The 144,179-nt window shown below is 39.3% G+C and overlaps 1 protein-coding gene and 1 long non-coding RNA gene across 2 annotated transcripts; both read right to left on the bottom strand.

Moving 5' to 3' along the window:
- Positions 1-39,683: 39,683 nt before the first annotated feature.
- On the bottom strand, positions 39,684-97,851 carry LOC124268410. The gene is made up of 3 exons (XR_006896270.1): positions 97,772-97,851; positions 48,132-50,886; positions 39,684-40,210 (listed from the first exon to the last, which is right to left on the bottom strand). It is a non-coding gene; the product is annotated as an uncharacterized LOC124268410 (long non-coding RNA).
- On the bottom strand, positions 94,268-96,381 carry LOC124268409 (forkhead box protein C2-B-like). The gene has a single exon (XM_046703379.1). It carries the CDS (start codon positions 96,231-96,233, stop codon positions 94,770-94,772), a length of 1,464 nt encoding a protein of 487 aa, XP_046559335.1. The 5' UTR covers positions 96,234-96,381; the 3' UTR covers positions 94,268-94,769.
- Positions 97,852-144,179: the final 46,328 nt, after the last annotated feature.

Below are 144,179 nucleotides of genomic sequence, written 5' to 3'. Positions count from 1 at the left end.
CTGGAATATTGCTGAGTGCGGCGTTAAACCAAACCAACCAACCAACCAATCAAAAGGACATTTACTATAATTGAACATGGGTCGTCTATATCATGTGACAGGTAATAACGGTTTGTGTACAGTTAAGAGTAAATGGCGGTCTTCCCATTGTCTCACTGTGTGTCAGCTTGGAGTGTAGCATTTCTGTTATATCACTGTGTGTCAGCTTGACGTGTAGTATTTCAGTTATATATCACTGTGTGTCAGCTTGATGTGTAGCATTTCTGTTATATATCACTGTGTGTCATCTTGATGTGTATCACTGTGTAGCATTTCAGTTATATATCATTGTGTGTCAGCTTGATTTGTAGCATTTCAGTTATATATCACTGTATGTCAGCTTGACGTGTAGTATTTCAGTTATATATCACTGTGTGTCAGCTTGGTGTGTAGCATTTCAGTTATATATCACTGTCAGTAGTATTTCAGTTATATATCACTGTGTGTCAGCTTGATGTGTAGCATTTCTGTTATATATCACTGTGTGTCAGCTTGATGTGTAGCATTTCAGTTATATATCATTGTGTGTCAGCTTGATGTGTAGCATTTCAGTTATATATCACTGTGTGTCAGCTTGATGTGTAGCATTTCAGTTATATATCACTGTTTGTCAGCTTGATGTGTAGCATTTCAGTTATATATCACTGTGTGTCAGCTTGACGTGTAGCATTTCAGTTATATATCACTGTGTGTCATCTTGATGTGTAGCATTTCAGTTATATATCATGTGTGTCAGCTTGATGTGTAGCATTTCAGTTATATATCACTGTGTGTCAGCTTGATGTGTAGCATTTCAGTTATATATCACTGTATGTCAGCTTGATGTGTAGCATTTCAGTTATATATCACTGTGTGTCAACTTGACGTGTAGTATTTCAGTTATATATCATTGTTTGTCAACTTGATGTGTAGCATTTCAGTTATATATCACTGTATGTCAACTTGATGTAGTAGCATTTCTGTTATATATCACTGTGTGTCAGCTTGATGTAGTAGCATTTCAGTTATATATCACTGTGTGTCAACTTGACGTGTAGTATTTCAGTTATATATCATTGTATGTCAACTTGATGTGTAGCATTTCAGTTATATCACTGTGTGTCAGCTTGGTGTGTAGCATTTCAGTTATATATCACTGTATGTCAGCTTGATGTGTAGCATTTCAGTTATATATCACTGTGTGTCAACTTGACGTGTAGTATTTCAGTTATATATCATTGTATGTCAACTTGATGTGTAGCATTTCAGTTATATATCACTGTGTGTCAACTTGACGTGTAGTATTTCAGTTATATATCATTGTATGTCAGCTTGATGTAGTAGTATTTAAGTTATATCACTGTGTGTCAGCTTGATGTGGAAGTATTTAAGTTATACCACTGTGTGTCAGCTTAATGTGGTAGTATTTCAGTTATACCACTGTGTGTCAGCTTGGTGTGGAAGTATTTAAGTTATATCACTGTGTGTCAGCTTGGTGTGGAAGCATTTCAGTTATACCATTGTGTGTCAGCTTTATGTCGTAGCATTTCAGTTATACACCATTGTCAAGTTATGTCGTAGCATTTCAGTTATATCACTGTGTGTCAATTTGATGTGGAAGTATTTAGTTATATCACTGTGTGTCAGCCTGACGTGGGAATATGTCAGTTATATCACTGTGTGTCAGCTTGATGTGGGAATATGTCAGTTATCCCATTGTGTGTCAGCTTGATGTGGAAGTATTTAAGTTATACCATTGTGTGTCAGCTTGGTGTGGAAGTATTTAAGTTATATCACTGTGTGTCAGCTTGGTGTGGAAGTATTTAAGTTATACCACTGTGTGTCAGCTTGGTGTGGAAGTATTTAAGTTATACCACTGTGTGTCAGCTTGGTTTGGAAGTATTTAAGTTATACCACTGTGTGTCAGCTTGGTGTGGAAGTATTTAAGTTATATCACTGTGTGTCAGCTTGGTGTGGAAGCATTTCAGTTATACCATTGTGTGTCAGCTTTATGTCGTAGCATTTCAGTTATATCACTGTGTGTCAATTTGATGTGGAAGTATTTAGTTATATCACTGTGTGTCAGCCTGACGTGGGAATATGTCAGTTATATCACTGTGTGTCAGCTTGATGTGGGAATATGTCCATTATCCCATTGTATGTCAGCTTGATGTGGAAGTATTTCAGTTATGTCTTGACTTACGAGGATGATGTGGCAAGTAAGCCCAAAGTGACGATTTACACTTTAGTGAAACCTACGAGCAGAATGATAGTGATGAAAGGCCAGGGATCACCTCGGTCAGTCAGGGATTCGAACCCAAGAGCAACGGATACTGACACGGATAAGGGACAAATGAAATAATTTGTAAACTGAGACGATACTAACTGAAAAGTGACTGGAAATTGTGAACATTTATAACTAAATTACAATCAGGCTTTCAGCGGCCATGGGGTACTGTTTATATAGGGTTAGACCGAGACCCTCGGTGACCAGAAGGGTCATTGTGTGTCCATCACGTGTCTATTGTGACCACTGATAATCATGATCAAATCCCCCTCTAATTTCACCCCATCTAACGCTCAAGTTTCATTGTCAGTGTCACTCGCCAGATTGGGAGGGTCATCGGATTCGACCCCCAGATTGACACGACTCTTGTCGACAGCCTTACGGAACGGGGACAGTAACAGCCATATCATCGTTGTCTCCGGGACTACTCCGGTGTTGGAAACGCGTTATTAGGGGATTTAGAGACAAAGAAGACCCTTGGGCGAGGTGCCAGAAAGGGGTTGACCAACAACGTGAGACTTAGCCGGACGACCAAGAGTCAGATGAGGTTACTGCTACAACAACTGAGACGATAGGAAGAACAGATCGAATTTTGTCTCACTTCCACTGTCTTCTATGAGCTGAGTTTTGGCCTTTGTCAATCAAAGAACGAGTGGCTAGTCGAAGACAGCCAGACTGTTGTCAGATGTCGGAGTACCGAAACTGTAATTTCAACCCATTGAATGATGTTATAGGGTTAATAGTGTCAAAAACGCGCATGCGCAAAGTGGCTTTACAGGCGTCATACAAGACTAAGGCTTAGTCTCTGATATATTTTGATAGTAACAAACAAGCCCATTTATATTTAAAAACGAGAACAGAACCTGAGGGAATCTGATCAACGGCAACGTGATCAGGGACAGCATTGTCATACGTATAGGACAAGAAACAACGCTACGCAATGGCAACGTGATCAACGGCATTGACTGCAGCAGCACCACGACTTGACCTGTACGGCCTTCCTGAAGCTAAATATTGACACTGACACTAATGTAACGACTATCGACGGCATCACGTGACCTGTATCCTAACCTGTCAATTTAGGACAATCTACGGCCTTTACTGTGAGAGTTGGCTTGACAGAGGTCGATAGACACGAGATCTAAAGCTGTGTTGAACACGGAGAATTGACAGGCTTGACCAGGATGGCACGGTGTCCCTGGTTGAACCCAGGTGGGGTGGTCAGCGTGCTGTCCATCAGCGGAGATTACAATCAAGACGCTCAGGTGTGTCGGGTGGTCAACTGGTTGTCAATCAGGCCAGATCACCGACACCCAATCAGGCGTCTCCGGTCAGTAGCGGCTACCAGTCAATCCCCTGTCCATCAAGCCAGCGCGGAACATGTGTGTTGACATGCGTCTGTTTACATTAAATTAGTCGACTGACCTGCGATCTGATTGCCTCTCCCGTACGTGTCGTAATTGTGATGAAGTAAAGAAAGGGTCAGTGGCCTGCACTGTGTCTTGCTACACTATGTCGTTAAGTCGGCTATCACGCAAACTACATATTGGCAACTGAGAGAGGTTTATATCGAACTGGAAAGATATCGGCTCCAAAAACAAGACTTATATGCTATAAGGGGGTGGTTACATATCGAAAATACATTCGTTTTCGGACGACAACGACAACGACGACCACCACCACCACTACCACTACCACTACCACTACCACTACCACTACCACTACCACTACCACTATACCACTATACCACTACTTCTGCTACTACTACTACTACTACTACTACTACTACTACTTCCACAACTACTACTTCCACTACTACTACTACTGCTGCTACTACTACTTCCACCAGCACTGTTACTACTATTACTGCGACTCGACAACCATCACCACTACTACTACTACTGCGACAACGACGGCGACTATCACTACTCCTATTACTACCACCAGGACTACTACCACTACTGCTACTACAACTACGACGACGACGACGATCACCACCACCACCTAAATACTACTACTATTACTACTACTACCACCACTACTACTATTAACCACTACTACTACTACATCATGTAGTACGTGTTCCTTAACGTCCCACTTCCACCTGCTCTACCCGCCTACCGTGACTGCCCCAATCTCTGAACACACCAGCCCAAATTACCTTCCTACTTTTTGAAGTTTCCGAACTAATCCCGGTATTATCGCCGATATAGATATCTGCTATACGCCTCAAGGCGGTGTGTAAGGGGAGATAATTATATCCTGTCTACTTGGAGCTGCGAATCCTAAGGAAAGGTTAGGAGGTGAAGCTGTAGCCCATTGATTTGTCAATCTCAGGCTTCTAAGTATTATGAGGCGAAAGATGAAACCGTTTTGCCGCGGAGGCAGCCATTATCCACCGCTCGGCAGTTTCCGTCACGCCTCGGCGACTCATCAAAAGTGCCCGGATCTCCCACGTTGCGGTAACTCGTCAATGACAGGATGAAAGATGGATGTCATGTGTTTCCCGCCTTCTAATTTCTTATTTTCCGGCCGTTCAAGATCTGTCAATGTCTGTCATATTCGCGTGGCACGTGCTGTGACGTAGTTTCATGACGTATGCACGGTACCCGGATATTCGCCGTTTTCACGCAATGCATTGCTGACTGCGACCCCGAGACCACCAGAGTAGAGGGGCTCTAGTCACGCAACAAGCAATTCCAGCCGCGCTGACATCTACTTTGATTCTGTTAATCATGTCATTACTGTGCAGATTAAAACTCAATTCCATTAATTTTTCTTTCTTCACGGCAGCGGAGATGTGATGAATGCCTCGACTAATTACTGGCGTAAACATGCAAAAATGATAATTATTTTACAATTTCGTTTGCAGAATACCAAAAAGATTCGATATTTTTTTATTATCAGCGTTTTGCCTGAACTACGATGCATAAACACATGATTTGTTTTTGATAACAGCTAACGAATCTATAGAGATGACAACTAGTTCTTGCCTCAGTGTTAACTCAACAAATATTATCTTTTTGTATTTAAGTGCTAACTTCTAAGTATCGTATTGCCTTTGCACAAAGTGGAATGAGATCATAAATATGTTTAATGTTATTATTGTACGTTATCGACATATGGATACATTAATGACAACAAAGTCACATAGGTTTCTGAATGTGTCGTTTCCATAAGCCTTATTCCGTTGTTTTTTCACATAAAACATGAATAATGATTGAGTGAGTGAGTGTGGTTTGGCACCGTATTCACAATAATTCACACGGAATCGAACACGGGCCTTCGCATGAAAACTACACTCACAAACTCTCACACAGACGCACAAGAACAGACCGTTGCTAGTAATTATTACTAATTAACATGCATTTTAAACAACTCCTGTAGCTCGTTCTTTGCCTTGCACATAAATGTTACGCTTTGGTGTTTTAAGATGGTTTGTGAATAAAACGTTAGGACGTCACGTCGAAAATGACAACAATGAGAAACCAGTTTATAGCCCTACTCTCCCATCCTCGTTGTGGTATAATAATATATCAGAGTATTTATCATGACGGTCATTAAATATGACTGTAAGTCGATGTATTGCACCTTGAAGTATCATGGTCGCTCGTTCAGCAGAGCCAATACCTTCCAGTTCACACCATGTAATTTATTCGGAAACATTCAGTTTCGATTTTAGAATTAACCCTTGAACAATTCAGTCGTCATATCCTGTTAGAATAAGCGGAATCGTTGGCCACTAAACCCTCTAATATCCGCCCACCCGTTTATCCGCTCAAACTGACAACTTCAGTTGTGACTCCGTCAGGGGCATCTATTCCGAGTGTAAACCTCCACACAAATAACGCAATGCTATTCCAGTTTGGCCTTTGATTCGCAATATGAGATCAATTTTCTCTATAAATATCTCTCATTTCTATCACCGTTCCCTTCAATCGACCAAACAAGTCATGCCTCAACCCATGAAACAGCTTACTTTTTCTTCCTCTTGTGTAGCATGGATCTCCCAGTATGTAATAAAGACTTGACACCAGCTGCTGCAGCTGATGTATGGTGGAGCTAGATGCTTAGTATGCCATTGTTGGCCTTTGTCTATGTTTTATTGACATTGCTGGCGAGATTTGTCCACGTGCTTCAACTTCTTGCTATGGCTTAATACGAAATCACGGAGACAATTCGGCAAACATTTATTGGTGTTTATGTATTTTGTTGAACGATAGAGCAACAACTCAACAACGAATTTCTTTTATTGTCGTGTTTTCTGGAAGTCGTTTCAGTGACTTGAATAAAACCGTTCCATGTCGACCCCCCTCACCGCTAAGAGCTTAATGCCACAACCGACGATAGTTCTTTCTGTGTTTTGTAATTTATTACCAGTGGCAGGGAAAATCACTTTTCTACTTTTTAGAAATTGTTTAAAGTGTTACTCGACACGGGCGCTGTACTACTGTAGGCTGTATGTATGGAAGATTCATAGTCATTTATCAATAGTTGCAGAGCATGGCTAGAATACACCGAGAGTCGTTTAAACGCAGCTCACCACGCATTGTTGAACCAGACATGGAGAAAATACTTTCCCCTTATTGCTAAATGTGTTGCCCAGTGTATCCAGAAAATAGACTGAGCATTTTAAAGTAACGCTTTGCATCTTGCTGTAGGTAATTACGGTACTCAGGGAGAAATGTTACGAGATATTTGATGGACATTTGAAATGATACATAACGGATTAGCTTCGTATATAGTCTGTGCATATTGAGTAGACCGTGTTGAGGTGGCTCTGAGACAGGCGTTTGATCTTCACAACAAGAAATGTGTCTGTTACTTTGATGAAGGAACTCAGACGAAGACATTTAGTACCAACATTCTGAGAGTGGACGTCCGCATCAGCTATTGGTTGCTTTAAAGTAGTTAGTGTGGTATTCAGTTTTATCAATGTGGACGCAAATTATATATGCAAATGTGCTTTCTTTCAGTAGGTAGTTATTTAATTTTCCACATCATCATTGTGTTTAAAATAGTTAGTTATTCAATGTTACGAATTTAAAATTCCATAGCAGCAATAAAGATGTACCCTTCTTGATTGGTAATAAAGATGTACCCTTCTTGATTGGTAATAAAGATGTACCCTTCTTGATTGGTAATAAAGATGTACCCTTCTTGATTGGTAATAAAGATGTACCCTTCTTGATTGGTAATAAAGATGTACCCTTCTTGATTGGTCATAAAGATGTACCCTTCTTGATTGGTAATAAAGATGTAACCTTCTTGATTGGTAATAAAGATGTACCCTTCTTGATTGGTAATAAAGATGTAACCTTCTTGATTGGTAATAAAGATGTACCCTCCTTGATTGGTAATAAAGACGTAACCTTCTTGATTGCGTTTAGAAATTAGTTAGTTATTCAATGTTCCGAATGTGGGATTCCATATGAGCAATTGGTTGTGTCAGAATATGCGTATGGTATATATTGTATATTAGTGAGTGAGTGAGTGAGTGAGTGAGTGAGTGAGTGAGTGAGTGAAAGTCACGATCCTATGATTGTGACGTACCCAAGTCAGGCAACAAACAAAACGAAACATTTGGAAAAAAATGACAATCAGAAGGAAAATCCCAAAATGATTACTAGTACATGAATCAACAATGACTGATTATTTAGTATTAAGAACTTTGGTACGTCGTCGCTTAACAGAGGATACCATTCTCTGTCAGAGTTTCGAAAACCCGTCTTAGCGACCAAATAACATTGGTTTAACAATAGCATGTGTTGGCGCTCTCCATTACATGCGTGTTGTAATCAGGGCTGCAACTCCACGCTTTGATATGCGATAGTTTCTCTGATTCTGGTGGAGGCAGTCTGAGTAAATATCTGCCAGCTATTCCCAGTACTTCACACAGATTCCAGGCCATTTTCTGTCCCAGTCCATCCCCCGCCTCTAGATATACCCACCACGTAACCTTTGTTGTCATGTAACTCAAACACAACCACGATCGAGGCCAGGCACCCTCCCCCAACCATTCCCAGGGTCGGGCTTCAGTATCTTGACGTACACTACCCCCGGGAGAAGAAATACAGTGGGTGCCCTCTCATCATTGTGCCGTTACAATGAACGATATTAGTTCTTTTCTGTTACTGTATTTACGTCAATAAAGATCTTCTGTTTTGGTAGTGAAGATGAGCAGTTCCTGATTGGTTACAAAGATGAGCCCTTCCTGATTGGTAGTGAAGATGTGCCCTTCTTGATTGATTACAAAGATGGACCATTCCTGATTGGTTACAAATATGAGCCCTTCCTGGTTGGTTACAAATATGTGCCCTTCCTGATTGGTTACAGATTTGCCCTTCCTGATTGGTTACAAAGATGTGCCCTTCCTGACTGTTACAAAGATGTGCCTTTCGCGATTGTTAATGAAGATGTGCCCTTCCTGATAGGTTACAAAGATGTGCCATTCCTGATTGGTTACAAATATGTGCCGTTTCTGAATGGTTGCAAGTATGTGCCCTTTCTGGTTTATAATATTGGGAATAAAGACGTGCCTTTTCTGGCTGGTGATAATGATGTGCCCTTGGTGTTTGGTGTTAGGACGAATTTGAAATCGTACCACACTTTTGAAAAGCCAACATTGTTCCTTGTCCTTAATGTCAAACTTCAGTGTGTTTAGGATGAAACAGGTTTAGAGATAGTCACAATGCCCTTATTAACACACCTGATAATGGTCGATACAACACATGCGATAGAAACCAAACTATAGTGGCAATGCCATAATATCGATGTGTTGCATTGATCGTTCAAAACTCAAGCTAATTATCTAATGCAATGTCTTAAAATGGTTAGAGTTTAATTCCGCAAGCATGGAGTCACAGGTTCGTAGAATGGAAGCTGAAAACGTTTTCCGTGACAAACCAAATAGTTGGAAGGCATTTTAACTGGAACCCTTTGCACACGTAGGAGCCGTGTTTACACTGTTATCAGAGTCAGTGCAATCGCAATTAGTGCTGGACGATACTATTGGAATAATTTAAGTAACAATGAAAGGCACTTTTTTTGAAGATGGAAAACAACATTAAACGCTTTAAAACTGCTATTACATAACTGTCCACAAATCCCAACTTCATTGTTACTGATTTGTCGTCGTCTTTGTCATGGTATCAATGTCGCTAATATGAATGCATTATAGAAACCTTTTCAAAATATTTTTGTTTCTGATATTAAATATGATGAAATATTTTCTTAGCACATCTGAAAGGCAAAACGGATATTGTAAGAAAACTAGCCAATAAATTTGTCAACTAGTTGGAAATGTTAAGTCTCTTTGAGTCTTCCTTCGTGGACAATTAAAGTTCGACCCATGTTCTTAAAATCATTTAAAAGCCGTTTCAACTTCGTCGAGTGCTGTGACGTGCAAAGCTCTTAAGATGTTCCAGGATCTTGCCTACGGGCACTGACTGCAATAAACTGCATGGGTGTTGGGTACTGACTGCAATAACTGGGGGAAAAGAGGGCACTTCTTGGACAGAAGGCACTAACTGCAATGAACTGCCTTCAATGAGGGGCACTGGCAGTCAACAGCGAGGTCATAGGGCACAGACTGCAATGACGTTCTTGAATACGGAACACTGACCCCACTTCACGGACATAGGACAATGTGTGCTATTAACTGCAACTACGCTGATATCACACGAATCCATCTTTTATACATGTATATTGTACGCGGTGCCCGATACTGCGCAACGTATCATCAAGGACACTGACCACTGGGCAGGCGCGTAGCAAGCCATTTTTTTCGTGTAAGCCTGATAGGTAGCAAAGCTTTGTAAGTTAGATAGTAAACTGAGGGATTGTCCAATCATGTGTAAGCCCGGGCTTTTTTATAATGGTTGCTTCGCCCCTGCTGGGTGAGACTTTGATTAACATCTAGTCCCTGAAATGAACATGTTTTGCAGAAAAAACACTGTTCGTAAATTACATTAATGAAATATAAATAGGAGATCAGACACTTTCTTCATGAAAAGAAACTGTGGTAATGTAGACTTGCCATATATACTTGCTGTATTGGGTATATTTGTTTCAGAGTTTTAGTGACCTGTATTGGTGCAACACTACCATAGACAGGTAATGCGATACATTTCATAGTTCATAAAACTGTTGATTCAATTAAGTTAACGTTTCGCAGAATTGATTTTTGTTCCTAAGACATTTCTAACGGGACACGAACTGAATTTATTAGTGCAAAAAAGTGATCTTATAAACAAAATATTCACAATGAGGTTGAGACAATCAATTACAACAGGATGGGCAGACTGACAGACATGTGACGCTATTGCGTTAGCATATGGACATAGAGATATGATCAATTATACAGATCAATAGATATGACAAGTTTTTCAGATCAGTTCGCTATCAGTTTCAAGTCGGCATGCCCAGCGACGCATTGTCTCCCGCCAAGACAATAGATACATTCGCACCACTACACAATAGTTAAAGCCATTTCCAAAGAATCGTCCCAGAGACTGTTCAAACCGGAACAAATCTCCAGCTTCTTTGATGTCTCGCTTTGACAAAGTCATTACAGGGAGAAGTAAATTTGCTTTTTGTGGGACCAAGCGTCAAAAGGGTTCTTGAAACATTATGGGGTGTGTCGGCCACGTCGTGGAACTGTTTGGCGATGCTTATATTCCATTTATAATTCATGAGTTGTAGAGAGGCAAGCTCATCCGTCGAAGTTATCACTCACGGAGTGCAAACCCTTCTGACCACGCGCATCGAGGCTACAACGTGAGCACATGGCGAGGGCCACTTCACACCCATGTATTGAGTGGCTTGTATTACTCCGCGAACAAACATAGACCGGAGTTAGAAGGCTATCTGGTGCACACCAAGCTAATGAAACGGTTTGAAAATGGCGTTTTTTGTCCTTCACAATGTCTCGTTTGCACTCTCCAGTTTTGTGTTATAATTATTAGAAGATTCCATCAAATATTCAAATAGGAGACGGGTTGGGACAAAAGAAGAGTGCTCCTGTTCATATTTAATGTTGAATAGCAGGCAGTAGTTAAAAATAATGCAAATATACAATTTAGCGCCAGTCGACAATTGTGCTTCAAATATTTACATGTGCAATGTTTTAATCAATGGAAATTGTAACTAATGAATGCGTGTGCTGTAGAATGCCCAGATCTGATGACAACATATGATATTTCACAGTCTTTCAATCAAACAATGCTGGAGTGCCGATTAATTTTTGTCCGGAGGCGGTTACTTCTGTATTCTTCCCCCACTCCCTTTCTTCATCACAGAGTCTGGGGGATGACACAGCGGCTATCTCTCACAGGGATCTCTCACTCTCTCTCACTCTCTCTGTGTTCTCTCTCTCTCATTCTCTATTCCTATCTCTCTCCCTCTGTGTGTCTGTCTGTCTCTCTCTCTCACTGTCTCCCTCTCATACAGATACGTTTCTGTTTGTGGATGGTTCCCATAAATGCGTCTTTGTGTGGAGGGATCACATATATACTTTTACTTTAGAGGGGTCAGATAGCGGCTATTTCTCACATAAATACTTCTACGCGTGTTAATGGAGATCACTTAGATACTCCTGTGTGTGGAGGGAGATCACTTAGATACTCCTGGGTGTAGAGGGAGATCACTTAGATACTCCTGTGTGTCCTGAATTTCATATTAGTGATAAACAGACTTAACAGCAAGAGCTCTGTTTGATGTTCTTGTATTCAAGAAAGCCATGAAGCTTTTCTAGGAATTTAGATTCTCCTGTGTGTGGAGGTACATCACTAAGATACTCCTGTGTGTGTGGAGGTACATCACTTAGATACCCCTGTGTGTGTGGAGGTACATCACTTACATACTCCTGTGTGTGTGGAGGTAGAACACTTAGATACCCCTGTGTGTGTAGGGGGATATCACTCACATACTCCTGTGTGTGGAGGTACATCACTTAGATACTCCTGTGTGTAGAGGGAGATCACTTAGATACTCCTCTGTGTGTAGAGGAAGATCACTTAGATACTCCTGTGTGTGTAGAGGGAGATCACTTAGATACTCCTGTGTGTGGAGGTACATCACTTAGATACTCCTCTGTGTGGGGAGGTAGATCACTTAGATACTCCTCTGTGTGTAGAGGGAGATCACTTAGATACTCCTGTGTGTGTAGAGGGAGATCACTTAGATACTCCTGTGTGTAGAGGGAGATCACTTAGATACTCCTGTGTGCGTGGAGGGAGATCACTTAGATACTCCTGTGTGAAGAGGGATATCACCTAGATACTCCTGTGTGTGGAGGTACATCACCTAGATACTCCTGTGTGTGTAGGTTCATCACTTAGATACTCCTGTGTGTGTGGAGGTAGATCACTTAGATACTCATGTGTGTGTGGAGGTACATCACTTAGATACTCCTGTGTGTGAAGAGGGAGATCACTTAGATACTCCATGTGTGTGTGTGGAGGTACATCACTTAGATACTCCTGTGTGTGGAGGTAGATCACTTAGATACTCCTGTGTGTGTGGAGGTACATCACTTAGATACTCCTGTGTGTGTGGAGGTAGATCACTTAGATACTCCTGTGTGTGTAGAGGGAGATCACTTAGATACTCATGTGTGTGTGGAGGTACATCACTTAGATACTCCTGTGTGTGGAGGGAGATCACTTAGATACTCCTGTGTGTGGAGGTACATCACTTAGATACTCCTGTGTGTGTGGAGGTACATCACTTAGATACTCCTGTGTGTGTGGAGGTAGATCACTTAGATACTCCTGTGTGTGGAGGTACATCACTTAGATACTCCTGTGTGTGTGGAGGTAGATCACTTAGATACTCCTGTGTGTGTGGAGGTACATCACTTAGATACTCCTGTGTGTGGAGGTACATCACTTAGATACTCCTGTGTGTGGAGGTACATCACTTAGATACTCCTGTGTGTGGAGGTAGATCACTTAGATACTCCTGTGTGTGTGGAGGTAGATCACTTAGATACTCCTGTGTGTGGAGGTACATCACTTAGATACTCTGTGTGTGTGGAGGTAGATCACTTAGATACTCCTGTGTGTGGAGGTACATCACTTAGATACTCCTGTGTGTGGAGGTACATCACTTAGATACTCCTGTGTGTGTGGAGGTACATCACTTAGATACTCCTGTGTGTGTGGAGGTAGATCACTTAGATACTCCTGTGTGTGTGGAGGTACATCACTTAAGATACTCCTGTGTGTGGAGGGAGATCATAGATCACTTAGATACTCCTGTGTGTGTGGAGGTAGATCACTTAGATACTCCTGTGTGTGGAGGTACATCACTTAGATACTCCTGTGTGTGTGGAGGGAGATCACTTAGATACTCCTGTGTGTGTGTAGAGGGAGAACACTTAGATACTCCTGTGTGTGTGGAGGTGGATCACTTAGATACTTCTGTGTGTGTAGATACTCCTGTGTGTGTGGGAGATCACTTAGATACTTCCTGTGTGTGAAGAGGGAGATCACTTAGATACTCCTGTGTGTGTGGAGGTACATCACTTAGATACTCCTGTGTGTGGAGGGAGATCACTTAGATACTCCTGTGTGTGTAGAGGGAGATCACTTAGATACTCCTGTGTGTGTGTAGAGGGAGATCACTTAGATACTCCTCTGTGTGTGTAGAGGGAGATCACTTAGATACTCCTGTGTGTGTGTAGAGGGAGATCACTTAGATACTCCTGTGTGTGTGTAGATAGATCACTTAGATACTCCTGTGTGTGTGGAGGTAGATCACTTAGATACTCTGTGTGTGTAGAGAGAGATCACTTAGATACTTCTGTGTGTGTAGAGAGAGATCACTTAGATACTCCTGTGTGTGAAGAGGGAGATCACTTAGATACTCCTGTGTGTGGAGGTACATCACTTAGATACTCCTGTGTGTGGAGGGAGATCACTTAGATACTCCTGTGTGTGTGTAGAGGGAGATCACTTAGATGCTCCTGTGTGTGTAGAGGGAGATCACTTAGATACTCCTGTGTGTGTGTAGAGGGAGATCACTTAGATACTCCTGTGTGTAGAGGGAGATCACTTAGATACTCCTGTGTGCAGAGGGGGCACTACCGTGTCTGTAGATGGGGGTCAGACAGTGGCTACCTGCCACATAGAAAACACCTCGATGTTACAAAATGTACATTGTGCCAACCATTACACGCGTACCGTTTCGTGAACACATAATGTCAGTGGTCATTTCATATAATTATTATCCAACACTATACTAAGCTTTACACCAAACAGAATTTGTTTAAGGATGAAGCGGAATAATCATTATCTGGCGTTGGTTTACAAAGGACGTTATTTATTCAAGCGTGAAAATACCACATAAGTGGACTGTTTGATTTCCACTTAAAGCATTACACAGACAATGCAGAACAAGACAGAGACACCCATTGTAACAGAAGTATCGATATGCATACTATGAGAAATGTAATTTTATAGTGCATAGTGGCACATAGCTTACGGCAACAACGTCGTGATGTTTGGTGGAAAGTTATCCGATGAATACACATTGCCATTTAGGAAGTAGTCAAATGTAGCATATGTCATATTTGGTATTACATTTTCTCTGTAAAGTACAGATTCTAGCCGCGGTGGATGAGCGGGTTAGGCGTTTGATTTTGTGTGCTGGCGATTAGGTGTCTGACTGAGAGTGTGGTTCGAATCCCGGGTGGGACTCAACAAATGTACTAGAACCTGTACTTTACTAAGAAAGTGTAATCACAAATATAACAGATGTTAAAGTTATCTGATGTCTTCATGTTACAACGACAGTTGGATAAGTGACTATAACAATAATTGTATTAGTCAGCAAGCCAGTGCGGTGGCTAATGCTGGTTGTCAGAACCGACAATGTAACCAAGTCGGGAATCGAACTCAGGTTTTCGCTGTAAAGGGCCATCCCGTTAACAACACGAATATCCAAATCTTGTGTTCAACCTTCTTTGACAAAACATAGTTTTCCCAAATGGACAAACGTTTTACAATTTACAAACGTTTTACTCTAGGATATGTCAGCGCCAAATGTTAATGAACTAATCACGTACACGTAAGTGAATGAATGTTATTTTACGGAGCAGTATACCAGCAATCACATAAGCCTGTAAACAGTCGCGTCAGAAATCCATCTGTGGTGACGAGAGCCACACCCCACGCCAGGAGGATACGATGACACGTAGTCCGTAGTCTGTCCATCCAATCTCCATTCAGTCGGCTCATCGACGGACAAACCTGCTGGCTACAGATAATCAGTCAGCCAATGATAGATGATATTGACCTGGTGGTATCATTCACAATTTCACCTACCACCTTCGTGGTATGCGAAACGTTTGTCCTGAGTTTGGAAAATGACGTTAAACATGACGTTATAGGGTGCTACTGTCTGTCTGTCTGTCACACACTCACACACGCACGCACGCACGCGCACACACACGCGTGCTTGCAAGTCGTTAAGTAATCTTGTACTCTGCGTTGATCCCAATTCACCCCACCTGTCATTTCTTATAATTTACAAATATGGAACAAGGACTGGCATATTGATTACGGAGAAGTGTCTATATGGACACACTAGTGCAAAGTACGAGGACCGATGTCTACGGACTATGAATATACATATCGATGGGGAGGTTTGAAGGATAGTCTTCTTTATATTCCGTAAATCGTTACTTCTGAAAACAGTTAACCTTTTTGTTTGAATGTAAAGAAATCAGCGTCATGGTCAATATGTATTTTTCTCACTCGTTCGGCCTACCTAACAAAACACAAGTATGTCAAGTATGAATGATCTGGCGAGACACGTGCGACGGTGTGACCAGACATTGTCTGGACAACTGACACACAGAGATCAAAGCCGCTTTGCTACGTATGTCAAATACTACTGAAAGGCACTGACTGGATCATATTTCCAGTCAATAGATCGATGTGAAGTAGGTGTACATGGACATATGTCACTGGATGCACAGGCATTGATCTGTACCTTGTACGTAGCCAACCATTGGGATCCTGCGCAGAGGTAGTCACGTGCCTGTCCCGCGCAGCCAATCAGAAACCCAGCTCGACTCTTTGAAGAACTTCAATATTGAGTATCCCCATGAGAACAACCAATCCACGCTCGTGGCACACGTAGTTAAACCGTGAACACATAGAACAAACTGTAATAGCGCTTACGTCAACGATTAAGCTTTTGTTCCCTCAGAGGTTAGTCAGTGCAATGGGCGTTATTCCTCGCCATCAGCAAATACTGGCAGATATATAGTTAATAGACGTAAATAACATGATTGAGTGCAGTGGAATCGACAGGGAGAATTAGTACACGCCTTGTGTCTATGTCAGCCGTGAACAAATAATCACAATGATAGACGACAAATTCAAGGCCAGCCTAGATCTGTAATTATAACACTTTTACCAATGTCAGTTCACGCAAACCACCACCAACAGGCTTTGTGATTTCCAATAGTTAAATGTATTAACCAGTAAAAAATTTAGTCACTTTACAAAAAACGCTTGTCGATGTGGATGCTACCTTTTCCCAAATTCTCCGAGTATATTGCTTTTTAATGTGGGCGATAGACTAATGCTTAGTTTCTCAAAATATATAATTGTCATGCACGCAGAGAACTCTATTTACACTGAAAAGTAGCACAAGTGAGCAGAGCAGTTTACAACCTGGGAAAAATCAAGACTTGTTTCACTTTGGTCTTTTGCATTACAATAAGGCCTGGTGGAATGGAAAATAATATGATCCATGGTATGATGCCTAGGTTGTGAGACATAGGTCCATAGGTACGCATGAAATCCGTAGGCAGCTGGGATACGGCAGGGCATGGCCACTGTTTATACGTTTAAGCCGTTCCCATTACTAAGTACTTAGTACTTCACACGTGGTTAAGGCTACCACAAAGAGGTGCCTGGGATGTGTGGGGAGGGGGAGGGGGGCTGTAACACAATGTAGCTGTCACGTAAATCTAGTATTAAGTGACATATAGAGATATATTCTTGGGCGTTGAGAGGGTTTATATGTACATGGTATTGGCATAGCTGTTGTGATACACGATATAACCGTTGTGTTGCTATAGGGTATTGATATTAGGTATTGTATTACATCGTATTGACATAAGGTATTGTATTACATGGTATTGATATTAGGTATTGTATTACATGGTATTATACCATGGTATTGATATAAGGTATTGTATTACATGGTATTGATATTAAGTATTATATTGCATGGTATTGATATAGGTATTGTATTCCATGGTATTGATATAGGTATTGTCTTACATGATAGTGATATAAGGTATTGTATTACATGGTATTGATATACGGTATTGTATTACATGGTATTGATATAAGGTATTGCATTACACGGTATTGATTTAAAGTATTGTATTACACGGTATTGATATAAAGTATTGTATTACATGGTATTTATATAAGGTATTGTATTACATGGTACTGATATAAGGTATTGTATTACATGGTATTGATATACGGTATTGTATTACATGGTACTGATATAAGGTGTTGTATTACATGGCATTGATATAAGGTATTGCATTACATGGCACTGATTTTAGGTATTGTATTACACGGTATTGATATTAGGTATTGTATTACACGGTATTGATATTGGGTATGGTGTTGTGTGATATTGAGGCAGTTGTTGCACAACATGAGTGAGTGAGTTTAGTTTACTCCGCTTTAGCAATATTCCAGCAATATCACGGCGGGGTACACCAGCAATGGGGATCACACGTGGTGCTCAAGTGGGGAATCGAACCCAGGTCTTCACTGTAACGACCGGACGCTTTAACCACTAGGCTACCCCCACGGTCCATGTGTAGCATGGCATCGATGTAGGTGTGTCGCATGATTTTGATTTCAGTGTTGTGTTTAATGAATGTGATATAGGTGTTGTTATATGATGTAACTGATATTATGTACATGGGTGTAGTGAAGTTTAGATATTTGTTGCTAACTATCAGACGTTGACAATGCTGTCGGCACAAAGTTGTTCTGTAACGAATAAGCGTAACAGTAAGGGAAACCCATGTCCTTCTAATACACGCTGCCTTAGTGAGTTTACCAAACCGCAACTGTCTATTGGTCAATCAGAGGCATGTCATGAACTCGTTAACGTCGACCAAATCGTCTTCCTTGGGCTAGGACTGACTGACTGACTGACTATGGTTTTACGCCGTTTTTAGCAATATTCCAGCAATATCACGGCGGGGGACACCAGAAATGGGCTTCACAAATTGTACCCATGTGGGGAATCGAACCCGGGGTTTCAGCGTGATGAGCGAACGCTTTAACCAATAGGCTACCCCACCGTCCCCTTGGGCTAGGAATGTTAGGCGCTAGAAACGGTTGTTACGATATTTGTGCTGTTCGGCAATACGTTCCCAATGCTTGTGGCATGTAAGTCACAATCTAAACAAATTTCAAAACATTTAAGTTGTTTTCTGGAACATATCACCCAAACATCAGGTGTGTACATCGGTTTAGTTCACTGTTACATGCCAATTTAACAACTGGCCGAAGGCGTAACTAGAAAAACTAGCATCTCGAGTTACTAAATGTGGAATCGTATTACATATATAACATCATTACTAATTACTACTGATGTAGTTCATACAAAGATCCCACATACAAATATAAAGGCTGAACACGAACTCGTCCATCAACAAGCAATAACATATCATGGACGACAACATCACTATTTCATAGTGATTCATAAACACATGCTCTGTCATCCTATCACATGTTGACAATCACCGGATTGTCTGGTCCAGACACGATTTGTTCACAAACAACATCATACAGTTGTAATGCTGCTGAAACAAATATATGCTCATGATATTGTCACAATTGTACACTCGACTCTGCTTTCAGCAGAGATTTCTTATGACTGTAGAAATGGTTTTGTGGCTTCTATTTGGCAGATGCGTATTTGTTAAGTTCACGCTTTGTGTCTTTGTGAGATGAAATGCAATCCAACGCCGTTTTCAAGATTATTGCAAGTACATAGCGCGTGTGCGTGAGTGCGTGAGTGCGTGAGTGCGTGAGTGCGTGTCTGCTTGTGCAAGTCATGTTTCTTAGTGCTACCCCGGTGAGTTACGATGCTGCGGTATAAAATGATGAGCACTTCCGGCACGGTTTAATGAGTCAGACTATTTTGTCTGTGTTATCCTATTCATACAGAGGCAGGCGGGGCAACAAAAATTAGCATGTTTAACGTCTTTTCATATTGGGTTGACACCGACGCTCAATCGACTAGACCTCATTTACATATATTTAAATCCCTCGCACAAATTAATCGAAAAATATTTTAATTTCAAGGATTACATTTTGGTTTAATAACGATCAAGTATTACATTTTGGTTTTATAATGATCAAAAGAAAAAAGTATAAAGTATATACAATCAGGAGCGTCTGTTTACTGCCATCGATAAACCCTCATTCATAAACCTGCGGAGTCCTGATCGGCAGGTTAACTGTATCCAAATGTTCCTAACAGTATATTCATTTAATCCAACCACTATTAGGGTATGCAGCATCTGGTTTAAGTCAGGTAAACAAAACATCAAAGAAACCTACTTTAAGACTTGGTATGATTTGCATTGATATTGGTCAACCTCATCAACATAACTCACACAGTAGTTAGTCAGAGTCCACCGCTAGCAGTGAATGGGCAAAACAAAAATGAAAATGATAATTGGCGGAAATGGTTGACCCGTTAAACCACCCGTTGCGCATGTGTGGTTATGCTTTAAGTCAGCGCCACCTGTCGACCGGAGTCAGAAGCAACAGCAGGGCAATTACCACCGCGATTTTGAATTTCTTAACAAGCACTGAAATGGTTTTGGAAAAAAGGTTTTCAGAGAAATTACCAACAGTTCTGTTATGTTTGCCATCGGCAACAGTTGTGGGCCAAAGTTTTTGTTAACCAGTGCTTTGTGAACAGATGCAAATTCTCATTTGTTTTCAATTTTGTACACGGGATATGAGCAGCAATGTGCGGCAGTAGTCGCGATCGACGGCGTGGTGTGTGTATCCGTCAGTTAAACACCCGCACTGATGCACATCCAAGCAAATCACAGTACACAATACAAGGATTGGCCATTCCAGGAACATGTCCAGCAAACTGAATCTAATATACCTACAGCGGCATGTGCCCGTAAAATTACAATTCAACACCAAACCTGTTTAATGCGTTCGTATGTGATTCGTGTGGGGTGTTTTTTACTAAAGGCATAGAATTATGTGCTGATGAGAATGTGCCAATAGTACAAAACGATAGTAACATGCGTCTAGAATGGTAAGACAAAACGTTTTGTCCGCCTCCTTTCGCAATGTCCCAACAATACCATGATAAGGGACACCCGCTTCTTATTTCGCACATGCGAAACCAGAGTGACGTTCGTCAGGTGATTGAGTGAGTATGGTTTTACGCCGCTTTTAGCAATATTCCAGAAAGTGGCTTCACCAATTGTACCCATGTGGGGAATCGAACCCGGGTCTTCGATTCGATTCGCTTTAACCATTAGGCCACCCCACCGCACCTCGTCAGGATTTAAGGCAACCACCCCAAACAACACAAATGCAATGTTGTACACACCTTACCCTGATGACCCAATATTTGTGTATACTGGAGAGATAGTCTCACAGCACCTGAACCATATTATTTTTCATTTCGTCTTGGCCTTCCTGTGACGCTTTAGTTCCTGTCTTAAATTTAGTTTGATATAGTTTGTTTTTGCTTCTATCAAATACATATACTCCCCATCAAAAGTTTAGACTCACTAGTGTAAATGTAGCCACTTACTTCAGTCAACTGTTCTGAACTAGATTTTGTAAAATAATCCATACAGTTTAAAGGTACTGTTTATACATGAGCTGATGTATTGTAAAACAAATTCGTGACGTTGAAAAGTTTATTGTCGACTGTTCAATAAATGATGAAACTCGGTGAAAAATGGCGATTTTTTTTATCAAAACTTTACACCAAAACGCAGCTGATCACATGCACGATATTTGCACATGCTTTTCAGCAATTTGATGCAAGGTTTGCAGATATTTCCCCCAAGTTAGTGGAGATATTCAGCTTCGTTGTAAACATTCAAAACGTATAGTGATTGATTTAAGCGAGTCTAAACTTTTGATGGGTAGTATATATTTCCAAAGACTAAGACGAGAGACAGGTGAACATGTTTGCTTTGAAATTATTTGTTTTAAAAAGTGTGGTCAGCTTGACGTGAGAAGAAAACCTCCAGTGTTGACGCCTGAATGCAGTTTAATGTCAAAACCTCGGATTCGAACTGACGATAACGGGGTATTGCAGTTAAGATCACGTTCATTTTCTACATTGTAAACAGCATGGTGCAACATTGTATATTACAGGAAGCTAACTTCAAACAAATGTTTCACTTCTGTTTTTTATCAAATCACCACCACATTATGTGAAACTAATTCATGCAAAAAATACATCACCAAATAATGCGAAACGAAACCATGCAAGACCTTCCACTAAAATATCCAGTAAATTGGCAACATAAGGGTGACTTATGATATTTCAAACGCAAGAGGCTACAGTGTTGATCATACCGGATGTTCTATGAAATAGAAAGTTTTTCTTGGAAACAAATAAAATGTATTGAAACATGACAAAACTTGTTTTCCGGTGTTTTGAAAATGTTAGACATCAAAGGCCAGGTAGTTTTATTTAGCTTCAGTATCGCGGCAACAGTTGTATCGTGACGACGTCCTTTGTGGAGCGCCGCAGCTGGGCCATCAGTGGACAATCAGGCAACCATAGAAAAACTACAAAACCTTCCGTTATTCCAAGGAAAGCACGGCTAAATACATATTTAATTGTACGATTCCGACTATATCGTGGGCAAACGTTTACGAACCACTGTCGCACAGAGATGACACTAAGTGTAAAGGTGAGCGTATCCTGCTCCATTGGTAAAACATGCCACGGCAAGTCAGTTGTGAGCCTGATAAAACACGGGCACATATAGTACTAGTCGATTAAGAGAACAGCATTGGGCACTAATATTTGTTAAGAATTCGTTTTTAATTTGGAGATGTCCTCGACATAATTATTTGATTTATGAAAAGCTTTACTTGGATGAGTCGAATGACCAAAAGTCGCATGAGTCATGTTAGAAATAGCATAACTCAGAGGTTTTGAATTTTTCAAAGTAATATTGGTCGAGTTTACTATTGGAAAGTTAAAGTCCTCAAGCCATGCTGTTTTTCCTCTGGTGGAAAACGCTTGTCTGCTTATTGGGGAATTTCTTGCAGCCCCTCGTGTGCATTCAGCATGAGCGTGTGGTACTGTGCGGGAGTTCATGTGGTGTTTAAAATAATTGTGTTCATTATTATATTGCGAATGTTAAAGGTCACATGCAAAGTAAAACACAACTTTGCAGATTCTGATACCTTTCGGTATGGACGTACCGAAACAAATCATCAAAAATGCAAATTCAAGTTATAAAGTTGAAAAATAACGCGATGAAAAAAACCGCGCGAAATCGGAGTTCAAACGATTCACTAATTTTCCCCCGAAAATTTCGGGGGAAAACGGGTTTCAACAGCTGGGCTGCGCTCATAGCATGTGCGCAGTGAAATAGGTTCGCGCAACTTGGAAGCGGGCTGTCTGGTGAATACTCGGTGAAGGCTTTGGTGTGAGCTATTTGGCGCGAGCTTTTTATATGTTATGACAGTAAATAAACTGTTTATATAATTTTATTTGTCTATTTCACCACACGTTCTTCTTACCGAGTCACTTTCTCAGTTCGATACTTAAAAGCAATGTCATTATTTAGCGTTGACAGAATTTCTAACTCTGATATAGATATGTCGTTGTCACAGACAAAACTCAATGTCTTGTTTTATTGACACCTGTGTGTCTGCCTGCCTGTCTGCTAATGACCATATTCAATACACAACTGCGATCACTGACCACATGCAATTTGAACTTAACACCAATCAGGCTATACACCATAAACAAAACGCATTGATTTATGGCCCGAGTTCGGTCTCTGTCACATTATGTGAGTGAGTTAATATTTAACGTCACATCGGCAATATTTCAGCCATATTATGTAATTACACAGACAGGCAGGTGTGATACTTGAACACATGACATGTTATGATGTCTGTTGATTGCAAAATGTTATACACAAAAAATGAGCATGTATTTACAAAACCCAACATCTCTATATATACACACACAATGAGCTGTGAGGGCGGCATCTGCAAATGAACCAGCCGTTACACTTGAGTGCACACCCACCCGCTCTGACTGGGTTCGGTATCCCGGCTGCTTCGTTTCTTGGGAAGTAAACCCAAGTACACAATATTGCACTTTTGATTTGCGATTGTACGCTTATAATTTTGTTTATTTGTTTTTTTCATAATCAGCAATGCATATTATATGTCATGAAGAAGTGATAATTGTGTTTTAATTATGTTTGATTTTTTGGTTGCATGTGACCTTTAATGGATGAATCTCCACAGTCATGACATTCTCACCGATATGACGTTCCCAAACAATTCAGATATTAAACAATAGTTGATATAACGATTGCCAATTGAGAGGTTCATTCATTGTTATAAAACAAATTGTGGAATACCAACATAAGCACTTTTGCATAAGAAGATGGGAAGGTAGCAGTTTTGAAGAGTCGCCTTTGGTGCCCATAGTCTTAATAGTGCTGGAATATTACTGTAAGCGTAAATGTTTATAAATTACTCAAAACATTTTACTGTTTAAAGCAATTGTCATGTAACTGCGACCAAAAGACTTGAAGTTATCGGTTAGACAGGTTCTTTAGACGTAAAAATATATACAAACAAAACTTCAAAGCCGAGAATAATCTGACTTGATTTATGAAACAAACGGATTATATATTTTGTAAAGGGAAAATAGTTGTCAAAAAAGTGAGTGAGTGAGTGAGGTATTACACCCACAACCAGCAAAAATATATTTTCAGCTCCCTATTGCGAAACATGAAAGGTCACTCATTCTGGGATTCGGGAAGCGAGATGTCGGAAAGTAAACGTATCATAATAAAATTAGCAAACGCTCTTTATCAGAAGGCTTTGGCAAATATCCACAATATAGAGTCTCTTTAAGTAGGAATAAACATTACTATGAAACCATTGTACATTGTTATGTTTCCTTTGTGTCAGCCGAATATCAACAACCTGGGCATATGACGGAGCGATGTTCGATTGAACCGGTAATCAATGTGAAGTAGTGAAGGTAATAAAACGTGCGCCATTTATCCATCACGCTTCAGGCTACACAGTAGAAATTTCTACTCCATAAATTTCACGTCGGTTCCGTGTTGAAAGCAATTGAAATGAAGTGAGATATTATGAGCATCGGTAACATTACCTTCCCAACAATAAAGCTACATGAGTCGCCACATTTTAATTACCACACTGTCATTAGCAAATGTCACCGCCGATAAGGTGTGATCAACGTTAGACGTACAGGAAACCTGAACTCGATACACCGTCACTTCAGAGCCCATTCCCCTTACTCTCCTTTTATTTGACGGCTAAAGACCAGGGTCCGCATCTCGTAAAGTGAAATAGGAGACCACCTTGGCCACTGTGAGGGTCTTCAAAATACGCCATCAGTTATACATGAAAATCCTTTTGCACATCCATTCATCCTTAATCTCTAAAATCTAAATCTAATCTTTTGCTACGACCCGCCCTGTGTGGTGTTTTAGTCAAATCAGCCGTGCACGTGCTCCGTCACGCTTCGACTGCCGACAAGCCTCGCTTCTGATCCGTCCAACACAGCGCCACCTGTGGAATTTTATTTGTAACTATCCATGCGTTGCTGCCATTTATGAACTGATTATGAAACGCTGCTTGATTCAGTTTCAAGGAGCGAATTGATGGACTTTATTGTGGCATCGACTCCTTGTCTGGGGCAGTATTTCACGTTTGTGTGCCCCTAGAAGGCACCGGGCTGGATAATGACTCAACGACTAAATGAAAGTGTCAGACGCTGGTGAAACAATATGGCGTCGTCTTTTGGTGCGAAGAGATTGGTGATTGCGGAGCTCAACTTGACAAATTGCAGATTTAGCTGCGGTTATCACACTCCGTCGCAACGTCAAATTGTAGGGGGCAGGGAACACAGACGGGTAGCGATGGAATCAGACCTCTGTAGCCAGGAACGACTGACGTCTTATTTACGACTACGACGGCGCCTAATTTAACTCTTAGGAACATTTTATCCTTTTTTAGACAGTCATAAAGTGCATGCATAATGTTTTACTGAATTATTCTCTCGATTATGAATGTTGAAGTATTTTAGATACCTCGAAATGGAAATGTTCTTCAAAGTAAACAAACATCAAGGGATGTTAATCGTTTTCAGTTTGATGATATATCGTATTCATGGAATACACTGTCAGTAAATTATGTATATTGTGACTAGACAATAGCTAGTGTTTCATGTTGTATTCCAAACGTTGTACCTCTTATAAGTGAAGATGAAAAGTTCGAAAACTCAAATTCGCTCTCGTAATTTAGCTTTCAATGATTGAGCAATGGTGGACTTTCCAGTGTTATTAAACTGGGAAGGTTTTTATCCAAAAGCACAAGGACCGACACTAAGTTTGGAGTTCAGGTTGCTAGACATTGGGCCACAGACATTGAAACAGATATGTTAGTTTAGTAAAAAGGTATGCCATAAGAACCGCGTTTGGTTCATTGTGGTATGAAGGTGTCAGTGGTGGATGAATAAGGGATAAGTAGGGGGGTTAGGGTTGGGGGTGGGGGGTTTTGTTGTTAGGGGTGATGTTGTGCCTCTCTTCATTTTTTTAAATGAATGTGCAATGTCAACCAAAATACAAAATATCAAGTTGATTCTGTTCTCATTTCATAATGGTTTTACTTATCGTGTTTTTGATTAATTGTTATGGTACAAATATTCCAAGCTGATCCTGACTACTTTTCTTAGAAAAACAAATTCCTGGATATAGCAACCACAGATCTAAATTAGTCTTTTATTAGATATGGTGGGAATTCTTTCCCCTCGATTCAGGGGGATCCTCTCCATTAGTTCCTCGTCTAATGAATTCATTTGAAACCATGCCCACGACCTCCCTAAATGTCTTACCGACAAATTCCATTCTAATAGTTCCTTAATTCACCTAATTATCTCACCTTTCCTATCCGCTAATAAACAAACAGATAAATAGGCGAGCAAATAAATACATCACTTCAGTCATTATCAGACCATCAGCGTTGTCGATCTTATCGCGTGTGTTAGCACTGATTGGTACAGATAGGTAAACGTGAAGTCCACAGGTGCTACGGCTTTTTCTCGGAACGTCATCCATGTTTTTGACAGCTTCACAGCTGCTCATAACAAGAGCTATTTCATGGCAATTTTTTTGCCGGCGAGTTGCCTTCATCTGTTGGGCGCCTTCTCTCAGATGCAAGCAAACTGCAGGGGTATTTATCCCTGTCGTTCACTTTGGGACGGGAATAGAAACAAATCTGCAGCACATTTCTGGCAGTTTCTCCCCGACTGACAGGCTGACGGCTATAGTAACATCACCAGTGCAGGTGTTACCTACAGGGGTGCATTCACTTGGTATCTACTGGATCTCAACGTGCTCGGAACACTGTGTTGAACGTGGGGGTTCAGGTTGATCGTCAGTGAGTGAGTGTGACAAGTTTAACGCCGCTCTTAAGAACACTTTAGTATATCATTGGGTCCGAACTGATGGAGTTTAAGACGTTATCTGAAACCAATGACAAACCAAGTATCATCATCAAAGCGAATCTGGGATTCGAACACTCAATCATAGTATCCTGGCACTTCCAGGGGAAGTAACTCTGAAGTTTTAAATGGGATATTGGTTTACTATGAAACTTAAAGGGGAGAAGAGTCCTTCATACTGTTAATCTGTCTTCGTTTTTACAATTCTCAGTGTTGAACATGAAAAGCTGTCACACCATGGACACTGATTTAGTGGGAATACTGGTTTACACTGATCAACTACAGTGGAACTAACCAGTGATCTGGCAAAAATATTCACCTTAGATGTTGCCTGTATTTTGGTTGACCGTTGATTGCTGGATTCGTAGTCCTTCTAATGTGTCAATATTGACAAACTTTATGGATAACAACTTATTCTATTTCGTGAATCCATAATTTTATCAACAGTGTACTTCCCAACTTTTGAAATGCCAAAAGAAACGTCTATGCCAAAGAACGTGGCGTTAAGATTTGCTTAGACTGCCTGTTGGCTTGAGCCAAGACTCCCTTTAAGAACAAGACGGCATTATACAACAAACAGGGACCTTGTACCTTTTGATGTTTTGTATATTCCACCGAAATGTGTGATATTGTGAAGAAAAAGCCTCTGTCCACATACACACTATGTACAGGATCACGTTGAAAGACAAGAGGAACGACAGCGACATTTCTGCCTTGGTTCTTCCTGGTCTCGTAGCAGTGACGGAGAACATAGCCTCCCCATTCGTTCTCCAGAGCACACACATTGGGGTGGGAATAGGCGTTGGTCGTGTTATTAGTTGATTATAATATATTTCAATATGAGAAATACGTTCCTCGTTGTGATTTCAAATCTTGTACCTATCTTTGTTTCATTCCGCAAGTTCACCTCTCAATGGTTAACTAGGTGTGAGCAAGAACAAACACACCTCTGTGGTCGGCGGTAGGGAGGGCCGAGCGGCACACGTGACGTCATACAGAACATCACTACAGAAATGCATATTTTGAGAAAAAAGTCACTTCCAGTTGTTCGAGCTTTCATGTTTTTGAGTGTTCGAAGAACGACAGGCAAAGAAGAGCAAAGGGGTAAAAAGCACGCATGCAATGTGTGGTACGTCGCCCATATATTCCTCCTTCTTCTGCTCAGGTCATTTTTCTTCTATTTTAACTCATATATTTCGTATTTGTTATTTGGTGAAAGATTGTTTGTTTACTCTCATTCCGGTCCTCAAAGTAGAAGAGCTCTGTCCTTGTGTCGCAGAAGGATTAGTTTAGAAGTAACCTTCAGTTTAAAATATTAAAAATGTCTGACATCCTTGCCCAAGTACCTTATCATCTTCAAAATTATCATCAAAATTGGGATTACTGTTTGGAAAAACCAATCGTCTTACCCTCCAAGAGGACGAGGACTGTTTTTCGATCGTTATTTCACACACAAAAAGGTCCAACAACGTTCATGACGAACTACTAGATAACGAGTGTTGCCAGGCTTAGTAATGTCCATTATACTCATGCTCATAAGTATCGACACATGATAAGTCGTATGATTTGGTGGTAGGAGCAATAACCAGCAGTGATCATCATAATAATTACATAATGGTCACGGGTGTATTTATTATATATTACGGCTCTTTCGGGTTACGGATATGTCGTATCGGGTTTTCCTCTTACAAACATGGTTGCATAATTTGCCCCATACCCCGTACAGCACGTTGCAGATAGATCAAATCATTGTCCAGTTGGTGCTGACGACCGCGTGTCAAATGAAAGGTCAACCATGTCCAGCAATATCAGGTAAACGGGTAGTGTATGTGCACAGGCAGTGTGTGTAAACAGTTAGTGTGTGTACACAGGTAGTGTGTGTGCACAGGCAGTGTGTGTAAACAGTTAGTGTATGTACACAGGTAGTGTGTGTAAATGGGTAGTGTGTGTAAGGAGTTAGTGTGTGTAAAGAGTTAGTGTGTGTAAAAAGGTAGTGTGTGTAAACAGGTAGTGTATGTAAACGGGTAGTGTGTGTAAAGAGGTAGTGTGTGTAAAGAGGTAGTGTGTAAACAGGCAGTGTATGCAAATGGTAGTGTGTAAAGAGGTAGTGTGTGTAAAACGGGTAGTGTGTGTAAATGGGTAGTATGCGTGAATGGATCTGTGTGTGTAAGCAGGTAGAGCATTAAAATGGGTACTAGTATGAAATTGTGTCAACAGAGTTCTGTGTAAACAGATTGTATGTGTATACTGAGTTTGTGTGTAAACGGAGTAAAGTGTAAACAAGCAGTTTGTGTAATGGAGTTTGTGTGTAAACGGTGTGTGTAAACAGATAGTGTTTATGAACAGGTTGTATGGGTACTGGTGTACTTATGTATCACATGGGTACAATGTGTGAAGCCCATTCTGGTGTCCCCTGCCGTGATATTGCCGGCATATTGCTAAAAGCAGCGTAGAACTCACTTATGTATACTATATGTTTATCACTTTCGTTTCCGTTAACTGTTGTTGAATTTCCACGTGACGTAGATACACCCACGAAATTAAATAACACCATAATGTAAAAATAATTTGGTTAAATCTGTGCACTTCCTTTCTACGTTATATCTGGAGAAGAAGTATATGGATCGGCGACATGCCTGCGCTTACTAATGTCATCTGTACACAACTATTAGTGATTGATAGTCACCTTTAACGTCAAACGGGAACTAATAACAGAAACAATGTTTAGATGTCGTGGAGATGCATGTCTAAGGCAGGTCTTATCGGATATGGTGAATATCGGTCTAGATTGCGTGCTTTATCAATTATTATGAATTAAAGGATTAGGAGAAGATAGAGTGGGATTTAGTGGCGACAGGACAGGCGGATATTGCCTGTTTTTTTCTGAACGACGCAAAAATCACCCCATTTGACGTTGTAATGTAAATCACCAAGTCTGAATCCGACAAATCAACGACCAGTATTATGACTGAGTGTGGTATTGCCACGGCAGGTAACGCAAATTGTAATAGCTTTATTTCTACATGTATATCCTGACCAGCAGTTTGACCATGACGTGACTGCAGCTGAACAGTCGACATACACCTGTATATCTGTCTTGACCGCGTGGAGTGGCACTTTTAGTGGCCCGTAGACCCTCCGCATTCCGTTATTGAAAGCTGGTCGCGGTATGCGGTATGACAGCACGGCTATCTGTTTTACACCTACCTAAAGTGTGTATACTTCATAAATGAATAGTTGCCGTTAATACATCATGGTGGTCACTTCACAGATACGCCGTGATATATAGCGCCATATTTCACGCTGCACTCAGCGAGTGCCAGGGACCGGCGCAGTGGTTCCATCATTGACCAAACTTCGGCTTATTGCTGCAGATCACTGACAGAGTAGGTTATATGAGCGTTCTTCTGAATTCTCCGCAAGTTTGACCATTACGGTACATTTTTCACACGTCGTAGTGATGACGGGATGATGTATGCGCCAAGTGATGCTTTTAAATCAGTTATCCCACGCATTAAGATGCGGGAAGCTGAATTACAGGAATTCTGACGTGGAGGTCGATCTGTCATTGGAAATGGAGCAGCAGTAATATCGACGAGCGTGTAGTGTAGATGTAGTTGTAGTTGTAGATGTAGAAGTAGATGTAGATGTAGATGTAGATGTAGATGTAGATGCAGATGTAGATGTAGATGTAGATGTAGATGTAGATGTAGATGTAGATGTAGTTGTAGACGTAGACGTAGACGTAGATGTAGATGTAAATGTAGATGTAGATGTAGATGTAGACGTAGATGTAGACGTAGACGTAGATGTAGATGTAGATGTAGACGTAGATGTAGATGTAGATGTAGTTGTAGATGTAGATGTAGATGTAGACGTAGACGTAGACGTAGACGTAGATGTAGAAGTAGTTGTAGATGGTAGATGTAGATGTAGTTGTAGACGTAGACGTAGATGTAGATGTAGTTGTAGACGTAGACGTAGATGTAGACGTAGATGTAGACGTAGATGTAGATGTAGATGTAGACGTAGATGTAGATGTAGACGTAGATGTAGACGTAGATGTAGATGTAGTTGTAGACGTAGATGTAGATGTAGACGTAGATGTAGATGTAGATGTAGACGTAGATGTAGACGTAGATGTAGATGTAGTTGTAGATGTAGATGTAGATGTAGATGTAGTTGTAGACGTAGACGTAGACGTAGACGTAGATGTAAATGTAAATGTAGATGTAGATGTAGTTGTAGACGTAGATGTAAACGTAGACGTAGATGTAGATGTAGTTGTAGTTGTAGACGTAGACGAAGATGTAGACGTAGATGTAGACGTAGATGTAGTTGTAGATGTAGATGTAGATGTAGATGTAGACGTAGACGTAGACGTAGACGTAGACGTAGACGTAGATGTAGACGTAGATGTAGTTGTAGACGTAGATGTAGTCTTTCTATTCAAATTTGAAAACACACCTTCAAACTACAGGTTCTCTTTATCTATCACCATTGTACGGTTGGGTGATTTCAGACCAGGGCCAATATTCTCGAAACGTTCGTAGCCCTAAGAATTCTTAAAGGTCACATGCAACCAAAAAATCAAACATAATTAAAACACAATTATCACTTATTCATGACATATAATATACATTGCTGGTTATGAAAAAACATATAAACAAAATTATAAGCGTACAATCGCAAATCAAAAGTGCAATATTGTGTACTTGGGTTTACTTCCCAAGAAACGAAGCAGCCGGGATACCGAACCCAGTCAGAGCGAGTGGGTGTGCACTCAAGTGTAACGGCTGGTTCATTTGCAGATGCCGCCCTCACGGCTCATTGTGTGTGTATATATAGAGATGTTGGGTTTTGTAAATACATGCTCATTTTTGTGTATAACATTTTGCAATCAACAGACATCATAACATGTCATGTGTACAAGTATCACACCTGCCTGTCTGTGTAATTACATAATGTGACAGAGACCGAACTCGGGCCATAAATCAATGCATTTGGTTTATGGTGTATAGCCTGATTGGTGTTATGTTCAAATTGCATGTGGTCAGTGATCGCAGTTGTGTATTGAATATGGTCATTAGCAGACAGGCAGGCAGACACATAGGTGTCAATAAAACAGACATTGAGTTTTGTCTGTGACAACGACATATCTATATCACAGTTAGAAATTCTGTCAAAGCTAAATAATGACATTGCTTTTAAGTTTCGAACTGAGAAAGTGACTCGGTAAGAACGTGTGGTGAAATAGACAAATGAAATTATATAAACAGTTAATATACTGTCATAACATATAAAAAGCTCGCGCCTGTGAGATATCAACAAAACATTAGAAAAATAGCTCACACCAAAGCCTTCACCGAGTATTCACCGGACAACCCGCTTCCAAGCTGCGCGAACCTATTTCACTGCGCACGTGGTATGAGCGCAGCCCAGCTGATGAAACCACTTGAATTCCCCCAAGCGCTGGGGGAAAATTAGTGAATCGTTTGAACCACGATTTCACGCGTTTATTTCATCACGTTATTTTTCAACTTTATAAGTTGAATTTGCATTTTTGATGATTTGTTTCGGTAATCAGAATCTCCAAAGTTGTGTTTTACGTTGCATGTGACCTTTAACTTGGATCGTAGCCAATGTGTTAAGAATGGGCTGAAGAAGTTTTTCGAGAATAGCTAGCCTGGTGTAATCCCTCTGCCCAGATTCTTGGGTATGGGAATAAATCGACTGACTGACTGACTGAGTTTGGTTTTACGCCGCTTTTAGCAATATTCCAGCAACATCACGGCGGGGAACACCAGAAATGGGCTTCACACATTGTACCCATGTGGGGACTCGAACCCGGGTCTTCGGCATGACGAGCCAACGCTTTAACCACTAGGCTACCCCACCGCCCCGAATAAATCGAACATGAGGACGAGCACACTCGCCTGGTCGGATAACTTTCAGTTGATGGTGACTTAGCTGGACCATCGTCCATGAGATACAGAAATAACCTCAAACCCAGAAATACATGATCCGACATGTCACTGGATTTTCTTGGGCAACACTGTACATGGAAGGATGAAAGATTTTACAAATGTTTATTATTTTTTACAGTTATAAGTAAAATACTGATTGGAGGTCCAATATCAGCATATGATAACAAATGATTGATTCTCGTGTCTACAATCTCTCTCCAACAGCGTTATGTTAAGAAACAAGCTCCAATTTCCAAATATTGTATCAGATAATTCGATCTTTTATATTTGTGATGAAATGTTGAACAAACTGCTAAACATTGAGTAAAAGTGCAAGCTATTGATTCACAAGCAGTACGATAATCACAATGCCCCTTGTGTTCTTTAAAATCTGATTCGAAAACTCTGACAGGCACCCCGAGCAAACACAGGTCTAATGAGGAAGTGACGTCACACCGCCAATGACAGAGGCAGGTGGAGTCGAATCCCACGAGGCAGCGCCATGTTTGTTTTAGCCCTCGTCACACTTGATCTCGTTTTCTCTCGCGTGACCTCGTGTCATTTACTTCCAGAAGAGACATTAAGAAATTCAATCATAAAGCCAGGACGAGCCCGGGAGAGGGAGGTCTCCACTTGGACTGATCAACTGAGCTGCCCCCTTCAAAACAATGTCGACCGGACTAGTCATGATTGGTAACCTAGTCAATGACGGAGACATGGAGTTTGTATTAGTTTAACGTCGTGGCGGAAACTTCATTAACTGACGTACTACAGTTACAGTCTAAATAATTCACGATTCATTTCATTTTAAAGGCAAACTAAATTCTACTTCTTTTGCAGATGGAGTTGTTGGCAGATCAGTGTGACGACCACCACTTTCAAAGTATGAAAGTGGGCGTATCCAGGTTCACACGTGGCATCGTGCACGTGAATACATATCAGCACTCTTTGCGTCATCCTATAACAATATTCAATAATGATATGAGACGACACATACAAATGACAATAAAATAAACCGAAACTATAAAAATAGAAAAAATAAATATTCTTACGATAACGTGCGTAACAGCGAAAACTAAAACCACAATGATATTTTTATGATGTATAATGAACGAAAATAAAATAAAAATGCCTGTTTCCGGTAACCATGTCGACACATGTATTCATGTTCTTGATTTGTTTTCTCACATTGCTAGTCATAAAAATATCATCTAATAGCATTATTGTAATAGCTTGACCTTTGTATGGATCCATACCTATCGATTACATGTCACCACAAAAAAACATTTCCTGCAATATCCTGCTTGATGTTCCAGGGCAAAGCAACGCATAGTCTTTTCTAACAACCCGAAAGAGTATTTGAAATTCGATCATTTTACGAATATTTTTTTCAGGAATACATTCTGTAACAGTAAATTGTACCGAACTAATTCATCGCCGTCCACCCGTTCAACTGAATCAATCTCTCCATATGCCTGTTCAGACCGGGGCATGGAGGCACCCCTCCCCCTCCCAACCTTTATTGCTCCCATGCTTGCCAACAGCCCCACCCAAGCATATGATACTGTACATTTGTTAGAGTGTATCTGGGCCGTGTATCTGCTGTGAAGAAAGGGAGAGTCAGGCCTGTAACAAATGTTCCTGATACATGTTGTAGGGTCCAAGACAGCCCCGAGGGCAGCGATGTCTTGACAGGGTTGGCTGTGTGCTGAGCTCAGTCACGCACCTTGTTTTCTTATGAAATCTAGAAGTCCTTTGTCTCTTGTTAAAGGAATTCTCCGGTGAAACGAAATCTCCCCTACCAGAACATTTCTCTCAGTGAGCCTGTGTTCCCCCACCTTCAATTGTCGCACGGTGTTGTTCGTATCTGCGACAAATTATTTTAAAATTTCCCTAGCATGTTTCACCATCCGTTTGGTTTGGAGTTTTTCACGCACCTTGTAATTGGAAGCAACACACTAAGGTCGCACACACATCTCTTTAGATTGTTTACTTTGGGTGAAAAATCATATTTCTGTCAATTTCTCAGGTTTGGATGTTTTCAATAATTTCTTTTCTTTCAAACTTGTAACTCCCGGTGTTTTTCATTGAATCGTTTGTCGACTCACTGTTAATGATAGAGCATGACAGAAAAGTGTTTATACAAAATATGTTAAACGGAGTTTTCGCGTATGAGCGGGTGCAGCGCCATGCTATCGTTATGTTGTCTTTGAAAATATCGACATAACGTTGAATGATCGCTGCCGCATCGTGTAGAGAATCACCCAGTAATGAGATGCTGCCAGGCGGATTATGTGGCTATACAGTCTTCCCAAGCCGCTCATCTGAAATAAATTACTCATATTAAATAAATATGTAACCTGTAGTCTTGTAACTGATACATGCAAATGGTCGATTTTTTGTTATATATCAGAGAGTCAGAGACATATAGTTTGGTGATACTGATACGGTTATACTGAGCTAAATTGATACTCAGTTCTGGATTAATATATTCCTCTTATGAGTGTAATAAAGTTTTAGATGTTAAGATAATATAGACATATTTCCGTCATATTTAGCTGATTTAATAACTCCTAACAAACTCATCGCCATAAGGAGCAAAGGAGACAATGATGTCACACGCTTAAAATAATTTCAGATAGAAAACTCAATATTTCGTAATTTAACTATTTTAACCATTCTTTGATAATGCATTTAATTGGACACAATAATACCGTTCAACGAGGCAGTATCAGCTGCTTTAACCCAGCTCTATCAGGCAGAACCTTACGCGTCACGTCAATAATTTTAAAAGGATTTCGGCATACAATTGTTCCAAGTCTATAGTAAATACGATGCAATTCATGTCATTGTCTAAAATTTTGTGATATTTCAAAAACTACACCGATTATGTTTTCATAATCACCTTATGCGAAATTAGTGGGTTAAGTGTTAATAAAAGTTTTAAATAAATGAATTTACATGTGGAGATTGGGTGAATCTCGAGGCTAGCTGACTCCGTCTATTGAGCAGCCACGAAGAGACGTCAGTTGGGCGGGGACATTGTCAAAACAGCCAGAGGGAAAAATCCATATGAATATTTGTTATAAGAGTCGATTCATAATTCAATAAGACAATTTCCGGAATCAGTTCTAGTTTTATCATAGGCGCTATGCATCGTCGCTCGGGTACAATGAAAGCTAAATTAGATGCCGTTTCAAATACGACAGCTAATATATAGACAATTCTCACTTTTCGCGATGTCAAAAGAGTATACATTCTGGTTTATAAATCATGAAAAATTCACACAGCTGTCTCTCATAATGGGGATATATGTATACCGCAACTTGTCCAGCATATCAATGTATTATTATCCACGGATATTCAATTGTCACCCCACCGTGGGCTGTTTATATAGCGAGTGAGGGATGTATGTATTCTTGTTGAACAGAATCGGTATTTTTCATACACGTGAGATCGGGCGTTAACATATTGTTGCAGATTTCAAAGAAACGAGTATCTAATCCAAGTGTCCAGTACCTTTTGTTAAATGCAATAAATAAAATATTAATAACACCAAATTGGTAATTGTGATATTTATTTTCACATGCGGCGACTCTAAGTCCGCGTTATGAAGAATTTATGTTAAGAAAATCCTAAAAATAATAAATTTATAGTTCAATTAAAAATATTTAGGGATATTAAATACCTTCCGTTTTCATTGCATTCGCATCGCACACATAAATTTATTTTCGCGTCGATACACATGCGTCTTAAGTTATGAATAATTTTCTTTTATCTTATTAACCTAACTTTGGATTTAGTCTGCTGCTTTGTGATTTCCAAAGGCTTAACATTTGGAGATCTTTGTATATTTTAACCCGATGAAACAAGTTGAGGAAATAACCGCAATGGGTATTTATTGAACGTATCAAATATCAAATTTCCGTTTACGTGTAGCTTTTACGCATTGCGTGTAAACACGGGTCGGTTTCCATTCATGTTGTGCAACTACTCTCGATTATGTGTGAATTTCTAGCCAATTTCCATCAAATGTTGTGAAGTGTATTGCAGTAAAATGAATCAAATTCATGAATAACAGGTTTGTAGAATTGTTTTTTTAAAATGTGGTTGCTAGGAGACGGGCGTTATGTTTACATTCACATGACACGGGCTGTGAACTCATATTGGGTTTGAGATTTCCTTGAATACTTTCCATTATTCTTAATTAATAAGGATGAAAAAGGTGCAAGATTTGGGTGCGGGCGTTCCATTTCCTGGTTTTTAATTATTTCCGTTGCTATGGAAATGTCAGTTTCTCTCAGTATTTAATTTCACCATGTTTATTGGGTCTTTTGTGTCAAATAATTCATACGAATGTTATATTTACAATTATAATATTAACCGTACCAAAATATACAATGCTCCCTTCTCTAACGCCGATGTGTTCTATAATATTTACCTGTTCAATAAAACACATCTCAAATACGATCTGAAGATAATCCTCAACCATTTTCCGTTGCAATTAACCAAACTCAAACATGGTGCCATTTGAAATTACCGTGTATATGTACACCGTTGCATGTCAAATACATTCATTGAACGCTTGTTCCGGTGTATTAATGGAATGTAACTTACAATGAATACTTCTCGGCGTTAGGGGTTTCTATTTCAACGTCTTGTCAAAAGACTGTTTTGAAAATTTGTGTAACACAAAGTTGTCTAATTGCCTTAGGATAAGCACCCAACGAATCACAATACCTCTTACAGACCTGCTGATTAACTAAAAAACCTCCACACTAACAATTAGCTTAAATCGTTGATGGAACCGCCATAATGAAATGATTATAATATCAAAGTTTTCTCGAAACAAAGGTGGAGTTTGAGACGTCACGCACGCCGGTGTTGTAACTTAAAAAGTAACTACAATTCCTTTCAACGCTGCTGAATTGAGTCCCTGTCCGTCTTCCCTACCGCTCCATAATTTCATTTTGGCACGCACTTCATGAAAGAAACCCGCTTTGCGTTCTGTGCTGGTTCCAAAACACCCCACACTTTCTCCGCCAAGAAAGACATAATTTTCGTCCTCCACGTCCTGATGACTAGGATCTGATGGCAGTTGCACTCCGCAAATCGTTAGGAGCATTTATCTCGATAAATTAAGCTGCAATACGGCCGAGCAATTTCGACATCAACAGCCGAATAGGCGGGACGATCGATGGAGCTTTGTCCAATTAAATGCTATCATATCGGGATCAGGTCGGTCGATCGGCTGATGCACTGCTAGTAAGACTGATCAATCTGGACGGTTTGCAGGAAAGCAGTATCGCACTGAATAACGTTATGCTAGTAATTGCATTACAACTGATTTGAAGAGATAAAGGGAAAGCCGTGTGAGCGATATGCGCCCCCGGTCTTATTGGAAGTTGGAGATTTGCTAGAAATACGACTCGAGATCAAGGGAAGAGGGAGCCCTCTGTTGACAGGGCCTGGAGATGGTTTAGGGATTCATTTTTTGTTTGTAATAGTGTTACTTCAACCATGTGTTCGGAAACCAATTCTTTATCCTTTCTATATTCTAAATTGCCTCAAAGCGGTAAATATGTTCCATCTATATAGAAAGTGCCCACTGAAAGCCCTCCTCTGAAGGGGAATACATTTCATCTGATGTATCGATTCCAGCACGTGCAGCCAGACGTGGCACCCTCCCCGCTCCCCTCCACCCCCACCCCCAGTACTATGGCAGAACACAGTAACATTGTGAAACAACCTCGTTGCGTCGCGCCAATGTACATGTATACGGTAAACATACGTCATAAATGTGACTGCAGCAAATCACGGTGATGGGTGAGGTTATGTTTGATTTTTTTCGCAAAATGATAAAACATTGTTAGCACCGCAATTTCAATAACCCTGACAGTTGCGATGAAAATTACAAACAAACATTGCGACGTATGACATCAACATCACGTACAGATGTATGGCAAATAAGTATCGTGTTTCATGTTCCGATCTGTTTCAACAGGAAGCCGGATTTGATTTCCTGAATTTATCTTGTACGACAAAAACATGGTCTGGTGGGGTTGCATGTCACGTAATGGCTAAATTTCCTGTACCAACTAAATATCTCGTCGTTTTGTGAAAAAATATAAAGTGAAACAAGACTGCCTTGATCTGACCAGTCGGATACATAAGGTAGATAAGTCGGTGACCTTTGCAGGCCAATGGTGATCTAAGTACACTCTGTCTCTGTAGTTGTTGCTGACGGTGCTGGTGTGGAGACAGTCGTTGCTGTATGTCCCCATTGAATATACCGCTAAACCTGTTTAATCCGTTGGTTCACCGCCATGTTTTCACCAGATTTACGGACATTCTTTACAACCACTAATCCACCAAACGTTGTTTAATCAGAGTCAAATCAGTCACAATTTGATTAAAGCTTTCAAAACGATGTATTTAAGAAATGTTGATGATATGATCCCGTGTTTTCTCAGGTGAACAATTGTCTTGACTTTGCACGTGTTTGCTACGGTGCCATCGTTGAGCAGGATACGCTTATCTTTTCCCGAACACATGATATCATCATTGTTTCATAGAGATTCATTAATACATGCTCATGAAATAGACAAAATCATGCAATGTGACTCAACTTTGGGTAGAGATTCCCCGTGGTTATGAAGATGGTATAATGGTTTTGGTCTCGTACATTTACTGCCACAAAAGCGGATAGCCTTAGTTTCGGTTTCCAGAATACCAGTGTCCGGGTTAACATGGTTATAGTGACTTCATATACGTCCAACAAAGGCTGGCCTCCATCAAGATGTCGGAATAGCGAGGTTTGGTTAATGTCCACATTTCCAATTCCAATACACAAACACAGTCCCGAATAAGGATTTATTGTCCTGCACAATTGTACTGAACATGTTCTAAAAGAGATATGAGTTTCCGGAACACAAGATGTATCTGCTGTCCAGATGACATCGGAGATTATGTGGACATTACTGGACATTATTTGTCTGCGTTGATCAATTGTCGGAGTCAATATTTGCAGTAACCCCCCCAGTTGTCTGCAGTGTGGCTGTCTGTTAACCCACATAGATGCTCATGGTGTTTGACAAGTAAATGCTTGCTTTCAGGTGTGGCAACGTTCGTTGATCAATCATTAAACAATCTGAAAAAAGAATTCAAGGTCAGCATGGAATTGGTTAAATAAGAATTGTCAATGGCAGAAAGGTTACGTCAAAATGTTAGCGTTTCTGTTGGATTCATTCCGATCACCAACTGATTTCGAGTTAAGCGGTTCAAGTGACTTCTTCTAAAACGAATTATCGAGAAAAGGGAGAATAGAATAGCTAGATTTCAATACATGTGAATTAGGAGAGCGATTAAGTTCAGACACGTACATCAATATGCATAACAGTCACAGAGTTCGTCTTCATAGAATGTCGTAAACGAAGCACTGTGCTTTTATCAATAACTTTGTTTATTTTTGTCATATTGTTATTGTGAATATTATACTCCCCAGGATAGCCCCCGTGACCCGGGGACTTCTCATATACACGATCATGTAGTTTCCCCACCAGGCTGTCATACACACCCTGAAACAACTGTATCCAAGAAAGCCCGTCCAAGTCTAGACTATAAAGCGGGATTACCACAGTTTCAGGGATGAAGAAAGTCTCTGGACTCCTTTTCATTTGATTTTATGATTATGACTAGGAACTGTTTTTTTCTGTAAAATATGCTCATTTCAGGGACAAGATGTTAGTCTATATCTTCACCCATGAAGATCCGGGTTAGAATTGGTCTTCAGTAACCCATGCTTGTCGTAAGAGGCGACTAACGGGATCGGGTGGTCAGGCTCGCTGACTTGGTTGACGCGTGTTATTGTATCCCAGTTGCGTAGATCGATGCTCATGCTGTTGATCACTGGATTGCCTGATCCAGACTCGATTATTTACAGACCGCCACCATATAGCTGGAATACTACAGAGTGTTAAGCAACAAAAAAACCCCAAACATTAGTATCTTCATTGTCCTTGGTGTTTGACCGATTTTAGATTTTAGCTCCGTCGCGTTATGAATGGTGCTTGTCACGTGACATCAGAGAAACCCCCGAAGACAAAATAGCTGAACAGGTTGATGTTGGTACTCTAACTCAGACTTATTTTAGAAAGCTATGCATCTTCATCTTCTATATAAGCACCCTAAAGAGGCTACGGGCCATCAACGTTCGTCCTACATAGAACCGCTATTGGAAGAACACGGTTTAGCAGATGTGTCTCAACTTTCACTGCTAATAATGTGCCTGGCCGTATTTACAAGTAATAACGTTCCACAGTTTACACTGTTCTACGTGTTATAGAGATATTTCTGAGTTAAACTGTCCTACTTGAATGTATAAAACATCCTGCGTTACTTGAGACCATTCAAATGACGCGTGGAAGTCGCGGTGGCTGAGCGGGTTAGGCGGCTGACCTTGTGTGCTGGCGATTAGGGTATAGGTTCGAATCCCGGATGGGGCTCAACTAAAAAAGTACTACAATTTGTATCTTTACTTGGAAAGTGTAATCCCAAATATAACATATGTTACATTCAAATGACAGTGTATATTATAGCAACGGCCATTTGCTTTCTCAAACGGTCACACGGTGTACCATTAGAAACCTGGTAAAATTGTTGAAATATTGTCTTTCGGAGCTAAATGTTGAATATTATTCTTATATACTTCTCTAATTATAATGAGGCTCGGTGGTTTCGATGATTGTAAGTCCACTAACCTGTTTGTATGTCCACCAACTCTGATTGTATGTCCACCAACCCTGATTGTATGTCCACTAACTCTGATTTTATGTCCACCAACCCTGATTGTAAGTCCACTAACTCTGTTTGTATGTCCACTAACCCTGTTTGTATGCCCACTAACCCTGATTGTATGTCCACCAACCCTGATTGTATGTCCACTAACCCTGATTGTATGTCCACTAACCCTGATTGTATGTCCACCAACTCTGATTTTATGTCCACCAACCCTGATTGTAAGTCCACTAACTCTGATTGTTTGTCCACCAACCCTGATTATATGTCCACCAACTCTGATTGTATGTACACTAACTCTGTAAGTCCACTAACCCTGATTGTATGTCCACTAACCCTGATTGTATGTCCACCAACTCTGATTGTATGTCCACTAACTCTGTAAGTCCACTAACTCTGATTGTATGTCCACTAACCCTGATTGTATGTCCACCAACTCTGATTGTATGTCCACTAACTCTGATTGTAAATCCACTAACTCTGATTGTAAGTCCACTAACCTGTTTGTATGTCAACCAACTCTGATTGTATGTCCACTAACTCTGATTGTAAGTCCACTAACTCTGATTGTATGTCCACTAACCTGTTTGTATGTCCACCAACTCTGAGTGTATGTCCACTAACTCTGATTGTAAGTCCACTAACTCTGTTTGTATGTCCACTAACTATTTGTATGATTGTATGTCCACTAACTCTGATTGTAAGTCCACCAACTCTGATTGTATGTCCACTAACTCTGATTGTATGTCCACTAACTCTGATTGTATGTCCACTAACTCTGATTGTATGTCCACTAACTCTGATTGTATGTCCACTAACTCTGATTGTATGTCCACTAACTCTATTGTATGTCCACTAACTCTGATTGTATGTCCACTAACTCTGTTTGTATGTCCACCAACTCTGATTGTATGTCCACTAACTCTGATTGTATGTCCACTAACTCTGTTTGTATGTCCACTAACTCTGTTTGTATGTCCACTAACTCTGTTGTCCACTAACTCTGTATGTCCACTAACTCTGATTGTCCACTATCTGATTGTATGTCCACTAACTCTGATTGTATGTCCACTAACTCTGTTTGTATGTCCACTAACCTCTGATTGTATGTCCACTAACTCTGATTGTATGTCCACTAACCCTGATTGTATCTGATTGTAGTCTGATTGTACTAACTTACCTCTGATTGTATGTCCACTAACCCTGATTGTATGTCCACTAACTCTGATTGTATGTCCACTAACTCTGATTGTATGTCCACCAACTCTGATTGTATGTCCACTAACTCTGATTGTAAGTCCACTAACCCTGATTGTAAGTCCAATAACCTGTTTGTATGTCCACCAACTCTGATAGTATGTCCACTAACTCTGATTGTAAGTCCACTAACCTGTTTGTATGTCCACTAACCCTGATTATATGTCCACTAACCCTGATTGTATGTCCACCAACTCTGATTGTATGTCCACTAACTCTGATTGTAAGTCCACTAACTCTGATTGTATGTCCACTAACTCTGTTTGTATGTCCACCAACCCTGATTGTATGTCCACTAACCCTGATTGTATGTCCACTAACTCTGATTGTATGTCCACCAACTCTGATTGTATGTCCACTAACTCTGATTGTAAGTCCACTAACTCTGATTGTATGTCCTCTAACTCTGATTGTATGTCCACTAACCCTGATTGTATGTCCACTAACCCTGATTGTATGTCCACCAACTCTGATTGTATGTCCACTGACTCTGATTGTAAGTCCACTAACTCTGATTGTAAGTCCACTAACCTGTTTGTATGTCCACCAACTCTGATTATATGTCCAATAACTCTGATTGTAAGTCCACTAACTCTGATTGTATGTCCACTAACTCTGATTGTATGTCCACTAACTCTGATTGTAAGTCCACTAACCCTGATTGTAAGTCCACTAACTCTGATTGTATGTCCACTAACTCTGATTGTATGTCCACTAACCCTGATTGTATGTCCACTAACCCTGATTGTATGTCCACTAACTCTGATTGTATGTCCACTAACTCTGATTGTATGTCCACTAACTCTGATTGTATGTCCACTAACCCTGATTGTATGTCCACTAACTCTGATTGTATGTCCACTAACTCTGATTGTATGTCCACTAACTCTGTTTGTATGTCCACCAACTCTGATTGTATGTCCACTAACTCTGATTGTATGTCCACTAACTCTGATTGTATGTCCACTAACTCTGATTGTATGTCCACTAACTCTGATTGTATGTCCACTAACTCTGATTGTATGTCCACTAACCCTGATTGTATGTCTACTAACCCTGATTGTATGTCCACTAACTCTGATTGTAAGTCCACTAACTCTGATTGTATGTCCACTAACTGTATGTCCACTAACTCTGCTTGTATGTCCACCAACTCTGTATGTCCACCAACTCTGATTGTATGTCCACTAACTCTGATTGTATGTCCACTAACTCTGTTTGTATGTCCACTAACCTGTTTGTATGTCCACCAACTCTGATTGTATGTCCACCAACTCTGATTGTATGTCCACTAACTCTGATTGTATGTCAACCAACTCTGTATGTCCACCAACTCTGATTGTATGTCCACTAACTCTGGTTGTGTGTCCACAAAATCCCATAGGGGTTTGCTTGCTGATTCGACTCGTCCTGGCATGATTACTACAAATGTGATATTATTTTAACTGTTGTACCTAATAACAAAACACTGTCTATGTACTTATAAAATTACTGAAAATACCAGGTAATCGCTAAAAGTTGAGCCTATCCTGCCCCATCAATGGCACCAGTCACAAACACACGCTAAGCCAAGTCAACTTTCCACCTAAAGAAAGCAGTCAATAAAATGGTGCTGGTAAAAATAGAGAACTGCATCAAACATATTTTTTGTCACTGATGCGGTAAATATGGAAATATCCGCCACAGGGTTTTAAGGCTTTACTAAGGCCTTGAATGTAATGACCTTCATCAAACGTCATTCACTTACGCAGACCCAAACTAATCCCTCGCTATACATATCTACGAGAGGTCAGTCACTTTGTCCCGACCTTGTCTCTTAGTCGATACTTTGGTTACTCTGCTTGTAGATTTCCTTCAGTTTGTACCATGCTTTGACAACCAGGCTCCATACAGATCTGTGACTGACATGGTCCAAATTGTGTGTCTTGTCCCAGAGTTCGGCCTAGTAACGTTTTTAGTCCAGAGACCAATTCGTGTAAGCCTGTGACAGAGTTAGGCAAATACTCCGCAGCACACTGTCAGTGTACGTAGCTCCACCCTCCAGTGTCCACTCGTGATAAGACCAATGGCTATTGATATTCGCTGACCAATAGAGCCCAGGCTGTGATAACAACACAGATCTGTTTACCAATCAATAACGCCAGTCAACAGATCGGAATTAGTACCCTGATCATTCACTCCTTCGGCAAGACGGCTTAAAACCACGAGACGTCTTAGATTTATGAGCAACATAAGTCGTCGGGTAAACAATATCAGTTAGTTTAGTCTAGCCCGACACAAGCCACACGGTACAATATGTATGTCAATACGGCCGATATTACGTACACAGGTATATACAGCAAGCGTCAGTAAAATCCTATTGAACAGCGCCCGTGTTAATATTATGTAACACCGGCTCCCCTGCGAGAGACATTAACAGTATCGCAGCACTGAGAACAAACAGAACCGTCCCAAACAGTCTGAAAAGTAATTTTACTATCAATACCTGGATGAGAAAGTCCTAAAGCACACGATATGATTAGGTTTACACAGATATAGGTGATGTCCATTGTACCACAGTGCGATATCTGTGCCTGGGGAACCTGAACCAGAGATGTTCTATTCATCTGGGCACGAGTGTCGATGTTTGACACCTGGAACACCAGAACAGCGTTCTAGCGGCCGATGTAATTCTTGTTTCTCTGTGTAAGTGTGGGTGTTGCATGTTTAAGTTTGTAGCGCATCGATGAGAGAGCTTAGTGCGCTGGTTTTGTAAATAGAAATATTTGATAAATACATAATTGAGGTGTTGATGTGGGATATACGATACCTTTGTTGCACGGCATGAGTTGACGTTGTACCAGGCGTGTTCATGTAACGTCATTCGCCATTCTCGGCGTTCGATAGTCCGCTTTTCGTCCAAACTGGTATTGCAGGGTTTCAAATAACGTTTTTCGGAGAACTCCGCTTATTGTACGAGCAGTGTGGTAGTACGGTTTAATATATGAATACCCTATCTATAGCATTTCTAATGTCATTCAGTTCCACGCTGTTTGCCCATCTACTTTTGTGCCATTCAGTTCCACGCTGTTTGCCCATCTACTTTAATGTCATACAGTTCCACGTTGTTTGTCCATCTACTTTCATGTCATTCAGTTCCACGTTGTTTGCCCATCTACTTTAATGCCATACAGTTCCACGTTTAATTTCAACTTGTTTGTCCATCTACTTTAATGCCATACAGTTCCACGTTGTTTGTCCATCTACTTTAATGTCATACAGTTCCACGTTGTTTATCAACCTACTTTAATGTCATCCAGTTCCACGTTGTTTGCCCATCGCGGTGCCCAATGTCATCACATGTTCACCAAGCTACTTGAATTCTAACTATTCTAAACCCATCAGTTGTCATAAAGTTTCTTCTGGCATTAATCCGCTTACTGTAATTGTTTGATTTGCTGTGGTACCAGAGATTAGTATGAATAAAGTATACGGCCTTAGGTATCTCCGTCTACTGTACTGTATGTAATGCTTTACGTGAGGGTGAGATTCGTAGGGCGGGGAAATGTTTGCAAACACCTGGTGTCATCAATGAATTTCTATGATTCCTTCATATATTCCCACCCCTATTTTGCCCTCACAGCCAAAGTAGGGAATACTCGACAATACATGTCTTTCTCTGGACGTTAGGTATGTATTTGTAGTTGCATGGTATAGTTGTATTAAGCTCGGTCGCGGCTTCACCACACGGCCTGGAACCATTCCGTTCCCTCGTTTCTCATCCAAGTCTTAGATCCGGCAACAGCCAACGTTCTTGAGGCAGGCTCAACATTACGCTACATCACGATGGAAATGTATGTCTTGAATAATCCAAAAACTACTTCGAATTTCCAAAATCTTCAAAACTCTGTTATCAAAAGCAACTAATCTGAACCGTAATAGGATGTGGAGGATTATAATACACAATCAGTTCGGCTTGGGCGTTGAAACAAGAAATTATATAAAAAAAACGAATTATAGCGAACATTTTGAAAGATGTATCTAAAACATATTCAAGGGAGCCGCAAGGGTTAGGCATCTGCAAGATTGAACAACAGTACAATTAGACCCAGATTTGTTTATGATAATTTAATGAAAAAAATACTTCTTTTGAAAAACATGATCAGAACCAATGCAAAATTCGATAAATCGTAACGAACCAGTTTCTTTCAAGAATGCCGCAGAGAAGATTGATGATAGGGTTAGGCCAAAATATGACTGGGAATTTGTTTTGGACATGCATTTCTGTTACTTTCTTAAAACTGCAGTCTGAGCGATGGTACTGGGATGGGAATGTTTGGGAGGATATGTAGCATCAAACCAGGGCAAACAGTAAGAGTAAATATTTTCCAAAGTCTAAAATTGTAAATAGAAATTTGCAAATTGAAATGATACAAGAGCTCATATCGTGCTCGGGGAGGTGTCCTCCGTCTCAGGTTGGGGTGGTGGCTCGTCCGGTGGTGATCCGACATTTTCTTCTTCAAGACATGTCTGTAGAACTGATGTTGCTTCGATCCATATACTAACGGATCTTTGTTCCTGCCTGTGGCTTTGCCATACCTCGACCCAATAGCACGGGTTGTACTTGTAGATCCACCCTTATTTCAATCCTTTCTGTTTGTTTTCGTTTTGATTATAATCCTTTTTGTCACTGTTTGTTTTCGTTTTGATTATAATCGTTCCTTTTGTCACTACCATACCGAGGTTTGATGGCGCTCCCCAAAGTGGTCAGTATAACGTCTAACACATGCACATAAAACCAGCATCAGGCTACAAGCAGCCGCCTGGAATCTCACGCCGTGATATAACTGAAATACTGTCAGAACGGCTTCAAACCCAATCAATCACGGTGGCGGTGGGGTAGCCTTGTGGTTAAAGCGTTCGCTTGTCACGCGAAGACCCGGGTTCGATTCCCCACATGGGTACAATGTGTGAAGCCCATTTCTTGCTTCCCATTGCTGGAATATTTCTAAAAGCGGCGTAAAACTAGACTCACTCACCGTTCACTCACAAATATAGATATGGCGTCATCAGGTTTGTTCTGGTACCACAGAGTTATCTGTATCACGCTATACGTACGACTACCGGATGGCGACTCGGACGAAGACCGGATGACGACTCGGATAATGTCGGACGTCAGGATCAACGTCATCCATGTGAAACAACTGCTTGGAAAAACTTATTTTATGTAGCAAACGGCGGTTTACCTGAGCCAGTATGTCGAAGCCTTACTGAACATGGAAAATAAAAAATATCGTCAACATGTGTACATTCAAAGATTTATTTTGACTCATACTACCTCACATATGAAATATACAAACGAATTACGAAACACTGTAATCAACATACTACATAGCAATGCAACTATGGCTGTCACGAACATCTGAACGTATGCGACTTACAATATCTACAACATTCTAATGACTCTTTAAAAGGTTAAATCTGTTAACATGGCATAATTATAGCTAATCTCCTTTGACTGGGACAGCTTTTGAATTACAGCGCTTCTCACCAAAGTGAAAATTCCATTTTAGTGTTCACAGTCATGATATAATAAGAATAGATGTGGATGCGGCATAAAACTATACTCACTATTCTCATCATAAGCATCCGACATCAACACCGTTCAACTCCTTTTACGTTTAAAAGCCTGTCATGACTAGAATATTGTGCTGTGGGCGTTCTCCCCAGCTTTGCTCCCTCATCCATACACGCAAAAATATATTTAAAATAAATATTTACATGTGACTAGTAGTATATGTTTATATATGTGTATCTTTGTCCCTGTTAACACTGAACAAAATATATATCTCTCAGTGCTTGCCTGACAGCCTCACAACCATATAAAGCCTAGCGTCAAAAAGCCAACTGCCTCACTCTAGAGATAATTTCTTATAGTGTTTTTAGTTCAAACTCAAATATGATTTATGTCGCACCCTTGACATTAATGCGTTAATGCACTCATATTAACTCATAGAGTCCATACACAAGAAGTCTTTAATATTTTCACGGCTTGAACTAACGAAAAAAACAGAGAGATTTGCCATTGAATGTGTCTCTCATCTGCTCATCATTAAGAGGTGATAGTTGAGCTCTTATCATTTCCCGTATCGCACAGCAGATAAACCTACGCGTGTTCAGAGTGGTATAAGACAGGGTGCAGTGCTGGCACCGCATCTGTCAGCATCTCACATGCAGCCTATGATGCCGTGCATCACTTTGCATTAACCCAACGACGTGCTCGTATCATCCATGAAAGCGGGCATTATTGTGTCATCATATGAATTTAGTAAAAACGTGATTTAAGTTCACATTTTGTCATCGATGTCTTATTAAGTATTTAATTTCTTGCTTAATTAAATCCAATTTGAAAGTGTATGGTATGAAAGATGTAAGTGGAGTTATCAGTCGAAATAGATTCATTTCTACATATAGTTAACCGAAGTAGAAATATTAAAGATAATCTTTCTATACTGGATATATTAGATAAATCAATTTTGCAGGTTATGACAAACTGACTATTATATATATCTCCTTGTGCTCTGCTGTTCATATAACCATTACTGTAATTACAAACCGGCAACACACAGCAGCAACCAACCATTTTAGTTTCTAAAAGGAATTTTTTTCTCCTGAACTGACTTTCATTCACAATCCATACTAAAATTCGATTCATTTTTACTTAAGTGCTACGAGTTCGTTTCGGTTTTGGGTGGATAATATAGTTTTTGAATTCTCAGTGGATTCCAAGACACGTGTGACACACGGTGAGAGACAGTTATAGATTTAGTTGTTTTATACTGTAGGCTTAGCATTCCAGTGCAATATATAAACAAACAATATGTAACATATACAGAATACATGTGGTGCTTACAGCATCAAGGTCACAATGACAACACGCATGATGTCCTACAGCAAACACTCATGCATAGAACGATGTGAAGCTAGAACGGTATGCGTGATGTCCCCTAAATAACGTCCACACATTCGATAAATATATACTTGTTGTCCTCTTCTGGGATTAAGGGGAACACGGCGGGATGACCTGTAACGCCACAGTACCTCTGGATATAAAACTATGGCGGTTAAGTTCTCTGGTGACAGCTATATACGTGATGAAGACCATGAGGCGTGATGTACTCTGATGACCAATGACATCTAATGAATGTGGAGCATGTCATCCGATGAATAACGATGCATTGATGAAGAATTAAGCGTGATGTCCTCTGGAGAATATTGAAGCATTAAATGAAGACCATGAAGCATGATGTCCTCCGATGTATAATGGTGCATAAGTTGAAGAATTAAGCGTTATGTCCTCTGGAGAATATTGATGCATTAGATGAAGCGTATTGTCCTGTGATGAATAATGATGCATTAGATGAAAAATTAAGCGTGATGTCCTCAGGAGAATATTGATGCATTAGATGATGACCATGAAGCATGATGTCCTCTGATGAATATTGATGCATTAGATGAAGAATTAAGCGTGAGGTCCTCTGATGAATGAATATTAATGCACTAAATGTAGACCATTAAGCGTGCACTTCTACGATGAACAATGTCACATAAGAAGACCTCAAACAGTGATGACATCAGATGTAAGGCTTGGCTGTAAAGGTTACGATGTTCGTGTTTCACTCTTCTGGACGCAGGTACGTTAGCTGGACGAGAGTTGAGAGACATCATCACTATATAATTCCTGGAACTTCCGGAATGGTGTTGTGGGTCGTCCTGGACATCTAGCCAACAGCCCTGAAAGCAAATTAATAAACTAAATATACCGCTCATTGCTCCTCCTTGCCACATTAAACATTAGGGAGAAAGAATGTCAACGTTCACTCCCAAAACCCAAAACAAATTTTCCATCGAAGTAAAAATGATAATTGTATATTTATGTTGCGGTTATACAATGCAAAACGTCGAATCAGAGACTCTTAATAGAAAAAACAAACAAAGGCGTGCGGGATGGCCACATCTCCTGAATAAATACCACTTGTATAGCAATCTCCGAGTTTATCCATTGTCTCCGTATCACGATTCCAAATAGCTGACAAAATAAATACACAGTTCCCTATATACTCGAAGAGTGTCTGTATCTATCAACGCTCAACCACAGGTACTTGGGGTGACATTTGGGGAGGGATTTGAGATACTAGTTACAGCATAGCAACGTAAATAGAACGCTCCATATCCGGATAGCCTGACGCGTGATGATAAAACAATCCCAATAGATTATTTACCAATAGACCATGCTGAATTTATGTAAGCTTGATACATTCTGAAATGTGGATGTTTTGTGATATTGTGGGGCATGGTGCTGGAGTATGCTATTTCACTAAAATAGATCTTCAAGACATTAAACAGTGTTTTGCGATAACAGATTCTGGAGGAATGTGAGATGGTTTAACTTTCATATGCGATATAAAGAAGAATATTTCCCCTAGGCGTATATCTGGATAACACACCATAGTGTATCACTATCGTCAAACAAGCTAGAGGTCAGTATAGCGTATGAAGGCAAAGCAGGCTAAATAAATGGGCGATTTCACTTGGAACCATAATACAGAAAACTAGTCGTTCGTAAATGATAGCGACAAATATTCCATTATCATAAGCAATATCTACTAAAACACGTCGTCACATGAGCGAAATATTCTCAAGCACGACGTTAAATCCAGTTTCACCTCACCTCACTAAAACAATGTCACGTATTGTGCGTTCATTGGTGATTGTGCGGCTCCGACAATATCATAAGCAAGTATTGTTTAGTAGTTAATAAATAGTTCTGATATCGGGTGTTGGCGGAAAGGTGACTCTGTCCAAACGGCAATACTTGTGACAAACACATGCAAAGCCAAGCCTACGTTGACTAACACGATTTTGAAATATATGGCGAAAGTAAAAATTAGGAATTACATCTGACATCATTTGTGTAACTATTTCTGTTGTTGTTAGGCTACTGTAAAACAGTGCCGTTGTGTAAAGGGTTGAAGGTCTCAGCAGCCGCAGCCTCTGTGTCATCTTCATCACCTGGATGGCCCGTGTGTTTGCTTTAATAACGGGTTTAGTCAGTAAGGATATAACAGTCGAATCGGCTATGCAAACACTCACTAGCATCATGAAATTTAAAACATCCTTGAAAAATCAGAAACGACAGAAAGTTGTTATCCATAAGGTATTATACTTTTCTATGTTCGTAATAAAGATAATTAAAATAAATTAAGACTGTTATTGAAGTTATTTTTCACATCAACTTTATGAGCTTTCATAAATAAAAACTATGATTATGTAAGTTTCTGCATCGGTCATTTCGACATTTTCGTAGTGGCAAATGTCCCACTTCAGTACTTAGAAAATAGCAACGATCCTTTGGACAGAGCTGTTTTCAATTATAACTGTTCTGACATGTCTCCAACATTCATCATTGCTTATTGCCGTACGTCTTGCAGCAATAAGATATTCACTTGTTATCGATTGGAGTTTATCTGTAAACTTCCATACATATACGTAATAGGTCTTCATCACAGAATTGCCATAGGGCATAAAGAATATAAATCATGTTGCCATGCAAGAGATAAGGAGTATTCGTATTCATTTGGTCTACATAGATTTTTTAGCGTGATAACTCCATAGGTTATATGAACAAATATCGCGCTTAAAAACATTAAGTCACTCTGTGAATATTGTCAGCTTAAGCTATGTTCTTTCGCTGGATATGGAACATTCATTTGGGTTTAATGCACAAATATCGCTCGTTATGCTTTAAATCTTCTTTTATGCTTATCTTTCCTCAGACAAGAAATCTATCTTTTGTTTAGAGAAACAAATACACATGTCCATATTGTATTCTCCCTAAGACCGATGAAGACGTCTTTGTAACAATCAGCATCAGACCACCATCGTCATCCATGATGATGATTGTATAAAGTCGAATTAACATATTAGTAACATGTTCCCATTAAATACACTAGAATAAAATGAATAAAGACAAGCATTTGGCATCATTTAAATAAAATAGACAAGAATTATATATACTTGGCGGTGGTTTCAGATGCAACTGATGATATGGGCATATTGTAAAAATAAAGAAAAATGATTTTAATGAAAAAAATAACTCCACATGGTAGAACCAGCACGCCAGCAGTAACGACCCACGTGTTCACAACGCAACAATACCCTCACCAGGACTTCCCTACAGAAAGAAAACGGGAAAAGGTCTCTCCACCTTCGGCTTGAAACAATGAGATCGTGTAAACAGTCCAAGAAGACATTTTTGACATTCCTCTTTATGAATTTGTACATTAAAACCTACTCATAGTTCCAGTCCACAACACGATCCTGTGGGAAGCTTTATGCTACAGATAGATCCTATCCCGTCCCTAGATAAGTATCTGTAAGTTCGTAGGCAGTGATGGACATTAATATGTTATGCTAGAGACATTCTATGAGAAAGAACAATACCGTGCGTTCACCAAGCAATACTCTTCTAACCCATGTGCGGCGGCTGCACTTTCTTGCTCATTTCTATAAAAACTTCTATAAATAACCTAAGCAAATAAACGCTGTTGTTATCAGAGTGTGAGGATTAGGCTCCATGATGGCAGTATGCAGGAGACTGTAGGCAAACCAGGGGGCGCTGGCCCTGTCCAGACTAACAATTCAGGCCTAATAATTTGTTGATTTAACACGATAAATTTCTATTTTATTTTCAGGTTAAATTAAGATAGGAAACGATTAATTTTGAAAAAAGTCTTTCCCTGTCTTACATTACCTACAATACATCGTACGCATCATCACGAAGTGTTTTGGAAAATAGTGATGTTCCGACTCATCTCAAATAGTAACAATAGTTGTTTGATATTGACAAACCTAAGCATTGTTGAAATTGGATTTCCTAACATTTTTGCGATACTGCTATTCCATAAAGCAACACAATTTAAATGATAAAATATTTTAAATATGTAGGTGTTACATTTTGTGCTTGAAGGTTTCAATTAACTTTATATACTTGTAAAACAACTGAAAGATTGTTGGTCATAACAACACGTTTGAGACAACAATTCCGTCAAAGCCGAATGGTAATGCTCATCAAATCGGGAATGGATACACATTACGAAGAACAAACTCACCAGACACCAATGAATCCAATCTAGGTTCAAAGTACACTTTAAATTAATTTTATTAAGGTGGAATTCCATTAAATATTAATTCAAAACATGTTTGCGGTGTATACAAGGTTCGATGTTGTTTCGTGCAAATTTACATTTATTACTTCCAGCATTTATTTTGTACAGATTATTTTACAAACGTTTTGACATCGTAATGTATTGCTTGATACAACGTTGACTTTATCAAGTTAATATGTTGTCTTAGTCATAGCCCGTTACTCAATAGTTTACACGGTTGGCGAAAACGATTTAGTCAAATACAGTGATTACGTCACGAGGCGATGATTGAACAGGCGAAATCGATGTAAAATCGCATTAGTGCGAATTTGAAAGATAACACATTTGATTTAAAATTATAGATCTTGTATTAGGTTTATTTTTTTCTTCATCAAAATCGATTTCTTACATTCTTATAAATCTGGAAAATGGCCTAAGGGCAATCGATATCATATTAACATAAAATGAAACATGATATTTTTTTAAAATAATAACTACCGTGAGAGTTATTACTACATTAGAACAAAGATGATTTTGTGTCCTGCAAACACAGATGTCAACTGGGAAATGACCAACGACTAATGACATCAACAAGGCTTGACAGTTCCGTCCAATCAAATCATCTCAAGATATTTGATGCCTCGGAGAAGCCACATACGGGCGATCAGGTACTTGATACTGTTTTCCAATCAACTAACAGCATCCTTAATACATCCTACTGTCTACGTGAGACAGTGGTTAGTGTAACAAGTCTTGTGTGTTTCTTCTCAATGCTCGTATTAAGGACTTACCTCTATACAAAGAGGCTTATTGGAGTGTGGGGGTCACATTAGGGACACGTTCAAGAGGTTTACCTAAACAAAAGGCCACCAGACACGACGTGTTTTCATGGAAAACAGTTTGAGAGAAAATATCATATTATAGAAGAAAGATTGACTCCACTCCATTAAATGTTGCGTCTCGTTTGGATTGCTAAGGATTTTGCTTTCCTACATAGGCTCACATGTCTTGTCGACGGCGCAATTTGGTTTATGAGGTTCTCACTATTGAAACCACACAAACGAAAAGTGGGGTTAAAATGTTAAACCTTATTGGCATATTTTTGCGATATGGCTGCTTTTGAGGTATTATTATTCGCTCAACATGCCGTAACGAGGAGCTGATGTGGAGAAGGGTCTATGGGGGATCTACTTTAATAACTTGCCATATACACTCTTCAGAAAATTGCGCCATATTCAAACGTAATCACGGGTAACAACGGGACGTAGTCTTTGTACAGAAACCACGTATAAAGGGTCTTTAGTCCTGAGCGCATTTGTTATATTTGGAGCTCGTGTTTCTCTAAATGCGAGAAGTCATGCGAAAGGTGTAAGCTAACATGTTAAGTGCTTTGTGCAGCGCTGACTTTGAAACGTTTTTGCATCAAATTTATGGAAATTTCTTTCAGTGTTATTCAGTGCATATTATTGTAATTTTAAACGTGGGCTTTTTCGCTTGATATTTAGCTAATCGTCCCCCTTATGACACGAGGAGCGTCAGTGTTTGAGCTCATCAGTGCAATTTTAGGCTCGCTTAACTAATACATTATCAAAAGAGTTTTTTGATAATAATGAAATAGAGGAATGTACACGTTCAAAGTGGGCGAGAATTATCAAACTAAGCACTATCAATAGCTGCATATTTGAGCATGAAATTACGTAGAAAAAAACAACACTTTTATTGGGTATATTTAAACCTGGCGTTATTGTGTTATTATTATTTATGTTTAAACAGTGAAATGTTAATCCACATTTTGAGGTATGTCAATCCATATCATTGTTCACTTTTTCAATTAGTACCAGATTAGCAGCGTTAATAGCCATGTGACATTTCTATAGGTGTGACAATGAGACTTGTTTGAGAAGAAGTACAACTGTCAACAAAAGCCATGACAGCACAATTACCTTCCTCATCTACACAGTCAGTGTCACCCATCCTTGGCTGAGAACACCCCAAGGCATTGAGGCAACAGCACACGATCATTCGACTGATTATTTGTCTCAAATCATTTGTTTACGCCTCGTGGACCAATAACGCTTTCATTACAGCTAATAATCACTGTCTTTCTTTATAACCATAGGTGGTGGCATAACCTTTCATTACAAGAAAACCTACCCCGCCCTCATTCACAAATACAAATGAATTACCGCGTAAAGTTAAATGGACAATGATCAGCCAAGGGGGGTAATCAAGATTACATAACATGAATGTATACCGCTAGTGAGGATTACGGTTAATACAAAACTGGACAGGTACCGCCGCAGGGCTCGGGTTATTGGTATAGAAGTCACAAGTCAATCTGACCGCCCAAGATAAAGTAATTGTATGAGATAAAATCGAGGCGATGTTTACAGTACTTCGCCGTGGGAGGAGAGGGGTGACTTAATTCAGTATTATTGAATAATTGAGTCGTCAGATTGGATGATAAAAGCCTCGACTCCTTGCTGATAGAAACACACAATACACACAGCACTTTCAGGGATTATCGAGATACAAATAGAAGTACGTTAATTGCTATATTTGATTTAAAGCTCTAAATCAAATAATAAATTACTTAAGAACTTTCAGTTCAACAAAACTGAGATCATATTGCTTAATGAAAACTACAATTTGTGTACCTAGATCCAAACACGAACGTAAACAGATCGATTGTTTTATTTGATTTAAGAATAGCATATCTATTGTAAAACAAATACAAATTGAATTGGTCGTCATCGAGGGATTGTTGCTAGAATGTTGCGGAGTCCATATCTAGATGCTGAGTTACAAATCAACATATGCATTTGATAAAAACAACATAGAAAATAGTCACATCCTGCAGTTTGTTACAAGCAGTTTTTAGGATTTCTAATATGTGTTTGCTTTACCAATAACTCGATGGCTCACAGAATAAAATACTTCGTAATTGTGTATTTCATCTAACTGAAAACTGGCGACATTGTAACCATTTGTTTCAATGTGTTCTCAATAATGTAATGAAAAGTCACTTGAGATGTTCACTGTAATTGTACCTGAAATTGAATATCCGAAATTGAACGGTTTCACGACTGATTTAATCAAATTCATATAAACAAATTAAACGTAGAAACAGGGTAGAAATATAATTCAATTTTACATCATTCTTTGTTTTATTACTATAAAAGTTGAATATTTAGATATCAACCTATATGTGCATGCTGGCAGCGTTCAAACTTAACGTCGGTCCTAAGGCCCGAAGCTGACTGAAAACCACTCGGACCCACAGCTTTTGTTTTCTGCAGGTCCTTATGGCCGACGGCTTTTTCATCCCCAATAACTAAGAGTATTATTTTTCAGAAAATATCCTTTAGTAATTTCTAGTTTAAATTTCGAAATTTTATTTAGTTTTTAGTTGTCACATTTTTTGTTTGCTGGGAATTACTTATATTGTTGCTAAAATATGGGGCCTACACATTCTGATCAGGACCTATAACTTGTTATGGTTCTGGGTCCTTAGGGCCTGCAGCTTTTCAGGGTTAAGGGCAAACACTGAGTGTTGATATAGAAGGCCAACACCAGAGGTAATTCAGTCAGATTACATTGGCGTAAGAGACAAAATAGTGTTGAAAATCATATAATTAAATCACTGAAAGTCTGTGATGACACCAGGTGTTCGCGAAATGTTTACGCATATCCCACACAACCAGAAGCACTCATAACCTTTCATACATATATCTATCGTATAGTAGGAACTATAAGCATGTTTAGAGTTATTTTTGTAACCTAAAATTTTCTTATTTTAAACAAGTTTTAATAAAGATTTAATACAGTCCATTTTAATGTATCACAGTCTCATACTGACACCGAACATTACTGTTATGAAATATTTAATCAGAAACCACACACTACCGACAACACATCAACAATCGCTATATCGACCTAATCACAAACCCAGCAATTTCCAGAATGGAACAGAGGAAGGAAATATTGCGATGACGTCATCGCATCACACATTGCAACCGGTACACCTTTATAATTGATCCCTCCAAGTAGCGCGCTGTATATAATATCAGGGTGTGAAAAAATAAAGGGTCGAGGAGGGGGTGGCGGGGAGGGCACGTGACATTTGAAAGGTCAAGGGTCAAGCAAGACACTTGACATGGCGAAGAAGATGACTGGCACATTTCAGTCAGTATTAACGGTCTGAAATAGGCACCACGTGCAGGGAAGAGCGGGCACCTGATATCCATTATGTAATATTTTATCCATTCCAACTTCAAGAAAATAACTTGCATGTGTGATGCTGCTCTTTACCAATATTTGCCGCGAAGAGACACCGTGTCAGAGTCGACGGTCTGTTTTCTGTGAAAACGGTTTTCTTTCTTCCGCTATGTCGGTACTGCGTTGATCTAGTTGTCCTTTGTTTTACTCGCAATAATTCATGCGTGTTTGTGTTTGAGACAGAGAAATAACAACTTCCATGTCCCCCCACGCCGAATACTGTGTGGCTTGTAGTATTGCGTTCAGCTAATGCGAAGCACATATTTAATCCCTCATAAGTCTAAAGATCACAAAGTTAACAACGTTAGATATGTATTTCATTATAGGGAGCCATTTAACGGATCATTTTTTCTTTGGATTCGGAATTTACAAATACATAATATAACTTGTATATATCTTTTTTGAAATAAAACCCCAAAATAAACTACAATGATGCAACTACACTATGTACTGTATTAGTATAATGATATATTATACATGATATATACTGGCACCAGAGGTAAGTCGTTACAACAAAAAACTGAAATGTTACACACATGCATGTATGCATTATAACATATTCAGTATTTGTTATATATTTGTATGTAATCAGAAAGAAAACTAATTTCGCATAAAAGACAACAGCACCAACAAACATAGACCCTATCATGCTTAGCACTGATTTCGGAACATTCATTCCGGGACAATCATCATCATTTACAGAAGTACTACGTGGAATTCAACAGTGAGCGAAGTTCGTAAAGGATCTCAACGGGACATACAAATGTTTTCTGTTTTCAAGTTTGAAATCATTTATGAAGCGCAGACTGTGTAGTTTAGAATGAAACATGCTGAATCGTTATATCACGTACAAGAAACATCAACTTGTGCACCAGCGTCAAACTGGAGCATTAACCATCACCGGAGACTTTATTTTCTTAGTTTGAAAGAATTTTTCCTAGCAGGTGCCGGCCAGCTGGTATTGAAATTAACACCCCGACGCTGATGTCGATATCAGCAGCATTAGATTGACAGTTTGCATCCAACAATCTTTTGTATCTTCACCAAAATTTGCAACCGCATCGAATTAAAATTATATCGCAATTAGATTATACTCCATAAAACATTCATTACTTCATACCGCACACAATTCTCCGCCCAGTACTGTTTTATCCTTAACAAAAAGAAAAAATATAATCTGGGAAAAAGAAAACACGTTTGAAAACTCTTGCACGCGCAGTTGGTCATTTTTCTTATTAATGTTTACGCGTGTGACATGGAGCGAACGCCCGAACGAATTAGCCGACTTGACACACAGGCCAGACTACCTGTTAGAAGCCAAAATACGATATTAAAAACGATGTCCCACACCGAAATTCTCCGTAGGCTAGTAAAAACAAAATAACAATACACGTGACTTTAATTGGTATGAATTTCATTATGAATATTTCCTAATTGTAATGCGATATCTTTTTCAAGAAGTGGTTGGCAAACGATCATTTGGAACTATTTAGCGAAAAAATTGTCTTTGTGTTTAAAGCGATAATAAATTCATTGCGTGACCTATTGGAACCCTCTGAGGTAATAAAAATTAAAATCCGTTTTAATATCAAACTTTAATCCCCTTCAGAATAACTTTGTTTTATTAAACTTGTCTTTTCCCCTTTACAAATAGTTCAACTCAGTGGTCGCCCATTGCCTGACTTTGGGACCAGCGTCGATATGAATAATCACAACTGTACTAAACTCGGATTTTAAAATTTCACACCATATTTGCATATTATTCTTATTTTTTTCCAAAACTGAAATAAAACCCCGCCCATGTAATAAAAATCATTCATTCTTACTCAGTTCATAACATTTATTATTTTTATATTTTCTAATCTTAATTTATACGTGTTCATGAAAAAATTCTCACAGGATTTGGAAAATTAGTCACTAAAATCTCAAAACAATTCGATAAATATTTCCAATTGCGTTCAGTCCAATAAATACGGAAAAAGGAGCTCTTCACTCTTTGAAGGGTTGAACAGAGGAGCACACGACCTTATGTTGTTTTCAAGCTGAAGAGTTATGTATGGGCCTTAACCGAGGGAAGAGTACTTGAAGCACCGTTCCGCGCATGTTGTAGGGGTGAAACGACTGGGGTGGTAGATTTCGTGCTGCGCTAGCTTAACCCTTGATTCAGTGGTGAAAAATACGGGTCAGTCTTGACACTCTCCCTCACAGTCAGTACAGTAGTGTAGGGGTTACTGTATTCATGATGTGATTAAATTGACCCCGGCCCAGATTTGTTTATCCGTAGCGTGTAGGACTTGGATTCTGTGCCCACCCTCCTTCGGCATTATACACTCCAGTGCTACTCCAGCCCAGGACTAAATAGATGCGATAGTTCAAAATGAGTTTTTAATTCACTTAACAAACCCTATTGAGAAAGAATGAAAAGCAACTGTCCGCTTGAATGACTGGATGAGCAAAGTGTCTTCTTGATAGGGCTGGTCGTCGGTATCTGTTTAATACACCCGCTTGCAAAGCTCGTGTGTGGTTTCGGACTCAATAGCCCCCACCCCCTACATACAGAGGAACGAGACCCTCTGGGACCCCCCCTTTCGGGGGGCTCTTGTTACCGTGGTATCCATCTCACACTGTTGTAATACGAGGTACAACCTCATCATGTCGAACCTAGTGTACCGCCGTTGTTGGCACATACACTTATAGTCACGTCGGATAATATTAACTGTACATGTCACACATGTCACGTATCACGACCGCCATACACATACCGTACACTTGAAAATAAATGTTCCCTTTTAAATAACCTGTATTTTCATGTCTGTGAAGAACGCCAGACATGGGTTATTGGTCATTGGTGCGTCTTACTTTGTAACTCGTCATTCTGTTTGCATTGTAACTTATACCATAGCTGGGGGGATTGTCTAGAGATGACATAAGAGCCCCGTAATTCAAACCCATCCCCTTACAACACGGCTCCAAATGTTTCCAACACCTTTAATTCCGACTGATTCAATCCTCCGCTTTGCTCACCCATCCATCCATCGACTGATGCAGACGTTTCGCTGGAACGTCACAGACCTTGGTCGCGTCAAATTTGTCCGCCGGCACACGCTTGTTCCTTCCGATCCAATGAGTAGGAATTGCTTGCATCAGGACCAGTGAATAGGAGAACCCAACCAGTTATTTTACTGTCACCCCAAATACTATCAACCTCTAAATCGCCCCTGGTGAAATTCATATAGAGATAAAGGCCTTTCTCCTGCGTTCTAGTCCATGCTTCCTCTGAGGGAGTGTAGGGTTTCGGCCAAGGAGTACCGCGCGATTGCACTTCGTCAAGCAAAAAAGAAAAGAAAGGAAAAATCTCGTTTGGCGTTAAAAGAGCAGAACACTGGAACACCAAGGTGTTCGTCCCACTCCCAGTTGGGACAGGATTTAAAAAGCTGGGATTCTGTTAAAGCGCTAAATTGCTTTCTTAGTGTTTATCAAAAGAAAGGCTTTTGGGCGCTTGAAAGACTATCCTATGGGGAATAGGGTCGGGTTTCAGGTGTGTAGCACCAGCCCCACCATAGGCTGCCCCGACTCACTGAGAGAACGTGAAGGGTAGTAATGTATACAGTAAATTATCCTCCCGCTCGTCAAGCAGACCATACAGCGTCTCTTGACCCTACTCAAAGACACTCAGCATCGCGTAGAACCCGCTCCTGGCGATAGACAACGCCATAATTCATCCTTTGTCAGACACTGCTAACTGCCATAGGCACTAGCTCATGTTAAAATGAAACAAATTGGCAATCGAAGAAGAGATGAGTAATTTTCGACTTTTCCTGGCAGTCAAATGATCCGAGCCGGGAGATCTCGACGTCGAGCGCTGTTCAGGCGGTATCACCCCTCTCCCGACCGCACCGTCGGCCTTTGCTTGCCACGATAGCCCCATTCTCAGCATTCCCGGTCGTGATCCAATCTGACTCTGACAATCACATCTTGGATCTGGGATCAAACCTTCTACATATGTTCATCAAATGCTGCTCAGATGTAGATACCGCGGCACGAAGGGTCCAGGGCTGACGCGAAATTCAGAAAATGGCATGATCAGTTCATACCGTCTTATTTCCTCTGGAAGAATCCCCCAGCGCCACACCTGGTCTACAAAAAACTCCTCTCTTCCGCCTAGATCTCACATGTCGTCGGTTACAGCGAATATAAACCCACAATAGCAGTTCAAAGATGTTGGCCAGCTTGGCCAGAATTGAAGGCTGAGTCTGACACGCTCCCTAGTCTCCACCGAGACATGGAATAAAGTCCGCCAACGTCTTCTCAGTCCCTCCCTCAACTGTCACTTGTAGATATGGTCTAGATTTATCAGGGGAATAAATCCCTCCCCTTTCTCTGGCTTCTATCATACATTTCCGTTGTAAAACACTAGAGCAAGTAACAACATGCCCTGTGATGTCCGCGGGCCGGTCGAGTCTCCCTTCCAGCCCTGTATGTTTGTCTGTTTGTTGCTCCAGATATTATAGTGATGTACAAATGCCACTATGCAGAATAACTTTCTCTCAATATCATCCGTGGCGTATTTTTTGAACAAATACATTTGTTGTTGTCCGACCACGCTCGGGTGATTAGAAAATAAAGACGGGCTTTGAAGTGGCAAAGGCTGGTGTTGAGATCCCGGCTTGTGGCGAATGTCTGAGACGCAGAGCTCGGCTTATACTTAATCCATATTTTGTTATATTTGGGAAAAAACGACATTAATAATGTGTTTACAATCAAAACTTTCACGCTCCATTGAATGCTGTTTTGTCGATTTGCGTACTTTATGTGTAGTTAGGTGAGTGTGGAGCATTCTCAGTGACTGCGTGTGGCGCATTACACCATATATTTACACGGTAGAATTTCACTGGCAGGATAGGAGATGCACATAGCAGTGTTCTTGTCGTCTAGGAGTTTAACACATGCGAATTTGTTTTGAGTGTGTATACAAGGGGATCTAGTGCTTCTCAAATTTCCATCTTGAAAATGCATTTATTTAGCTTCAAAATACCACCCTCTCTCCCCCACCCCTCCATCTCCTCATCTTGACTCTGCAGATGGTGACACAGAATTATCTTTCCTCAGTGCTATGTATTTTGAACATCATGTTTTAAAATGTTCACAATATAAATTTTTTGTTTGCAATATATTTGTCCACATGTAACTTATATTTAATAAAAGTATATTTCATCATTCATAGTTTTTTGGGAAAATGGAAATAATGCTAATTTGTCTGCACAAATGAAACAGTTTTATATGTTAGTTTTCATGGAGTCAATTTAGAAACACTTACATTGACCCACTGAAATTCGGAAAAATGTAAAAAAACAGTTACAAAATGTTTTGAATTGACAAGAAATTATCTTTCCTTAAACGTGTGACTTTAGTAGTTACGGCTTCATAGGTACTGTGTGAAAAACATCGAGATAAAAGTTCATGACAAGGTATACGTATATCTTCTACCAATGTTACCTACATGTCCTATATAATTTGACTTCGGCTAAAACGTGTTTGAATAGTAGTAACACGCGTTCCACAAAACGTTGCAAACCGGTCCTTCCCAGACATTCGAGTCAAACACATGGACTTCACTTCCACCATGAGGCGCGGGAAACAATAAGGCAAATGTGACTTGTTTTTAATATGAATAGATGTTTGTCATGTGAAATTAGTCAAAATATAATTAATCATTTTCCCCAGTATTTAATACCTTGCCAACACATTAATGTTACGAATTAACATTGTTTTACTCTGTTATTTTTGTTCCGCATTTCCCAATTGAATGGCAGAAATTTGTAATTTAAGTTCAAATTGCCGATTAAATCTCTAAGTATTTCTAACACGACCTATTGGCCAGGAATAGTCAGTTTGGGTGTGCATGTCGGAATCTGCATGGGTGTCCTTACTAACAGCAGGCTGCGTAGGATACGCCGAACAAAATTTCCCTAAACATTATCGTTAATGTATTTACATAAAGTTAATAATTTATCCAATTGAATAAACTTTAATTTAAATAGCCCCTTCAGTTCGCGCGTTGTAACACAACTTTGTTGGGATCAACAAAAGATTACAGTATTACTGTGTGTTTTTCAAACATTTTTAAATGTTGCTTTTAAGTTTTTCTAAATACATAACACAGACTCGTATGACTGGATATTAAAATCAAAAAGGTAAATTTTGTGAATTATTGACTTAAAATTCTTTGAATTATTGACAGTGTTAATTTATCTATTCTAAAGACATCTATTGAGCGTTGGGTGTCTTTAATATGGCCCTAGGGTACCCATAAGCAGCGATCAATCCACAGTTTGCTTTAAGTTATCATTTGCTTCAACTTTTGACCTAAGAAAATATCTTACCGAAAGATAAATATTTTCCAGAAAATCACTTCCAAAACCTCTTTTATACAGTTGTAATGCCACGGTTTAGGGTACGCCCTAAATTGCCTGAGGGGTTTAAGGGTCTGGGTTTGAATGAAATCTCACCAGATGGAATACTGTGGCAAACTTATGTTTTTATTAAATTATTAATTCTTTGGAAGGATATATGAAAAGGACGAGTTGCAAGTGAAAGGCTGTGGCTTCGTCTTGCGGGGAGCGAAAGGTCACACCCAAAGGTCCGAATATTATGAAGAGTATTTGTGGCTGGAATCGGCCTGATATTTCATCTGAGGTGGCTCTCATTTCATTATACGAGGTGGATCATATATCACCACCCAAGAAGCCAACGTGTCTACATTCATTTAACCATGACGCATTGCTGTGATAAAAATTAATACAATTAATGTAATATGATAAAATCATTGTAATGGAAATGTGTCTAAAATACGATCGATGAAACCGAGTAAAATAATTACTTCGCAATAGAAATTATGTATTTTCACATTTTCTCCTATATAGTGAAAATATTGTATGATTTTGTTTCTTTCCTTAATACAATCTGTTGTGGATGAATGCCATTTCTCCTTAAAACGCTTAATAGTTAAACATAAACCCCACAGCTTTTCCTTAAAATGTCTAAACAAAAGTAACATTCATAATTTTTCTTTACGCGTATGGTTATCGAAATGATCTGTTCAACTGTTTTTATTATGATAAAATTTCACTTTATGTTCGGGAGATAATTGTTTTTAGCGTTATATTTAAAAAAGTCTTCGAATTCAATATTTTAAATTTGTGAATTATATTTATTTCTAACATATCATGTTGGACATCATCGGATTTACCCTAAAGACTCTTAGTGCAACTGTAAATGTTATAGCTGACAGGTCCACCAGCTTGGAGAAATCAAAAGTTCCAACTGGGATTAAGACGGACAAAACAAACAAGGCAGTTGCACCATTTAATCATCTGTTCAATTACAACCAATCAAACCGCTGGCTTGTATTCCATCCTGAATGCGTAATATTCTACCTTTATTACTGAGAACGACTAGCTAAATTAAAGTGTTGGATTTAATTCGTTAATAATTTCATCAAAATTGCTGAAATAACAAACTGCTATTATTCGCACTCAAGTCGTCCGCACGATTTCTTTAATATCATTTTCTGAAATGAAAATAGGCTCTTATTGTCATTTAAATATTAAAAAATCCCATTTCTTCATTTTTTCACTAATACTATCTGATGGAATATAACGTGACAGTTATCAAAAGTAAATATTATGTGCTATTTTGTTTATCACTTAAATACGATAATATAATCGTTAACTGGCATAAAAAATAATGCATTCTGACACCAATAATGAACGAAATGAATGTTTCGCTTCTTAATGGGAAATATTAAATATTCTTCAAAAGAAAACAGTTTAAATAGCGACACAGATGTTGGCTGAAAGTAACGAATATATTTGTAATATGTAATGCAGCCCGAGGGATTCCTCCCAGGGAACGATGATTTTTAAAGACAGATTATACTATACACAGGGAAATACATTTATGACAGTTGTCAGTTGAGTCAATCACATGAACTGTTACATTACATTAAATAACATCATGTAAACAAAACGATATCCTGAAAGGTACATCGCACCCCAAGATAAACACATGTAAACAAAATACATGAACTGTTTAGAACGCGGGGTTTTCAAATCCACGAACATGCTCGTGTGTCTGAGTTAGGACTTCCTTTAGCAAGATACATACTGTTCTCATCTGATACTGAAACCTGAGATACTGCCAACACATCCACTTGTCTCAAAGCCAGAGAATAACCATTCTTGATTATCGGTCGAAATATATCGGTCTCGATAATTTACCGAAACAGATATAATTAGGCATGAAAAGGCAAAGTATTGGTGAAAAGTAAATGGACCACTGAAAACAGACATAACACTAGGGCCTGGATTTTCGAAGCTCTCTTAGCGCTAAGATAGTCGTAAGTGCCATACATTAACATTAACTTACGACTATCTTAGCTCTAAGAGAGCTAAGTTCGAAAATCTAGGCCTAGGTGTTTGCGAAAAGGTTAATTATGTCCTGTAGCATGTAAAGCTCCTCAACCACCATCTTCGACACCCAAAGCCCACATTCATAAGTTTGTTCCCATGGTAAACATGGAGCGTCAACGACAAGAAATTAACCAGTCTCGATTGGTTCTGAAAGAGACTCTAGTGGGCGTGAAAGCCAAAATGGTGAATATTTTATGAATGAACTGAGAATCTGTGACGACACCGGGTGTTTGCTAAAGACTGCTATGGGACACCTTCATGTGTATGCACTTATGCATAGTATCCACTGTATGCATGTTTTCTGTGCATCCAGATCAACCCTTGGGTGATGAGATGGTCCTCCTGCTGCTGCTGAGGACGAGCTGAAGGACGAGGTGAAGGACGAGGACAGTTTGGCCGGCAGGTGTTCCGGATGGGAGTAAGCATACGCTCCAATAAATTAACAAGATCGTCTACTGCCTTTCGCTAACCCTTCCTGTAACAATTTGGTGGAGAGTAACTTCCAACAGGCTTTCAAAAGACCAAAACATCTTCCACACAAAGGCGCAGAGCATATTGCCTCTCAAACTGTGCCAAAACCACTTTCTGTAAATCAATTAAGCCTTTTACGTGGACAAGTGGAGAAATCGTGGCAAGCGTGCCTTACATAAGCCATGCCGGGGTAGAGGAAGAAGGGGAAGCGAGTCCGTGTCAATATTAGAGTTACAGATGCAGCCACGGGCCAAATCGCTCTGTGTAATTGAATTTCTATTTGTTGTCAATTTGTCCAACTCAGGGTATGATGGATCCTGTAGATTCAAACAAAAAGTTGGGAGGATTAAAAAGTTGTTGAATTATAATGTCAGGGATGAAGCATTTTGTCAGAGATTCAAAGATCGCTGCTTTTAAGCTGTGGACCGTATGAAGAGAAAGCCCAGCATATGTGAATAGCCCTTGTGTGAATGAGTTGAGAATCTGATTAACTTCCGCGACCGTGTGTGCTCAAGGATAAGAGCGTCTTAGTACCGCAATTATATGCAATTTTACTAAAAATCGAAATAATTGTATCGTGTTTCACCAAATGTAACCTCTCCTTGTAATATAAAAGCTCGTTGAGATATTACATTTCTTCGTGTAACAAATCTGAGGAATGTAAACCGACATCTGACAAAGCTCACGTGATTCTTTTTTCAAATCTTGCACAACAATTGCATTGTGATGATCTTTAATAATTAACAGTGGCCATTAGTATATCAACTCGGGGATAATATATTGAGTGCGCAGGCATTGTTGAAAGGATAGTTAAGAGCAGACATGGAAGTATACGTTCAGCCGATAATGTGGGCAATTAAACATAATGCTGTCGTGTTTGCCAAACATGATGATAAGAAGAGTGGCCAAGACTGGATGTGTCCATTGTGTTACATCTTGTAATTGTAGAAGAGCTTGTAGAATCGTAGTGTTCATCTTTAATAAGCTTGAAGTGATTTGCTAAAAGAAAGAGAAGAGAGAGAGAGAGAGAGAGAGAGAGAGAGAGCAGGATAGATTTAGATAGAGATATAACACAAGATATCGATAGAGATATTCAGCAGGATATATTTATGATATATGTATATATAACACAAGATATCGTTGGATATATGTGGAATATAGTATTTGATAAATACACGCACTGTACAAAATATATTTGCAAGATATATGCTGATCTGCAAGAGAGAGAGAGAGAGAGAGATAGTGTATATATATGTAGTGAGAGAGAGAGAGAGAGAGAGAGATGCTGATCTGAGAGAGAGAGAGAGAGAGAGAGAGAGAGAGAGAGAGAGAGAGAGATATTTAATATCATACCAACATAATTGATACTGTTATACATCTTTATGCATTTATTATGTAAAAATGATCTTTGGAAACTGTTGTTGTCTATAAAGGGAGATAGGTGAGAGATAGAGAGTTTCAATAGCATACCAGCATATTTACTACATCTTCCTGAATTTATGATGTAAAACTTATCCTTGAGAACTGTTGTAATCTAGAATATATATCATTGGTCAGGTTCATATTGTATTAAACGCTTGTCTTTTTATATTCTTCCGATTTATGGTTATTCAGCGTTCATGATGAAGTCGGACTGTTTGAACTTGAAATGTTGATAAGAATTATAACATGGAATTCCAAAGGCATGTTGCTGGTGAAAAGCATCAGCGCCTAAGGGTTTGTGTCTGTTCCAAGATCAAATCAGCCTACACTCAATATATCCACACAGGATATTTCACATGGCAGCATCATAGAAATCCTGCTTGCATGTCTGTTATATCAAAAACATGAAACACTTTTATCGTTGTTGGATATGCTGTTGATTCTTTCAAATCCCCGATGTTTAAAAACGATCAATACTGTGAGAACGTACTTAATGTCAACCTTTCACTCACAAGGTAGAAGTGAATCAGAAACATGTGTTACGCTCAAACGCCGGGTTGTTATGACAATGATGAAATCCGTTGGAATAATCCAACAGTTTTAATCTTAGGTTGTATTTAAAAGTTTGAATGGCGGTTACATAAAAAAACACACACGAAAAACGTCCCTCAAAGTTGAGTTTCATAATGTCACCGAGGTTTAAACACATCAAATGCTAAATCTAATTAATTTGACATAACAAGGGGCAAAGGGACTACGGTAGACACTTGCGCCTGAAACGTTGGCGTACCATGACAATTATGAATTTAGTTGGAATAATCCATCTTTTGAACTCTCGGTTGAGCGAATTAAAAACGAATCAGAAGGAAACGGACTCGTACCTCATCGTATGTTGGTAATAACCGGATATCACAGTCTTTGTTTATATAAAGGTGTATTTGATGTCGGCGAAGAGATATGTTTATCGAGAGAAATTGAACTAATTTGCTTTTTTCTACCCACCTCTTACTAAAACCATATGCTATTGGTGTTGAATGCCGTCTAGTTGTACCCCCCTCAATTCACCAAATGAAGAGGTTTCAGCATCAAAGCCGAAGATGTAAACACAACTACACAATTAGTGCATTGCGGTGCTAGAGTCCACAGAGATGTGTCGATTGTATATAAACTAAGGAAGTGTATATGCATACCGATGAAAGTCTCCCTCGCCCTCTGACTAACGCTGGCCCCCTCCCTAAGCGCACTGGGAGGGATGTTAAAACCATTTTGTTCATGAAGAGACTCTTTGTTCAAAGACTTCATTAAGGCTCTTTGGTGTCGGGATGGGAAACACGGAATGAACTGTGAACATGGTATTCACACTGTGAATATTTTATTCCGACTGTGAACATATTGTTCACGGATATATTGTCCCGTGCCGGTTGCATCACGCATGATACTACACACTTTACTGAGTGGTAGACAGATGATGGCATGGGGTGATTGAGTGTAATAAGTATTAAAGTTCATGTATAATTTGAAATATGTACATCAATATATTTGTTCTAACAGATCGCATATACAAAATAATATTTTTCTCTTTATGATTTCGTGTTTTGCATATTTATTGAATATATGTGGAGTGTAAGATTTCTAATCCTGTATATTCTTCTCTTGACAAAGTAGTTTAATTCAAACGTACTTTGTGAAATCAATGTTTTTGATGACAAATATTTAACCAATGTATTTGGTCTCGTCCCACAACGGCAAAACTGCTCAGTAAACAACACATAAACAAGCATTTGGATTTCCTACTTATATCTACATCACGAAAATGGAAACAAATTTACAAAGTGTTGAAGCAAATAATAAGACTTTAAACGTTTTTATAGTGTTGGTACAATGTTTTGAATGAAACATATGACACACAACTGCCAATCCATGTCACTTTCAGTTCCAGTCAGGTAAAGAAAAGGTTATTTCGTATGGCGGGGGTGGGCTTGCAAAGATCATCAACTCCATTTGACCCGCAGGCCATCCCATTAAGTCATACGTTATAAGTGTAGACACATTGTAAATATTTATTTATATGCCGATTTAACAATAAAATATGTTAAAGACTTAAGTGGTTTGTATATAGTATTCATCCGAACAAGGTGTAAATACTAAGTAATCCCCATTTATCAAACAAAAAGTCACATTCAGTATGTTGACAACAAATCATTAACAACAAATACATCTCAGCTCATAAGTCTCACAAACATACTCGAACATATAAAACACAATATATTATTGCTAAGACGTAGATGATACTGTGTTTATGTTCGAAATAATGCGGTGAAAATGACATGGAACTACTTTAAATTAAATATTTAAGAATGGCCCCCAAAATGACATCCCATATATATTTTTACACTATATTTAGGCTGTAATATACAAGCATATAGTAAGCTTCCTTTAAAAGTACATCTTGAAACTTGATAAAAATACAATTCTGTTCGTAAGCAAACTGATCACGGCTCTGTCGAACTACATGTAAACGCCTTAGGCAACTATTTAATATCTAATAACCATTACTTTAATTAGTGTGTTAATTTGCAGTGACTATATGAATGTAATCTGGCCGTGGATCGCGATTACAAGCTACCCCTGGGACAGCCAGAGGCGAGGTGTAGCGTGCGATCCTCTGAGAACATATCTTCAATCTTTAAAAACCACTCTCTACTCTGATTCAATTGCAATATTAAAAATTTAAGACTGAATTTCCTGTAAATGACAATACAGCCATACTGAAGCAATGAAATATGAATGAGTCTTGAAACTACCTCTCTGTTTGGAGGCATAGCTTTGTACATAGCCAATATTCACTTTCGTAATGTACTATTTTACGCCTTGAAGTTAAAAGGAATTTTAAGTCTATTCAGTGTGAGGGGAGACATATGTTTTATAAACTACTTTTTGTCAGGCCTTGCTTCATTTGGTATACATAAGACGGTCCCTCCCAGAAGATTTCAAACAATTTCAACGGGTTATTAGGCCAAAGACAAACAGAACGTAACGCGTTTGCAGCAAGATTTCTCTTAAATATTTACGGTATGAAAATAAATTCCGATTAATGTGGATAATGCCTTGTTTTATATGACAGAATTAGACAAATCCATCTTATAAATGAACCGCAGGGAGACAGAAAGTTCAATTTCGACATCACGTGACACGGAAACCATGAAATACACTACCATTGGACACTATTATATTTTTTCACTGAGATTCAAATATCTAACGTATCAAAATGATATCAAATATGAAACAGTTCGTTCTCTGGGCAACAAAACATACACAATATTCCTGTGCAGAAAGTATGTTAGTGCCTTTTTCAGTATGTACTTGTGTCACCCAAGAGGAAAAGCTTGTTAGAGGGACATGTGGTGTAAGGATCACTCGGACACATTTTCACTGTACTTTCACTGCAGACACTATAGAGCTATAGTGTTATTGAGATAATACCCGTATGCATTAATGCATTCAATGGTAATTTGAAATTTAAGTTCATTTCTATTGCAAACATATCTCAATCATCAGTTGTTACCAAACATTAAGTCAAACGAGTACTTTCGAAATACAGATGTATATATATTTCAGTAGTGGAAGCATTTATCTGCCTTTCAATCGGAGTATGATCTAACTCGTATTGTTATTTCCCCAAACACTTCCTATCATGTAAATTTATGCAAAGCACCAAAGCGTTGCGACAGGTTTTCTGTCGAATGAAAAGCGAAACTTAACGCTCTGTTCAACATGACGCATTAGCTTACTCTTAAACAGAAATATGGAAATTATAATGACTTAAAATGTTGCTGATTATCATAGTGAAAGCGGTGGATTAAATTACGGTCATACATCATTTGTAGCGTATTTCAAATTCAGTCAACAATGGTTGTAGTCTAAATGAACTAAAGTTGGAATAATACCAAAATTACCCACGTATGTGCCATTCTATACTTTATAATAGTCTCTTTTCAAAACAAAACTGTATATTACACAGTCCGTATACATCGTACAATGAAATCAGGTGTCGCCTGTAAAATCTAATCAAATAAGTAATTAAGCAGAACTGTTCCGCTTGTCCTCCACAATTACCCTGTAGTGCCAGATGCTGACATACTGGGAGCTGCGCTCTCTCTCAATCATCGGAGACAATGGTTAGTAGGGCAACTGTATAATTGTAGAACTGAAAAACTGTCCACCATGTCTGATAAAAACAGAGATTAACTTACAAAGGTTTTCAAATTCCACAATAGTTCGAAGTAATATTTCGTTCATTAAGTGCGTGTTGAAATTGTGTTCGGTACGTGGTCTCTAAAAATTAAACCCGCAAACGGAACCTTAGATTGACTGCCTCCTGTATGTCATAGGCGTGATCCCAGCGGAGCTGAGAATAAAGTAATTCATATTGATCCTTTGACAGGGGTAGTGATATGGTGTGCTTTTAGCGCATCCCTAAGTGTCGTGTTTGCGTTTATCATCATCATCATCGTCGTCGTCGTCGTCGTCGTTGTCGTCATCATCATTGTGATCATCAATATCATCCCCGTCATCATCATCATCATCATCATCATCATCAACATCATCCTCATCATCATCATCATCATCATCATCATCATCATCATCACCGTCATCATCATCATCATCATCACCATCATCATCGTCAATATTAACATCAGTGTAGAAGACTAAGCACGATAAGGCATGCAAAACCCCTCGTCCCCTGAGACTTCTGTATGTTCAATTTACGTGTACATCTATATATTAATATCTTCTGAAAACGTACGGCAGTCATGCACCTCTTATACTGCTAAAAAGACACAAAAGATGCAGATTCTGTACCACACGTAAACAAACTCACGCACATGTGCTCATACGCGCAAGCACGCATAGACGCTCACACACATAAACACACATAGACGCTCACACACACAAACAAACACACTGGATACACATCAGTGATAAATCCGGCATGACATACACGGCCACCAAATGTCAACTGTTTTAATAGCCTATATCAGTGTATCGCTACATTGTCATGTGCTATAGTGTACATACCTGTCATATGTCCATTAGTAAAGTCGGCACCCGACACACGCATATTACCATCTGACCATACACCACTGTTGCACACTTCAACGGATAAGCTACATTTGTACACTTTCGACCCCATTAGCACGGCCAGAACATTTGGGTGATTTCAATCTAAACACTTATTGTTATACATTTTCCTAATTTCCATATGAATAAACACAAGAGTAGAAGGTTTAAATGGACAATACGAAAAAACAGTGTCGGTTAATATACACGTTTGACAACGGGGACAATCATCAGTTTAATACTCCAGGTGGCACCAAACACTACATCATTGTAAGTCGAGATGGACAGGGAATGTAACAGACACAAATGGAAGCTGTTTTCATACGTTATAATAATCTAGAGAATAGAACAATCTAACTTAACTTTGGGCGAGTTGTGACGATGACAATCACACTGCACCAGGCTGCAGCGGACGGGAATACACGCCAGAATACTATGAGGCGTTTTAGGGAGCGACAGCTGAAGCCCAAAACCTGAACAATACGAGTGGAAACAGATGATCAGATAATGTCTATAGTTATGAACAGGACTATATTACATGTGACCAAGCTATGTTATTGATCCAGATGTACACTTTGTATGGTCAATATTTTTTTGTCATATACCCCTTAACTAATTATTTAAAATTGCTTGTTTGAAGTTGTTAAAACGTGATCTTCTTGCTTATTGTGTTGCAAGGCTATTGTACAGTAACGATGCTGCGTTAGAGGCTGTTGCTGCCGTTGCTGTTCCTGCTGCATACATGTCATCAATCCCAAGCGCGACATCTTGTAACACACCTCACTGTAGTGGAACGTAATTAGTGGATCAAACGTTACTGAATGCAAATCCCAAATCATGTAAACCAACACATGTTGTTTCTAAATAAAAAATGCACTCATTGAAAAACGCTTGTTTTATATACCGGATTTAACATGAAAAAACTATCAAGTGCAAATACCAATGCTTTCCCCATCCTGTCAAACCGTTCGTATTAGTTTTATAAAGTACGTTCCTTTGTCCACAAACATACTTTGCAGTGGGGCTCTAAATTATAAAAAACGACTTGTTTCACTAAGTGATAGTATGATTGAAACTCGCAATTCTATGAAAAGGAAAAAAGATTGCATGGATGGTGTTTGCGGGGAGTGCCGTGACGAACTTTACATTACAGGCTCCCAGGAGAGGTTTGCATACTCCATTTTCTCACACAATCTCCCTGTTGGGAGCCAGCCACAATGAGATTAATTCATATCATGTTCGACTTGCAACACAGGCGGAAGGATCAAACCATTTAAGAATGAAACCGGTGAAAGAATGCTCTGACTCCATGCCGTGCTCGACTTTAGCGGATCACAGACGTGCCTTCCTCATCGCACTGCCGTAATTTGAATTATATATTGGTAAACTGTATTGATCAGAGAGCAGACAACGGTCCGTAATGGTCACGCATGTCCATCTGCGGAAAGACTATCGTGTCCTGAGTTACAATCCAATCTGTAGATAGAATATCGTGGCATGGGTTATAATTCTATCTGTGTATATGATTGTAACTCCTGGCGGGACGGTGTCTGTCTGTGAAGAGGATTGTAACTCATGGAAGGATGATGTCTGTCTGTGAATAGGATTGTAACTCATGGAAGGATGGTGTCTGTCTGTGAAACGGATTGTAACTCAAGGCAGGATGGTGCCTGTCTGTGAATAGGATTGTAACTCATGGAAGGATGGTGTCTGTTTGTGAAAAGGATTGTAACTGAAGGCAGGATCGTGTCTGAATAGGATTGTAACTCATGGAAGGAAGGTGTCTGTCTGTAAATATGATTGTAATTCATGGAAGGATGGTGTCTGTCTGTGAATAGGATTGTAACTCATGGAAGGAGGGTGTCTGTCTGTGATTGGATGGTGGTCTGAATAGGATTGTAACTCATGGAAGGATGGTGTCTGTCTGTAAATAGGATTGTAACTCATGGAAGGAAGGTGTCTGTCTGTGAATAGGATTGTAACTGAAGTCAGGATGGTGTCTGTCTGTAAATAGGATTGTAACTCATGGAAGGATGGTGTCTGTCTGTGAATAGGATTGTAACTGAAGTCAGGATGGTGTCTGTCTGTGAATAGGATTGTAACTCATTGGAAGATGTCTGTCTGTGAATAGGATTGTAACTGAAGTCAGGATGGTGTCTGTCTGTGAATAGGATTGTAACTCATGGAAGGATGGTGTCTCTCTGTGAATAGGATTGTAACTAATGGAAGGAAGGTGTCTGTCTGTGAAATAGGATTGTAACTCATGGCAGGATGGTGTCTGTCTGTGAAAAGGATTGTAACTCATGGAAGGATGGTGTCTGTTTGTGAATATGATTGTAACTCATGGAAGGAAGTTGTCTGTCTGTAAATATGATTGTAACTCATGGAAGGATGGTGTCTGTCTGTGAATAGGATTGTAACTCATGGAAGGATGGTGTCTGTCTGTGAAAAGGATTGTAACTCATGGAAGGAAGGTGTCTGTCTGTGAATAGGATTGTAACTGAAGTCAGGATGGTGTCTGTGAATAGGATTGTAACTGAAGTCAGGATGGTGTCTGTCTGTGAATAGGATTGTAACTGAAGGCAGGATGGTGTCTGTCTGTGAAAAGGATTGTAACTCATGGAAGGACGGTGTCTGTCTGTGATTAGGATTGTAACTGAAGTCAGGATGGTGTCTGTCTGTGAATAGGATTGTAACTGAAGTCAGGATGGTGTCTGTCTGTGAATAGGATTGTAACTCTCTGTGGAGAGCATTGGCACAATCCTCAGGGCACAATCACATTAAAATCCGATCTCAGTTTCCCCTTATGGTAAACACCGATCTGAGGACATCACATTACAAGTTTGGTCAGAAGGACTATCTGACCAATCAAAACGTCGCCAACCAGATGACAGTCAAAATTCAGCGTCGGAGTATTCCGATCGGGCTGTACGACGAAGTCGAATTTCTCACTTCAGTGAGACAAACATTTGGAAACAGATACGTTCCCGAGCTCGCGTCGCCGCCATATGAGTGTGGCGTAAAACTAAACTCACTCACTCCAAAGCTCGCGCCGAGTTCTACAATACATTCTCGCTTCATCTATTATATATCCCATATTTTCTTTATGTTCCATGTTCCATGTTCAGATCGAGAACCTTTTCAAAATTATTTTCAAAGTGTAATCTTGAATAAAGTGGTCAGTTTGACGCCTGTATATTAAACCTGGAGGAAGCTGCTTTATCATTAGCTAATGTCGACTTCTTGTTTGTAATTTTATTGGTCGGCCAAAGTTCGCGAAAGGTCATCATGGCAGACCTATGATTTAATGGAGTGTCCTCAGATCTACGTACAGGGTTAACGAGAATCATATCGAGATTACCTTTGACACGATGGTTTCTATACTGACAGGGTTGCAACTCAGATCATGAAGGTGCCTATCCGGATATCAGCGTTTAACTCACAGCAGAGAAGAGTAGTCCTCTTATACAAAACTTAGAAGAAGTGTTGTTTATACTGAACAGCACTGAAACTTGTGTTCGACACAACTGCAGCCCAGGCACCCCGTAATTGTGGTTTCACGTTTTAATGTTTGGTAGGATGAGATGAACCCCGATTGCAACTGAGGGCAGGCATGGTTCTAAGTCAGAGAACCCGGAAATCGTAGGTCGTCATTATGAGACGTTATATGCAATATATTGGGTATGGATATGACCAATAGGAACAATGACATTGAACTATAGAGAGAACCAATTTACGATCAAATTCAAGAAGCCTTCCTTCGTTTATGTAAGATTTCAACAAAACGTTTGACATATGTGTACTCAGAGTGCAAAGCGAGAGTTGAAGCTATGAATGACACAGGACACAAAACACAGGACACAGACACGGGACACAGACGTTCCTCGTTAAACAGAAGAAAAACGATAGTACATGAAGTTGTTTCCCATATCCCAGTCGAAAGACATGTTCCATCATAAATTATTCCAGAGTATCAGAGAGTGACTCTAAGGTTGGTATCAGAAAATGAATCTAAAGTTGGTATCAGAGAGTGATTCTAAGGTTGGTATCAGAGAGTGACTCTAAAGTTGGTATCAGAGAGTGACTCTAAGCTTGGTATCAGAGAGTGATTCTCAGCTTGGTAACAGAGAGTGACTCTAAGCTTGGTATCAGAGAGTGATTCTAAGCTTGGTATCAGAGAGTGATTCTAAGGTTGGTATCAGAGAGTGACTCTAAGCTTGGTATCAGAGAGTGACTCTAATGTTGGTATCAGAGAATGAATCTAAAGTTGGTATCAGAGAGTGACTCTAAGCTTGGTATCAAAGAGTGATTCTAAGGTTGGTATCAGAGAGTGACTCTAAGCTTGGTATCAGAGAGTGACTCTAAGCTTGGTATCAGAGAGTGATTCTAATGTTGCTATCAGAGAGTGACTCTAAGCTTGGTATCAGAGAGTGACTCTAATGTTGGTATCAGACAATGAATCTAAAGTTGGTATCAGAGAGTGACTCTAAGCTTGGTATCAGAGAGTGACTCTAAGGTTGATATCAGAGAGTGATTCTAAAGCTGGTATCAGAGAGTGACTCTAAGGTTGATAACAGAGAATGATTCTAAAGTTGGCATCAGAGAGTGATTCTAATGTTGGTATCAGAGAGTGATTCTGATGTTGGTATCAGAGAGTGATTCTAATGTTGGCATCAGAGAGTGATTCTAACGTTGGTATCAGAGAGTGATTCTAATGTTGGTATCAGAGATTGATTCTAATGTTGGTATCAGAGAGTGAAACAAAAGTTGGTATCAGAGAGTGATTCTAAAGTTGGTATCAGAGAGTCATTCTAAAGTTGGTATCAGAGAGTGATTCCAAAGTTGGTATCAGAAAGTGATTCTAATGTTGGTATCAGAGAGTGATTCTAAAGTTGAACTGCAATGGAGTTAAATCAACTGTCCCCCCATAGAGAGCCCCATTAGTGCACCAAAGGCCGGGTTTGCGGGTAGAGTGTAAATAATGACAGAATTGTTTGCGGAAGCGTATTCAGCTGCAGGTGCCTACACTCGCCAATTCCCCTTTATGACTGCATTTCCATGCGACTGACTCATGTCTCTCAGAATCAAACGATGATGTAGCCCGTCCCCCCTGACCCCCGACCCAGGCTTTCCTTATCCCCGTTCTTCAAGATCATTGTAGCCTTGTCCCCCTTGTGCTTCGTCAACATGGACACAAAGCTGTATGAAACCTCCGCACACAGGCACCTGGTCGAGAAGGACCTGGGCTACAACGATGTTCGTTACATACATTACTTTGCAAATACAGTCCGCGCGTAGGATGTACAATACATAGGCCACCATGGTGTTATATGGAATGTCGAGGTTCTTTAGCATCCTGCTTTCATTTTTCACAATTATTTGTATGGCTAGGGCTGCTAGCTTGGGTTAGGATGTTTAACTGCGGTCTTGAAAGCGTCTCAAGTGTACGGCTAAACTGTGAATATACCGATACCCACACTCAACGGCCTACAGAGGAGATACACTTGCTGTCATAGGCAGTTAACGCCTTCAAGTAGTTAGGTATTAGCTTACTTAAATGTATTTAAACGTAGATGTGGATACATTTCAAGGCTGGTCTGAGCTGAGAAGAATTCAAGTAAATTTGCCACTTAACTCGCGTAATAAAAAATAATGGTTGAAATGTTTTAGCAGATGAAACGAGCCAAAATGCGATCAGTTTGTTACAGATAAATGCAACAAGATAGGGACGCTACTGCAAAAACAAAGCAGTGTCAGGTTCATTGGCGTTATCGAGGCATTTTATGTAAAATGGGTTTGAAATTATTTCACGGATATGTAAATAACCGTATTATAAGATTGAAAAGGGGTTTAAAAATGTATTGTGCATAACAAAACCTATAATAAAACCTCTACATGTCTGTAATACCTCAGAAATGAGGTACCAAAAAACGGTGACACCAGGTGTTCACAGCATAGGTCAGCATATCCTGACCTTTCGACCTGGTTCTGCGTCCAATCCACGAGTAGAGTCAAATCTGTCCTGTTTAATATTTCAAGGCTAGTTCTAACGGTTCGGTTCTGATTAACTGGAGTCAACAATTACCATACATGCAATCAGGAAATACCAATGACGATGAAGCAAAGTATCCCCTGATACCTTTCAAGCTATGTCGGAAGGGCAGGCGCGTTCGCTCCATAGTGAGTATTCTTGGTATCACTAAACACTTGGCTTTACTCTGTATGATTACTCCTAAAATATACATCGTCTAAACAGGGAACGCTCTGGGGCATGGGCTCGTGCAAATAAGGAGCTCCTCTGGGCCTTGATATCGTGTGAATCAGGAGTCATCGTTTGGCGTAACGAAGGAGCTCCCCTAGTCCATGGCATCGTGAGAAGCAGGAGCTCCCATAGTCACCTATGTGATGTAATGAAGGAGCTGTCCTGACCTATGACATCATGTGGAGTAAAGAAGGAGCTCCCCTAGTCCATGGCATCGTGAGAAGCAGGAGCTCCCATAGTCAACTAAGCGATGTAATGAAGGAGCTGTCCTGACCTATGACATCATGTGAAGCAGGAGCTCCCATAGTTAACTATGTGGTGTAAAGAAGGAGCTCCCCTAACCCATCGTGTGAAGTAGGAGCTCCCATAGCCATCGATGTGGTGTAAAGAAGGTGCTCCCCTAGTCCACGGCATCGCGAGAAGTAGAAGCTCCCATAGCCAACTATCTGGTGTAAAGAAGGAACTCCCCCTATACCATGACATCGTATAAGGCAGGAGCTCTTATAGCCATCCACGTGGTGTAAAGAAGGAGCTCCCCTAACCCATGACATCATGTGAAGTAGGAGCTCCCATAGCCATTTATGTGGTGTAAAGAAGGAGCTCTCCTAGTCCATGGCATCGTGAGAAGCAGGAGCTCCCATAGCCAACTATGTGGTGTAAAGATGGAGCTCCCCTAAGCCATGGCATCGTTTGAAGTAGGAGCTCCTATAGCTCAATATGTGGTGTAAAGAAGGAGCTCCCCTAACCCATGACATCATGTGAAGTAAGAGCTCCCATAGCCATCGATGTGGTGTAAAGAAGGTGCTCCCCTAGTCCACGGCATCGCGAGAAGTAGAAGCTCCCATAGCCAACTATCTGGTGTAAAGAAGGAACTCCCCCTATACCATGACATCGTATGAAGCAGGAGCTCCTATAGCCATCCACGTGGTGTAAAGAAGGAGCTCCAGAGATGTCATCAGTGTACGGACATCGTACAACGCAACTGGACAATATCATCATGTAAGGGTCTCGGCGTAGAACTACGTCATGTAAAGCATCATCTTCGTGGACAACAACATCAACTGCTGAGGGCACGCCATCGACAACTAAGAGGAACTCACTGAAAAAAACCCTCCTGTACAAAAGGAGGTATGTTAACTACACCGGTGACAGTGTTGAACAATGGATCGGGGTAACTGGCATAAGTCGGGATCATAATACACGAGAACATACGCCTCTGAGTATATCGATGAAGGATCTGTCGTGGATTAGGATAATAGCTTATACATACCCACTGTCAGTCTGCCTCCTAGTCTGTGGGGCTTGGTGGGTGGGCATGTCACCAGCTGTGCTATCGATATCTCTTAAAATACAAAATTAGATTAATCAATTTAAAACTCCTTCTTTTAATATGTAAATATTATACGTCAACCCCAGAGAACAACCAGTCTCAATTATGCAACGAAACAGATTTCATCGGGCGTAAAAGGCAAAATAGCAGTACAAACCATAAGAACTGATCACTGAAATTCTTTAATAACGTCAATTTATTACCGGACGTATGACATTGAAGCTGGTATGACATTGAATTGGGACGTAACAAAACAAGAAGCACGCCATCGTAATACAACGTTTAGGTTACGTGATGAACGTTCAATGTCGATTCGATGCGCTTTCAAATCCCTGTGCATGAAGTATCAGCACTGAACTAAAAAGAACTATTGAACTAGTTTACATATTTAAACAGGAAGGTTTACCCCTCCGTAACCCCTTCTCAATTCTCACGCCGTTCAACCCCCTAGCATCTGCGGGAGGGTGGGGGGTGATTTTACATCGTCAGGCCGCCCGACAGGTTGACACTTTCGTGACTCTATTAGCCGACCTGAGGGTAGGGTGTTCTCAACCTGTTAGCAGCATTGGGGGGACGGGCTGTCCCGGTCCGCCGAAACAAAGGCCCTCTTCTATCATGTCTACTGGCTATCCAAATTAATAATTGTGCTGTTCTGAATGCGTTCTGTTGTTCCCAGCACAGGGATGTAGGAAAGAGCAAGAGTCATGGCTCTAGCCGCCAAAACAGCGAGGCACCAGCAGTTGGGGAGCAGTCATTATTCTTTCAAGATGGTGCCGGTGGCGGGCGAGGAGGGCCCGCTTTAGGTGGAGGTCAAAAGTTTTGGATCAATGTTAATCTATAAAGTCTTGATGAGCCTTGTGGTAATCGAGCCCAGACGCCCGAAACATATCTGACTCATTTTCAACCACTCTCACACGCCAAATGCAAACAGTTCCCAACTGCCAAGAGCTTGCGGAGAGCCAACACGAAAGCGAGACCAAAGTTTCTGATTAATCACCGGTCTTTTTGTTGTTTTATGCCGCAGTCGTCATATTCCTCTTTCATGTCATTTTTGGGAGGAAGTAGATCGCATTCTGGCCATTTTTGACGACGCTACCGCACTGGTCCAATATTTGTAGAACACTTGTCCAGCCTCACTAAAGTCACGTAGGTTAAGATCCTGGCTAGGATGATACGATTTTTTACAATAATCATACTTCCATTGAGCTGCAACTTCAAACTGTGCAATAACATTCATAATATTCTTCATAACTTTGTAATTTCCTCTGCCTCTACTCGCATTCGGCGTCGTCACACAACCCGCCGCGTTAAATAGAAGGGACAATATTTGACCAGCAGCCTAAAGAAGCATCTATAATTATGGCGGAATAGAAAAATATTTTCCCTTGTAACAGGAGTAATAAAATAGAGACGATAACTTTCTGGAGTATGGCCTCTTTGCAGGGATTGGTTAATACAGATGTTGACACATCAAACAGACCCAGTGTCTGTTGACTCGAACTGTAGAGTAGTCCTGATCTATTGCAAATTACACAGAAATTATCGCCAAACAATCAAATAAGACATATAGTATGACGCGTTGCTGTTTACATACGGGCACTTGACCGCTGCATCCTGGAACATCTACAGGGAAAACACATCAATGTGTCATGTGTCACGTAATGACAGACACAGGATGCATAATGCCTGCATTGTTTAAACATATATAACACATGTGACATGTGATTGCATTAATAGAATAAGGAATAGGATATACTTCGAGATATCGGTAACAGATAATTATGTACGTTATTAATTCGTTTAAATAGGTCCGTCCATGTTTAGTGAAAGACGCTATATGTGATAAAACCAGACGCAATCGAATGGAATAGCGAATATAGCATCTGATGGTAAATCTATTTAATGACGTATTAATTGAAAAGAATCACTTTATCTGGAAACTATAAATGTTTGTGTGTGTGTGTGCGCGGTACAGTTGCAACCCTGAACAATCCTAAACGTAGGATGTTCTGTTTAATATGTATTGTAGTACCTCTCTACTGCATGAATGAAATTGAAGTTTCAATAAATCCTAAAAGAAATATTTCTGGTACTAAACATGCAACATCAAAGAAATATTACACATACATTGTCGTGTTTAACGTTAATTACGGAGGTATTAATTAAAAAATAGTTATTCAGATAATATGTGAGCCTTTCTTGTTCACCATTTGGTGAACACTTGTCATCACTATTCCCAATTTAGTCAGAATCGTTAAATGTACCCTGTTTTAAGAAGAAATGTCTATGAATATGTTTTTATATCTTGTATAATTAATAAAGATGCAAAAGCGATAATTCAGGTTACGGTGTCGTGGCAAACGTAACCTGCAACACCTCCTTTCTGAGGGATTAAGTAATAGTACAGTTTCGACAGCTGACTTGAAACGTTTGACAAGTTTTGAATTGTGACTACATTGCCGATATGGCTCTTGTGGTGGCAGCTTTATACACATTTCTGGACAGATGGAAATACAGGCAGAGATCCTTACAGTTCCACAGAGTCTCGTATACATTAAGGCATCATATCTGTTAAATTACACGGAAAATGTTGCTGATAACATCGGGAAGACAGATAAAACTTGTTATCTGTAAGAGCAGGCTGATGGAACATAAAAGTGGGGTTTGTATCTAAGAGGCGGGGTTTGCAGGGAGTATGATGTTACTAGCCTGAGAGGCAGAGACAAGAAGAGAAGTTGAAAAACTGCCACAGCTACTCAGGCGTTTAATTGAAGGAGAGATGTATAGGAGGAGTGGGAAAGCTACGTAACTTTCAATGTGCCGGCGAGCAAAAACTGGATCTGATGACTTGGCGGCAAATAGATATACTCATTTCAGAATCGACCAGGTTTCTTATCGCCATAAAACATTTGACATTTCGGTTTTATGATGAAATTTGTTTATGCCCAGAAAAGATCCTGCGTGAGATTATTTTGGTTAAAACTTTCTTGTTCTATAAGTTTATTATTATTGGGGGTATTGGGGGTATTATTGGGGGTATTGCGAATTTGTTCCATTTGTTGTTCCAGTGATGTCGTTGAAAGGCTTAGATAACGTTAGCTTAAGTTCAGGTACTGGCGCATTGTGTTAACTGAAGACTGAGCCAGGAACACAATTTGTGAAGATTGTGTTATTGGTTAGTGTAGATCTAACGTGTCTTTCTACTACAAGCGCAAGGTAGCTGTATATTTGGAATTGTAAGTGTCTTGGTAATGTTGTATTAGAATAATAGGACATATGTCTACAGAAACACTGAATGATATTTTTATGATAAGTAATGAAGTTTCCGTTACTACCGGATATAATGTTTCCAAACTTTGAGCAAGGCCCAAATTACTACTGTATTTGATATACCAGGTCATCTGTTCGCTGTTAAACAGAATGATATTCTCTGTCAGTACATGCTTGCTTGGTGATCTCTGATTCCATTCGATGAGCTTCTTGCTCAGTGACTTGAATCAAGTTCAAGTTCAATAATACCTGTAATTACACACCTGTGAATACCTGCAGGGCAGTGCACGATGGGCCATGTCAAGACCACCCACCGAGGTACAAGCTATACACTGGAATTCCAACCATACCGTTAACACCGGGTGTCAGATCAGAAATAATATGTCTGCATGGTTACACACAAAACCGTTATATATTATATACTCATGCCAATAATGGTTGTCACCCCCTTCAATTTTTAATTAAAGAGGGGGTGGGGTGTGAGGGGTTGGGGTGGGAGGGGGTGACAACCATTATTGGCATGAGTATATATTAGTGTAATTTGTCATCCATTACATATTAACCAAGGTAATATGAAAGACGGAAATATGGTCCCTTACTATTGGGTAATATAGGATAGTGTATTCTCATGCAGTAGAAATCGTTGAAGTGTAAGACAGCGGTGAACAGCAGTGGTAGAGTAAATTACACCTTTATCCATACTTTAACTAACTATTGCCACCTTAGGGCGCTACATGCTTTTCTTTTTCAAACCGTAAACACCGGGTGCCACACCCGTAGTAGTCCATATCTTTCCATACCACGAACACTGGGGGACACATGGAACAGAAAATGCAAACACCGGGTGTTAGAATAAACAAAAATGTTTATTCATACCGAGAACAGGGTGATTGGGTAGGACATGTTCAACCTGTTTAACACCGACCCTCTATCGTCATTTCAATGATTGCGGTGCAGTGCAAACCTATGTCTTTCACTTGTATAACCTCCGATATAGAATATTTCCCAAACACCGACATCTACGCAGTATGATATCATCCAGAAGGGATTCAAGCTTAGGGCTTTATTGTGCTGTGAAATAAACAAGGAAGCGTTTAGTAAATGCAGTTGCTGGGGTTTACAATTGTGTGCTTTGTGCTTTGATCAGTGGGAGGAGAGCTGGGCGCTTTTTTCGGGCCTCTCTCTTATTCCCATATGCAATACATACTCTTTAATACAGGCTGACTTGAATTAAAATAATACGGGGAATATTTCCATGATGTGCTGCTCTGACACTTCCGAGGTGTTGACGCGTTTGCACCGTTCACACTCAAAAACGTTTCCAATGATTTACACAATTTGGTTCTTAATCTTAGAACTTTATGAATAGAACAAAATACATAAAAATAGACCTTGATACAGTGGTTTTACAATCACATTTCCGAGGCTGAATGAATACCTACAACTAGGAAATTTAGTTAAGAAATACCCATTGCAATGTGAAAATGAAAAACATAAAAATACAATGAACTGTAGTCAAACATACATATGGCTTAAATTATGTTTGTATAAATTATCCTTCAGACCTCAGGGTACAAAAGTTTTAATTTATAATGCTTATCATAATATAGGAATTCGACATAGGTCAAAAGCGTTATGATTTAATGTTCATTATTTCTGTATATACCTACAAGTGATCAAATGCTGTACGTAATATGTTTCAAATGAATAGATATTTTATTTTATTTTCAAAACAAAAAATACCCACCATATTCCTAAACATTTGAAGCTATTTTAGTGAGTAACAAATGTATCAATATATCTTAAATGATATACAACAGTTCATACTTCTGTCTGGTATATTTCTGTATTCTTCATATATGTACGGTCACACACATATAGGTCAGACACGCCCATACGCCCTAACGTCAGTGTCTTATCTACCCTTCCTCGCACAGTACAACATGCACCCGGTCATCCACATCTACCCGGGGTGGGGCGCCGCGACTGTGCATGTCATCACATTGTTCCACTGTCCTGAGAATACACATACTACATGACCATTATAACACAACCCGGAGCTGCACCTAATTCAGTGTTTTCAAACATTGCTGGACTATTGTTATCATGAACAGCGAGGGGAGGGGGAAGGGGGTATTGTCGCTCCCCTCCCCTGAAGGTCGTTCATGGAATGTCATTTTATTACATAGCGACCGCTCTCCGCTATTGTTTGTGCTAATGCTGGCTCCCAATACAGCAAGGGGCGGGTAACCCAATTTACTAATGTACAAGACCGAGGGTGTTGACATTTGGACGAGTGAGAAGTATTTTGGTCACAAGTTGTGTGATATTGATGAACTATCTGAAGCTGATTTAAGAGATTGGGGGCATACAGATTGAACACGTTCTCACACAGTTGCAATACAGAGCAAATAATCAAATGAGAGAAAATACACTTCCATGGACACGCCGAAAACTGCAGTCGATGGTTCTATCAGCCGGCAGCTGCTGCCATTGTGGAGTAATTCATTACGATTTTCTACTCATGATTATTTAAGTAATTTTTAGAGTGAGTTATATTGAAGGAAGAAATAAAATATAAATCATGTTTGCATTGTGGTTTAAATGACAATAATATCATGGTTAATAATTTAGTAATTCTAACGCGAAAGATATATATATAAAAAGCAGATTTGGTCAAACAAATGTTATGTCTGTTTGACAATATAGTACATAAATCAAGCCTGTTAGCGCATGGTGTATAAAAATGAAAACAACGAAACGAAACACATGTCGACATGTATCTGTCAGTGTCAGAATTGTTAGTGCAAGGAGCGGTACATAAATTTAACTATCTCGAATTAAAATGACGGGACTGATATAGAGAATTCGTTCGGTCTTCTTATTCTTAAAAATAATACACTATAAACGAAATTTCTTATTTGCATAATAATATGAAAAATGGGATCAGAAAGGAATCGGAAAGTACTTTCGAAATTTGTATTTTGAAATATTTTGGAAATCATAACTGATTAATTTTCGATGACAACACTCTTTTATAACTGAAGATTTGATAAAAATCGATACTTATTTCAAGATACTTTGAGAGAAATATCAAACAAAAAATATGTTTCTAACAAACAATATCAATGCCCATACCACAAGCAATTTCAGGTATTTCAACCCAAGAAGGTCCGCGCATTTTGGAGTTAGTGCCTGTGAAATATAAATTTATGACGAAATATTACTAATAATTCATAAACTTGTAAATATTCCACATGTCAATTAATATTTTCGGCGAAGTTTAATTTCAAACATGATATCGTTATCGTGAAAACGTCATTGGCTGTCATGAATATGTTATGCTGACGCTAAAGGAAAATATATTTAAAATTCTTGATTTTCTTGTACCCAATATCACATCTATTTGTTTTGTTAAACGACTGATCGTAATTGCATGATATAGCAAACATGGACAGTGCATTCAATTCATCCATGTCAAATTTGGGAACAGAAGAGATTCCCTAAGAAGCCATACGGAATAACGAACGGCTGTAAGACAGCAGGATATATTAGCAAACCATGCTAATTACCATCGCAATATTAGATATGATTGCAATGTGAAGACATATCAGCATGGTGCGTCACAGATCAAACGAGGATTAACCCCCTATGGTGTATGTGTGTATATCACACACAGAGTCTGGAAGCACACTTGGGGGGTTAATTGAAGGTGATAATCAACAGTCACGAGCCAATATATCTCAAAGAAACGTGTTAATGACTTTCAGGCTAGAATAAACATGGGATGTTGTAATGAGAATTTGAACGAATTTTCAGCACGGATCCTCGAATTATCATACGGGAAATTATCCCTGATATATATGCTTATTGGTCAATATATTTAAATGTTAAAACAATTTTTTTAATTTAGGATTTATGATAAATTCGAGAAAGAAACTGCATGAACAATACATATATAGCTACATGAGATGTGCGACAAATATGTGTTTTACGTTTTGGTGAAAATCAGTTATGATATTTATCATTATTGCTGTTTTTTATTTTAAAAAATCAACTACAAGGAAAAAGGAAATATTTTCCATTTGAGACCGAGATGTCCGACACACTAGGATCAATTCTACACTCCTGGTTTTGTCTCATTCAGTATCGTTTTCGGATCTTATTTCCTAGTACAGTTTTCATATTATTCGCTTGTCTGTCTACTTCATTATAGGGATAGGCTGCGCATTGTTAATCTATTCTCTTTGATGCTGTTATTTGCAATCGATTTTCAATTGCTTTTAAGGCGAAAATCAATCACTTCCTTGATTCTTCATTAAGGCGCTATATGAAAACTCCGGACCAAATAACATTTTCCAGATTTTCAATATTCCAAAATATTATACAATATTTACAGATCCAAGACAATGAAACGCCGTAATTATCAGAAATCTGTATATTATCAAGTTCCCTAATTAAGAAGACACCGATTTTAGTGTAAATCCTAGGAAACGCTTAGCTCGACCAACACATAGCAGAATTCCTGTATTTGAAAGTCTATAGATATACTCGTGTTGGTGTATAATTCATTATCGGGGTAAGCAATGCATGATATAAAGCTATACACATAAACTGGTAGATGCGTGTTCTAATTGCCTTTCGTTGAATATGTAAATTATTTAATATAACTTGTATCTGGTATAAGCAAGACAGCAAAGAAACCGTATATTTTAAATGTGTGAAACAAATATTATAGATTATTTAGTAGTAGGGGCACTTCTATCGTGTGTGCACATGAAACTACAGATTTGTTATAAATATTTTTGGATAATCCATTCTAACTTCACACGATTTTAGATATGACCGAATTTGTTTGATAAGGACACTGATGCACTAAGCGCATTTGAATTCAATCGGTTCACCATTAAGGTATTCCCTTTTAAGACTTACGCACAATCAAGTCTAACTCAACAGAAAACTGTATACAACCGAATAAAAATACATTTTATGAATTAATGATTAGCCGTAATGTTACAAAGCTTATCCGAAAGAAAATATGACTTTGAACTTTTTGTGGGAAGTGTTTACAAGTTTATTTAAGCGACTTCTTCCAAAACACTTCTCAATAATGCATACCGTTATAATAGAGCGATACACATTCGGCGTCAGTGACAATCTTCTCTACAAGATGATTTCATAATCCCAGAGTCGCTGCAGAACAAAGTAAAATATTTTTGTGTGTTTTCTGTAAGCATTCGTGTAATAATTATCTGAACGTGTTCACATGAATGGCGTAGTGTTTATATAAATATTTCCTTGCAGTTTGTAAATATACACCTGTACATGGTGGAAGTGTGCTGGGTTTTATTGTGTCCTCGTGGTAATGTAATAGCATCTCGAGCATGTGACGTAAGTGTTCAATACAGATGTATTACCGCAGCGTGGAGGTAGGGTCGAGCATAAAAAAAATACCAATTCGGAAACTAATAGAATTTTATTTTAAATGCCGTGTTCCGGTTCAGGAAATGAAAATCCGTATTTTGAACTAGACTATGAATTTGAACCTTTTCCAGACTGAAGGTAACCCCTGCATTTCCTTGTGGATTTCATAGTCGTACTGGGGAAATGAATTTACGAAATACAATTCCAGATGGATACGCCAAAGTTAAACAATAACCTTCAAAATACATTATTCAGAGTGCATTTGTGTTATTAATAATGTTTCTTCTCGATCACCTTAACATATTTAGTGCTACAAATATTATTAGTAAAAAACACACAAAATAATTTTGACGTTTTTGTGATATTATTATTTTGTAAACATTTTGCAATATACAACCATTTTAAAAATGTTCTTAATAATTGTAATAATGTATCAATGATATATTTTGGTTGCTGGTTACCTCTCTGTAAGAAATAATTCCATCAGTGTAATTTCTGAACCATGTATTTGAACCGTTTTGTGGGGATTCCAAATGAAATAGGAAATGAAACTGACTCCCGCGTTCGAATTTCGTTGTAGTTTGTCCCGTGAGCCTTACAGCTTCCTTAATTCATTAAATACATGTTTACAAGCGGCACAAAGCGGGCAATATTTTCAAGCTAATTACATCACATGTGAGCCAAGCTTTAAACGTGTGCGTCATGTCGCTGTGCAGTGTACGTGCTGTCCGCGAACCAAGACGGAAACCTCCAGTATGCCACATGTTTTGACAATATGAACATATACTCACAACTTACGCGCAGAGTGGGAGCTTTTTAGGACATTATCATCTCGATCGATTCAGAATGTATAAAACTGGGCCTGTCGCCTCTGATATGCAGCTTAGGAAGCCATGTTTCTGGCAATATAGACTGAGAATAAATCACCCTTATCGTCCCTGCGCCGTTGTTGAATTATCAGTCGAATTGCACGCGCAAGATGACAGACAGCCTAAACCGGCCCATAAGAAATTAAGATGGAGAGGATAGCTCCGATTTCAAGCCGCGACATTCCTACCCAGGGACCTAGGATCATACGCGGCCTCCTAAAAACGAGAAATTTGTAGTTTACAAATTACATAAAAATAAACAAAAATTTTGATGAGAAGCCAGAATTGTGAACACGTACTTTGCAAGATGGTAATATATTTAGTGTTTTGGCCGAATTCCGTTAAAATGTCTTCCTTCGGTGCATATTTTCGACAACACCGACAAGACTGAGTTATCTACAAGTGCGGCGAAGAGTTCTTTGAAATTCATCGCTTTTGACAGGGCTGAAATACGACCTATTATTCAGATGGGGGAATGATAAGAACGCTCCCCGTCTGTAGTAACCACTCTGTTCACGATAAAATGCTGGGAAAAGTTTTAACGAAAAAAACTATTCTCTTTATGCTGTAGAACGACACAGTTTGATAAAGCACAACTTGATTTGTGTATCTCTCTCAACAGTCAATCACAGCGATAATCTACACAGGTTTTTCGCCCCTATTGATACGCATATTAGTGTTTAATTTCGGTGAAATGCATTACACATGGAGGATGCTGATGAACTACAACAAACCCGGTTTTGTTCTGGTTCAGCTTTTTGTTGAAACCCGCAGCGTAGCTTGCCGATCACCTGCAAGACGCTTACTTGAGGCCTTAACGACTTTACCAGCCTCAAAATATAAGTTAGAACTGAGGCCGGTCGTAGGAATTCAGATTGAGGGCCGAGAAAGAAGAGATCTTTCAACAACCCCCCTAAACTGACGCAGTGAAAGCGCCCCAGGTGGCCGGGGACGGTGGGGGGAAAGGGGGGACAAAACGAAGAAAAAATTTCAAACACATATTTCCCCCTTCCATCCCTCGCTCGCTTTCTCGTCGTTTTAAATCAACACAATTTTGCATCTGAAACCAAAGAAATTGGGTTTTATTTTAACTGCACCAATTCATCCAAGTCTTCGTATTTAAGGCCCAAGAGAAATTAGTTGAATAAGACTGTCGATTGGAAAAATATCCGGTCTCCACTGGGCGCATTGTTACTGGAAATACTTCCTGAATCGATCAAGTCAGAAAATCGCTGGAAAATTTACTTCTTCCCTTATCGGTGGACTTATAATGTAATTATTTGCAGATGACACACTTAATTTTAGAACGAAGTAATTTAATCTTCGATTTTTGTTTCAATATGCAAATGCGTCGTGTCAGTATTTGCACAATCTCTGTACAAATGTTAAAAGAGATTGTGTACACAAATATGCCGAACACACGCTTGTTCTAATTTCACCATACCCGTTTTTTTGTCACTAATATTTGATAATTTCAATTCATATTTCCATCGCCAAAAATTCTTACTTTCGATTCATAAGTCATAATTTTGAGACAATTGTTTTTATGACGCACAGGGAATTATAAGATTGCGGATATTGAAAGGGGTAGATATTTTCAATCATTTATTCTATTAACTAGACAATATCCACAGATTTGAATGACATTCAGTCATTGTTTTGAAATTAACAAAATGAATGTGTTTTACAATCACGTGGAGAAGACGTGCAGAATAATTAGCATTTGTACGAAGCTAATGACATCCCTCTGTGACAACAATGAAACAAGCTAAGGCTTGAGATTCTGTCATTTCATCTAAATGATTAACGCCGACAAATGAGAAGAGAAAGATCCCCCCTGCGAGACTAGCATTGGGGGAGAGAAGGGAGGAAATCAAAAGTGTCTTTACGAACATGCCCCGTTCACGAGCCATGTCGCAATTCCACGGTAATTAAGTTATCTGCACTGTCGAATGTGCCGACATGTATAATCAGTAGTCCCGTATAACAGAAGCTGGCCTGAACAACTCTGCCCACGAATTACAGGAAGGTTTAGGATCGTTCTGTGTCGTTGTTAATTTCAGAGATGCTTTATTTTGTCTGACGAATATTGGTGTAGAACTGCGAGTTGTATTCGCTATGCTTGGCCTTCCGTTAAATAATCTTGTAATTGGTTTGATGGTGTTCATTCCTGATTTGTTATTTATGTAGGTTTTGAATTAAATTTTGAGAGAAAAGCAGTAAAGCAATGTGTTTATGAAAACAGACAGAGTATCGAATCCACACTCTTCTGCCTTGATCTGGTGGTTTGTTTGTGTTTGAAAAAAAACAAACTACGAAGGCATTTGAATGCTTACACAATGTTAACCGATGCTGCTTCTCCTTTCTGTCTGTCTGTGTGTGTGCATGTGTGTGTATGTGTGTATGAGTTTGTAAGTGTGAGTGCGTGATCAAGTGAACACATCACGTCGTTTGAATACCTCGGTAGCACACCCAAGCACATCCCTTTCAAAAATGCAAACATGTCTTGTGAATTTTTTTGAGAATCTGCGATACCACACAAGAGATGAAAATTGTCATAAAGCTATATAAATGAAAATAACATCTGTAAAATATTTTTTGCTGCCAGGAATTGATAGCTCCAAACTATAAAAAATATTAATAATTCTAAAACTTAGAATGAATTGTTAATTTACATAACCGCAAATTTATTGCAATGTTTTGAAAATATAACTCTGTAATGAAATTACTTAATACATCTTTTGATCCAAGGCAGAATGAATGAGCCTAAGAATGAGAATCACCAACGCCCCAAGACAGGGAAATCTTCAACATGTTTTCCTACCTAATTAAACCTGTCAAAATTCGTTGAGCATGTTTGCATTTGGATTTTACTGAGTAGCGGGTAATCTCCTCAACGTATCCGTGTGGCTGTGTCGGTGGTCACTCAATTCCACTACAAATAGTGACTCTTTCACCGGACCTGGACGAACAAACAAATATCCAGATTTCGGATTGCATGAATCCGCTGGATATTAGTAAATATAAGTAAATAACAAGCAGAAGCATTGTTTCTCTAGAGGCTAGACAGCCGAATATTTATATTCTTCCATGACATTGTACAATTAGCTGAAATAGCCCATATTGTTTTCCACAATAAACATTGTTTGACATAAAACATGGAAACGTTTACACAACGTTAAAAAAGCACTGACTGATTCAACAAAAGTGTTCCTACCTTATTAGGACAGCCCATCCATCCTAACGAATAATTTACAAATTGAGAGTGGACCCGTGGTAGGCTAATTAGCGCCCTGTCCACAACATGTGACTGAAAGTCCACGAGAATGTTTTAAAGTTTTTCGTCACAATTGCAAATCCGTATGAGCACATCTGTTTAGGAAAAAAATCTTTGCAATTTTTGCTTGAAATCCTAGAATATTTATAACAGATTTCAGTGAAAACAACTGTCACTTTTTTGTGAGAACCTACAAGTCCTGTGTGAAAATGACAGATCCCGTCAACCTGCAGAAAAGTCTGAGTCTTTGGTTGGAATAGTAGCCGCGATTGTGGTTAACAGTCATAGGCATATGGACTATTTGTTTTGTAAGGGGCCCGAAACGCTGCAAGTTGACAGCTTGATGGGGATTGAGACTGTCCTGCTGCCTGGGCTGTCAAAAGTCTATGAGAGTCAAACATGTCCCGAACATTGGCGAATGGCGAACTGGAAAAGTCCGTTCCGTGGTTGATTTCCGAGGGCGGAGGTGCCATATACCAGCTACTTGGGCGGTTATACGTCCCCGCCTGAGACACAGAAAACACACTTGGGTTTAGTCCGTTTGTCTGGGGTAGGGTGGTGTGAGGAGAGTGACTCCCTGCCACCTCCTCACCTGGCGAAGGGGTAGGGGCAATAGACATATGTTGTCCTGTTGCCCCGGCGCTGTGGTTTGGAAACACCGGCTGAGCGTTGCAGTGATAGTTGTACGGAGATGACGAAGCGTTCTGTGTACACGGGGCCGTGTTGCGATACAGGTCGGATGACCGGGTGTATGGGAGTACTTGGGGGGACACGAGAGGGGGTGGTCGACTGGTAGCGAAGTTGCTAGCGACCCCGAGATTGTCGCAGCTTGGCGTCGAGTGAGACGTCGTCATTAGATTCTCGACAGAGAAACTGGAGGTAGTTGTATCAAGGGTCATTGCCGGGTCGGGTGGAATGGGTAAAGAGTTAGTAGTTGCCGTTCTGGCCGACAAACAGTCGCTCTTGGGCGAGTCCATAGGTTCTAACTTAGCACTTAGCACTGGCGGAGACGCACACTTCACGATGATGGGTTCCTTAGTCTCCACAATCTTCTCCGGAACATCCGAAGCGTCGGAGTTGCTTGAATTATGGAGATCTCCGTTGTTGTCCTCCGAATCGCCATCTTTCATCTTGTCCTTGTCTGACTCACGGCCATTTTTGTCTTGGTTGTCCTTATCTTTCCCCATGCCGTTCTTCTTAAAGCGTCGTCGTCGTCGCAGGTAACTGCCGTTGTCGAACATGTTGTAACTGTCGGGGTCCAGTGTCCAGTAACTGCCTTTGCCTGGCTTCTTGTCATCTCGGGGAATCTTGACGAAACACTCATTCAGCGACAGATTGTGACGGATGCTGTTCTGCCAACCTTGTTTATTTTCCCTGTAGAAGGGAAAGCGGTCCATAATAAACTGATATATCCCATTTAACGTGATCTTCTTGTCCGGTTGACTCTGGATGGCCATTGCAATGAGAGCGATGTAGGAGTACGGAGGCTTTACCATATCCTTGGATGCGTGGTGTTGTGGGGTGTACGGCGAGTACGGTGACGGTCGTGGCATCGTGGAATACTGGTCATGTCCGTACATTGACATACCGCCCATGGACATCCCTGTGTATCCTCCTGCATGACGGTAATAGTTCTGGTGGTCGCCGAACAGGGTGGGAACCATGCCTAGTCCTGGCCCGTTTGAGATACTCGGCATGGCGGAGGCAGGGTAGGGCGCTTGTAGGCCGCTAGGTTGCATGTCCCCCCGCTCCAGCGGTAAACTAGGAAATATACACACAGCCACAGTGCAGTATTCTTGTAGCACCGTCGAGTAGTGTACGTTTAGCGGTTACTATGAGTTCTGCTGAGACTGAAGCTTCGGGTCTGCACCATTCGACAACATATACAACACTGTGTATGATATCTGCCAACAGCGCCATATATGGTTCCACGCCCCGCCTCTAGCCCCGCCCCCGACCAATCAGGCCGCGTGGATCAGCTGTTGAGCGAGGAAGTGGCCACACACCGGGCCAGGCGCAATCAAGACGGCATGTCATAACACGGACTGATGAGCATGGAAATTAATTGCTGATTTCAACAAGCCGAGTGACAGTCGAGAAGGGAGAGGGAAGCACAGTTTCTGTACAATCGCCGTCTCGGTTGCTGCGTCTGTGTATAAACCTCTCCCTGACCCTACCAAATGTTTTCATTTCAGATGGGCCTTCAAGAGGGCACTTGAGATGATTTGTATATAAAACGATTATACTGAATGGAGAATGATATTTCCCCAACTCTCTACCTCACTCAATAGAAGTTAGACACACGACAGAAACTACCCGACACAGACGTTCTAACATCGTCATAATATTTCGTCATAGCTATATTGTTTGTCTCTGTGTTTTTCGTTCCCGCCCTCCTTTCAACACCAAGTTTTCAAGGTTTGAGAGCAGGGCTGAAACAAGAGCCTTCGCTATGTGTCCCTCGGCTTTTAATTCCCAAAGAGTAGAATGCCTCCGTCGTGGCATTGTTCCCTAACGGGGCTTGGCTCACAGATGGTTAGTATTATTGGACCGGGGAATAAGCTTGAATTACTTTCGCATTTGCCCCGTATAAAAATTTCCCAAATACGACTCCTAGAAATGTTCCTGCAATGCTTAGCGGTGAATATTTCGCAGGTTTTCTTTTCCTCTGTTTTTTATTAAGATTTTTATCAACAATAAAAAATAAAGTCTAAAACCGAATCTATTATTTCTTGTACATATCAAATTTTATATCACAGATAGTGTGTTTACCTTTATATTTTTTCATATTTGTTCTCTGTCCTATACTTCAATATCATTTCCACTTTCTATCGAATTTAATTTTCCAAAGCACGGACAGGAAATCCCCACGTGCGAATTCTCATAATAAGCAAGGTTCGAGATCTCAACAACTGAAAGAATTCATGTTAAACCTGAAAACGACGGTAGCGCCCCTTGAGCGATTTTTTCACTTCTCTTGAACAGATGGAGCACATTTTAAGGTTTTATTCTTCAAGTTTTCGTATAATAGTCCTATAGGGCTTGTGATGCGAGCCCTTGTGCCGATTTAGCGAGAAAATTACATTGCTTTGAAGCAATCAATGTGTCCTTTGTCAACAAAGTTAGCCCCGGGCAGAGGGCTAGTATATTTGTCTTACTCGGTGAAGGACACTTACAAATTGATCAAAACGGTCTTCACGTTTTGAAGGTTGCTAGCAGGTGAAGGACCGACTGATTTCATATTTTTTTTATTCGAGATAATTGTACATTTCTTTACCTGTCTTTACCTGTGACACGTGACGCACAAATGGCCCTCGCTGACGAACGCCGGCGCAGTGACAAGGACCCAGCATAGTATCACCTTGTATAGAAAGAAAATAATTGGAATATCAATACAACGTTTTAGACCATTTCATGGCAATTTTTCAAATTCAAAGGAACATAATAAGAATGCCTTGCTTGACCACAGTGTATTTCTGGGAGGGAATAAAACGTCGACAGGATGAGCCGTGCTTTTAGAATCACTCCCATCGCTCGGGCCTGACTTACATACACTCTGTAAGTATCTAACAATCATTTGAATATAGGTTCGCCCGTCTCTGTTTTCTGAGACAATAGTCAATGTTTAGTGGGAGAGGCTGGCAGGTACCGACGCCATGTGCCGGTGTATTTTCTCAATTTGTTATAACTGTCTTTTATTGATCATAAATGCAAAAAATGTGCTCCGACAGAAAATGATATGTAGTTATAAGTATGTTTTCATCAACGGAATTCCCCATGCCGACTTATGGAGATTAGGTAGGAAAATAGACTGTATTCGCCGCCCGGCCGGGACGCCATGACAGTTCGTCTGCTTGAGAACAGCCAGTGCACTGGTGGAAGATGTGAGGTAGCTGTTTTAAATTCTGTAATTTAAAATACTTTTGAAAGATTTTGGATTGTAGGAATATGGAGATGTTTTTAATTTGACTTGATGTCAGCTTGTGAAATGTGTAATTTAATTTGTAGGGTGACTTTCATTCAACTTTTTACTTACTGGTTTCATCCATTTTAACAGTGAGATGTCACATGTCAAAGCGTGACCGGGTACGTATGTCACGCTTCGTTTGACAACCGACTTTATTAGATAGGTTTAATATGCATATCATGCTGATTTATTATCATAATTTTTCAAATATATATTTGTGGTAAAAAGCGACATTTCGACTGTGAACTATTCAAAACACATCGGGAAAAGTATGCTTTCTGCTTTAATTATTAAACTTGTCAATTTAAAAAATCATGTTTACAATTGTTTTTTAAATGAAAGTTTCATTTAATTCAAATTCTAGTGTACCGTATCCATGCTCTGTCAAGGCATGCTCCACGAGGGATGCTATGATTCCGAGTGTGTATACCATGAGGGTCAGTTTACTATCCCAGTAAGGGGTCATGTTTACGTAATGTCGATAATTACTTCAGTAGGCGAGGAGATTTAGGGTGTTAGAAACATGTCAGACTATCCCCGGGGGACACTGCCCATCACCCTGACCCTCAATAACCGCATCTACAACACCCCCGGGACTCACGTCGCTCCCAACAACTGCATCTAGTTAGTACCACATAGGAATTGTTGCTTACTTTCTTGCAATACCATATTGTAAATTGGGCCACCTTTCCTTAGTCCCCCCTGCTTTATCCCCCCCCCCTATCCGCACCCAACACATCCCACCCAGCGAGTCTCTGCTCTGCCATATCTCAGGTGTCCTGGACGGATATCTAAATTTGTTTTCGTCACGATATGGCTGAGATATTGCTGATGTGACGTTAAATATTAACTCACTCACTCACTGGACAGATATCTTCACATTAACCACACTTCATTTATTCATAAAAATTCTTAAATCTATTTTCACTCATATTAAGAAAGGAAAACAATAAATTGATTGTTCTTTTAAAGGCTAGATAAAGAAATGCGTTGATTATATTTATGATTTTGCAACGTATCTCTAGAATGGGATAATTCGTTCACGTGTATATCTGTGAAGTGTTCGGTGTGACTGATCCTAGCTATGAGTGCTTGATCTGCAGTGTTCGTTGAAGCGTTAGTGTACATGTTTGAGAATATGGAACACTGAAACAACATCAGTGGCAGTGACGGTGTCACGCTCAGGAAAAAATAAATAATTTTACTATTTGTCGATGAACAAGGAAAGTGTGCCACCATGCACTGGAAATTACTGCAGTGAAACACAATGAGGAAATAAATACTTTAATTACACGTTTCGAAAGTAACGGTTCAGTAACCTATGTATGTGTGAACAGAGACATGAAATATTATAAACCCTAAATAAATTGCACACAATACATTCAATATAACCCCCACCCCCACCACACATATACACCCCTGCATACTATCGCCGGCTCTGTATGAGTGTGTGGTTGTTTCTCCATCAGCCCCAACACTCGGAGCGAGAACATTCTGATGTAAACATTAACCCAACCGGCGAATGCAATTCAGTGTTTTTTCCTTTAAAATTGCTTGTAAATGGATAACATGTAGGCAAACAAGCGCTAAAACAAATGTTTCAGATCAACGTGATAATCTTTTGTACACATCCAACATGCATGGTCTGTAAACTTAAGAAAAAAAGGTTAAAAAGCAGATCGTTTCTTCCTCTGTTGTGAGTTAGGGAGCTATGCGATGGTCAGTAGCTGGTAAACGCATTGTCTCTTCTATTCAACCCGCGTTGAAATCTGAGACACCATGGGTCATTATAAGTCTATCAAGGCACAAGAATGGCAGAAAGAACTTCCACACTGTCCCTCAAAACCTTTTACTTTTCATTTACGCCAAAATGAATGATATTTCTGACGGAAAGTATGTGCCTCGATTGACCACATTTTAACTCGTCATGTTGTGCATATTTCGTTAACGCTTTGAATGAAAGGAACTGGTGCAGGTCAGGCTGGAGTATAAGCCAAGATTAGTCAGGGAATATCTGTCCTACAAATTCTAAGACAATAGTTAAACCATTACCTATCCGACACTAATGGGAAAGTGGAAGACGCGACGAGTGTCGTTTACTCTTAAACCCTCACCATCGTAACGAAATCTTATTCAGGAACGATTTTGACAATTTGATTTTAGGTGCAGTAGTTTTCTACACAATATTTAGGGATTAGAATGACAATTCCGCAGAATTTCCATTTAATTAGAACTGCAAACCAATAAAGAAATGAAAATAAAGCGCCAAAGTCAACGCGCAGGCTGTCTAACAAGGACATGTTATATTGGAAGTGGCACCGCACAGTTCGATCTGGCCAGCCCTGGCCTTCCATCCTATTACAGCGCGGGGCAGACTACACTGATGGGAATGAGAGGGAAATTAATTCTGTGCATCTTGTCTGTGTAACAAGAGTTTGGTTGGCCGACACATGTGGTCTGTGGAAATGAAGCGTCCATATGGACCCGGCTGGGAAATTAGCGCTTCTAACACTATGGTGTTAAGGCTCAAGGCAAACAGCCCACATTCTATATAGTACGGCACTGTAAGGGGACAGCGAGGTGTCCAGCCCGTTACAACATTAAAACATGTAAGCCTGAAATGGACTTGTATGTAATAAGTTCAATCTTCGTGTTGGCGTATCTGTGGTGAACGGTCTGCCAAACTGTAGCAGAAAGTTTGATTTCTGCAAACTGAGCTATTGATACACATTCGATATGTGTTTTAAGTATAAGGCCGGAGATATTGCAATTTTGATTAATCTTGGCTTATCAGTTAATCATATTTTTATAAGCTGCTAGTTAAAAGAGCTGTTGGACTCACGTTTAAGGAATGGGTACTTTGATGTCAATAAGGTGGTAGAGATATCAGGAACCTTCCCATTTCTTGCTTTCCTCCTGTCTAAAACTGACACTCTGTGATTCCTGAAATACCTGTTATAAGCGGCGTCAAATATACATTCACTCACTCACTCACCCAAAGCATTGCTGGAAATAATGTACTGATAAGATATGTTATGTTGGGTGTTAAAAGATTATTTGGGTACCAAATGATGCGTGATATCTGTTATGCTGGGTGCCGAATGTTTGAGCGTCAAAAGTTCAGTTATGGTTTTAAAGGCGATGTTCAACTAAAGTCAGTGGCTTCATAAAATGTTGATCGGATCAGACACCAGTACTGTTTTCTACAAATCATCAGTTATGTTGACTGGTCAAACGTTCAAATAGTTTGTACGTCGTATTTGTGTCGAGTGGTCAAACGTTCAAATTTGTTTAAGTATCAAATGCCGTTAAGTTTGCGTGTCATATGGTCAATAATGTTTGAGTGTCAAATGGTATAACAGACACGGTGATGGGTCTGTAATTAACTCCGTGGTATACTCGTTGTAATGCCCCTATGATTAACAATTAACGATGCAATTAGGTTTTTGTTTTAAAGAGGGAAGCATGTCTTTAAAAGAAAATCCTCTTTGCCTTCAATGCCTGGAACATTCCTTTTAGTAGCTAACAGACAAATATATCACCGCCAGGTACTGTTAACACCTAAGGAAGGATTTCTTGGATGAAATGTCCCTCTGATTAGTAGATCACTTACACAGAGGAAATGCAATTACCATTAAAAATCAAGTTGTTTTGTTCATTATGTTTATCTGTAGTGATATAGCATTTGAATGTAATATTATAAACACAACATTGGAATGTTAGTAATGTCCTTACTTGGTACATGATGGAAATGGGTGATGGTGGATGGATGCATGGTGATGATAAATGTGTGTGTGTGTGTGTGTGTGTGTGTGTGTGTGTGCGCGCGCGCGCGCGTGGGAGGGAGACAGAGAGATAGAGACAGATAGACAGAGATATTCAGCAGGATATATTTATGATATATGTATATATAACACAATATATTGTTGGATATATGTGGGCATATCCTATTTGATAAATACACGAACTGTACAATATTTGTAAGATATAGGCTGACGGAGAAAACAATGTATTCCCCCACATTTGACGATGGCTAATATTAAAGCAAACATGGTGATGCATTTGATGCATGCATTTAATACCGATAATATGACAGACAGACAGACAGACAAAATACTTTATTTTTGTGTCACGTGAATGTACATTTCAATTAAAAAGGCAGTGGTAAAAAACATAGAATATACAAACACCAGGCCAGATGGCCAATGTGTCACACTAGACAATATGTGCATAAAATGTATAAAATATAAGATTAAAACATAAAAGGAATATCACACATATGTGAGATCTATAAAACAAGTATGGTTGTGTTGGTCTTACGTTTGCAGTGTTTCGAAGACTTATAACGTCTTCATAACGCTTGTAAATGTGATGAAATCCAATTTTCAAGAGTATACTTTCCTTTGCAAGGCAGTGAAGGGACACGTGCATGATGTATATATAGGGTATATCGAATGTGTGCACATGCTAAATGCATGATATATGTAGGGTGTGTCTAAGGCAAGTGTATGATATATGTGATATTTGTAGGGTATGTGCAATGTATCTACATGCTAAAAGCATGTTGTATGTGGAGTGTGTCTAAATTATGAACATACTAAATGCGTGATGTATGTAGGGTATTTTTAAAGTATGTGCATGGTATATGCATGATAAATATAGGATATATGCATGATGTTTAATGTAGGTGCATGATATATACCTGGTAAATGCCGGACTTCCGTTGTGCAAATGCCAATTATATGAAGTACATTTGATTACAGACAGTGAAATCAATGACCAAATCAAGTGCACCTTTGGTTTGTATTTATTCCAGTAAACCTAAATTCACTCCAAAGATTTTTTAGATTCTCTAAATGCCATCAGGCCCAACAATAGCCTTAGCGGCCCTCGTCTTCAATTAGAGCCCAGCCCTCGCCCCTCCCATCACCCCAAGTCACGTGGTCCCCAATATCGCTCGCAGCTCTAACCAGGGAGGAAATTAATAAGTTTTGACATATGCATAATCTTTTCCATGGGGGATAAAAAGCTAAGTTACCGGGTCTGGAGATGCTTCACGTGTTTCTATTATTTGCTCATCGTTTGATACCCGATATTTTACCAGGTGCAATTATGTCTTGCCTCGTCGAGCAAAGTGACTATCTTGTATCAAAGCCACGTTAAGCGCGAGATACACCAGTTTAGATAAGTGGTTATAGTTTATAGGCGCAGAACGGGCTGGATCCTTCAAATACACGAACGCCCAGCGCTGTCAATGTTTTCAAGCATGAAATATACGCTTGTAAATTGCACTGAAGGCGAAAAACGGCTTATATTTATATTGGCAATTACACCCTTAGTCGGCATGTAGATAGATGCGTCGCCAGTCTTCACAGGACGAGGTAGCCGGTGCGCTGTGTTAATACAGGGTTCGTATTTTCCACCCCGAATCTGTATCGCTTGTCATTGGCACCCTGTTTGATAACTACAGGTGTATATTTCAAACCTTCAGGCGACGTGGAAATGTCTATTATATACCTCAGATTTGCACTGTGTTCGTAAACAAAGAATATTGCAGGGAAAACATTTTTTATTTTCTCCGGGACTATGAAACGAAGTAAAAGTGATGTAACATACGACTGAGTTGATAAGAACCGTTAATGTGATGTCGCAATTCATACAGCTTCAGCCAATATTTCATACAAAACTATGTGACAAAATTCCACGTAGATTACATGATCAATTAAGTATCGGATTTGGTAGAGATTCAATTTGATAAATTTAGAATAATGTGTATCAGGCTATGCAATTAACGAAACTGAACTGTAGAAATGCATTTGATCAAACTAAAACATATATTAACGAACAAATAATTACTTGTATATGAAAAGACAACAATGACGTTGTCTCTGTTTTCTCTACAAACCAGGTTTATTGTGGATGCTTTATTCTCACAGTAATTTCCTGGAAATGAAACATAATAATTCACCTACCTCAAGCATATTAATAGAGAAATATAAATCTTTCATTATATCTTTCTAAATCAAAATATATTTCGGAATCACGGAATATGTATATTTGTAATCACCACTTTATGATGTGTGTATATTTTGTAAAAATCTGAAGTTTAAAGTAAACAGGAAATGATTGCTGGAATATCAAATCCTCTATGGTTTCAATCACGTGTATTCGTTTGTGTCAATCTAGATCAATCAATGTTTATACAGTCCCCAGACCGCCTTTATTACAGCTGAGATTGAAACGAGCAATTATGAGTTTCGCTATTTACTTTTAATACGGCGCTTTTCGGTTGAAGAGTCTTGTGTAGAAAGTATTTCACATTGCCCATATGTCGAACACGTACAAGGCCCCGTGTTGTTTTTAGATCTGATGTGTATGTTTATAAGCTAATAACGTGTGTCATAAAATAACAATAAATTCGCATAAAATTATGGTGAATATTCTGTCATTAGGGACACAATAGCATGTTTATATTATACAAAATCATCAATATTCAGATTGAGGTTCGTAATAAAATATGTGTATTTATACATATAGGGTGTGCGTTCAAGTACTGTAACTTTACGTATTTCATGAAAACGTTCTGAGAAGGTTGCTGTTTGTAATTAAGAGAGTAACTAAAGGCATGTACGTGTTTTCAAATGTTGTATTTAGTGTTACATATGTCGCGTCAATAAAAGTGTCACATAGATTAAGTCCTCCCGCTCCAGCCTTATCGCACATCTTATCGTGTCGACAGTTACAACCTTGTGTGCTGTACTCCAAGGAAATACCTGTAAACAGTAATACACTTGTATAGTCCTGAGTAATACCTGTAGTATTTTGGTTCAACTTGTATTCTGTATTCCTACATTATTTTTATGTAATATGCATGTGTATGTGAAAATCTCTTATAATTCCTATTGGAATGGCATGTGCATCATCTTTTATACATGGTATGCATCAGCTGTAAATATTGTATGCCCAAGACGACGCAAATAAACAATCTGTCGGTCTTAATATCCGCTAAACTACGATTCACTTGTATACTTTATTTCTAAAAATTACGTGCACATTTTGAATGTTCATTTAATGGTAAAAATCTGTGTATAAATTTGTAGGTGCTAGTCCTTGCTCATCTCTGCCTGCTTTCTAAACTGGTGCTGTTTTATCATCATTATGCATAACATACACGTATTGGTTTTCTACAATATTATAAAGTGAATATCACGTATGTACATGTGTTAGATGAATATTGCTACCTTTCTGACGTCATTAACGTGAATCATACAAATATGAAAACGCTCTGGAGTTAATGAATCACGGGCTGAATTTGAGCATGTCAATCCCCTTTGGAAATGCGGGCAGTCTGTCATAGCCATAAATCCTATTGAAACTAAATCACATTAAAAAGATTTTACAATCGATATTGCACAATTTTTTATATGATTTTACACTTTGAATTTGATGTCGTTTTATGGTTGATGAATGAAGCGGTTAGATTTTACAACCCTAAAACATAATTTCACTCGAGTTTTTCCTCGGGAATGTGATGCAATAAATATGAGGAATATTTTGTATTTTTGCATAATTTTGTTTATCAGGTTTATGTTTATTATGGTTTTGCGTCTGTGTTTATTAGATTAATGTTTTATTTCGAAATTCACGCAAAACTGGGTGTTGACGTCCGCGATGTATTGTTCATAAAAAGAATATCATCAAGTATTGACTCGGTGTTTAAAATGATATGTGCAATTTATACACCCCTCTTCCGACTTCCTTACAGTTATGATATCAGTACATTTAGCCCATGAATCTAATCCCAGCGATATATAGTACTAACCAAATGTAGATCAACAACGTTAAGAAAATATAGGCTTTACATCAGTCGAAAACGTTCTGATAGAAAACTATGAGGATTTATCGCTGATTCATTGCTAATTCTCAAATTTGGACAATACCGCTCCATATCTTCCAGCAAGAACGGAAACGTGGTAATAATCCTCATTCCGTAAGTAGATATTTTGTGTATATATAGATATGGGCACATGTGTCATGTGTTGTTTGTATGTAGACTCTAAGCTTGTATTTTACCAGCATAATGAGATCAAGTTTCATGTTCAGCCTTTTAATTTATTTCAGGTGTACTTATGAATGGATACGGAAATAGTCATTTGCATCTATACACTAGTATGTTTCTTATCAAACCTAGTTTACCACCTACTTGTAAAAAATACAACATTGAATCAAATATAAATTTAATTTTCTACAATGTTTTGACTAAAACAAGCTTCAGTTCGCCAAAATCGCAATTTTGATTTAATATGTTGTACTTTCGTACTTAACTCGTTCAATATAATACTTAATGTAATTATATGCATGACAGCTATTTAAGCGACAGATTGCTCAGTCATTCAAAATCTGAAATCTAAACATTATGATGATATTTAAGAGTAAACCAATCATTTTGTCATATTCAAACAATCAATCAAATAAATTAGGAACTCTGAATTCGTATTTGTGAGCAGCTTTGTCACTTCATGTCTCGTTCCCAGCGTTATACTTAGTGTTGTGAATTTTGAATTATTTAGTACTTTGTTTGATTCAATTTTATTTTAAATTGATTGTATATTTTGTTTGGTGCGTGTTTTAAATCCTAACACTGTTAAATGTAGGAGTTATGTGTTATATAGATAGTGTTAAATGTGAAAACCAAGTGAATAATACTTCGAGGACAGGTAGTTTGGATATGTGATATTTTGTTTTATTTTTTGTACAAATTTGGAAAGTTCCCATCTGTCCTCAATGTTTGCTATCGTGTCCTACACATATCCATTAATGTGCCGTGAAGCTGCCAAAATTCACCGAGAGATTAATCTCGATCAACGACCTTATAATACTTATGTTCTTACCGTCTTCTCTTAACTTTAAGTCGCTGAAAATTAAAGTAAAATATACTGAAATCCAAACGTGGCAGTTATCAAACTCTTATTTATCTTTTCACAATTTTGAAAAAACACCTCCACATTTTCAAAAGTTTCAAAGTACAAGAGTAAGGATGTAAAACCGAGCTAAATATTGAGAAAGTAAAATTTCACAATAGATATATTTTTAATACTGAAATGAAACAAATTTAGATCTCCACATTCAGTCTCACAAGAACAGGAGAAATGTGTAGTTATTGGAATTCTACATCAGAGGTGTAAGCAATTGGAAGGACATTACATTTGCGGTGTAACGTTTGTTCTGACCCAATGTTCATACAAATTGCGTCCATCTACCCTAATCTGTCTTTGAATGGGTGCACATTTTCCATATTTATTGAAATGTAAAGCAATTTATAACAAAGCATCATACTTGTTAAGAAGTAAATATCGATAAACCTGTATGATCATAATTACTTCGTGGATGAGGAGATCTAATAGGTAGAACATCAAGTTTTAATAGCTCTTACCTACAGTCCTGCTGCTGCTCAAGACGAACTGCATGAACTGTCATGTGCACGCCCTGCTTCCACTTTCTTGTGCCGTCTATACCTTCACAATGCCCTACCTTATTGAATGACATGTGGCTTTGTTTATCGAAACAGAATCTGAAATTAATATCCACATATCGTTCCTGGTGATTGTGTTCTTAGATTCTACAGTTTCACAGAAGCAGTCAAGCATCACCGTGTATATTTCAACAAAAGCAGAACATGTAATCGTGTCACTGGATTGTCTGGTCAGGATTCCATTGTTTATAGGTCGCCGTCGTATAGCGGGTGTATTACCGTGTGGCGTCAGGCAACAAACACTTCCGTCTTATTAACACTGTGGGTAACGGGTGCTACCGTTACAGCAGGACATGCTAACCATGTTCCCGAACACCGGGTGTCATTACGGCTTTTCAGTGACCCACGCATATCATTTCTATACCTTGTCTTTATATGGCCAGTAAAATCAGTATCGGTGGATATAAAGGCTGGTTATTCTCTTCTTTAGACTTTATATATTATTGTTAGTATGACATATATTGTACATTAAAGAGAGAGTTTATTTAAGTCTCACTTTCTATACAATCAAACAGATTTTAAACAGATATTGGACAAGTTTTTAAGAATGGAAAATAAGCTAATGCATACACATGTACATCCACCCGATGGTTAAGTGAGACAACATTAATAAAACATAAGATTAACAATACGCAGAACTGTATGATACATATTCTGAATTACGTATTACCTAAAGACAATATTGCTTTCAATGTAACACATGGTCAAACACGGCTTTAAAGGGCCTCATGATGACAAATACGTAAGAACGGGGACTGTCTCACTGTTGTGTCAAAACACATGCATTGAAAATGAATGATTCCACTGTGCAGACCACATGGGCGAGAGAGTTGGTACACCTCTTTTTCGGACCTCCACAGTTCATCAGTTCAACGTGATAGATTGACAACTGGTCAGAGATACTGCAGTACTTATCGAGTTTGCCTAGTCACCTTCAGCCCACATATATGGGCACATTATGAAATGTACACGTGTGTCTGTCAAACGCTGACGGCAGACACTAACGCCACTTTAGAGTCATGTTTCAAAACAGCGCACAACTGACAGAAACGGACACCGTATGCATGTACATGCATTGAATAATCATTGAATCAAACCTTGTAAACATTTTGAACAGATACGATACATTAGATGAAGAAACGAACCACTAAGAATATAAACAGGAGTTCCAAACACGCAGTGATGGTTAATTGAGAACATTTCATGACCATATTTCCAATTATCAGAAAGCACCAATGCAAAAATTGTATTCCAATTCTAGCGTAAATCATATGTTCCTTGTACTACTATGCCAGACCGTGAACAGATTGCTGCATCCTTTGGCATATGGTCCACGTGGACATTAAAAAACCTTTTGCAAGTGTATTTTATTCCTTAAGTATCACCGGTTGTCTTTGATTAACCGTTTCTCAGAGATTCCCCCCACGTCCTAACGCCACAGCCGGTGATTGGCGTGTTGCCTTGGGCTCTCTCCCATCCCAGGGTAGAGAGGAGATCTAAGTGTAACAGGTGTTTCATCCGTCCCCACCCTCCCTCCTACCCGCATATGCACCGCTTCACCCCTCGACTGCTGTGTTACGTTATTGCCGGATGGCCCTTGATCCAATTAGCGTGTTTTTTGTAGGACTTACACGATGCTTGGTAGGACGTGCACCCTCCGTCTATGTCTTTGTGAGGGTTTCAATTCGGTGTTAATATTTTCACACGAAGTCCCTGTCGGTGTTGCGATCTCCTTGTGGTCGTATACCTGGTACCATTTTATATCCCATATTGAGCCAGTGAAAGGAGTTATTATGGGTGGGCAGATTGCTCCGTACCCGGCGCTTGGTGTAGGCTTGTGCGAACCAACACGGAATTAAATAGCTGTGCGGCGTATTTGCCGAATACATCCCTTCCAACTATTGCAACCGGAGGCGTCTATTCATCAGCGATGAGGTCCTGTACGTTGACAGAAGGGATAGAAATAAATACAGATGAATTACTGAGGTGGGCCCTTTATCACATAAGAGAGTACATGTTAAGCCCGTATGACCGACGGCACACATCAACATAGCCTTGCGTTGAATACGGCGACAACAATGGTGAAGATGAGTGTTGTTGCGAACGCCGTTTCACGCGGCCAAGGGACCTTTCGAACGATACCCACCATACGTTAACTTACAATGTAACCTCTAGAAGACGGTGCGAATCTCCTCCAAACACCACTATTCAGGGCTTGATTCTTGTCAAATTAAGTAATTGGTTAAGAGGTTGTATTCAGAATGAAATGGTGCAATTTGGTGTTTTGTGTAGAGATATTATATACCACTCAAAAGATGTTAAAGAACATTCGAATTTTCTTGTTACTTGAGTTAATCTGACCGGTGGGTGTTAAATACGCAGTCATCCCATTTTAGGTATTTTTTAGCGTTTCTACTTGCATGGTTGTGAAATTGTGAGCAAATTGCACGTTGGTTAAATTCGCCTGTCTTTGGACGGAAACCGCATGCATATCTTTGTTTGAAAATCGTATGAATATCTGTGCGTAAAAATCGTATGTATATCTTTGTGTTGAAACGGTGTGCATATTTGTGTGGAAATCGCATGCATATCTTAGTGTTGAAGCGGTATACATATCTGAGTGTAGAACTCGCATGCATATCTGTGTGTGGAAATCGTATGCATATCTGTGTGTGGAAATCGTATGCATATCTGTGTGTGGAACTCGTGTGCATATCTGTGTGTGGAACTCGGATGCATATCTTATATGTACATGTATATCTTTGTGTAGAAACCGTATACATATCTGCCAGTAGAAATATGTATGTGTGCATATATGTGTGTGGAAAAATGTATGCATATCCGTTTGTGTAAAACGTATGCACATGTCTGTTTCATTAAAACTGCCACTCATGTTCTAGTGATAGTTCATGGTATATTGGCAAAACATGATTGTATACTGTTTCTCGAAGAACATGATTCATTTATGTTTTGTCATGCCATTGCGCTCATGTAACGTGACTGATATTGGTATTGTTCACCTTGTTGCTGTGTTTCGGCGACTGTTTTCAGACAAGGATGTATTTGCTAATGTGTGTTTCTGGCCAAATCCCGTTTTCAAGTGGATACTTCCTTTCGGCCGGCGACATTTCTCGTGTTATCTTCACAGAACAACAAGAACCAGTGCCATCCATGAGGTTCCATGAACCTGGTCAGACAAATACTAACAAAATGCTCCAATTTGGAATATGCAAAAACGAAGAAAGAATAAATAGAATCAACATTTAATCTGAAAAACGTAGCAGCTGTACCTGCTGTTTCACATAGTTTCATTACTTAAACCTTATAACATAAAGATGTAAATACACACTAGTTGTATACGAAAGAGCGGAATAATGACAGATGCTAAACAATTGCTAAATGGTTCTTTCCCCTCATTCATATAAGACTGGTTTCTCGAAATACTTAATCCAAACAGTCAATGCATTTGCCTCAGTGGACATTCGTAGATTTTATTTGCTATCGGTAATAGCTCTGAAAACGTCTTCGCTGTAAAATCACACATAGTGTTTACTTTACAAATGCATTTTATGAGATTTATTACGAAATAACATTGAATTGATATCTCACGAATATTCTCCCAGGTACAGTTTAAATACAAACGGTCGATCCCATCAGTTTTACACATCGAGGTTACATGATGACATGGGTCGATGTCGAGGCTTCGTCCAGGAGATTCGAACCCATACCCATTGAATAGGCTAAACTAAACACGAGGTGTCATTTTTTCAAATAATACTCATGAGACAATCAAGCATTGTCCATGTTGATTTGGATATTACATAAACTCGTGGTTATTGTTGTCGGAAGGGGAAAGAATTATTCACTTCCAACAAAACCAAATATTTACAATATGTTGGAAATATTATCTATTCGGTTTGGAATTAATAGAATGTTTCTGGTTATGTGTTACGATTATATATGAGATATTCGTGATTTGTCTTATCATACCGTCAACTGTGCTTCATGCAAGGATTTCTCATGATTGTGAAAAAGGTTTTGTCGCTTTTAATTCCAGAATGGCGTAAACCAGTCTATAATTGTGATTTAGACCTTGAATGTTTTCGGAACAATACAACACAACACACACACCCCACCCCCACCCTCACCCCACACAAACAAAACAAAAAAATAAACAAAATACAACAACAACAAAACTAAAAACAACAACCCAAACACAAACCAAAAAATCAACAACAAATAAAAACAACAAACAACAAGCAGAACAAACAACAACAAGAACAAAACATAATCAAATAAAGTTCAAAACAAAAACACCCAACCATATCTAGGTAAAATACCATTTCAGTATGATTCGGTATTTGGACACACAATTACGCAAGCCATAGTTCATTTGGACATGCTTAAATTTAGGTTTGGAATTCCAGGCGCCACGTGACCTAAAGATGATATTTGTTCTCAGTGTCATTTCACAAGTAGAACAGGACATGCTTCCCTGGTGTCATCACTGGAATATCTGCTGGGAAGTCGGCCCAGACTGATATTTGTCTGGCGCTGATGTTTTGTAGCATACGTGTATATTGCTTACTCACAACCGACAGCACAGCTCGCTCACCTGAAACATTATATTATCAAACTCTTCATTTATAGCTTTTTCATTCTCGCAGATATTCAACATTCTTTGACCAAATGTTTCAAAGACGTTACCAGCGCTTTCCTAAATGTCATCAATATTATGAGTTTGAAGGGAGAGAATTTCTTTTATATACGTGATACCTGAAAGGGTAAACCACGTGACATCTTGCAACTGAATAAGGAAAATGAATATGACACCAACAGTAATTAAAGGAAAGATGTACATAATTCTGATTGTATCGCTGTGTAAATGTTTAAATGTTTAAGATACGGATTATAGTTAATATGTTGTCTAAACAGTGATGTGAAGCAAATGAATAAAACAACCCGTCAAACACTCAACATTAGAAAGAGAACGATCGTCTTAATCGCTTTGGGCAAAACAGCCATACTTCAAGCTCCCGCCCAGCTAACTTCCAGATACTGTTATCTTGTCAACAACTTTCAATGCATATTTGTCTTCTCGGAGATTTGGATGTTAATGAGATAAAATACTGCTATTTAGAGATGTGTTGTGAAGAGCTCTTATCAGACTTAAGTGGCAATGGATTACATTAGTGGACGAATATTGGCGCCTGCCAAGTACTGGATTACACCCTCTTAGAAGAACGCCAGAGGGGGAGGTTGGAGAGGGAACGTAATTAATATTTCAACACTCTCTCGGACATGATGGAGGCCGGAGACGTGCCGTGGCACTGAATGTCAACGTAGGGTGCCCCGGTAGATAAGCAGGCATCAGCAACGGTGAAAACCTCATCGGCTAAAGCCGTGAGAAATTGCATATAATGGCAATGTTTCACTTCCAATTTGATAAGTGCCCATTGAGTTGCTTGCCCGCAGTCTGTCCTGGTCCCGTTACGTATAAAAAAGTGCATTTGTAACAGAAAATGAGCTGAAAACGTCATCCTAATTTCAACATGTATCTATCGTAAATAAACCACACGCTGCCCTCTACCTCATGGACGGCCGTGACAAACAGCATGTGTAACACCTTGTGAACGTCATCGGTGCAACGTCCCCCTGCAGCCGGTGCAGCGTGGCCTCTCGTCTTCATCCCGCGCCATAGTTGCGGCTCATAGTACTTTATCAGCTGCTTCTCTATGATACGCATCTACGTCTCCACATCACCATGACGATCGGCGACATCGTACACAACGTCATCATTGTCGGTTTACAACTCGTGGTTTGTACAACGGGTCTCGTAATTCATGTCATCAGTTGGTGCTTCTGGGTGAGAACTGTTGTACATATTACTGAGTATTTCTCCACGCTGTGTCGTTACACGCTACTGAAAGAACACAAGCCACACAGACATTACCATAGTCATTTGCAACATGTAATTTCACGAATCTTTTAATCAGTTGTTTACAGATGGACTTTTCAAACACGTAGTGGCGTTTTGTCCACATGGCACTAGTCACGGCTAGCTTTGACCATAAGACAAGTTACCGCCAAGAATGTGGGGTGTTTTGGGTACAAAATATCGCCATTTTTGATAAAATAATTTCTTTCTTCAGGATCCGCGTTCCAATTTCGGTTTCCGTCATTATTTTGCTACTTAAGGTCATTTGTAACCTGTTTCGGAAGGAAGAGTAATAATTCTCTGGTTTTGACATGGAATATCGTTACTTTCAAGAGCCGTGAAAAACACACGTTTGCAATTTGAAGATGCCATGACATATTAACTCCATTTGAACAGATCGGGTCTTCTTTAACTTCATTTGTACGGTATATATCCTTAAACCAACTTGATAGAACGATGCATAAAACTTTACGAACATACCTAACACCGAATAATTACCCAAATCGGGTACTTTAAGCCTTGTCCGCACCATCCGTCCAGTAGGGGTTGTGAATGAACCACACCACAACACAACCACATCCTAGACACACATTCCCCCCCTGCCCCACACACGCGCACGCACGTACATGCACACACACACACACACATACACACTACTCCCCCGGCATTCGGTATTGACCTAGTCGCGGTGGCCTAGACAATGACTCGCCCCGGCCCCCACCCCGGCAATGACCCATCCGGAAATCCCAGGCAATGACTCACCTCGACAGCCCAGGCGATGACCCATCCAGAAAACCCAGGCAATGACCCATCCAGAAAACCCAGGCAATGACCCATCCAGAAAACCCAGGCGATGACCCACCCTGAAAGCCCAGGCAATGACCCAACATGAAAGCCCAGGCAATGACCCATCCAGAAAACCCAGGCAATGACCCATCCAGAAAACCCAGGCAATGACCAATCCAGAAAACCCAGGCGATGACCCACCCTGAAAGCCCAGGCAATGACCCAACATGAAAGCCCAGGCAATGACCCATCCAGAAAACCCAGGCAATGACCCATCCAGAAAACCCAGGCAATGACCAATCCAGAAAACCCAGGCGATGACCCACCCTGAAAGCCCAGGCAATGACCCACCCTGAAAGCCCAGGCAATGACCCATCCTGAAAGCCCAGGCAATGACCCAACATGAAAGCCCAGGCAATGACCCAACATGAAAGCCCAGGCAATGACCCAACATGAAAACCCAGGCTATGACCCACCCCGATATCCCAGGTAATGACCCACCCTGAAAGCCCAGGCAATGACCAATCCAGAAAACCCAGGCAATGACCCATCCTGAAAGCCCAGGCAATGACCCACCCTGAAAGCCCAGGCAATGACCCAACATGAAAGCCCAGGCAATGATCCACCCTGAAAACCCAGGCTATGACCCACCCCGATATCCCAGGTAATGACCCACCCTGAAAACCCAGGCTATAACCCACCCCGATATCCCAGGTAATGACCCACCCTGAAAACCCAGGCTATAACCCACCCCGATATCCCAGGCAATGACCCACCCTGAAAACCCAGGCTATAACCCACCCCGATATCCCAGGTAATGACCCACCCTGAAAACCCAGGCTATGACCCACCCCGACAGCCCAGCCAGTGCGTCATGCTCTTCTATTACGGGTACATATACTTGCGTGTGGTAGGTAGCGGGTCTGGTTTCACCTGTCTTTTTGCGCGTTCGTCCGTGCCTCCGCATGATACAGATGTTGTTGACGGAGACCCGTGCTGGTGTTTGCAATGTAGCCCGACACACTGCCGTCCACCTTACACTCCCCCTATGCTTATCAAAGAAAACTAACCCACACGTTGTGTTAAGATATAGAGTGCAAATATCGAAATTGTGGATTAATTCCTAGCATTTCTCCCACCAGTTGAAACATAAGAGCATCGGGCGATCCAGGCTGTTTTCTGGGGAACAATTGGCCAGTGTGGTACGGGCAGCAGTTATAACTATCTATTTACAGTTGGTCTTTGTCCGCTGTTTACACATGCGATAGCTGTGGCAATATAGTGAAATATATTTAATATATTATTGCACGTTATTCAAATTTCAACAAGCTAAGCTAGTGCGTATATAAATGTTCATTTCAACCCTTTAAAAGGGTGCCTTTGTCAGACATAAAACACACGCAAGTAGTGTTCCAATAATCTTCTTGAAATGGATGACGGGGTATGAAAGAATATGACATGTCTTCATAATTATTGGTTCTAATAGGAGACTGGTGGTCCCTTATCTTCTCTTGAAAGTCAGCAAACAGGTGAGATGAAATACAGCTGGGAAATATTCACGTCTACTAGGACCCACCAACCCCTCTTCCACTTAAAAAGTAAATAAAACAACAACCGATGAAAGTAATCAACTTTCACACGACAGTGCTTTGTTAAATACATGACATATATTAAAAGTGAAAAACATAATGCATTTTTTGTCATTTTGTAGAAAGATATTACCACGGACGATTTAATAAACTACAGATATTGTAATTATAAATTACTGGGTACATGAAAAAGTACTGACACTTTTAATATTTGAAAAGGAAATTTGAATTAGCAGTTTTAATAACTTCTGTCGTTGAAAATGAAAAAAATCACAGGTGTACTTATAATCGCTAACTTAAATATAGTACAATATAATTAATATCTGGATATCAATACATTTGAAAAATAAAAAATGTCACAGGTAAAAATAAAATTGTATCTTAATACATTAAACTGTTTGCAGTTTTTACAATAACTTATAGTGGTACTTCTTGTATAAGCTTTGTGATTATACTAAATTAACTGGTCTCAACACACAGACACACACCGTTAACATAAAGGACGACATGCCTATAGGGCCCCGGGAGCTTATTTTGTTTAAAGCACATCGTGTTTGTCGTATCGCCACTTGGCAAGATTCAATCTTTATTCTAACCTGGTGGTATTATGCTGGTAACTAAATCCGTTTTGTGTGAAAACATAAACTGTTTATGATTAAAGCTTATGTGTAGCCTCAGACCCAAAATAAATGTATATTTTCAAAGAAAGCAATTTTCGAATGAAATTATTTGGGTAATAAATAGCCTGGTTTATTTTGCAATAATGTGATGACATTTGGACGATTACGGGATTCGACTTCATAGACATGATAATGAGTCTGAAACGGAGGGTAGTTTAGTCGCATTCCGCTTTATACAAAGTGATTGTAGTGTTCTATAATCTTTTGTCTTGCAATTATTAACCTTGAAATACCCCATGTTTGGTCAACATACCATTCCTGTGAATTCCAACCAGATGGGAATGGAAAATTTGATTATATTTCAAGATTTTCTATAGTACATGGGAAATTGAATTTTTTCAAGAAAACTTCATTGGCGGGACGTTCTATCAAGACGACTTGTGTTTACATTAGCAGGAATCAAGAAAGTTTCCCGAGAGAAATGGTGCTAGAAAATGGCAAGATCTGCGCTTTATTTCGTTCAAGATTTAATGAATTTTACACACGATTTACTTTGATAAGGAACTTGCATACGCGAGGGATCAACTGACTTTAATCCGTGGGAATGAGTTTCTTAGATAAATGTGTCGCAATACCCAGCCTGAGAAAAGCAAGCGGCACAGCATGGATAGCACAACAAGTCTTCACTGTAGACGAAGTAATACTGATTTGTCATTATTGTGCCGGCATCGTAAAGATTTAACAGTACCCGAGGGAGTCGCATACTAGGTTATGGCCACTTGCGGAATAAAAAAAGATGCGAAAAACTTCAAGTTTGTGTTTCACGCCTGGCACATCTACTTTCAGTCCGACTTGAGAAGGCGTGCGAGAAATGCCCGTTACAGTGGTGAAGAGAGGTCCCATGCTGGAGATATGTATCGCAGCGCGGTGGCGAACACTATAGCGAGGGAGAGAGAAACCCGCCCCAGCCCTCAGAGGTGAATAACACGGTCTCGCGTCAACTGACCTGAAACGGGAAAACATGGGAAAGTTTACACAAGTTGGCAACCTGTTACATCGCCGTATACGTTGTCAATGCTGTAGACGATATGATAAGGTAGACATAAACTCCTTCAACATAGCGTCTAGCTGAAATACAAGTAAATTAAGACGTTTTGCCGCATATATGATACAGTTATTGCAATCAAACACGATAACATCAAATATTTGCCGTGATCCTGAAAGAATCAGAAACCATGTCAGAATAAATAGTTTTTTGAAATTTGAATAAATATTCTAGTCGTATCTAGTTTCGCTTCCATCTGTTGTTGGCGATAATTTCATCCAAGTCGCTGTGAACATTCCCAGCTTTTAACTTAATTAATGTTGTTTTTTCTGTAATTGCATTTTGTTTGACATGGTAGAATTACACAAACGATTTATTGTAAAGACACGACAACTCATCGTGACGAATTGCTGACGCGGTCTATTTCTGTTTTCTACTCATAAAGACTTAATTGGAACACATAAATTGTCGAATCTTTTCATTTCATATTTGTTTACTGTTCAGACAAAGTTATAAAACAGCAGTTATTTGTTGAAACTGTTAAAACACGTGTTACTTTAACTGAACTGTTTTTGGAATATTTTTAAAATTCAGAAATAATTAAAATTAAATTAACATTAGAGAAAACATATAAATAAGTCATAATTATTAATATACAACCTGCTATCACAGGTTCAATAGCAAACACATTTAATGTTTGTTTCAAAACGCTTTCATCTGAAAAATGATTAGTATAAACAGTATACCATAAAGGCAAGAAAAAGGGAAATGATAAAAACGTCTCGTGAAAGTGTAATATATTTACAATGATTTGTATCTTTAGTATACACATAAGTGTTTTGTTTATTAACTCACATATAATGTATTTCCATCGCTACTTATTTGCATACAATGTATTTTAGGTCGCATAAATTTCGTGACTTTTTATTACATCTGTTACATGGCAACGACAGTATGCAACTTCAACTAAAAGCTGTGAAAAGATAAAATCATAATTTCTTTTCATAAACACTTGGTGTAATCGCTATTGCAAAGTGATTCACACACATGCTTGTAGTATAGACGGAAACCTACAATGAACCCTGCGTTAAGCAGACATGCATTGTATTGTTATGGAAAGGATTTTGTGGCATTTAATAATCTTACATCAACCAAACCCCGATGTCTTCTCCTAATACATATATAAATAACTGTAGCGTATATACAAATACAAAACAAACAATGATGATGAACTCAAGTCAAAACATAATGACAATGATATGAGGGTGTCTTCAGAGAAAGTGGGGGATTTATTCTTACACACGGACTGCCGAACAAAGCATTCAAACGTCAGAAAATAATTCACTTCTACACATTAAACCCCCTTCTTCAGCCTCGTGCAGAATTGTTCAAAAGTGTAAAAAACCTAATCGCGCGAAAACGGGAACTAACCTGCTAGAATAAAGGACAGTAGTTTTGTTTTGAGAACAAACAGATCAATATAAATTATAGACGACTCTAAGCCTTGATTTAAACGTGGCAGATAAATCTTGGGAACACCGTTTCCACTTCCCACCTTGCCATTGCAGACCCCTCACGATGACAGTCGCACAAACTTCATCGCACAAACCTTTACCTACAAATATAGTTTACCGTGATAATCCGTTTAATCCACGTCAAGAGACGGCTTAGTTCTTCACACCAAATACAAGGTGCCAAATGTGTCTGTGTGGAAAATCAGATCAGAATATTAATGCTTAATGTTTGTAACACGTTCCACACAACCTGGGGGAGTTCACATATTCAGCTGCATGAATTTTTCATGTATCCCAGTCTGTGCTAAGCCCATTCCCTGACATCAACACCTCGATTTATGTTTGTTCCTGTAATTAAAACCCGTGTCGCACGCTCTCCGTCTGAAAGTGACAGCGCAGCGAAGGGAAATAACCAGTCCCAATTATTGACTTACGTAAACAACGAGTGCATAATATTATACATACAGAGCGCATCAATATTCCAATTTATATTGGTGAGATTCCATAAAATACAATTGAACACTATAGAAAAGGGAATTTGACAGCATCAAATGTTTGATATAGTCATTGACTCGAATGTCTTAATTAAATAGTCAGGGTCGTGAAATTTATGTCAGAAATGGTAGTTAAAATCCGAGACGTCAAGGGAGAGGTTTTCACTTACTACCTGAAATATACTATTCTTGGATTAAAATGTCAGTTTCGCTCTCTGTTGTGTGACGTATATTGCTGACATGAATATATTGTTTAATATTTAATGTGAAAACTGTTGACCAGTTAAACATTTAACATATTATGTGTGAAACTGAACTCAAACATGAAACTCTACAAAACCCAACGTAATACTGATTCAAACAGTTATTTAACAACTAAAATGAAAATACAGAATGATGAGACCTAGTATGTTATCAATGTCAGCGACTCGTATCTATCTAATACAACAAGAACAAAATAATCCGATGACATATTAATAGTTGCTTTATTTTATGTTTAATCATATATGTTTTGTTTTAAAAAACCCAAAACATCATAACTGAATGTTGGCACGTGATGTATATGGCAATCATACTAAAGTATAGACCTTTGTGAAGACTTCCTATGGTGACGTACAATTTCAGTTTTGTTGTGCATTACGAACAAACATGATGACGTAGGATGGAACGTAAGCACACGGTGTTCACGCTTGTAACAGGAATTATGCTCTTGAATATTGGATTTGACCCCAAAATCTTTTCACACGCTACTAGGCTGAAGACAGGCGCCGTAACAATGCAAAAGTCTAGAACACAGCTTTCATACCCGTATCAAATCCATCACACAATCATAGCATGCTTGTTCCATTTTCAGCCATCGTTAAACACGGTGTATGTTTTATTTTCCCCGACCGTTTATGTGATAGTAAAATTTGGTTCAAACATGAAGACAGCAAAATGATGGTTTCAACACTGTATTTAGTATGAAAATGATTGCAGGCACTTTGAGTGTTACATGGAATGGGAAAGTGTATAGCCAGTTTCAGCACTTACTGTGTCGTGACGTGTACGGGATTGACATTCGACAAGGTGACGTATTTCATTCTAAATCTCACTGAACAACAGTTTCTGGAACTGATGGTAATCTTGTATTTGTTGTTTTTTCTGTTTGGTTTGGACGGAACCATCATAAGTTTTGTTACATTATAATAATGAGGTACCAGGGACGTCATCATTTTGTCTGTAATATAATTTTTAAAATCTAAACAAAACGATTAGATGCTGTCAACAGCAATCGTCAAGAACTGATGGACCCGGATTAAGAGTGTTTTACTGTACGCGCGTATGCGTGAGTGCGTCTGTCTGTCTGCCTCTCTCTCTCTCTCTCTCTCTCTCTCTCTCTCTCTCTCTCTCTCTCTCTCTCTCTCTCTCTCTCTCTCTCTCTCTCTCTCTCTCTCTCCCTCTCTTTTACAATTTTTAATGTACACAACTAAATGTTTCAATCAGTAATGGGCTACTGAATGAATCCGGATCAAAAGTGATTCTCTCTCTCTCTCTTTCTTTCTCTCAGTCTCTGTGTCTCTCTCATTCCGTTGCTCTTTCTCTCTCTCTCTCTATCTTTCTCTCTCTCTCTCTCTTTCTCTCTCTCTGTGCAGCTAGACTGCAGCGGCTGCCACCCAGGGAGGGTGGGGAGGCATGGATGTGTGGGATTCCAGAAAAGTCACCCCCTAGGTCTCGTCGAGCTGCGCGTCAGGGGGAGTCCGCATCTCGCAGGCTGAAGAAGGGGGGTGCGACGGTATAGGGGGTAATTTATTGTTTTTCTAGATATTTCCCTCCAACAGATGGTCTGAAAGGGGGACCACATATGCTGCTAAAGCGGAGGAAAGTTGACCAGAAATCATTGAAGGTAGATTTGGAATGGCGTAACCGATGTTTTAGTTTATCTTTACTTGCCATGTAAACATGCAAGAACAACACTGCTCCAAAAATTAATATACGCCTTGCTCTAAGCGATCTGGTCTCCCCAGCGCAAGCAAAAAGCGTGTCTGGTATATAGCCTGCGTTTCTGGTGTATTCATCTGACGGAAGATTATTTCAAAGATGAATAATGTTCGTGCAGGCATCTGTGCTGTGGTTCAGTTGAGAACCAGTGTTGGGTTGTACTCTGTTTTGTGGCAATGCTCGGATGAGAGTAATGTTAACACAGCTTGTAAAATGGCTCGTCTCTCAAGCGAAATGAGCTGCACAAGAAGCGGTGGAGGTAGGACTCGCAGTCATTTTAATGACGATTGCAGATTTTATGAAGGTGCTTGATATCCCGACAGATGGCCACGTACACTGCCGGTAATGAGTGGTAAACGAGCTACACATAAAACCCACGAAAAAGAGTATGTGTGAGATTGGGTATTGGGACACACATTCGTGAGCACGGCCATCCCTACAAGACCCGTGTCGCATTGGCGTACTGAGTGATTCTACAGACCCGTGCACGCTCACTACAGGACTTCTTATTCCTATTCTCGCTGTCGCAAGTTAACAACGTTTGTGATAACAAGCAAACGCCCTCAAAGGCAACAAACGCATAGGGATTATCCTGGAAGAGTCTTGCTGAATGACGAACAGGTTGCGATTTTACCAGCATTGATTGACGATGATTGAGGCTGACTTATATGTCTGTATACCTACAGAGGATAGGGCAGATTCATCTCATGAACAACAATTAATCCTTTATCTCCGTTATACACAATCGGTATTATCTGATCAGATCAATCAATACCCTCTGACCAGGTCATCTGTATGTCATAAAAAATCGACAAATGTTGACAGTGAAAAGTTCTACCTTGGATAACTTGCTCCATATCTATCTCAAATTCAACAAAATATTTCTCAACAAAAATATCTCGACAGTAGTCATTCCGGTCAAAAGAGGGGGACACAACTCCCCAGCAATCTATGCTGTCATCAAAAGGAACCGGGGTATCAGACTTGGTGCTTCCGTGTCATTGTACTACGACGGCGTGGATTGGTTCTTGTAATATCAATCACGGGTTTGTCTGGTCCAGATTCGACTATTAATAGTTCGCCGTCACGCTGCTGGATTGTTTCTGATTGGGGTTTTAAACAGACATGCAAACAAACAAACAAATAGACAAAACAAACAAACCCAATCATTACATTTTGGAAATAGGTATCCGCATTCTGTACTCATTCAAAGTATCTGCCATAAGACACAAATAAAATATCACATCCATACATGTGCGATAAGACGACCGACCTGTTATAATCATATGGGTCCCTACAATCAATATATTATGACACTGTCAATATGCATATCACAACACTATAATTATGGCAGCCTATTATCTCGGTCATTAAAGATAATCAATGTCTTTGTAAATAGAGTGTCAACATTGGAAGCATGTTTGAGAAACAGGAACATTTTTCTCATTAAGTGTGTGTGTATGTGTGTGCACACAAAATCGTGCATGCGTGTGTGTGTGTCTTCCAGTGTCTGTGCATGTGGGTAAGCGTCAAACGTCTTGTTACAGTGTGTCCATTTTGTCACAGCAAAATTGAAAAATAGATCTGGCTAGCCTGAAAGCACGACGACCAAGACACATAGTCACGTTTGAGCACTTCGTCAAGCGTTAGTGTTTTTGTCAACATAAACATGGCTTGTTATATCATAGATGTATGAATGATGTTTTCTGTGTCAGAGATGTTTACAGAAAGCCAAGAAAACACTACATACTACAGAGGTAATAAAACAGGAACTCTGTCTTGAGACTTAAAGTCTATGATGATATTTGACAAAAACTTTCCAATAGAACCATCTGCTTACACAATACATTATCTGCCACATTTTTAGACTTACAATTACTGTTTTAGCCAAGATCTTTGTAAGAATTAAACATTCTAAAAACGTGCTCATTGTTCATTAAAGTACAAAACCTACCATTATAAATCTTTTCAGGTTTTATTTAGTCACCGAAATTACTTCCCCCGATACAGGTGCTTGGTTTTCCCCGTCAGGGGGCCTTGAAGCGACATATCATGACGTCAGCGGAAGTTGTCAAACCGGAAGTGAACGACCACAGTGTCCGCTGGCAAGCCATCATGGATAACGTATGATGCTATTTTAAAGTGGCGATTCCTTTGGCAGGGGTCCCTTGGCCCTGGGTCTTGACACGGGCAATCTGATAGTTATTTCTGCCTCTGTTGTTGTTGCTTTCCCTCTAATTCCATCACTGTCCGGCGTCTCCTGTGCTTCGCCACAGTTATGTTGACATAAGCCTGACTATTGATTACAGCCGTGTGAAATGCCAATCAAAGACATATTGCCCTCACAGGTAAATTCATCAGATCACGTGATCTGCCATCCTTGTGGGAAGACACCCTCTTTGGAATTCGCTGCCTGTCATTGGAAAGTTAATTTAGCGTTCATCACGTTGCGGAAGTGTTGTGTTCTTTGTGCATACTTACACACAGAGACAGAGAGAAAGAGAGAGAGAGAGAGAGAGAGAGAGAGAGAGAGAGAGAGAGAGAGAGAGAGAGAGAGAGAGAGAGAGAGAGAGAGAGAAAGAGCGAATCACTTTTGATCCGGATTCATTCAGTAGCCCATTACTGATGACATTTAATTGTGTTGTGTACATTAAAAATTGTAAAACGAGAGCCAGAGAGAGAGAGAGAGACAGAGACAGAGACAGAGAGAGGCAGACAGACGCACTCACGCATACGCGCGTACAGTAAAACACTCTTAATCCGGTCCCCATCAGTTCTTGACGATTGCTGATGACAACATCTAATCGTTTTGTTTATATTTAAAAAATTAAATTAAAGACAGAACGATCACGTCCCTGGTAGCTCATTATTACAATTTAACAAAACTTATGATGGTTCCGTCCAAACCAAACAACAAATACAGGATTACCATCAGATCCAGAAACTGTTGGTCAGTGAGATTTAGAATGAAATACGTCACCTTGTCGAATGTCAGTCCCGTACACGTGACGACACAGTAAGTGCTGAAACTGGCTATAAACGCATTCCATGTAACACTCAAAGTGCCTACAACCATGTTCATACTAAATACAGTGTTAAAGCCATCATTTTGGTGTCTTCATGTTTGAACCAAATTTTACTATCACATAAACGGTCGGGGAAATTAAAACATACACCGTGTTTAACGATGGCTGAAAATGAAACAAGCATGCAATGGTTGTGTGATGGAGTTGATACGGGTATGAAAGCTGTGTTCTGGACATTGTTATGGCGCCTGTCGTCAGTACCAGTTTCAATAGCATATCAACATACTTGATACAGCTTCGTGAATTTATGATGTAATTATTCCTAAAACAGAGTTGTAATCAGAAAATATGTTGTGCTGGTCGGCGGGCCGGTTTACAATATATTACAACGCGAGAGAATATCATCTTATGTAGCTGTAATATCGCTCAGGTATCTCGAGACTTTAAACCATTCTACACCCGGCCAGTTTAGGGTGCCAGCTCAACAAGTATCGCTGCAGCAAATTTGCGATTTGGACATACCTAACGAGGTGTCACTTATAACAGCGTACAGGCAGTGACATGCTTCCGATCTAGAATTTATACTGTAATTAAACCGTTACCACAACTCAGCCTGGTAGATTCATTACGAGATCAAGTGTTCAACATGGCATTACTTTCAGCTGTCAATCAAATGTCAGTCTCTCATTCCTAGACACTGCCAAGCATGGTTGGCGCGCCACTGACCACACCATGAGCTTTTGGCCTTTGGTCAGTCCAGACTTCTCGGTAGTCATTCTAAGGGAATTCCCTTTACTATGAAGCTGTGTAGGTCAAACGTTGAGTCCGTGTATTCATGACGCAGGGAGTTTGCATCATGTGTTATGATACATCAGAGCATGATCTGACATCCAGCCTAGGTCAGATGTAGAACAACGTACTAATATTGGTGCGTCTACAAATTCATAATTTACTGAATATCAATTCTGTTAAAGATCAAATGGACTGAGGATTGGTCACTGATATATCTATGTACACCAGAAGGCATCTTGACCTTTATCACTTAAAGTAGCCTTGCTCCAAGGCTGTACTGATTGCTACATGCCCATGCATGTATAGTAATTTGTATCCTTTAAAGAGGCGAGTCTAGATAAGCGGACAGGAACCCAGTCTGTTATTTATATATTTATTTTTTACATATTATCATTTCAACTGTCAATTATTGTCTTAGAGACTTGTGCAAGTCTACGCTTGAATTTGTTTCGGATGTTGTAATAAAGGACACGAGTAATATTATCTTCTATTATGAAACAGCTGCACCTACCAAAATGATACTTAAAGATGACAGACCATCTTAAGATTTTAAGATTGAAAAGAGGTTTGTGGATCTGAAATTTGAGTACAACGTTTGAAGATATCTTACATCAACAAAAGCTTTTAAAGACAAAACTCACATTTAAGAAGTTTCCTTTGGAAAAGTAAAGTCAAATAAATAAGTACAGTTATTCTGCCCCCGTCTGTATTACATATGAAATGTGTATCATTTAACCTAGATTAGGTAAGGTAAATTACTCGGTTTCGAACTGATATCACTGCTCTCCTACGGAGTAATGTGAACGCTTGGTCGTGGTAAGGGCAGCATTTTTGGTTTTTGTGTGTCTCATCGCCCGACCGACCCTTCTAATTTTATTGCCGACACCCCCCAAAACAAACTTTTTTTCATACCAACACTGTCGACTCGAACCTAAAACGTACCTCCTCGTCATATAAAATGTATATTGTATAATTGGTCGCTGCCTCAAGTCCAAAGAACGCGAGAAATTGTAATAAGAATTGCAATAAATGAGAATCAAGAACATTATTCAGATGTCTTTATTTAGTTTTTTTTCCCGACCGACCCATGTTCAGAGTTTGGTGGCTACGTGAAACACATTTTAAAAAATGATGCCCTAACGCCAGTGACCATCCTTAGCAATCGTCGTTTCAATGTGTTCTTGCATTGCTATAAAGAATATACTTGAGGACATGAGAGAAAGGTATAATTACTGACAACTCTTACAAATGTTCCACAGAACATTCGATCAAACATCATGCGCACATGATCTTAAATCTCCCTTGTGCTTGAAACATGGGTCATTGTAAAGATTATGCATTCGCCAATGTTCTCCGTATTAGTTACTTTCATTTTATTGAAGTATATTCTAATTAATCAATGTTAAGTACGTATTTTGTATTTTGTTCATGTAATATTGTAAGGTGTCAAATTTACCACAATATGTACACGTGCTGTCAACATTAGGGCAGTATGTTTATTCTTGTGGTTGGTTGGTTGTTTTTTAACGCCGCACTCAGCAATATTCCAGCTGTATGTCGGCGGTCTGTAAATAATTGATTCTGGACCAGACAATCCAGTGATCAACAGCGTGAGCATCAATCTCTGCAAATGGGATACGATGATATGTGTCAACCAAGTCAGCGAGCCTGACCACCCGATCCCGGTAGTCGCCGACAAGCATTTTATACTTGTGTAATTCATATTTGTAATGAATAATTTCCATATTGAAAGTTTGGATTCAATGACTGTGGAGGCTTTTCTTAACAAGATAATTATGTCAGCACGCAAACACGTTCAGCCTTCTTTATTTAACCGCTGGTTCTAGCTATTTTTTGAAAATATATTTGTAAGTGTCAGTACCAAATGGATTTAGATAAAACCCTGTGATACTTGCGGCAGCTGAATTTTATTACAACTGTATGTCACATGTTTCACTGAGTGAACAAGATGTTACTTCAACAACAGTACGTGTTAGAATTTGATCACTTCTTCATTTCTCAGCATGAGTAGTCACCCTGCAATTGCAAGAACTCTACCCATGAGTAGTCATTCTGCAATTACAAGAACTCTACCAAATTCTGACGAAGCATCAGATAGTGAAGGACGAGCTAAGGAAACCGTCAGTACCGCTGAAGCACATGCCCGGGGGTGTATTCTCACGGTTGTGAAAACACCATCGACTGGTGGCGGAATCCGCCTTCAAGAATGATGACTGCTCATCAGTGATATCTGGATACGGCCGTGACATTGCATAAACACGACACGAACAGATTGCACGCGAGAGGAAGAAAGCACGGGCGTTTCATGAGCGATGGTCAGAAAGATAGGTAGGGGGCGATACTGATACCTCCCTTCCTCCCTGAGGTTGGCTGAGACTGGCATCTTATCTCCGTCAGGGGATACCGGTCCTGGAACAATTGGACAGTATGTAGGGATCTGGACTGATAATGCTATAGATGAGACGTCTAGGATAGACTTTGTTTCCCAAATGGGATATATGTATTAACAATAGACTTGAAAATAATACCGTTAAGAATTATTTAAAGGATGACCCAGGTGATTGGATACAAGCGATCAATTAACTAATAAGGTTCGAGATGGTGAGTGATACATGAGTTAATGCTGAAATCAATAGTAGCAGTTCCTCCAAGACTTTTATAAAAGGACATGGAAACGGTTCGCGCATATTTGCATTTTCATTTTTGTTCTCTCTCCAAAATCATCGAGGTAATTTAGCAAGGAGAAAGCTTCATAAAGTCTCATGTTAAATATGTTTTTTCGTGTGAGAATGTATTGGATCATCCATGGATATAGGGATGCCCTTTAATTGACAACATATAAAACAGGCATGGTACACAAAACATAAACTGATGTCCGATGCAATTCCCTAGTTTGACTTATACCTAGACTAAGGCTTAGTCTCTGAATATATATAATTTTGATAGTAACAAACAAGACCATTTATATTGAAAAGGAGCCCTAGGGAGACCAGAGATTCTGAACCTGAGGAAATCTAGTCTTGCTTTATTTAGGGCTTTAGCACTGCAGAAAGGGCTTGGCAGTAGGGGAAATTAATGTGGTTCAGGGACTGTGAGACAGACTAACTTATACCATACGTTCATCGTACCGCGTGGTCACAATCACTGGATTGTCTGGATTTCTTTACTAACAACATCACACAGCTGTCATATTGCTGAAACAAATATCTTCTCATGATATAGTCACAATTGTACAGTCGACTCTGCTTTTGGCAGATATTTCTTAGGAATATGGAAAGGATATTGTCGCTTCTATTCAAATACAAATAATAATCATTGTATTCTGGAAAATGACGTCACCGGTTCTTCTGTTTCTAGAAGCATGTCCATGACACATGACAATGTCAGTGGTGCCATCTGCCATACCGATGGAACTTATAGCCGGACCATCAACCGCTTCATTTTGAACACAGTGATAAAATCTGACATGACATGAAAATTTCAAACACCACAAAAAGCGTCCTTAAACAAAACACTATTGGTCACTATTGACCATTAACCCTCAATTTTGATCATTATAATAACCATCACTGACGCGGTAGCACTTGTTTAATAAAATACACATGACTTTGATCCATAAATCATCTTTGATCTTTTGATCTGATTACTGCTACGACAAAAGTGAGTTCATAATTGGGCGCTTCAGTTGAACGGTGTATGAATGAAACTAGGAATTAAACCATTAAGTGATATTTATGACTAGACGGTTCTAATTTATAATCACATTAAAACGCACCTTAGTTTCAAATTTATCATAATATGAAAAAGTATTTCAAAGTTTTTTTGATTTATGTGCTATTAAAGTGTTCATGTGTATGTTAAATACATCTCTGCCCCCTACACCCGTTGTCAGCCATATTCATAGACATTTCTTTTTAGATGAAATGGTCCTTGAACTTTCTTACATAATGGGTATTGCGACAAAACTGCCGCATTACAGTAATAGAAGTGTGCATTAATCACAATTCTGTCAAGGATATGCGATCGACAGTTCCTATGGCTTCGAACTGCAGGCGGAAATAGAAAATATTAACAATCAACCAGACTTGTTTGAAAACACATTTATAGTCGTCAAATTCCTCTTTGAAATTCTGAAAGAATTAGACAACTCGTTTGCTGTTAATTATTCCATATTTGACAAAACATGAAAGGAATTTATTTTTTAACAGTGCTTAGTATTTTTAGTAAAGCAAATATATAATATAACCAACTTTTAATATAGAACGTCAGTTCCAAAGATTACCCAGTCTTGACTATCCTCTGAAACAAATTCCGTTTGGTGTAAAGGGAAACTTAGCTGTAAAAGTAATATGACTGGTTTACTGAAGATCAGTCACAACACCAGGTGTTCGCAAAAAAGGATAAACATGTCCTGCCCAACCGGCAGCACCCGATATTCACAAAATGTTCCTAAAAATGGATTTATATAAAACAAACATACATGTAACAGATATCTCTGCGATCAAACATGCCTTTTAAAAACAACAGTTTTACTGTCACAATCACTACTAGTTTCGAAAATCATTTCTTTATCAGGCATAAAAAGTAACGTACTATCTAACAATATACCTAAACAATGACTGAGAGACTTGACTAACGGGTGATCTATTGTATACAGGCGACTGCAATCCATCAATCTTTTAAAATGCTCCTCTCACGTAAAAATGTAACAAAAACATAAATTGAATTTTTCAAAGAAACAAAACAAAATTAAATGAACTGATTTTTTTTCACAACGCGTGGTAAGGAGAGATCTTTTGGACGGGCGCACTTAAAGCAAGAGAAACGCAATCCAAACACAAATATATCAAAACAGTCTCAGACATACAATTAAGGCTATGTTTGACGTTTATGAAAAAGACACGTTTGTTAAACATGAGCAGACAAATTCCAAAATGTGCAGATTCACTTTCGTCTTCAAATTTAACGATTAAATTTCACACATTCTTGGAATTCGTATTTCACACATGAGTTGTGAGAAGGATCTCTTTGCGTTAACAAGAATTACTTGCTCTTGATGGCTCGATTATAGTTTATTTCCCATACATATATGAGGTGTTCCTCGTTGTCGGTTTCGGTGTTTATAAAATAAGCTCGGTTTAGATGGGACAATAATTCCAGCACTCTTTACAGAGACTCAGTCAACAGACACGGGATGATATGGCACTGGAACAAGCGTCTCACAAAACACAGACCGTGGCCTGAGGTCACTTGATGATGGTGTTGCCGTAATATGTGTTCATTAAAAATACCATGTGCGGTTGTAAGGCGTTTAGCAATAGTTTCCTAATACCTTGCGGCTTCTGGACATAGTGTTTGCAGTAATGATAATTATCGAGTAATCGGTCCCGTGTGACAAGGTTGTTTGTATAGCGAAACCTCTTTAATCAGAACGACACCATACCATTGTCATGGTTCAGAATAGCAAACAATGATTATGAACGGTTTATGTTAATATTAAAGGACTCAAAATCAATTGTTCGGATTGCTTGGTGTCCGGATACGCGAGGTGCGGACTAACGGGATTTGGGTGTAAAAGTAATATACATTTAACAGTACATGAATGGGCAGTTTCAAGTTTAATTACCATTTTGAGGGACATAGAGTACATTTCTGTATGTTCTGTACCGACAAAGTCTGTTGTCAAAAGGAAATTGTTCATGAGGTTATGATGTAAATGGCATCACTAGTCACAAATGCGTTCATTTCTGTTTTGAGATAACAGTTTTCGAATTCTTTGTTCCGAAAATGTGCGAAAGATACAGAAAAGCCCGGGGCAAAATTGAGGATTGTTTTAAGACCTTTAAGAAAAACCGTTGCACTTACTCTCAGCAACATCACAGCTTCATCCCGACTCTGCGCTCAAGGACTCTTTAACAAAAACATTGCAATTCTACAAAAGAATTTGACCAATTTCCTCGTTGTTTTAGAATACATCCTCTTGCTATTGGTGTACCGGCTACAAGACATATCTGGTTATTTTGGTCTCCAAATGCAAGAAATCCGACTTTCTCCGGACAATTGAAACAATGCTTAAAAGATAGGCGTTAACTTCAATATACATTGAAATCCCAGCCGGACACGCCTCAAATCCATTTTGTTCCGGATTTCGGTATCACCCGTGTCGCAAGCTCTCTTTACACTTCGTCTTCTGTTTCTCTGCCGTCACCGTAGAGGAAGTTGCCAGGGTTATGCAGTGGTCACACCACACAGTCGTCTCCGTGAGTCACAGACATTAAACAATCTGGGCGTGGCCGTACAACGCTAGTCAGTTGAAACCTTAAACTTAAAATTAGGCTCAGAGGGTAAAGGTGGCGTTTGTAGGCACATGGGTCGGTAAATTCAAGATAATTCGATAGTTGGTGAAATTTCCACTTCTTTTTTATGTTTGCGAAAAAACTCACTAGGCTTAGGTTGATGGGGTTGTAATTATTGTAGCCAAATAGGAACCAGCTGATTGGGAACAGGCTCCGTCTTACTCCATCCCTCCACACATGCGGTCAGGATTAATGTCATTCCTTGTGATCAACGCACATTGCTAAGGGTTAGCACATGCACAAAGTGATAAGTTTCTTCAAGCTTAAGTTGTTAAAATGTCAATAAAAATAAGAAAGGGAGTAGTTTTCCAAAGCACTTTAAACAAGAAAAGAATGTATACATTTAAAGTGCCCTGTTGTTTTGTTTTTAACAGTCTTTCGGATTAGGGAGTGTCCGTATGAATGAAACGGTGAGAAGAATACTGCAGATAATTGTTTCTTGTATTCGCCTTGGACCTCTGACCTCCAAATGTGTTGTTAATGAACTGAAGTGTTTCTTCTGTCCGACCCAAAGATGAGGTCTCCGGTCCTCCATGTTGATGAAAAATGATTGATTGAAATAAACAGTACCTTGCTCCATCGAGAAGTATCAATACTAATGAGATTTCACGCTAATCTATTATCGCTTAAATAGTTGATTCCTTGCATTAAAAGGAAATACCATGAAGTATTATAGAGATAAGCTGTTGTTGGTTCCTTCCCAATGAGAACGTTTCAATACTCAAGGGCTTTCAAAATTAAATATTATTAATGACTAAAGATGTTTGAAATCGTCCGGATTGCCAAGTGTCCATACTAATAAGGTTTCACAATGCCTTCATTTATTCAAATAATTTGCATTTATCCCAAGGGTAATATTTCAATACCTTTTAAAAACAGGCACACACTATTGTACAGAGAAAACTGGATCTCACAGACCCTGATAATCCGGAAAGCCTACATTGCGGACGATTATCGCCAGTTATATACTTAATGACATTACATCGTATTTCTGATTCGTTAAACCAGAAATCTGTTAATCCGAAAGGCATGTCGCAATCCGGATTAACGGGAGTTTAGTACTGCTTTGATGTATTCGTCCCTCGGGACAGGAGATAGGGCTGTGTTCATTTCATAATTAAGCCGAAAAGATACTCCCTACATATATGATACCACAAAACGACATTCGGAAGGTGATAATTAGGGGTAATTTGGATTCCTCGGAAGGAGCAGCGTGTCTAACAATGAAACAAGCATCTAGAAACAACATATTACAACTGAGGGCTTAGGGCTCACATACCTACAATAAGCAAACTTTATAGCGCAAGGAAGGGTGTAAATCCTCACTAGATTTGCCATACCGGGTGTGGTCTAGGTGCTTTTTTCAAATCTAGAAAACTAGCAAAACAAACATTTGTGCCAATATGAAAATACGTCCTCAGACCTAGATGTCGAAGCGGGACATTTGCAGGCAATACTGAAGCCGAAAAAAACCTCCTGCATCGGCAAGATAACGAAGAAAAAGATTCTACCGTCACGAAAGCTGAAATTATTCTTTACTAATGATCTATTCCAGAAAGATGTTTTGAAACAAGAGCTTGCCCACACGTGGGGAGTTTCGAGAAAGAGAATAAAGGGAAAATAATCGCCTATAAACTCCCGTCTGTCCTCATAAGTTGGGCTGTTTTTTCGGTAAAGACATCCATTCATGTCGAAAGACTGTGGGACACAGCACAGGCTCCGCTTGGAATATTTGTCCCAAATAGCTCAGATTTAGCCGGTTTTGTCATTATTATCTCAAGATAATACTTGCCCTGATAAGTACTGAATCACAAGTGATAAGACAACATTAAACGTGCTTAATGCAGGCTAGTATTAATCCGCGGAATGAATTAATTTGAATGGTTTGAAATATATTTTTGTTACTCTCCACAGTTACCGTATATAGAACACACGTAAACTATTGGATGTTTTCTTACGGTCTGAGCAGAGAGCTCTAATGTAACGGTTTGAGAAGGAACGGGCTTTAACCGGGGTAGTAGCAGCCCGCACGTAAAATAATATTGAACTTATATTTTATTAATGTTTTAGCGGTTGATCCGGGCACATTTATTGTGTTTACCAGGTTTTAGGTGTTCCAAGAAATAATATATAACTTTCACGTGGTCAACAACTGTCTCGCGTCGAAGGTAAACAGCGCAGTGGCTGAAACTAATTACTATGACTCAACTTGACGTGAGTGTTAAATCTTCTAGTTAGGACCATATGATGGTACAATGCAGCAAAAGTGCCTCGCTTCTAGTTATCATGCTGGATTAATAGTGGCAATTTGTTGTCAATTTGATGGATGTCAGTTTAGGAGGGGGTCGTGTTGACGTTAGGTAGTATTGCCATCCCAAGGAAGGCAGTCCGGCACTGAGCTGCATCAATAGCATCTCTAAAAGTGTCAACTTGCATGGCAAATTGGTTAACATGTGGTTCGAATATGACACTGCATTTCGGATTTAGTTCTCGCTGAAAAAATAAACAGCGAAAAATTATAAATTTGCATACAAATTTGGAAATTGTTGTTGTTTAAGAAAATGTGACTTTGCGAAACTCTTTAAAGCAAAGATAATGGATAATTGTGTTAGAAAACAATATAGTAGATAATAGGGTAGAAAGTGTTGAAAAGCTGTGAGAATAGTGATGGTCAATAGTGGTAGACTCACGAACATCTGACACAGATATACGTGATTATCTATGGAATATATGTATCACTTACAAACACAACAGGAAATTGCCTGAGAAAAAACATAAACTGAGTTATGTTGAATTTCAACGACAAATAAATTCCCACGCATGGTATATATCTTCTCCGTCATTGATTTACGGTTATTCAAACATTGAGACGCATTTCCCAATTAGGTGAACTCTAATTAATACCTTGCATTTTTAAAACTTCATATTTGCCCATTGGTAAACGAAACCGTTCTCATAGCAATATATTGATAACTGAAATTAACAATAATCCTGAAACACAGGAGTTCTATGGCTTTTCCGAAAGGCCAATCATAGAGAACCAACCACTTGTTTGACAGAGTAACACCGTATGACCCCGTTTTATTGAGGATTGGGATTAAAAATAAAGGTTAGATTGTGTTCAGTATTTACCTTTAAAATAGCTTAGCAGCTTTAAAAAAATGAAGCTCATCGGGCAAAAGAGACACAACTGAATAGCAGAATGAGATTGAACATCTTGAATTATTTCAGTTTATTGGTGTTTAATAAAACCAGTGAATTTTAAATGTTTCAATAAAAGATGTTTTTGTTATGCTTAAAACAATCTGAAATAAATCTTTAAAAACTCTCAAAATGATTCATTTATGAGAGCATGACTGCATTCAACCCCTTGTGAAATATATACAGCTAATTCATATTCTTGTGAACATATACTCTCTAAAGAAGTTAAAGGAGTTTGTTGTTTTTTATATTACTATGGATAAGTACGATAGAATAACTATCGTCATAGGAAAACATCCGTTGTTCTTCAACGTCTCATGAGTACTAAGCATTACATCACAAGCAGTATATTTCCCTGAAATTAACGCTCCCTTTCATTTTATTTCCCCACATGTATCCGTAGTAGAAATATGAATACCTCCAAGACTTTATGTTGTGACTAAAGTTACATAAACACGCACTCTGAACGAGTACACATTGAACGAAATGTGTTAGACTTTGGTTCCATTGCTTTTGAAATATTTGGTTGCGAACTATACACTCTTGTTTCGGGAGTTCAAAATTGAAATCGATGACTTGAAATTCCCTCAGTTGTTTCTTTGCAAATGAAATGACGGGGAAAACGGGGAGCAGCGCATGAGTAATTACGGGAGCACCTGTAAAAAGAATCTAACAGCACTATCGACAGAAGGTTTGAAATTAGTCTTCCCCCAATAGAAGTGTTTCCAGAAGAATGTTTATTCTACTTCGGGAAGGCAATTATGCAAATTAACGGCAGAGAAACGTACTGATAACTGTACGCTTTTTATCTGAAGATTTGACACTTATTTTTCTAGCCCTTAAAACGTCAGTATTTGCAAACGAGTAGATTAAATTTTCAAAAACAAAACATGTGATCCATCAGAAAAGATATTTTGAAGACGAGATATGCAGCACGTGTTCTGGCGTGGTCCGTGTAGCACGTGCATGCACCGGATCACTCGTCCCATCGCCAACTGGTGGATCTGGCACCGCTGCCTTGCCATAATTACACGTTACGTCGCACCATATACAACTTAGTTGTATACAAATAAGCCGGCGTTGGACACGTGCAGGGGGATGTGCTCAATGTGCCTCACCAGAGCATCCCCAAATTGGCTCAAATATCTCAGTGAATTCCTTCTCATCAAATAATTATATAACTTGTTAATGAACTCACTGTAAGTTAACCGTAACGCTTTAAAATGGCGCCCAACTTCAAGGGGGTAACTTTTTATATACAATATTTACGTTTCTCTTTGAAATAATATTAAAATGAAATTAATTATATGTGACTGGTTTTACGCGTTTAGAACGACCATTGAAGAATTAAAGATTTCTGACATGTTGGGATTTCTGACATGTCGTTATAAAACAAATGACGTGTTTGACATTTCAAAACACTAAATTGTATGTACAGTGGGGTTTTATCTACAAAACAATATTTTTGAAATATTGAAGATGCTTACAGATTATTTGACATGTATAAACAGGGTGAAATTTAATCATTATATAAAATGTTATTGCGCAGGATGATTGGGGGAAGTTAACTTCAGTAAACACTTCTGGGTAGTTTTATAGTGTAATTGTGCAGGTGCGGGCAGGAATAGTCCCACAGATGTTCAACTGGAGTTAACTTTCATTGGTGATTGGATTCAGAATGGCTACCATATCCAAGGTAATTCATTTCTTATCTTGAACTATTTCCCGTCATGCATCGGTTTTCATGAATTTGAATTTTGACAAAATAACTTGAGCGTTGCCGTCTATTTGTTTTGTTGTTTATCGTTTAAATGATGCACTTTCTAGAAATGAGATGGGTATCGTTTACACGTGTGGCCTAATGTTCTGGAGGATTCCCTATACTTTCGGTATTTCAGGGTTTAACTAATGTAAAAAATCTGAATAGAAAGACAACTGAAATTGCATTTTTATTCACTTGTTTCCTAAAAATATATGAATTAAAACCTTTATTGGTTTAAAACAACAACATAAGATTCTGTTTTTGTTAAACCAAATAAATTCATGCAAAACCGAGAATTCGAATTTGGATATATAGCCTACTCCAAATGCAACTCTCTCATAAACCCTTTTGAATTCCTACCTGAAAATGTACCCAATATTCTGGACAAATCCATTACATTGTGGAAATTATTAATCCGCATACGAATGCAAGCGATCCTGAAATATCATAAATAGAGACAAAATAACCTATTAGCACATAAACACCATACTTGGATCATTATGTTTCCTCGACTCATTTAAATTAAATAACTTCTCTCGACAATCATCATCTTACATATTACAAGAATAAGAATTTATAAGAATTAACGAATTTACATACATTCTTATTCTTAAGTTCATTTGTTATATGACTAATCATTCTAAAGCGCGATCTGATATGTTCGCGTGATAATGCCTTTTAAGAAGTTCTTTTTCTGAAAGGTTTATCTTGGAGAGAGATTATTGAATGTATGAATCCATACGAGGCTGTTGCATTGCATTGTATGTGTGTTTTTTTGTTTGTTTGTTGTTGTTTTTGTCTGTGTGTAAGTTTGTTTTCGTGTAATTAGCTGAAAAATGTTTGTCCAGCGTTAAACAACATGCACGTACTGTTGTTTGTACATCCAACTCCCAAATACACTCACATCTCATTAATCCGGACGGTGCCATTATAAAATGTTCGGAGTATTATACATATTTCTGACTTTTCCATTGCTAGGAACACCCATATGTTCATATGCAAATTGTCACATAAACGTTCTCAACAGGATTTCCTATGGGATGTGTATTCCGGACATGACGTCCGGTATAACGAGGTTTCATTTTTCATATGTGAACTTCAGCTTTTAGTGTGACTTACAAATAACACAGTATCCCCCTCAAAGATCCTAAAACCGCTGTTTGTTTGTCTAATTATCCGCTATGCATACACCCTAGGATTGTTGTCCCTTAATTGACAGCTGGGCTGTCCTCGTCAATTTCCACTCACAAAATTTGTTTGTGTTCAGTCCTGAGAAATAAATGTTTATTTGGTTTGTAGTAGTTTTACCTTATTGTAACGTTGAAGCACTTTCTTTAATTCTACATCGTCTTACAGGAATGAAGAAAATTAATTGAGACTTCCAAACCATTTCTTACAGAAAATACTGGGTATATTTGTTGTTGTATGATTAAAGACGCATTCCTGCATTTAATTCTGCCAATTGTTTTGTAGTAGAGAACAATTCCTCAAGACCACCTTCAAGCTAAGAAATTATTGAGAAAACAATCTTTCAATTTTCAACATTTTACGAGCATTGGTGGATATTTGTTGTTCCATGGCGAAGAATTAATTAGTTTTATGGAACGAAATTGTCTGTTATTGATTATAGACTGAGAATAAGCCTGTGCCACATCTCACACACAGAGGTTAGCCAGTAGTCATAACATTCACATTCAATCTCTGCCCTCCCGTTATTAGAGAAAGGCCTGGGTTGTTGTACACCGCTCATCACGATGGACCATCGCTGCACATAGACACATACCGAAATAAGCGTCCGAACTCGTGTCTGTAATGACGAGGATGGGGATGAAGTAAAACCTAATCAACACTGGTTACCCTGGATCAATGGATGTTACAGAAAAGGATGTATTTATAAATTATCTTTTGCAGATGTGGATTGGACAACCTACATACTGTGAAATACAACACATGAACCCAAAATGATTATTTTATTAATCAAATCCTGTTTATTTATACGAGCAATGTTTGTAGACTATTAAAACAAAAATTCTACTATGATTAACGTTCACAATTCTGATAATAGTGCTTCCATTATAACATCCTTTATGTTTGTAATGGACACTGTAGCAAGTAAGATGAATGTTTAACAAGATAAAATATAGGCCAGGATTACATTCGCAAAAAGAATTTGAATTTATTGAAAGCAGTCTAATACACATTCCGCATAGAAATACGCATCACAAGAACTTCGTAAGACACTGAACAATGCTTAATGAAGATGGGTGTACTGTACCAATGGTATACTTGACGTATATAATATACAACATCTATCTGATGTAAAACCACTAAATGGGAATTTATTGTGTGAGTGGGATTTCAAGTAATTTAATTTTAACCAGAACCAATAAAATCCTTGTGCTGGAATTGCTCCTCGTTTTAATAACAGTTCACATTCCGCGTGAAGACAAATCCCTAATCAGTTTTAACACAAATAGGAAAGACTCAGCTATCGTTTTGGGGAGTTTGATTTGGGTGTTTGCAAGCCAGATCATGGGCAAGAGAATAACTCGCCAAATAAAACTAGGCTTAAAAATATTGGTGTTCAGTAACGCTCGAGCAATACACAACCATTAACTCTTGTAATTTCAACAAATGAAAAGGAGAAAAATAGAATGGGTATAAGTTGTAATAACTATATTCTCTGGTGCCTGTAAAAGTAATAGTTACTGTGTCGTATCGTCGGTAAATCTTCATAAATGTCATTATGTAAATATACCGTAATTGCATTATTAACAGATAACGAGACCGTGCGTGATCACTAGAGCGTAAACTGCACAACTGCACGTGTGATTTGAAGAGTGATGCCTACAAGATGAAGAGGAGTTATCTTCAACCTCGAATAACGGGCTTCATCTGAAACGTTTCACGTTTCAGGACTTAAAATGACTGTAAACGAGGGACAGAGATCTAACTTATGGGTCATATCTAGGTAAAGAAACATGGTTACAGGTAACACCGGTTATTAAGATGGGTGTATTTGAACAGTAGAAGTGACAGAAATAACGGAGGTATAGGATAAGTAACTGAACATTTTGTTTTATATTGTTTCACTTCAGCGAGTTCGCCCTCAAGCATGCACTCACTCATTCACTCACTCATGCTCACACTCACTCATTCACTCACTCACTCACACATGCTCACACTCACTCATGTTCACACCCATGCTCTCACTAACTCACCCATGCTCACACTCACTCATTCACTCACTCACTCATGCACACATTCAGTCATGTTCTCACTCACGCACACACTCACTCACCCTGGCTCACACTCACTCATTCATGCTCACGGTCAGTCATGTTCACACTCACGCAATCACTCATGCTCACGCTCACTCATTCACCCACTCACTCACTCTTGCTCACACTCACTCATTCACCCACTCACTCACTCTTGCTCACACTCACTCATTCACCCACTCACTCACTCACTCTTGCTCACACTCACTCATTCACCCACTCACTCACACTGTTTTTATTTAATACAGCCGCTCGGACACACTTATTTCCATCTTTTGGTGAATGAGAATTATTTGCCCTATTATTATATTGGCAACGGCGTAATCGAAATAAAGCGAACTCCGAGTTAGAAATAGATACACTTGTTAAAAATTAACGTTTGTAAAGTGAAGCGGTTGCAAGGGAGATTATGAGACGTATCCCTAAACGTCACATATAAGTATGCTAAACCCCGAATTCTAAAACGACAGACAGACAGACAGACAGACAGATTATTTATTTCAGTCTCACCTAAACCCTTCATTGCATATAGGTACCTAAACTATTATAATACATAGTATTAATTGATGAGTCACCCTGTACAGGGTTATGAGAGACTATATACAATATTACAATGAAAATACATATGATTACTTTAGAAGAAGTGTACACCTATAAACATCAAATCCATAAAAATATACATTTTATAAATACATAAAGATTAAAAAGCACAAAAGATACATAAAATATGAAATGATATTATCACAAGTTAAACATGATATAAAATGGAAGTGTGAAGATAAGTCTTAACATCCAACATGTCTATTCACAGTATACAGATTCGGAAGTCACTTCACAATACAACACAGCGTGAATGGGAATAATTTTGAGGATGAAACGGATGTCTTGCGAGAGTTTTACCGAAATTTATATTTTAAAGTGTTGCCGCTATTCGCTTTGGAGAACCGAATCGCGAATCATTTGATTTTATCAAATAATACAGATTTAAAGATGTACTTAAATATATGCCCTTGAACAACAGAAATATTGATAAAATATAATGTACATTCAATTCCTCTGTCATGTTGATATCTAACACAGGTTAAGGGCCACGAGACCACGTTATAGAAATCTATGTGAGTATCTTTAAGAGCTCGACCGGGAACAACCCCAGTACTTCTTGTAAAGACACATTATGAAGAGTACCACCAATAAGGACCCCATGAAGAAAGTGTGAAAACATTGTTTAAACTACTTTCTTATTTTCTGAATGCTAATAAATATTTTTGTCTCCAAAGCTAAAGTCGACATGGTGAAGGTTTGTAAACATAGGCAACAAAGGCTTGAGCTGAAACACCTCCACTTACGTGTTTAATTCTCCCTTCGTGAAAATGAAGTTGAACTTTATCATTTCAAATATGTAATACGTTTTGCCGTGTGTGTGAGGCTACGTGTATGTGTATGAGGGGCTGATAGCATCTATTGTTCCCAGAACCGATTACTCATATGAGAAAAATGGAAAAAGATTTAAAAATATTTGCAGTCATTACCAGCACTTAGTGCAGTAATTCTTACACTTGTTGTATAAAAGAATAGACCTAACTGAGAGGACTGCACTAAACTTCACCTTAATTTCGGGTTGAACTCATTTCACGAATATTTCCGATTAACTGAACACTTAAAAAGTCGTTACTCCCACATAAGCCACAATGAAAACAAACCCGTCTCTAATATAATGTCATTTAGTTTGTAAATTTGGATAGCATATGGCGAAAATAACACTATATCTAGCAGCATGAGCTGAACGGAAAAGGGAGGTGTTTAGATTGGAATCTCACCGCAACGACACTGAGTTAGTTTATGGCAAACTGTAGCCAGTACTAATGGAGGGTACTCGCCTCGCCCACCTCGCTGATTACAACGTAAGTGGGGGTAATAGGTATACTCGTCAGCGGAAGTCGAGGGACATATATTGATTAGGCTACCCTGGACAAAGGTAGACACAAAGGTAGAGACACATGACTTGCTGGCGCTATGTACGTGGAAACCGGATATTTCTATCGATTAAATTCATGTATTCGTGGCGAGGAATAAAAAAATGAATTGTGTAATGAATGACACACGTCAACTGACAGGAGATCTGGACAAGCGATAAATCTTCAAAAACGTTTGCTGATATTGTGATATTGTAATAGGAATCAACGTTTGATGACCAAACAATGGTGCTATGATGCATGTGTTACAACTTACCCCTGCCATTGATGAAGTCAGCCGTGGCCAAATCATAACCTGCGTCTTTCTCTCACGTTCAAATATATTTGTATTTGCTATATTGATATATCCGATATTTCTTATCTTTCGCTTATCTTTTCTGTTTTTATAGCCGATAAATTATTTCTTTGACGAACCCAATATACTGGTTGCTTATATGATATGTTGGTATCAATGTGTCAGTATATATGGTACTTATTGTAAATCTTCATACATAACTTCGATTGAGGAAGAATATTATGAATATCTGCTACTTATATACTCAACATCTCTATACTTCTATTAAGCATGAAACCCTCTGGTGTGTATTCCAAATCACATTTTAAATATGTATCGATACTTCTGTGAAGAATGGATATATGTGGTACTCAGTTTAATCATGATTTATGCAAAGATTCTTTTATGAATGGATATGCTGTCGGTAATTATTACGCAAGTGAAATAATAAATAAATGATCGAGTTTCATCATTCCCTGAAAACGAAACCTTCCTGTTTATCTGAACATATCATCTGTGGGTGGAGACTGGAAAAGTCTCTGTATACCCATGTACCCTGCATATGTCTCTTCTGCCTGTCCGCGTATACCCATCTTCACAGTTGCCTCTGTCCGTATTCTCGCAGGAGCTCACTGTAAACTCCCAGTGACACCCGGTGTTGGTGTTCTAGTGTTCGATGGGGCGGGGTGTCACGAGGTAAACAAATCACCGAGGACAGCATTGATAGAGTATTACCCATTGTCTTTGTTCATTTTCAGCAGGTGCTGTAAAACTGGGTCTGGCGTCTTGATGAACATAACTGTACTTGTATAGGTACGTTCGTGCACTCGCGAGTGCACTCGCGTGTGCTTGTGTGTGTGTGTGTGTGTGTGTGTGTGTGTGTGTGTGTGTGTGTGTGTGTGTGTGTGTGTTTGTCTGTGTGCGCGCGTACAGGCGTTACCTGTGTGTGTCTTTTTGTGTGGGGTGTCTCTATATGTGTCTATATCTGTGTGTATGTCTGCCTGGTTTTATGTCGCTAGCCCACTGAGACACCATATCACAGTTGCTGTGTTCAGACGGATGCTGTATTCAGACAGTAAAACTGATCAGAACCTATTTTATAACGATATGACATGGCTGAGGATCGAACCATCGATCCCCTGCTCTCCAGACAGACATCTGCTACTCGACAGACCTCTACCACCAGACCATGGAGGGGTCGACTGCTACGACTGACACAATGCAACCTATCTAAAGGAATGCAGCGAAAGATTGTGTCAACCGGTATAGTACTGACAGGAGACACCAATATCAAGTGACCACGATAACGGCTACAAGAATTTCTGTCTTTGATTGTTCATCCGTCCCTGTGTCTAGTTATAACATTTCGTCTGACGAAGTCAAAGGACGTCAATAAACCTTTCTTTATGCGGCGAAAGACCGCAACCATCCCCGTGTTTTTATTCATTATATTTAATCACAAATAGCATAATCATATCTTTGTATTTAGACGAATATCATATTTCCATCTGGTGCGGGCTCTTTGAACTTGTGA

Source organism: Haliotis rubra, unplaced genomic scaffold (assembly GCF_003918875.1).
Source record: "Haliotis rubra isolate DU_JTF1 unplaced genomic scaffold, ASM391887v1 Scf138, whole genome shotgun sequence".
Classification (NCBI taxonomy): domain Eukaryota; kingdom Metazoa; phylum Mollusca; class Gastropoda; order Lepetellida; family Haliotidae; genus Haliotis; species Haliotis rubra.
Note: the sequence above shows the minus strand (reverse complement) of the source record. Positions and strands in the feature narration are given on the sequence as shown.

Coding starts and splice junctions, on each gene's coding strand:
- LOC124268409 (XM_046703379.1), bottom strand. CDS start 96,233: ATGCAACCTAGCGGCCTACAAGCGCCCTACCCTGCCTCCGCCATGCCG.